The sequence below is a fragment of the Anomaloglossus baeobatrachus genome, chromosome 4 (assembly GCF_048569485.1).
Source record: "Anomaloglossus baeobatrachus isolate aAnoBae1 chromosome 4, aAnoBae1.hap1, whole genome shotgun sequence".
In the NCBI taxonomy this organism is placed as follows: Eukaryota; Metazoa; Chordata; class Amphibia; order Anura; family Aromobatidae; genus Anomaloglossus; species Anomaloglossus baeobatrachus.
Window position 1 is genome coordinate 22111478 of NC_134356.1, and position 144179 is coordinate 22255656.

At 43.0% G+C, this 144179-nt stretch overlaps 1 long non-coding RNA gene across 1 annotated transcript; it reads right to left on the minus strand.

The window, feature by feature from the left end:
• Nucleotides 1-51133: 51133 nt before the first annotated feature.
• LOC142301077 (uncharacterized) lies at nt 51134-102135 on the minus strand. Its single transcript, XR_012752690.1, has 6 exons — nt 102050-102135; nt 58060-58205; nt 55976-56079; nt 54564-54675; nt 54101-54267; nt 51134-53824 (listed from the first exon to the last, which is right to left on the minus strand). It is a non-coding gene; the product is annotated as an uncharacterized LOC142301077 (long non-coding RNA).
• Nucleotides 102136-144179: the final 42044 nt, after the last annotated feature.

Here is a 144179-nt window from a genome sequence, read left to right on the forward strand (position 1 = left end):
TTGTGGAAACGTTTAAAGCCGGATTTGGTTACAAAAAGATTTCCACAACTTTAAACATCCCAAGGAGCACTGTGCAAGCGATCATATAGAAATGGAAGGAGCATCATACCACTGCAAATCTACCAAGACCCGGCCGTCCATCCAAACTATCATCTCACACAAGGAGACGACTGATCAGAGATGCAGCCAAGAGGCCCTTTCTCAAAGATATCGATAAAAAGTGTTGTTTAAAGTTTGCCACAAGCCACCTGCGAGACACGAAACATGTGGAAGAAGGTGCTCTGGTCAGATGAAACCAAAATCAAACTATTTGGGCACAATGCCAAACGATATGTTTGGCGTAAAAGCAACACAGCTCATCACCTTGAACACACCATCCCCACTGTCAAACATGGTGGTGGCAGCATCATGGTTTGGGCCTGCTTTTTTTCAGCAGGGACAGGGAAGATGGTTAAAATGATGGGAAGATGGATGGAGCCAAATACAGGACCATTCTTGAAGAAAACCTGTTGGAGTCTGCAAAACACCTGAGACTGGGACGGAGATTTTTCTTCCAACAAGACACTGATCCCAAACATAATGCAAAATCTACAATGGAATGGTTCACAAATAAACGTATCCAGGTGTTAGAATGGCCAAGTCACAGCCCAGACCTGAACCCAATCGAGAATCTGTGGAAAGAGCTGAAAACTGCTGTTCACAAACGCCTCCATCCAACCTCACTCAGCTCCAGCTGTTTACAAAGGAAGAATGGGCGAGAATTTCAGCCTCTCCATGTGCAAAACTGATTGACACATACCCCAAGCGACTGCAGCTGTAATCGCAGCAAAAGGGGGTGCTACAAAGGGTTAACTTACAGGGGATGAATAATATTGCACGCCCCAATTTTCAGTTTATTTATTTATTATAAAAGTTTAAAATAAGCAATAAATTTCGTTCCTCTTCACAATTGTGTCTACTTGTTGTTGATTCTTCACCAGAACATTAACATTTTTATCTTTATGTTTGAAGCCTGAAGTGTGGGAAAAGGTTGAAAAATTCAAAGGGGACAAATACTTTCGCAAGGCACTGTATATAGTGTTTTATCTAGTGTGACCTGAAATCAATTAAATATATAATATAATCCTGGGTTGCTCTTTTATCTCGATCCACGAATCCTATGTCTGTGCGCTTGGTTTAGTATTACACTGGACACTAGACCAGACCTCCCCTGTATATACTGGCCCTAGACCAGCCCTCCCCTGTATATACTGGCCCTAGACCAGCCCTCCCCTGTATATACTGGCCCTAGACCAGACCTCCCCTGTATATACTGGCCCTAGACCAGCCCTCCCCTGTATATACTGGCCCTAGACCAGACCTCCCCTGTATATACTGACCCTAGACCAGACCTCCCCTGTATATACTGGCCCTAGACCAGCCCTCCCCTGTATATACTGGCCCTAGACCAGCCCTCCCCTGTATATACTGGCCCTAGACCAGACCTCCCCTGTATATACTGGCCCTAGATCAGACCTCCCCTGTATATACTGACCCTAGACCAGACCTCCCCTGTATATACTGGCCCTAGACCAGCCCTCCCCTGTATATACTGGCCCTAGACCAGACCTCCCCTGTATATACTGGCCCTAGACCAGACCTCCCCTGTATATACTGACCCTAGACCAGACCTCCCCTGTATATACTGGCCCTAGACCAGACCTCCCCTGTATATACTGGCCCTAGACCAGACCTCCCCTGTATATACTGGCCCTAGACCAGCCCTCCCCTGTATATATTGACCCTAGACCAGACCTCCCCTGTATATACTGGCCCTAGACCAGACCTCCCCTGTATATACTGGCCCTAGACCAGACCTCCCCTGTATATACTGGCCCTAGACCAGCCCTCCCCTGTATATATTGACCCTAGACCAGACCTCCCCTGTATATACTGACCCTAGACCAGACCTCCCCTGTATATACTGGCCCTAGACCAGACCTCCGCTGTATATACTGACCCTAGACCAGACCTCCGCTGTATATACTGACCCTAGACCAGACCTCCCCTGTATATACTGGCCCTAGACCAGACCTCCCCTGTATATACTGGCCCTAGACCAGACCTCCGCTGTATATACTGACCCTAGACCAGACCTCCCCTGTATATACTGACCCTAGACCAGACCTCCCCTGTATATACTGACCCTAGACCAGACCTCCCCTGTATATACTGGCCCTAGACCAGACCTCCGCTGTATATACTGACCCTAGACCAGACCTCCCCTGTATATACTGGCCCTAGACCAGACCTCCCTTGTATATACTGGCCCTAGACCAGACCTCCGCTGTATATACTGGCCCTAGACCAGACCTCCGCTGTATATACTGACCCTAGACCAGACCTCCCCTGTTTATACTGGCCCTAGACCAGACCTCCCTTGTATATACTGGCCCTAGACCAGACCTCCCTTGTATATACTGACCCTAGACCAGACCTCCCCTGTATATACTGGCCCTAGACCAGACCTCCCTTGTATATACTGACCCTAGACCAGACCTCCCCTGTATATACTGGCCCTAGACCAGACCTCCCCTGTATATACTGGCCCTAGACCAGACCTCCCCTGTGTATACTAGCCCTAGACCAGACCTCCCCTGTATATACTGGCCCTAGACCAGACTTCCCCTGTATATACTGGCCCTAGACCAGACCTCCCCTGTATATACTGGCCCTAGACCAGACCTCCGCTGTATATACTGGCCCTAGACCAGACCTCCCCTGTATATACTGGCCCTAGACCAGACCTCCCCTGTATATACTGACCCTAGACCAGACCTCCCCTGTATATACTGGCCCTAGACCAGACCTCCGCTGTATATACTGACCCTAGACCAGACCTCCCCTGTATATACTGACCCTAGACCAGCCCTCCCCTGTATATACTGACCCTAGACCAGACCTCCCCTGTATATACTGGCCCTACACCAGACCTCCCCTGTATATACTGACCCTAGACCAGACCTCCCCTGTATATACTGGCCCTAGACCAGACCTCCGCTGTATATACTGACCCTAGACCAGACCTCCCCTGTATATACTGACCCTAGACCAGACCTCCCCTGTATATACTGACCCTAGACCAGACCTCCCCTGTATATACTGACCCTAGACCAGACCTCGCCTGTATATACTGACCCTAGACCAGCCCTCCCCTGTATATACTGACCCTAGACCAGACCTCCCCTGTATATACTGACCCTAGACCAGACCTCCCCTGTATATACTGACCCTAGACCAGACCTCCCCTGTATATACTGGCCCTAGACCAGACCTCCCCTGTATATACTGACCCTAGACCAGACCTCCCCTGTATATACTGACCCTAGACCAGACCTCCCCTGTATATACTGACCCTAGACCAGCCCTCCCCTGTATATACTGACCCTAGACCAGACCTCCGCTGTATGTACTGACCCTAGACCAGACCTCCCCTGTATATACTGACCCTAGACCAGACCTCCCCTGTATATACTGACCCTAGACCAGACCTCCGCTGTATATACTGACCCTAGACCAGACCTCCCCTGTATATACTGACCCTAGACAAGCCCTCCCCTGTATATACTGACCCTAGACCAGACCTCCCTGTATATAGTGACCCTAGACCAGACCTCCGCTGTATATACTGACCCTAGACCAGCCCTCCCCTGTATATACTGACCCTAGACCAGACCTCCCCTGTATATACTGGCCCTAGACCAGACCTCCCCTGTATATACTGACCCTAGACCAGCCCTCCCCTGTATATACTGACCCTAGACCAGACCTCCCCTGTATATACTGGCCCTAGACCAGACCTCCGCTGTATATACTGGCCCTAGACCAGACCTCCCCATGTATATACTGACTTTAGACCAGACCTCCCCATGTATATACTGACCCTAAACCAGACCTCCCCTGTATATACTGACCCTAGACCAGACCTCCCCTGTATATACTGACCCTAGACCAGATCTCCCCTGTATATACTGACCCTAGACCAGACCTCCCCTGTATATACTGACCCTAGACCAGACCTCCCCTGTATATACTGACCCTAGACCAGACCTCCGCTGTATATACTGACCCTAGACAAGCCCTCCCCTGTATATAGTGACCCTAGACCAGACCTCCCCTGTATATACTGACCCTAGACCAGACCTCCGCTGTATATACTGACCCTAGACCAGACCTCCCCTGTATATACTGACCCTAGACAAGCCCTCCCCTGTATATAGTGACCCTAGACCAGACCTCCGCTGTATATACTGACCCTAGACCAGACCTCCGCTGTATATACTGACCCTAGACCAGACCTCCCCTGTATATACTGGCCCTAGACCAGACCTCCCCTGTATATACTGACCCTAGACCAGCCCTCCCCTGTATATACTGACCCTAGACCAGACCTCCCCTGTATATACTGGCCCTAGACCAGACCTCCGCTGTATATACTGGCCCTAGACCAGACCTCCCCATGTATATACTGGCCCTAGACCAGACCTCCGCTGTATATACTGACCCTAGACCAGACCTCCCCTGTATATACTGACCCTAGACCAGACCTCCCCTGTATATACTGACCCTAGACCAGACCTCCCCTGTATATACTGACCCTAGACCAGACCTCCGCTGTATATACTGACCCTAGACCAGACCTCCCCTGTATATACTGACCCTAGACCAGCCCTCCCCTGTATACACTGACCCTAGACCAGACCTCCCCTGTATATACTGACCCTAGACCAGACCTCCCCTGTATATACTGACCCTAGACCAGACCTCCCCTGTATATACTGGCCCTAGACCAGACCTCCCCTGTATATACTGACCCTAGACCAGACCTCCCCTGTATATACTGACCCTAGACCAGACCTCCCCTGTATATACTGGCCCTAGACCAGACCTCCCCTGTATATACTGGCCCTAGACCAGCCCTCCCCTGTATATACTGACCCTAGACCAGCGCTCCCCTGTATATACTGACCCTATACCAGCCCTCCCCTGTATATACTGACCCTAGACCAGACCTCCGCTGTATGTACTGACCCTAGACCAGACCTCCCCTGTATATACTGACCCTAGACCAGACCTCCCCTGTATATACTGACCCTAGACCAGACCTCCGCTGTATATACTGACCCTAGACCAGACCTCCCCTGTATATACTGACCCTAGACAAGCCCTCCCCTGTATATACTGACCCTAGACCAGACCTCCCTGTATATAGTGACCCTAGACCAGACCTCCGCTGTATATACTGACCCTAGACCAGCCCTCCCCTGTATATACTGACCCTAGACCAGACCTCCCCTGTATATACTGGCCCTAGACCAGACCTCCCCTGTATATACTGACCCTAGACCAGCCCTCCCCTGTATATACTGACCCTAGACCAGACCTCCCCTGTATATACTGGCCCTAGACCAGACCTCCGCTGTATATACTGGCCCTAGACCAGACCTCCCCATGTATATACTGACCCTAGACCAGACCTCCCCATGTATATACTGACCCTAGACCAGACCTCCCCTGTATATACTGACCCTAGACCAGACCTCCCCTGTATATACTGACCCTAGACCAGATCTCCCCTGTATATACTGACCCTAGACCAGACCTCCCCTGTATATACTGACCCTAGACCAGACCTCCCCTGTATATACTGACCCTAGACCAGACCTCCGCTGTATATACTGACCCTAGACAAGCCCTCCCCTGTATATAGTGACCCTAGACCAGACCTCCCCTGTATATACTGACCCTAGACCAGACCTCCGCTGTATATACTGACCCTAGACCAGACCTCCCCTGTATATACTGACCCTAGACAAGCCCTCCCCTGTATATAGTGACCCTAGACCAGACCTCCGCTGTATATACTGACCCTAGACCAGACCTCCGCTGTATATACTGACCCTAGACCAGACCTCCCCTGTATATACTGGCCCTAGACCAGACCTCCCCTGTATATACTGACCCTAGACCAGCCCTCCCCTGTATATACTGACCCTAGACCAGACCTCCCCTGTATATAGTGGCCCTAGACCAGACCTCCGCTGTATATACTGGCCCTAGACCAGACCTCCCCATGTATATACTGACCCTAGACCAGACCTCCCCTGTATATACTGACCCTAGACCAGACCTCCCCTGTATATACTGACCCTAGACCAGACCTCCCCTGTATATACTGACCCTAGACCAGACCTCCCCTGTATATACTGACCCTAGACCAGACCTCCCCTGTATATACTGACCCTAGACCAGACCTCCCCTGTATATACTGACCCTAAACCAGACCTCCCCTGTATATACTGACCCTAGACCAGACCTCCCCTGTATATACTGGCCCTAGACCAGACCTCCGCTGTATATACTGACCCTAGACCAGACCTCCCCTGTATATACTGACCCTAGACCAGACCTCCGCTGTATATACTGACCCTAGACCAGACCTCCGCTGTATATACTGACCCTAGACCAGACCTCCCCTGTATATACTGACCCTAGACCAGACCTCCCCTGTATATACTGGCCCTAGACCAGACCTCCCCTGTATATACTGACCCTAGACCAGACCTCCCCTGTATATACTGACCCTAGACCAGACCTCCCCTGTATATACTGACCCTAGACCAGACCTCACCTGTATATACTGGCCCTAGACCAGACCTCCCCTGTATATACTGACCCTAGACCAGACCTCCCCTGTATATACTGGACACTAGACCAGACCTTCCGCTGTATATACTGACCCTAGACCAGCCCTCCCCTGTATATACTGGCCCTAGACCAGACCTCCGCTGTATATACTGACCCTAGACCAGACCTCCCCTGTATATACTGGCCCTAGACCAGACCTCCCCTGTATATACTGACCCTAGACCAGACCTCCCCTGTATATACTGGCCCTAGACCAGACCTCCGCTGTATATACTGACCCTAAACCAGACCTCCCCTGTATATATTGACCCTAGACCAGACCTCCCCTGTATATACTGGCCCTAGACCAGCCCTCCCCTGTATATACTGGCCCTAGACCAGACCTCCCCTGTATATACTGGCCCTAGACCAGCCCTCCCCTGTATATACTGGCCCTAGACCAGACCTCCCCTGTATATACTGACCCTAGACCAGACCTCCCCTGTATATACTGACCCTAGACCAGCCCTCCGCTGTATATACTGGCCCTAGACCAGCCCTCCCCTGTATATACTGGCCCTAGACCAGACCTCCCCTGTATATACTGACCCTAGACCAGACCTCCCCTGTATATACTGACCCTAGACCAGACCTCCCCTGTATATACTGACCCTAGACCAGACCTCCCCTGTATATACTGGCCCTAGACCAACCCTCCGCTGTATATACTGACCCTAGACCAGACCTCCCCTGTATATACTGACCCTAGACCAGACCTCCGCTGTATATACTGACCCTAGACCAGACCTCCCCTGTATATACTGACCCTAGACCAGACCTCCCCTGTATATACTGGCCCTAGACCAGACCTCCCCTGTATATACTGACCCTAGACCAGACCTCCCCTGTATATACTGACCCTAGACAAGCCCTCCCCTGTATATACTGACCCTAGACCAGACCTCCCTGTATATAGTGACCCTAGACCAGACCTCCGCTGTATATACTGACCCTAGACCAGCCCTCCCCTGTATATACTGACCCTAGACCAGACCTCCCCTGTATATACTGGCCCTAGACCAGACCTCCCCTGTATATACTGACCCTAGACCAGCCCTCCCCTGTATATACTGACCCTAGACCAGACCTCCCCTGTATATACTGGCCCTAGACCAGACCTCCGCTGTATATACTGGCCCTAGACCAGACCTCCCCATGTATATACTGACTTTAGACCAGACCTCCCCATGTATATACTGACCCTAGACCAGACCTCCCCTGTATATACTGACCCTAGACCAGACCTCCCCTGTATATACTGACCCTAGACCAGATCTCCCCTGTATATACTGACCCTAGACCAGACCTCCCCTGTATATACTGACCCTAGACCAGACCTCCCCTGTATATACTGACCCTAGACCAGACCTCCGCTGTATATACTGACCCTAGACAAGCCCTCCCCTGTATATAGTGACCCTAGACCAGACCTCCCCTGTATATACTGACCCTAGACCAGACCTCCGCTGTATATACTGACCCTAGACCAGACCTCCCCTGTATATACTGACCCTAGACAAGCCCTCCCCTGTATATAGTGACCCTAGACCAGACCTCCGCTGTATATACTGACCCTAGACCAGACCTCCGCTGTATATACTGACCCTAGACCAGACCTCCCCTGTATATACTGGCCCTAGACCAGACCTCCCCTGTATATACTGACCCTAGACCAGCCCTCCCCTGTATATACTGACCCTAGACCAGACCTCCCCTGTATATACTGGCCCTAGACCAGACCTCCGCTGTATATACTGGCCCTAGACCAGACCTCCCCATGTATATACTGGCCCTAGACCAGACCTCCGCTGTATATACTGACCCTAGACCAGACCTCCCCTGTATATACTGACCCTAGACCAGACCTCCCCTGTATATACTGACCCTAGACCAGACCTCCCCTGTATATACTGACCCTAGACCAGACCTCCGCTGTATATACTGACCCTAGACCAGACCTCCCCTGTATATACTGACCCTAGACCAGCCCTCCCCTGTATACACTGACCCTAGACCAGACCTCCCCTGTATATACTGACCCTAGACCAGACCTCCCCTGTATATACTGACCCTAGACCAGACCTCCCCTGTATATACTGGCCCTAGACCAGACCTCCCCTGTATATACTGACCCTAGACCAGACCTCCCCTGTATATACTGACCCTAGACCAGACCTCCCCTGTATATACTGGCCCTAGACCAGACCTCCCCTGTATATACTGGCCCTAGACCAGCCCTCCCCTGTATATACTGACCCTAGACCAGCGCTCCCCTGTATATACTGACCCTATACCAGCCCTCCCCTGTATATACTGACCCTAGACCAGACCTCCGCTGTATGTACTGACCCTAGACCAGACCTCCCCTGTATATACTGACCCTAGACCAGACCTCCCCTGTATATACTGACCCTAGACCAGACCTCCGCTGTATATACTGACCCTAGACCAGACCTCCCCTGTATATACTGACCCTAGACAAGCCCTCCCCTGTATATACTGACCCTAGACCAGACCTCCCTGTATATAGTGACCCTAGACCAGACCTCCGCTGTATATACTGACCCTAGACCAGCCCTCCCCTGTATATACTGACCCTAGACCAGACCTCCCCTGTATATACTGGCCCTAGACCAGACCTCCCCTGTATATACTGACCCTAGACCAGCCCTCCCCTGTATATACTGACCCTAGACCAGACCTCCCCTGTATATACTGGCCCTAGACCAGACCTCCGCTGTATATACTGGCCCTAGACCAGACCTCCCCATGTATATACTGACCCTAGACCAGACCTCCCCATGTATATACTGACCCTAGACCAGACCTCCCCTGTATATACTGACCCTAGACCAGACCTCCCCTGTATATACTGACCCTAGACCAGATCTCCCCTGTATATACTGACCCTAGACCAGACCTCCCCTGTATATACTGACCCTAGACCAGACCTCCCCTGTATATACTGACCCTAGACCAGACCTCCGCTGTATATACTGACCCTAGACAAGCCCTCCCCTGTATATAGTGACCCTAGACCAGACCTCCCCTGTATATACTGACCCTAGACCAGACCTCCGCTGTATATACTGACCCTAGACCAGACCTCCCCTGTATATACTGACCCTAGACAAGCCCTCCCCTGTATATAGTGACCCTAGACCAGACCTCCGCTGTATATACTGACCCTAGACCAGACCTCCGCTGTATATACTGACCCTAGACCAGACCTCCCCTGTATATACTGGCCCTAGACCAGACCTCCCCTGTATATACTGACCCTAGACCAGCCCTCCCCTGTATATACTGACCCTAGACCAGACCTCCCCTGTATATAGTGGCCCTAGACCAGACCTCCGCTGTATATACTGGCCCTAGACCAGACCTCCCCATGTATATACTGACCCTAGACCAGACCTCCCCTGTATATACTGACCCTAGACCAGACCTCCCCTGTATATACTGACCCTAGACCAGACCTCCCCTGTATATACTGACCCTAGACCAGACCTCCCCTGTATATACTGACCCTAGACCAGACCTCCCCTGTATATACTGACCCTAGACCAGACCTCCCCTGTATATACTGACCCTAAACCAGACCTCCCCTGTATATACTGACCCTAGACCAGACCTCCCCTGTATAAACTGGCCCTAGACCAGACCTCCGCTGTATATACTGACCCTAGACCAGACCTCCCCTGTATATACTGACCCTAGACCAGACCTCCGCTGTATATACTGACCCTAGACCAGACCTCCGCTGTATATACTGACCCTAGACCAGACCTCCCCTGTATATACTGACCCTAGACCAGACCTCCCCTGTATATACTGGCCCTAGACCAGACCTCCCCTGTATATACTGACCCTAGACCAGACCTCCCCTGTATATACTGACCCTAGACCAGACCTCCCCTGTATATACTGACCCTAGACCAGACCTCACCTGTATATACTGGCCCTAGACCAGACCTCCCCTGTATATACTGACCCTAGACCAGACCTCCCCTGTATATACTGGACACTAGACCAGACCTTCCGCTGTATATACTGACCCTAGACCAGCCCTCCCCTGTATATACTGGCCCTAGACCAGACCTCCGCTGTATATACTGACCCTAGACCAGACCTCCCCTGTATATACTGGCCCTAGACCAGACCTCCCCTGTATATACTGACCCTAGACCAGACCTCCCCTGTATATACTGGCCCTAGACCAGACCTCCGCTGTATATACTGACCCTAAACCAGACCTCCCCTGTATATATTGACCCTAGACCAGACCTCCCCTGTATATACTGGCCCTAGACCAGCCCTCCCCTGTATATACTGGCCCTAGACCAGACCTCCCCTGTATATACTGGCCCTAGACCAGCCCTCCCCTGTATATACTGGCCCTAGACCAGACCTCCCCTGTATATACTGACCCTAGACCAGACCTCCCCTGTATATACTGACCCTAGACCAGCCCTCCGCTGTATATACTGGCCCTAGACCAGCCCTCCCCTGTATATACTGGCCCTAGACCAGACCTCCCCTGTATATACTGACCCTAGACCAGACCTCCCCTGTATATACTGACCCTAGACCAGACCTCCCCTGTATATACTGACCCTAGACCAGACCTCCCCTGTATATACTGGCCCTAGACCAACCCTCCGCTGTATATACTGACCCTAGACCAGACCTCCCCTGTATATACTGACCCTAGACCAGACCTCCGCTGTATATACTGACCCTAGACCAGACCTCCCCTGTATATACTGACCCTAGACCAGACCTCCCCTGTATATACTGGCCCTAGACCAGACCTCCCCTGTATATACTGACCCTAGACCAGACCTCCCCTGTATATACTGACCCTAGACCAGACCTCCCCTGTATATACTGACCCTAGACCAGACCTCACCTGTATATACTGGCCCTAGACCAGACCTCCCCTGTATATACTGACCCTAGACCAGACCTCCCCTGTATATACTGACCCTAGACCAGACCTCCCCTGTATATACTGACCCTAGACCAGACCTCCCCTGTATATACTGACCCTAGACCAGACCTCCGCTGTATATACTGACCCTAGACCAGACCTCCCCTGTATATACTGACCCTAGACAAGCCCTCCCCTGTATATACTGACCCTAGACCAGACCTCCCCTGTATATACAGACCCTAGACCAGACCTCCCCTGTATATACTGACCCTAGACCAGACCTCCGCTGTATATACTGACCCTAGACCAGACCTCCCCTGTATATAGTGACCCTAGACCAGACCTCCGCTGTATATACTGACCCTAGACCAGCCCTCCCCTGTATATACTGACCCTAGACCAGACCTCCCCTGTATATACTGGCCCTAGACCAGACCTCCCCTGTATATACTGACCCTAGACCAGCCCTCCCCTGTATATACTGACCCTAGACCAGACCTCCCCTGTATATACTGGCCCTAGACCAGACCTCCGCTGTATATACTGGCCCTAGACCAGACCTCCCCTGTATATACTGACCCTAGACCAGACCTCCCCTGTATATACTGACCCTAGACCAGACCTCCCCTGTATATACTGACCCTAGACCAGACCTCCCCTGTATATACTGACCCTAGACCAGACCTCCCCTGTATATACTGACCCTAGACCAGACCTCCCCTGTATATACTGACCCTAGACCAGACCTCCCCTGTATATACTGACCCTAGACCAGTCCTCCCCTGTATATACTGACCCTAGACCAGACCTCCCCTGTATATACTGACCCTAGACCAGACCTCCGCTGTATATACTGGCCCTAGACCAGACCTCCCCATGTATATAATGACCCTAGACAAGCCCTCCCCTGTATATACTGACCCTAGACCAGACCTCCCCTGTATATACTGACCCTAGACCAGACCTCCCCTGTATATACTGACCCTAGACCAGACCTCCCCTGTATATACTGACCCTAGACCAGACCTCCCCTGTATATACTGACCCTAGACCAGACCTCCCCTGTATATACTGGCCCTAGACCAGACCTCCGCTGTATATACTGACCCTAGACCAGACCTCCCCTGTATATACTGACCCTAGACCAGACCTCCGCTGTATATACTGACCCTAGACCAGACCTCCGCTGTATATACTGACCCTAGACCAGACCTCCCCTGTATATACTGACCCTAGACCAGACCTCCGTTGTATATACTGACCCTAGACCAGACCTCCCCTGTATATACTGACCCTAGACCAGACCTCCCCTGTATATACTGGCCCTAGACCAGACCTCCCCTGTTTATACTGGACACTAGACCAGACCTCCCCTGTATATACTGACCCTAAACCAGACCTCCCCTGTATATACTGGCCCTAGACCAGACCTCCGCTGTGTATACTGACCCTAGACCAGACCTCCCCTGTATATACTGACCCTAGACCAGACCTCCGCTGTATATACTGACCCTAGACCAGACCTCCGCTGTATATACTGACCCTAGACCAGACCTCCGCTGTATATACTGACCCTAGACCAGACCTCCCCTGTTTATTCTGGACACTAGACCAGACCTCCCCTGTATATACTGACCCTAGACCAGACCTCCGCTGTATATACTGACCCTAGACCAGCCCTCCCCTGTATATACTGACCCTAAACCAGACCTCCCCTGTATATTCTGGCCCTAGACCAGACCTCCGCTGTATATACTGACCCTAGACCAGACCTCCGCTGTATATACTGACCCTAGACCAGACCTCCCCTGTATATACTGACCCTAGACAAGCCCTCCCCTGTATATACTGACCCTAGACCAGACCTCCCCTGTATATACAGACCCTAGACCAGACCTCCCCTGTATATACTGACCCTAGACCAGACCTCCGCTGTATATACTGACCCTAGACCAGACCTCCCCTGTATATAGTGACCCTAGACCAGACCTCCGCTGTATATACTGACCCTAGACCAGCCCTCCCCTGTATATACTGACCCTAGACCAGACCTCCCCTGTATATACTGGCCCTAGACCAGACCTCCCCTGTATATACTGACCCTAGACCAGCCCTCCCCTGTATATACTGACCCTAGACCAGACCTCCCCTGTATATACTGGCCCTAGACCAGACCTCCGCTGTATATACTGGCCCTAGACCAGACCTCCCCTGTATATACTGACCCTAGACCAGACCTCCCCTGTATATACTGACCCTAGACCAGACCTCCCCTGTATATACTGACCCTAGACCAGACCTCCCCTGTATATACTGACCCTAGACCAGACCTCCCCTGTATATACTGACCCTAGACCAGACCTCCACTGTATATACTGACCCTAGACCAGACCTCCCCTGTATATACTGACCCTAGACCAGTCCTCCCCTGTATATACTGACCCTAGACCAGACCTCCCCTGTATATACTGACCCTAGACCAGACCTCCGCTGTATATACTGGCCCTAGACCAGACCTCCCCATGTATATACTGACCCTAGACCAGACCTCCCCTGTATATACTGACCCTAGACCAGACCTCCCCTGTATATACTGACCCTAGACCAGACCTCCCCTGTATATACTGACCTTAGACCAGACCTCCCCTGTATATACTGACCGTAGACCAGACCTCCCCTGTATATACTGACCCTAGACCAGACCTCCCCTGTATATACTGACCCTAGACCAGACCTCCCCTGTATATACTGGCCCTAGACCAGACCTCCGCTGTATATACTGACCCTAGACCAGACCTCCCCTGTATATACTGACCCTAGACCAGACCTCCGCTGTACATACTGACCCTAGACCAGACCTCCGCTGTATATACTGACCCTAGACCAGACCTCCCCTGTATATACTGACTCTAGACCAGACCTCCGTTGTATATACTGACCCTAGACCAGACCTCCCCTGTATATACTGACCCTAGACCAGACCTCCCCTGTATATACTGGCCCTAGACCAGACCTCCCCTGTTTATACTGGACACTAGACCAGACCTCCCCTGTATATACTGACCCTAAACCAGACCTCCCCTGTATATACTGGCCCTAGACCAGACCTCCGCTGTATATACTGACCCTAGACCAGACCTCCCCTGTATATACTGACCCTAGACCAGACCTCCGCTGTATATACTGACCCTAGACCAGACCTCCGCTGTATATACTGACCCTAGACCAGACCTCCCCTGTTTATTCTGGACACTAGACCAGACCTCCCCTGTATATACTGACCCTAGACCAGACCTCCGCTGTATATACTGACCCTAAACCAGACCTCCCCTGTATATTCTGGCCCTAGACCAGACCTCCGCTGTATATACTGACCCTAGACCAGACCTCCCCTGTATATACTGACCCTAGACCAGACCTCCCCTGTATATACTGGCCCTAGACCAGACCTCCCCTGTATATACTGGCCCTAGACCAGCCCTCCCCTGTATATACTGGCCCTAGACCAGCCCTCCCCTGTATATACTGACCCTAGACCAGACCTCCCCTGTATATACTGGCCCTAGACCAGCCCTCCCTGTATATACTGACCCTAGACCAGACCTCCCCTGTATATACTGGCCCTAGACCAGACCTCCCCTGTATATACTGACCCTAGACCAGCCCTCCCCTGTATATACTGGCCCTAGACCAGCCCTCCCCTGTATATACTGACCCTAGACCAGACCTCCCCTGTATATACTGGCCCTAGACCAGACCTCCCCTGTATATACTGACCCTAGACCAGACCTCCCCTGTATATACTGGCCCTAGACCAGACCTCCGCTGTATATACTGACCCTAGACCAGACCTCCCCTGTATATACTGACCCTAGACCAGACCTCCGTTGTATATACTGACCCTAGACCAGACCTCCCCTGTATATACTGACCCTAGACCAGACCTCCCCTGTATATACTGGCCCTAGACCAGACCTCCCCTGTTTATTCTGGACACTAGACCAGACCTCCCCTGTATATACTGACCCTAGACCAGCCCTCCCCTGTATATACTGACCCTAAACCAGACCTCCCCTGTATATACTGGCCCTAGACCAGACCTCCCCTGTATATACTGGCCCTAGACCAGACCTCCCCTGTATATACTGGCCCTAGACCAGCCCTCCCCTGTATATACTGGCCCTAGACCAGACCTCCCCTGTATATACTGACCCTAGACCAGACCTCCCCTGTATATACTGACCCTAGACCAGCCCTCCCCTGTATATACTGACCCTAAACCAGCCCTCCCCTGTATATTCTGGCCCTAGACCAGACCTCCGCTGTATATACTGACCCTAGACCAGACCTCCCCTGTATATACTGACCCTAGACCAGACCTCCCCTGTATATACTGGCCCTAGACCAGACCTCCCCTGTATATACTGGCCCTAGACCAGCCCTCCCCTGTATATACTGGCCCTAGACCAGCCCTCCCCTGTATATACTGACCCTAGACCAGACCTCCCCTGTATATACTGGCCCTAGACCAGCCCTCCCTGTATATACTGACCCTAGACCAGACCTCCCCTGTATATACTGGCCCTAGACCAGACCTCCCCTGTATATACTGACCCTAGACCAGCCCTCCCCTGTATATACTGGCCCTAGACCAGCCCTCCCCTGTATATACTGACCCTAGACCAGACCTCCCCTGTATATACTGGCCCTAGACCAGACCTCCCCTGTATATACTGACCCTAGACCAGACCTCCCCTGTATATACTGGCCCTAGACCAGACCTCCGCTGTATATACTGACCCTAGACCAGACCTCCCCTGTATATACTGACCCTAGACCAGACCTCCCCTGTATATACTGGCCCTAGACCAGCCCTCCCCTGTATATACTGACCCTAGACCAGACCTCCCTTGTATATACTGGCCCTAGACCAGCCCTCCCCTGTATATTCTGACCCTAGACCAGACCTCCCCTGTATATACTGGCCCTAGACCAGACCTCCCCTGTATATACTGACCCTAGACCAGCCCTCCCCTGTATATACTGACCCTAGACCAGACCTCCCCTGTATATACTGGCCCTAGACCAGACCTCCGCTGTATATACTGGCCCTAGACCAGACCTCCCCTGTATATACTGACCCTAGACCAGACCTCCCCTGTATATACTGACCCTAGACCAGACCTCCCCTGTATATACTGACCCTAGACCAGACCTCCCCTGTATATACTGACCCTAGACCAGACCTCCCCTGTATATACTGACCCTAGACCAGACCTCCACTGTATATACTGACCCTAGACCAGACCTCCCCTGTATATACTGACCCTAGACCAGTCCTCCCCTGTATATACTGACCCTAGACCAGACCTCCCCTGTATATACTGACCCTAGACCAGACCTCCGCTGTATATACTGGCCCTAGACCAGACCTCCCCATGTATATACTGACCCTAGACCAGACCTCCCCTGTATATACTGACCCTAGACCAGACCTCCCCTGTATATACTGACCCTAGACCAGACCTCCCCTGTATATACTGACCTTAGACCAGACCTCCCCTGTATATACTGACCGTAGACCAGACCTCCCCTGTATATACTGACCCTAGACCAGACCTCCCCTGTATATACTGACCCTAGACCAGACCTCCCCTGTATATACTGGCCCTAGACCAGACCTCCGCTGTATATACTGACCCTAGACCAGACCTCCCCTGTATATACTGACCCTAGACCAGACCTCCGCTGTACATACTGACCCTAGACCAGACCTCCGCTGTATATACTGACCCTAGACCAGACCTCCCCTGTATATACTGACTCTAGACCAGACCTCCGTTGTATATACTGACCCTAGACCAGACCTCCCCTGTATATACTGACCCTAGACCAGACCTCCCCTGTATATACTGGCCCTAGACCAGACCTCCCCTGTTTATACTGGACACTAGACCAGACCTCCCCTGTATATACTGACCCTAAACCAGACCTCCCCTGTATATACTGGCCCTAGACCAGACCTCCGCTGTATATACTGACCCTAGACCAGACCTCCCCTGTATATACTGACCCTAGACCAGACCTCCGCTGTATATACTGACCCTAGACCAGACCTCCGCTGTATATACTGACCCTAGACCAGACCTCCCCTGTTTATTCTGGACACTAGACCAGACCTCCCCTGTATATACTGACCCTAGACCAGACCTCCGCTGTATATACTGACCCTAAACCAGACCTCCCCTGTATATTCTGGCCCTAGACCAGACCTCCGCTGTATATACTGACCCTAGACCAGACCTCCCCTGTATATACTGACCCTAGACCAGACCTCCCCTGTATATACTGGCCCTAGACCAGACCTCCCCTGTATATACTGGCCCTAGACCAGCCCTCCCCTGTATATACTGGCCCTAGACCAGCCCTCCCCTGTATATACTGACCCTAGACCAGACCTCCCCTGTATATACTGGCCCTAGACCAGCCCTCCCTGTATATACTGACCCTAGACCAGACCTCCCCTGTATATACTGGCCCTAGACCAGACCTCCCCTGTATATACTGACCCTAGACCAGCCCTCCCCTGTATATACTGGCCCTAGACCAGCCCTCCCCTGTATATACTGACCCTAGACCAGACCTCCCCTGTATATACTGGCCCTAGACCAGACCTCCCCTGTATATACTGACCCTAGACCAGACCTCCCCTGTATATACTGGCCCTAGACCAGACCTCCGCTGTATATACTGACCCTAGACCAGACCTCCCCTGTATATACTGACCCTAGACCAGACCTCCGTTGTATATACTGACCCTAGACCAGACCTCCCCTGTATATACTGACCCTAGACCAGACCTCCCCTGTATATACTAGCCCTAGACCAGACCTCCCCTGTTTATTCTGGACACTAGACCAGACCTCCCCTGTATATACTGACCCTAGACCAGCCCTCCCCTGTATATACTGACCCTAAACCAGACCTCCCCTGTATATACTGGCCCTAGACCAGACCTCCCCTGTATATACTGGCCCTAGACCAGACCTCCCCTGTATATACTGGCCCTAGACCAGCCCTCCCCTGTATATACTGGCCCTAGACCAGACCTCCCCTGTATATACTGACCCTAGACCAGACCTCCCCTGTATATACTGACCCTAGACCAGCCCTCCCCTGTATATACTGACCCTAAACCAGCCCTCCCCTGTATATTCTGGCCCTAGACCAGACCTCCGCTGTATATACTGACCCTAGACCAGACCTCCCCTGTATATACTGACCCTAGACCAGACCTCCCCTGTATATACTGGCCCTAGACCAGACCTCCCCTGTATATACTGGCCCTAGACCAGCCCTCCCCTGTATATACTGGCCCTAGACCAGCCCTCCCCTGTATATACTGACCCTAGACCAGACCTCCCCTGTATATACTGGCCCTAGACCAGCCCTCCCTGTATATACTGACCCTAGACCAGACCTCCCCTGTATATACTGGCCCTAGACCAGACCTCCCCTGTATATACTGACCCTAGACCAGCCCTCCCCTGTATATACTGGCCCTAGACCAGCCCTCCCCTGTATATACTGACCCTAGACCAGACCTCCCCTGTATATACTGGCCCTAGACCAGACCTCCCCTGTATATACTGACCCTAGACCAGACCTCCCCTGTATATACTGGCCCTAGACCAGACCTCCGCTGTATATACTGACCCTAGACCAGACCTCCCCTGTATATACTGACCCTAGACCAGACCTCCCCTGTATATACTGGCCCTAGACCAGCCCTCCCCTGTATATACTGACCCTAGACCAGACCTCCCTTGTATATACTGGCCCTAGACCAGACCTCCCCTGTATATACTGACCCTAGACCAGACCTCCCCTGTATATACTGGCCCTAGACCAGACCTCCCCTGTATATACTGACCCTAGACCAGACCTCCCCTGTATATACTGGCCCTAGACCAGACCTCCCCTGTATATACTGGCCCTAGACCAGACCTCCCCTGTATATACTGACCCTAGACCAGACCTCCGCTGTATATACTGACCCTAGACCAGACCTCCGCTGTATATACTGACCCTAGACCAGACCTCCGCTGTATATACTGACCCTAGACCAGACCTCCCCTGTATATACTGACCCTAGACCAGACCTCCCCTGTATATACTGACCCTAGACCAGACCTCCCCTGTATATACTGATCCTAGACCAGACCTCCCCTGTATATACTGGCCCTAGACCAGACCTCCCCTGTATATACTGATCCTAGACCAGACCTCCCCTGTATATACTGGCCTTAGACCAGACCTCCCCTGTATATACTGGCCCTAGACCAGACCTCCCCTGTATATACTGGCCCTAGACCAGACCTCCCCTGTATATACTGGCCCTAGACCAGACCTCCCCTGTATATACTGGCCCTAGACCAGACCTCCCCTGTATATACTGGCCCTAGACCAGACCTCCCCTGTATATACTGACCCTAGACCAGACCTCCCCTGTATATACTGGCCCTAGACCAGACCTCCCCTGTATATACTGGCCCTAGACCAGACCTCCCCTGTATATATTGACTTGAGACCAGACCTCCCCTGTATATACTGGCCCTAGACCAGACCTCCCCTGTATATACTGGCCCTAGACCAGACCTCCCCTGTATATACTGACCCTAGACCAGACCTCCCCTGTATATACTGGCCCTAGACCAGACCTCCCCTGTATATACTGGCCCTAGACCAGACCTCCCCTGTATATATTGACTTGAGACCAGACCTCCCTTCTTTATACTGACCATACTCCCTAAGCCTGACCTCCCCTGTATACAGACCTTAGTCACCCACTGACTCTGTGATCGCCAGCCCCGGTGACATGATCGGTGTCATGAACAGCCGGGGGAGTCACTGAGATATCCCACCGCTGTTCACGGATTTGTCAAGAACACGACTACTCTCTAGCGCCCCTTAGTGTCAGATCAATTTCGGAACTGCTGGACAATAAGTAAATGAGGCTGCTGAGCTAATAATGCCAAATATTGGAGGTCTCACAGCAAGGGTAAATACATATCACCGATTCCCGCTAATGGAATATATATATATATATATATATATATATATACACCTCGGTACCCTTAATGATAGCACCCCAATAATTCTACACAAGAATAATTCTGCTGCCACCACCGAAACTTGGTACAAGAAGTTCGGACACCCGTTACAGATAGCATAAGGCCCTTCGGGGTTTGGATTCATAAATATAGAGCATGAGGAAATAAACTATTACATTTTATATATTTAATCCGAAAATAGGCAGTGTTTATAAAAATATACAAGAATTTACAAATTGGAACAGTATACAAATACATACAAATAAAAGGGAACAAAAATGAAAGATTACTACACCTGGTCACGGATTATGGCTCAGATATAGGGGGAGAGGCAGCCCCTTGGAAGTGGACAATCCTATACACAGAATGTATATCCTCTGGGCATTGACACAGTGTGTACTAAGACATTGGCTTTTATTAACCTCTGTCCGACCCGCAGCCCCCACCTCTGTTGACATCATGTAAGGGACGGGGTTTTCCTCTCTTCCAAAATTATGGAATCCTCATGATCCTTATATATCCGTGTGGGAGCATCCCACGCGGACGATATTACCGTCATATTTCATTTTAGGATTTTAGCAGAAGGTGGATACCACACAAGGGGAATCTGGCATGTTCTGGGGGGCAGATATTAATTTGTGGCTCTTCCGTATGTCCTATGATTAAGCTTAAATATGTGAAATGTGCGTTATGGAATTTCAAGATCAGCGGCATGCCCGCCATATCTGGGGGACATATGTATCTCGCAATATTAATACTTCCGGAGACAATACAGAGACAATACGGCTGCCCCAGCCTTTTGATCAGCAAAGCTATATTCCTGCAGGAAACTTGTACTCTGCCCCTGTGTATACAGATTGTAGTCGGAGCGTCTCTGGCTACGCAGGGGGTCTTTGAATAGCTGGGGAGGGGTGTTGTAAGATAATTGAAAGGTACCTGTTACATCTCCTGACAAGGAACTCGTTTCCTGGCTGTTAATTTGGTATAGCTCTGGAGGGAGGGGGGAATCACCCCTGATCCAGAGACCAGGAAAACATACAGTTAGGTCCAGAAATCTTTGGCCAGTGACACAATTTTGGCGAGTTGGGCTCTGCATGCCACCACATTGGATTTGAAATGAAACCTCTACAACAGAATTCAAGTGCAGATTGTAACGTTTAATTTTAAGGTTTGAACAAAAATATCTGATAGAAATTGTAGGAATTGTCACATTTCTTTACAAACACTCCACATTTTAGGAGGTCAAAAGTAATTGGACAAATAAACCAAACCCAAACAAAATATTTTTATTTTCAATATTTTGTTGCGAATCCTTTAGAGGCAATCACTGCCTTAAGTCTGGAACCCATGGACATCACCAAACGCTGGGTTTCCTCATTCTTAATGCTTTGCCAGGCCTTTACAGCCGCAGCCTTCAGGTCTTGCTTGTTTGTGGGTCTTTCCGTCTTAAGTCTGGTTTTGAGCAAGTGAAATGCATGCTCAATTGGGTTAAGATCTGGTGATTGACTTGGCCATTGCAGAATGTTCCACTTTTTTGCACTCATGAACTCCTGGGTAGCTTTGGCTGTATGCTTGGGGTCATTGTCCTTCTGTACTATGAAGCGCCGTCCGATCAACTTTGCGGCATTTGGCTGAATCTGGGCTGAAAGTATATCCCGGTACACTTCAGAATTCATCCGGCTACTCTTGTCTGCTGTTATGTCATCAATAAACACAAGTGACCCAGTGCCATTGAAAGCCATGCATGCCCATGCCATCACGTTGCCTCCACCATGTTTTACAGAGGATGTGGTGTTCCTTGGATCATGTGCCGTTCCCTTTCTTCTCCAAACTTTTTTCTTCCCATCATTCTGGTACAGGTTGATCTTGGTCTCATCTGTCCAAAGAATACTTTTCCAGAACTGAGCTGGCTTCATGAGGTGTTTTTCAGCAAATTTAACTCTGGCCTGTCTATTTTTGGAAATGATGCATGTTTTGCATCTAGATGTGAACCCTTTGTATTTACTTTCATGGAATCTTCTCTTTACTGTTGACTTAGAGACAGATACACCTACTTCACTGAGAGTGTTCTGGACTTCAGTTGATGTTGTGAACGGGTTCTTCTTCACCAAAGAAAGTATGCGGCGATCATCCACCACTGTTGTCATCCGTGGACGCCCAGGCCTTTTTGAGTTCCCAAGCTCACCAGTCAATTCCTTTTTTCTCAGAATGTACCCGACTGTTGATTTTGCTACTCCAAGCATGTCTGCTATCTCTCTGATGGATTTTTTCTTTTTTTTCAGCCTCAGGATGTTCTGCTTCACCTCAATTGAGAGTTCCTTAGACCGCATGTTGTCTGGCCACAGCAACAGCTTCCAAATGCAAATCCACACACCTGTAATCAACCCCAGACCTTTTAACTACTTCATTGATTACAGGTTAACGAGGGAGACGCCTTCAGAGTTAATTGCAGCCCTTAGAGTCCCTTGTCCAATTACTTTTGGTCCCTTGAAAAAGAGTAGGCTATGCATTACAGAGCTATGATTCCTAAACCCTTTCTCCGATTTGGATGTGAAAACTCTCATATTGCAGCTGGGAGTGTGCACTTTCAGCCCATATTATATATAGAATTGTATTTCTGAACATGTTTTTGTAAACAGCTAAAATAACAAAACTTGTGTCACTGTCCAAATATTTCTGGCCCTGACTGTATCTGCTTATTATATTTTCATGACAATCGGCAAGGCTGGCACCACTACAGAGTCAGCCAGGAGCCAAATGTCTAAAATAAATAAATAATAAAATAATAGAATTAATAAATAAATAAATAAATAATAAATAAAATAAGATAAATAATAAAAGCCTATTTATTGGCTGCTATTTCCGTAGGGCCGGGATGTAGAGATCGGCGGAGCTCGGGGAGGCGTGGAACGGAGCTGCATTTAGGATGACTCCAGATTCTTTCATTTTTATAACCAGTCCGAGCCTTTTGAAAAATAATATTTCTCTTTTCTATCCTGTGGACATCTCCTTTAATTTTCTATCAAAATGCATAAGTCTCCATACTGGTTTTCTTTAGCATTGCTCGGTGTAAAGCTTGGTGGAAGTGACTCCTTAGCCTGTGTATGCGTACAAGTCTATTAATGCCCATTTTCAGCTTTTTGTCGTACACCCCTCCCCTAAATCCTGCCATTAGTCCTCTTATTAAAGTGATTGCATTGAATCCCGCCGGCTCGGACATCTGTCAGCCGCTCTGAATGAAAGCGGCAGCACCCAACGATCGCAACTCCTCGTATGTAGTCAGCGGAATCCATCCTTACTGGATTATTGCTTCGGATAAACTGTTAGCCATCGAGAAAATCTGTCAATTTGTGCGAAAACGTTGTGCAGAGTCACTCCCCGGAAATCCACAGCTCAGTGATGTCTGACCACCGAGAGACCGGGCTTCATTGCCAAACACACGTCTGGTGCCAATATACAGACGGTGACGTGTAGAGGAGCAGACCCTACCAAGAACGGGAAGGTGTCACACGCCAGATCGTCGCTTTACACATCCATAATCCAAAGTTAAAGCGGAATTTTGTCGATATTGTAGATCTAAGAACCACACAGTCAGTTCTCTATCAGCACTGTATGTGACGTGTACATAGTGTATTTCTGGTGGATTTTGTATACCGATGCCTCTGATGTGTGCCACTGTAAAACCATACATCACCCATATGTTAAAAGTATATGCCGTGCGGTACAGTCTTTTCCAGGATGTCTCAGGAATTGCTCTGTTCCTTTAGGGTGTGAGTTGATTCAATACAATAAGTGTTTTATCGGCAGGAGATTATCATTACAGGACTAGGTGTCTTATGCCTTTTAGTCCATCTACAACCACCACTGATTAGCACCTTTCTGTCAATATACAGTGTACACAGAAAGCTGCCAATCAATGGTGTGGGCAGGATTATACACAATCAGCGGTGGGGACGGGGTTATACACAATTCATGATGTGTTGGCGGGGTTATACACATTTAATAATGTGGGCGAGGTTAGACACAATCAGCAGTGTTTGCGGGGTTATGTACACTCTGGTCTGGGCGGGGTTATACACAGTCATTGGTGTGGGCGGGGTTATACACAATGAGTGGTGTGGGCGGGGTTATACACAGTCATTGGTGTGGGCGGGGTTATACACAATGAGTGGTGTGGGCGGGGTTATACACAGTCATTGGTGTGGGCGGGGTTATTTACAATGAGTGGTGTGGGCGGGGTTATACCCAGTCATTGGTGTGGGCGGGGTTATACACAATGAGTGGTGTGGGCGGGGTTATACCCAGTCATTGGTGTGGGCGGGGTTATACACAATGAGTGGTGTGGGCGGGGTTATACACAGTCAATGGTGTGGGTGTTATACACAATTAGTGGTGTGGGCGGTGTTATACAGTCAGCAGTGTGGGGGGGTTATACAGACAATTAGTTATGTGGGCAGGGTTATACAGTGAATGGTGTTGGCAGAGTTATACACAGTCAGTCGTGTGGATGGGGTTACACACAGTGATGTAATCGAGGTTATACACAATTAGCAGTGTGGGGGGATTATACACACAGTCAGTGGTGTGGGGGGTTATACACACAGTCAGTGGTGTGGGGGGTTATACACACATTCAGTGGTGTGGGGGGGATTATACACACAGTCAGTGGTGTTGGGGGGATTATACACACAGTCAGTGGTGTTGGGGGGATTATACACACAGTCAGTGGTGTGGGGGGTTATACACACAGTCAGTGGTGTGGGGGGTTATACACAGTCAGTGGTGTGGTGGGTTATACACAAAGTCAGTGGTGTGGTGGGTTATACACAAAGTCAGTGGTGTGGGGGGTTATACAGTGAATGGTGTTGGCAGAGTTATACACAGTGAGTGGTGTAATCGAGGTTATACACAATTAGTGATGTAGGCAGCGTTATACACAGTCATTGATGTGGGTGGAGTTACACACAATAAGTGGTGTGGGCGGGGTTATACACAATAAGTGGTGTGAGTGGGGTTATACAGGGCTCTCCACCAGCAAAGCTGCTGACTCACCACCACTGGACCTGCCTCCCTCACCACCATCGGAGCTGCCACCTCACCTACACCGGAGCTGCCATCTCACCACCAGTGGAGTTGTTCTATCTTCACCAATGGATCTGCCCCCTCACTAACACTGGAGCGTCTGCCTCACCACCACCGGCACTGCTGCCTCACCACCACCGGATCTGCTGCCTCACCACCACCGGATCTGTTGCCTCACCACCACCGGATCTGCTGCCTCACCACCACCGGATCTGTTGCCTCACCACCACCGGATCTGCTGCCTCACCACCACCGGATCTGCTGCCTCACCACCACCGGATCTGCGACCTCACCACCATCGGAGCTGCCACAACCCACTAACGTACTGTCTCTCCGCCCCATTATCCTGTAGACTGTAAGCCCACCCTGGCAGGGGTCTCTCCCCTCTGTTGCACTCTGTCATTGTTAGTTTGCTTACTGTCATTTATATCTATAGTTTGTATGTTTATACCAAGCTGAAGCTAAAATCAGCTTCTGGGTGGGGGATGCTGAACCCCACTGATCCAATTATATTGACCTATCCTAAGAAGAGGACATGAATATCTGGAGACGTGACAAACCGATTATTCTCAGTAGACCCCGGCCGTGTCACCTGCACCGTCCTCTCGTTAGTCACCCGCACTTAGTTTTCTGATTATCGTTAGTTCTGGTACAATGGGATTTTTTTTTTGTGGCATTTCCCTTTAAGCCGAAACAATATGTCCTTTCTCAAAGGCAATTTACTTCCACTGATTACCTTTGATCTCCTGCACCGTCTACAGTATTGCAAGACTCAGAGATAAATTAGAGAAGTAAAATGGAAACGGCGACAAGTCAATTACAGTGCTTTCTCCGTTTTTGTGTAAAAGTGGCCGGAATAGCGTCATTTAGACGTGAAGGCTTCGGCTGTGACCTTGAATCGTGCGCACTCTACAACACGGAGAGATGGCGGCGATAGGCTCCTCGTGTCACAGGAACCCTGGTAATGATGAATGCCGACTGCAGATCCCACCGAATGCAAACTACTTCTCATTCAGCACAATGCACTGCTTTTTTTCTCTCTTTTGCTCCGTGACATGTATCAAAAGGCGGCCGCTCCTGGCATTTTCTATCACTTATCTCAGCCGCTTTTCGGAGGAGAACGTGAAGGAAGCGCACTGACGGGGGACAAATCCATGCCAGTTATATATTAGCCTGTTTCGATCATTGGGGGTTAATAGTTGGATGACACCTAGAAATCAATGAGAAAAAGCCAAAATTGTGACTTTTTTTCTGCCTTGTTATCAAACGCCATGAATTCGATGCTTTCCGCATACCGATTTTGTGACCATCTTGGATGACATTTTTTTTTATTACGTTCATTTGTAACTTGGCATGATCTGGTAACCGTGGACGATCACAAAAATCCCATCAGCAGAAAAACACAAAAAAAGCCACAAGAGCAGTTGGAACCTGAGCTGACTGCAATCCCCTATGTGTCAGACTACACTAGAAGTAGCCGTGGAGCGTTCCTAAACACACCTAGACGCCTCGTCACAGCCAGAGAAACTTTCTACCCCTCACAGATAGAAATGGGGAAACGTATCTTGCCTCAGAGCAGTCCCCAAAGGAATAGCAAGCCCCCAACATATAGAGCCAACGGTGATGTAAAACAAACACAATACACATATAGGAAATATAGATTAGCAAAGGCGAGTGTAATGCTGCCACCAGGGGGAGCCAGAGCTCTGCAGCAGAAGACACTACACAGAGCAATGAGAACCAGGAAGTAAATACACAGTGTTCTCGTACACTGCCTCACAGCACAGCTGAGAAGCAGAGCTGCAGGACATGCAAGGAGTAGTCAGGCAGGCTGGGTCAAACACAGTACAGGCAGAAGCAGGACCGGAGGAACGAGCAGAAGCGGAGTCAAAGTCAGGCCAAGGTCAGTACCGGAGGAAGCAACCGAGTGGGGAAATAGAAAAGGGGACAGAGGACAGGAGGGACGACCAGGGGATGGAACACAGACAAGGGCACAGGGGCACAGGAACAGACAGATCAGGATATCACTCACAGGACCAGCAATCACAGGCAAAGCAGTGCTAAGCTTATAGCTGGCGCTGGTTCACTGGAAATGTCAGCTTTTAAGGCATCCAGGGTCCGGAAGTGAGGCCCGAGAGAAGGCTCATCCCCCTAGCCATGTTGACGGGGAGGCGAACCATGACAGTGAGGCCCGACTTCCTAGATACAACAGGAAAGGAAAAAGTGCAAAACCCTGTGGAAAAATGCCAATCTCCTGATATACAAAACCCTGAGACCACACGGTCTCTCCCCCACTATATCAGGTACTCTTGTAAATAATGGGAGAAACAAAGTACCAAAAAAAAACACAAGAAATACAAAAGTGTAAATAATCAAGTAGAACAGGGAGAATCTCCCTTTTTTTGCAGTGGGGCTTGCAAAGGGGGAACCCCCCATGCTCATCAAAACAGAAAGACAATTCCTCTCCTGCAAGAAAACAGACTTTAAGCAAAATTAAAAGAAACACAAACACCCTTAGGTGTGGATCAGGCAATAAAGCAAAGAACTTGCAACTTATCTGGAATGGGACAGGCACAGGATAAATGGAAAGACAAACTCCAAGCCAATTCCGAGACTGAGGAAAAACATCTATCACCGACCCCAGCCGGCAGACACTGCTCTCCTATATAGCCCAGGCTGATCTGCAATTGGGCTTCCCAAACTCCCAATTAACTCCCACACCTGTTGAGTCGCAGTCAGCTTCACCCCCAGTCCTGACCACCAGAGGGAGCTCCAAACCATCACCCACTCGGATGACATTCACAACAGTGGCATGTTTCAAGCCTTATAGGGGAATGTTCATACTAAATTGTTTTCCGTTTTGTAAGGAGTTTTTTTCCTTGCTTTTTTGCATTTTCTATGCATGAGGACATTTTTCTGCTCTTCTTGATTCAGGTTTTTTTTTACATTTTGCCTCTAATTCCGTGCCAAAAAACAGCACTTTTCTCGTGTTTTCTTATTGAAATCTTATGAAAGCTTATGAAAACTTTGGCCGATGTTCACACAGATCGTACAGAATCAGCTTCAAAAACAGTTTTAAAGGGAACCTCTCACCAGATTTGGTGACTATAAGTTGCGGCCACTAACAGTGGGCTCTTATATACAGTATTCTAACATACTGTATATAAGAGCCCAGGCCGCTGTGTAGAACGTAAACATCACTTTATAATACTCACCTAAGGAGCGGTGTAGACCGGTTTACTTTTTACTGTTTACTTCCAGCTGCTACTGGGGCAGATAACAAAATTATGTTTCTTTCTCCATTTGTAAATCACTGAATTAAATATAACAAGTCACTAAGAGATCAGATTACAACTTCCATTAAACTCTATGAAGAAGGAAGGGGCAGTGAAAAAACAAGCTGAGGGAGATACAGAAAGATTGTGCTGAGCTTTCTAACAAGTCTTTTACCTCACCCAGAGCTGGATTCACATCTACACTGCTCAATACAGTTGTATAATATTTTCTGCTTCTTCTATCTGTGTGCTAACAAAGCAATGAGGAACAGTAGCCTATTTCTCTGTTTACTTCCAGCTGCTGCTGCTGGGGCGGATACCAGAATTATGTTTCTTTCTCCACTTATGAGTCACTTCCTGAATTCAATATGCCAGGTCACTGAGAGATCAGATTACAGCTTCCATTAAACTCTATGAAGAAGGAAGGGGCAGTGAAAAAACAAGCTGAGGGAGATACAGAGAGATTGTGCTTAGCTTTCTAACAAGTCTTTTATCTCACCCAGAGCTGGATTCACATCTACACTGCTCAGTACTGCTGTATAATATTTTCTGCTTCTTCTATCTGTGTGCTAACAAAGCAATGAGGAACAGTAATGCATCTCTCTGATTACTTCCAGCTGCTGCCGGGGCGGATACAAGAATTATGTTTCTTTCTCCACTTATAAGTCACTGAATTCAATATGCCAGGTCACTAAGAGATCAGATAACAGCTTCCATTACACTATGGAAAGGGAAGGGCAAGTGAAAAAACAAGCTGAGGAAGATACAGAAGGATTGTGCTGAGCTTTCTAACAAGTCTTTTACCTCACCCAGAGCTGGATTCACATCTACACTGCTCAGCACTGCTGGATAATATCCTCCATGCCACTGCTACTTCTGTCTGTGTGTTAACAAAGGAATAAAAGCAGAAATCCATCTCTATGTTTAATTCCAGCCCCTGGCGGGGCTGATAACAGCCGATTTGTGGGGGGTGCTTATTGCTGGACCCCCAATAATCTTATATTGATATCCTATTGAGAGGTCATCGATGTCGGAGCAGTAGACAGCGGTTTACCTTCTATTCAATAAGTCTTATGTATCCCCAAATTCAACCATTGAACAATACGAGTCCTAAAACTACGGTGAAGGAAAAAGTGGAAAAGTTTCGGATATTGAAATGCAACAATGACAAAAGTAAAATAAAAGAGGTAAAAAAATAAAAAGGCGCTCTGGGGATCTGTATCTTTCCGCTAGAAATTTTATGACTAGCTTTTTTTAATTTAATATTTTTTTTTAACTGGATATTTCACAGATGAGAGAAATTAAAAAACACACTAATATATGTGTGAAGTGGCTTTTGAAATTGCAGATTACTTTAAAGATCACAACAAGTCTTTAGAGAACAAAAAAAAAAATTGGAAAAAAAAAGAATTATAAGAAACAAATGAAATTTCTCCCGGCTCTCAAGAGATGCGAGGACAGGTGATAGAAGACTTAGAAAACCGGAGATGAAACTTTGCCGATAAGTAGACTTTGAAGTTTGAAGGTGTCTATATACGGCACTGGAGTGAACGTAAAGGGGTTGTATCGTGTAAGTGGTTAATATTGCAAAGTGATTGTAAAAGCAAACAGTATTGCAATTTACCTCTTGTGTAGTTTACAGCTCGTTGCCACCTTTGCAGTGGCTGTTTCCTAAGCGAGGAACGTGCACTTACAAGCTGTTTGATAAACAGCTTGAAAGCGCTTCTCTCAAGTTGGACAGATCGCTTCGTTGCTTTAACATTGCAGAAGCAAAAGCGTTTTTGTTAATGGCATCGGAGAGTGCGCAATTTAGGCCAGGGCTCGGCCACGATGCTGGTCCAAGTAGCCAATCTTTAGGAGCGCAACATTCCCCCGGAAGCAAGCTGGAGGCCTAGGAGCAGTGTACGTCTGAAGAACAAGCTTGAGACAACCCCTATAATGGCACCAAGAAGCCCAAGGCAAGTGGTCAAAACCAGTGAGATGCTCTGGGCAATGTTTTGGCATCATGGGACTTCTGTAGATTTTGGGTTGGTACATACCACCTGTCTAAGGCATAGTTGTCACGGGTGACAAACAGTCATGTGGTTTCTGGCAATAGAAGGTCACAGCGTTTGACTGTGCAAAATACTCCCTGACTTTCAATTGTTCCTGCTGTAGGTAGCTTTCCTGCTGGATTCATCTCTCTCCATTTTGGATCTAGCAGGAGCTCGCCTCCATCCAGCTGCTGATCATCAGTATTATCTTGGTCTTAAATACCCCTTTCTTCCCTGGACTGGAGATGGTGATATTATTCAGTTCATTCTAGCTCTGGTTGCAAGCAGGTGGCTTGCTCTCATCTGTAGTATCATTGCTGAAGCTTGCTGAACTCCTGCCTGTGTCATCTGTGGATAAGTAGTTCATGCTTTTTCCCCCATGTGCCCTCCTTGTGTCTTCCTTTAGCGTTTCGTGGGGTTGATGAAGAGCTCATCCCACCCGTTCCCTATTTAGGGTCCTGCACTAAGGATATCTAGGGTTAGATATCTGGCTCAGCGCATAGCTGCGGAACCCATCTAGGGTGGTGAGGGACCCCAGGGACCAGCTGTAGGTTTGGTCAGAGGTCACCATGTCCCCCTTCCCTAGATACAGGGGTCTCCTTCCCTTACCTTTTGCCGCTCGCTTAGTACTTCTCCGTACCTAGCATGACAATAGTGCTCCCTTTCATGGCGGAGATATCATTAAGGGACCCCAGGGACCAGCAGTAGGTTTGGTCAGGGGTCACCATCTCCCCCTTCCCTAGACGCAGGGGTCTCCTTCCTTTACCTTTCGCCGCTCGCTTGGTACTTCTCCGTACCTAGCATGACAATAGTGCCCCCTTTCATGGCAGAGATATCATTAAGGGACCTCAGGGACCAGCAGTAGGTTTGGTCTGGGGTCACCATGTCCCCCTTCCCTAGACGAAGGGTTCCCCATTTTTTACGTCTCACCACTTGCTTGATACTTCTCCGTACCTAGCGAGACTGACTAAGAACCATCCGGTTCGAAACGCGTCCTCTGTTTGCATAGGACCCTGTCTGGATATTTTTATGTATTTTTTAAAATGAATCAATAAAGAATTTGGTTTTATTATCCTTGGACTTTGCTGCTGGAGTTCCTCCCTTTACTTTTATGGCATAGATATCATTAATGGCAGAGCCTCCTTTCGAATATAGTGGTCGGTCAGTAATGGTTTGAGGACCAGAGATCAAGGTGAAGATTTGTCTCCAAATTCCCAAACTTTAAACCTACGGATCTCTGGTGGGGTGCGGTGAAAACAAAATCCATCCTTAGAGACTCCATCAAACAACACTGAGGGTATGATGCTATTGTCCTGGAGCTAGGAAGCCTTCAGAGATCTTCTACAGTCCAGGACTTTGATGGGTCAAAGCTGTTTTGGTAGAACGAAGGGGAACTACATGAAGTTAGACAGGTTTATTATTAATAGATAGTAAAAAAAAAACAAACGATAACTGTGAATATAATCAGTAATCTGTAGATGAATTCCAGGAAACCTACATACATTTCCACAATTCACTTAAATTTACCTTAATTTGTGACTTCTCGGGGTGATGATAATTCAACCAAATTGACCCGTAGTGAAAATCTTTTTATTCCCGAAGGCTGCAAGGCTTACATGATGCGGATTTAGATTTCCAGACTTTGATTGCCATCGAAAACATTTACATAAAAGGCCATGAATCCTCATCTGGAACATGTTACCTAGAATTGTCCCTGGCATTTCACCATAGGGCCTGGATGATGACTCAGCCTCCGGAACAAATGGAATTTCCAATGAATTTTCTTTGTTTTTACAAACCGTAAAGTTGCTGGAGAAATGGGATGTGAAAGGGCAGTCGTCATTTCTCGGTATAAATCAGCTCCTCTCGTATCACTCCTCATGATATGTAGATTTATGCTGCGCCAATGTATCTATATACATGCTGCACAGTCTTTGGAAATAGAACATTCCCTTTCAGAAGCATGAGATATCTACAGCATGTACAGTGTTATATATATATATCTATCTAATATATAAAGCCGAGTGTGTGTGTATGTCCGCTAAATGAGTCCGCACCGTTGCATTTACAATCACAAAATTTTGCACAGACGCCTCCTGTGACTCAGAGAACGTCATAGACTATGTTTTGAAAGGAAAATGTAACCCCGCGCTTTACAGTTACTCTCCAAAATCCTGCCTCCATTAAACTGAATGGAGGTGGGAGCTACAGGCTATTAATAGCAACTGTCAGATGTTGCTATAGGAACAAAATAAACTGTTAGTATAAGAAGCTTATGTGTGAGGTAATAGGATGTCGGTGGTGAGACGGATAGAAAGAGACAGAAAAAGACAGACAGACACAGACGGGCAAAGAGACAGAAGGGCAAAGAGACAGACGGGCAATGAGACAGCTTAAGCAAGCATTGTTGACCTTAGGGAGATCAACATATCCACTGCGGAGACACCATCACGTGTTTCTCAACGCAGTGATTCTTTAGCAATGCCCCCCTGGGAAGTATGCAAATAAGAAAGCAGCGGAGACACCATCACGTGTTTCTCAACGCTGCCAAGAAACTAGCCAGGTCTTTCACCGGGAAGGAACAACCACGGGAAGGGCAGTCTCCAGTCAAGGAGACCACCTATACCTACTCCACACTGATGAGGGGCAAATATCCCGAAACGTCTGTGTGTGGATGGATACCATGTTTGGTATAGGTGGTCTCCTTGACTGTAGACTGCCCTTCCCGTGGTTGTTCCTTCCCGGTGAAAGACCTGGCTAGTTTCCTGGCAGCGTTGAGAAACACGTGATGATGTCTCCGCTGCTTTCTTATGGTCAATGAGACAGAGCTGGAAAGAGACAGACGGGGAAAGAGACAGACGGGGAAAGATACAGACGGGTAAAGGGACAGATGGGGAAAGAGACAGCCCTGGAAAGAGACAGACGGGGAAAGAGACAGACAGGCAAAGATACAGACGGGTAAAGGGACAGATGGGGAAAGAGACAGCCCTGGAAAGAGACAGACGTGGAAAGAGACAGACGGGTAAAGAGACTGACGGGGAAAGAGACAGTCCTCGAAAGAGACAGACGGTGAAAGAAACAGACAAAGACAGACGGGGAAAGAGACAGACAAGGAAAGAGACAGACAGACAGACACAGGGATGGAGACAGATAGACTGATACAAATACAGACATAGAGATAGAAACAGACAGACAAGGAAAGAGAAACAGAGAGACAGACAGAGACAGCGACACACAGACAGAGACTGGGAGAGAGACAGTTACTACCCCGGGTACTACAGCTAGTATGTGTGTATATATATATATATATATATATATATATATATATATATATATTACAGTGTGTCCACCCATATCCTATCCACCGCCATTAACTTGAGAACGGCGGCAGCTATAGGCATAGAAGTGGTGTCTAGGTATAGTAAAGTATCCATACGCTACGCAATGAAACCACCTATAGCGCCACCTGGTGGAAAACAACGGAGTTAGCATTTTTATCTCGAAAACGGAACGAGATAGAGAAAAAAAGTGAATTACAAAGTTGTAGGGCATCATCAATTCAATACGAATCGACACCTTGCATACAGAAATGCTATGATTAGAACGTGTAAAACTCACAAGGCTGCGGACGTGAAGCGATACCTCATGGAGACCTTCCTACAAGTCATTGGGTTTGGTGGCTGCATGGAGTGGCCTCCACGCTCACCTGACCTGACCCCATTGGACTTCTTTCTGTGAGGTCACATCAAACAGCAGGTGTATGCGACCCCTCCACCAACATTGCAGGACCTACGACGACGTATCACAGATGCTTGTGCAAACGTGTCACCTCCATATTGCACAACGTGCAGCAGGATACAGTATGCTGTGCAGAGTCCAGATGTGCATTGCAGCTGACGGGGGCCACTTTGAGCATCAAAGTTAAATGAGCGCCATATGCATGACCAGCATTCATTGTTTTGGGGGGGTCATGGGTTTCATATCATAGCATTTCTGTATGCAAGGTGCCGATTCATATTGAATTGATGATGCCCTACATCTTTGTAATTCACTTTTTTTCTCTATCTCGTTCTGTTTTCAAGATAAAAATGCTAACTCCGTTGTTTTCCACCAGGTGGCGCTATAGGTGGTCTCATTGCGTAGCGCATGGCTACTTTACTATACCTAGACACCACTTCTATGCCTATAGCAGCCGCTGTTCTCAAGTTAATGGCGGTGGACAGGATATGGGTGGGCACACTGTATATATACACACAACCGGTGAAATAAGTATTAAATACGTCACCAATTTTCTAAGTAAATATATTTCTGAAGGTGCTATTGACATGAATTTCTCACCAGATGTCCGTAACAAACCATCCAACCCACATAGGGAAAGAAATAGGTGTCTATAAATTAAGCAATGTGTAATAATGAGAAATGACACAGGGACAAAGTATTGAACACGTGAAGAAAGAGAGGTGCAAAAAAGCCACGGAATGTCCTGACAACAGCTGAAATCTATCAGTAATTAGAAAACAATCCTGACACTTAGTGAAAAATAATATCATCTGGTTCAACTGATGGGCAATAAATAGGTGACTCATTATCAAGGTGCCACACAAGAAACATCTCATGATGAGTAAAACCAGTGAGCTGTCTCAAGACTTTCAACCTTATTGCTTCAAAACATACTGTTTGCATTAGTTACAGAGGAATTTCTAAACTACTGAAGGCTCCAGTGAGTCTATGAGGGCCATAATCCGGAAGTGGAGAGAACATAATTTCACCAAACACCGGCCACAACCAGGTGCTCTCCACAAGATTTCAGATTTGGGTGAGAAAATAATGATCAGAAGAGTTGTCCATAATCCAAAAACCACCTGTGGAGGCTACAGAAAAACCTGGGATCAGCAGGTACAATTGTATCATAGAAAACAATAAGTATTGCCCCCCCCCCATGGCCTGTATGCACGCTCCTGTATGCACGCTCCTGTATGCACGCTTCTGTATTGCACGCTCCTGTACGCACGCTCCTGTATTGCACGCTCCTGTATGCACGCTCCTGTATGCACGCTCCTGTATGCACGCCCCTGTATGCATGCCCCTGTATGCACGCTCCTGTATGCACGCTCCTGTATGCACGCTCCTGTAGTGCACGTTCCTGTATGCACGCTCCTGTATGCACGCTCCTGTATTGCACGCTCCTGTATGCACGCTTCTGTATGCATGCTCCTGTATTGCACGCTCCTGTATGCACGCTCCTGTATGCACACTCCTGTATGCACACTGTATGCACGCTCTTGTATTGCACGCTCCTGTATGCACGCTCCTGTATGCACGCTCCTGTATGCACACTCCTGTAGTGCACGCTCCTGTATTGCACGCTCCTGTATGCACGCTCCTGTAGTGCACGCTCCTGTATTGCACGCTCCTGTATGCACGCTCCTGTATGCACGCTCCTGTAGTGCACGCTCCTGTATGCACGCTCCTGTATGCACGCTCCTGTATGCACCCTCCTATGTGCACGCTCCTGTATGCACGCTCCTGTATGCACGCTCACCCCAATTATAAGGTATACGTTTGCATTATTTTGGAGACTAGTAACTCCCTCAGAGGCAGCAATTTCACTGCCACATTTCAGTTGTACCTCAGATCCTCATAAATAGCCATCGCATGAATATGTGCCGTCACGTAGAGCTGAAGTCCCCCACACGGGCGCCATTCATTTAGAAGTTGTATTTGGGGGACAACAGGATTAATGCTCAACTCTGATATCCAAAATGTAATCTCTTTATGATTGATCGTGTGTAGTTATAACACATCGTTCCCCGCACGGTTCTAGTTTAAGAGGAAGAAACGAAGAAACCTAATTCACAAGAAATAATCATAACTCATAATGACCAGTATATAAATACAATCACATTCATTACAGGAAAGTTGTAAGTAATCACCACTAAAGTTATTCCTTATTTATTACAAGTAAAAAAAATGGATAATTATCTTTATAATGACATTTTTTCCTGTGCTAGTTATAATACTGCTCCTATGTATTAGAATACAACTACTATACTACTACCCCCTATTTACAAGAATATAACTACTATAATACTGCCCCTATGTACAAGAAAATAACTACTATAATACTGCCCCTATGTACAAGAATATAACTACTATAATACTGCCCCTATGTACAAGAATATAACTACTATAATACTGCCTCTATGTACAAGAATATAACTAATATAATACTGCTCCTATGTACAAGAATATAACTACTATAATACTGCCTCTATGTACAAGAATATAGCTACTATAATGCTGCCCCCTATGTACAAGAATATAGCTACTATAATACTGCCCCTATGTACAAGAATATAACTGCTATAATACTGCCCCTATGTTCAGGAATATAGCTACTATAATACTGCCCCCTATGTACAAGAATATAACTACTATAATACTGACCCTATGTACAAGAATATAACTACTATAATACTGCCCCCTATGTACAAGAATATAACTACTATAATACTGCTCCCTATGTACAAGAATATAACTACTATAATACTGCCCCTATGTACAAGAATATAACTGCTATAATACTGCCCCCTATGTACAAGAATATAACTACTATAATACTGCCCCTATGTACAAGAATATAACTACTATAATACTGCCCCTATGTTCAGGAATATAGCTACTATAATACTGCCCCTATGTACAAGAATATAACTACTATAATACTGCTCCTATGTACAAGAATATAACTACTATAATACTGCCCCCTATGTACAAGAATATAATTACTATAATACTGCCCCTATGTACAAGAATATAACTACTATAATACTGCCCCCTATGTACAAGAATATAACTACTATAATGCTGCTCCCTATGTACAAGAATATAACTACTATAATACTGCTCCTATGTACAAGAATATAACTACAATAATACTGCCCCTATGTACAAGAATATAACTACTATAATACTGCCCCTATGTTCAGGAATATAGCTACTATAATACTGCCCCTATGTACAAGAATATAACTACTATAATACTGCTCCTATGTACAAGAATATAACTACTATAATACTGCCCCCTATGTACAAGAATATAATTACTATAATACTGCCCCTATGTACAAGAATATAACTACTATAATACTGCCCCCTATGTACAAGAATATAACTACTATAATACTGCCCCTATATACAAGAATATAACTACTATAATACTACCCCTATGTACAAGAATATAACTACTATAATACTGCCCCTATATACAAGAATATAACTACTATAATACTGCTCCCTATGTACAAGAATATAACTACTATAATACTGCCCCTATGTACAAGAATATAACTGCTATAATACTGCCCCCTATGTACAAGAATATAACTACTATGATACTGCCCCTATGTACAAGAATATAACTACTATAATACTGCCCCTATGTACAAGAATATAACTACTATAATACTGCCCCTATGTACAAGAATATAACTACTATAATACTGCTCCTATGTACAAGAATATAACTACAATAATACTGCCCCTATGTACAAGAATATAACTACTATAATACTGCCCCTATGTTCAGGAATATAGCTACTATAATACTGCCCCTATGTACAAGAATATAACTACTATAATACTGCTCCTATGTACAAGAATATAACTACTATAATACTGCCCCCTATGTACAAGAATATAATTACTATAATACTGCCCCTATGTACAAGAATATAACTACTATAATACTGCCCCCTATGTACAAGAATATAACTACTATAATACTGCCCCTATATACAAGAATATAACTACTATAATACTACCCCTATGTACAAGAATATAACTACTATAATACTGCCCCTATATACAAGAATATAACTACTATAATACTGCCCCTATGTACAAGAATATAACTACTATAATACTGCCCCTATGTACAAAAATATAACTACTATAATACTGCCCCTATGTACAAGAAAATAACTACTATAATACTGCTCCCTATGTACAAGAATATAACTACTATAATACTGCCCCCTATGTACAAGAATATAACTATTATAATACTGCTCCTATGTACAAGAATATAACTACTATAATACTGCTCCCTATGTACAAGAATATAACTACTATAATACTGCCCCCTATGTACAAGAATATAATTACTATAATACTGCCCCTGTGTACAAGAATATAACTACTATAATACTGCCCCCTATGTACAAGAATATAACTACTATAATACTGCCCCTATATACAAGAATATAACTACTATAATACTACCCCTATGTACAAGAATATAACTACTATAATACTGCTCCTATGTACAAGAATATAACTACTATAATACTGCTCCTATGCACAAGAATATAACTACTATAACACTGCCCCCTATGTACAAGAATATAACTACTATAATACTGCCCCCTATGTACAAAAATATATCTACTATAATACTGCCCCTATGTACAAGAATATAACTACTATAATACTGCCCCTATGTACAAGAATATAACTACTATAATACTGCCCCCTATGTACAAGAATATAGCTACTATAATACTGCCCCTATGTACAAGAATATAACTACTATAATACTGCTCCTATGTACAAGAATATAACTACTATAATACTGCCCCCTATGTACACGAATATAACTACTATAATACTGCCCCCTATGTACAAGAATATAACTACTATAATACTGCTCCTATGTACAAGAATATAACTACCATAATACTGCCCCCTATGTACACGAATATAACTACTATAATACTGCTCCCTATGTACAAGAATATAACTACTATAATACTGCCCCCTATGTACAAGAATATAACTACTATAATACTGACCCTATGTACAAGAATATAACTACTATAATACTGCCCCCTATGTACAAGAATATAACTACTATAATACTGCTCCCTATGTACAAGAATATAACTACTATAATACTGCCCCTATGTACAAGAATATAACTGCTATAATACTGCCCCCTATGTACAAGAATATAACTACTATAATACTGACCCTATGTACAAGAATATAACTACTATAATACTGCCCCCTATGTACAAGAATATAACTACTATAATACGGCTCCTATGTACAAGAATATAACTACTATAATACTGCCCCCTATGTACAAGAATATAACTACTATAATACTGCCCCTATGTACAAGAATATAACTACTATAATACTGCCCCTATGTACAAGAATATAACTACTATAATGCTGCTCCCTATGTACAAGAATATAACTACTATAATACTGCTCCTATGTACAAGAATATAACTACAATAATACTGCCCCTATGTACAAGAATATAACTACTATAATACTGCCCCTATGTTCAGGAATATAGCTACTATAATACTGCCCCTATGTACAAGAATATAACTACTATAATACTGCTCCTATGTACAAGAATATAACTACTATAATACTGCCCCCTATGTACAAGAATATAATTACTATAATACTGCCCCTATGTACAAGAATATAACTACTATAATACTGCCCCCTATGTACAAGAATATAACTACTATAATACTGCCCCTATATACAAGAATATAACTACTATAATACTACCCCTATGTACAAGAATATAACTACTATAATACTGCCCCTATATACAAGAATATAACTACTATAATACTGCCCCTATGTACAAGAATATAACTACTATAATACTGCCCCTATGTACAAAAATATAACTACTATAATACTGCCCCTATGTACAAGAAAATAACTACTATAATACTGCTCCCTATGTACAAGAATATAACTACTATAATACTGCCCCCTATGTACAAGAATATAACTATTATAATACTGCTCCTATGTACAAGAATATAACTACTATAATACTGCTCCCTATGTACAAGAATATAACTACTATAATACTGCCCCCTATGTACAAGAATATAATTACTATAATACTGCCCCTGTGTACAAGAATATAACTACTATAATACTGCCCCCTATGTACAAGAATATAACTACTATAATACTGCCCCTATATACAAGAATATAACTACTATAATACTACCCCTATGTACAAGAATATAACTACTATAATACTGCTCCTATGTACAAGAATATAACTACTATAATACTGCTCCTATGTACAAGAATATAACTACTATAACACTGCCCCCTATGTACAAGAATATAACTACTATAATACTGCTCCTATGTACAAGAATATAACTACTATAACACTGCCCCCTATGTACAAAAATATATCTACTATAATACTGCCCCTATGTACAAGAATATAACTACTATAATACTGCCCCCTATGTACAAGAATATAGCTACTATAATACTGCCCCTATGTACAAGAATATAACTACTATAATACTGCTCCTATGTACAAGAATATAACTACTATAATACTGCCCCCTATGTACACGAATATAACTACTATAATACTGCCCCCTATGTACAAGAATATAACTACTATAATACTGCTCCTATGTACAAGAATATAACTACTATAATACTGCCCCCTATGTACACGAATATAACTACTATAATACTGCTCCCTATGTACAAGAATATAACTACTATAATACTGCCCCCTATGTACAAGAATATAACTACTATAATACTGCCCCCTATGTACACGAATATAACTACTATAATACTGCCCCCTATGTACAAGAATATAACTACTATAATACTGCTCCTATGTACAAGAATATAACTACTATAATACTGCCCCCTATGTATACGAATATAACTACTATAATACTGCCCCCTATGTACAAGAATATAACTACTATAATACTGCTCCTATGTACAAGAATATAACTACTATAATACTGACCCTATGTACAAGAATATAACTACTATAATACTGCCCCTATGTACAAGAATATAACTACTATAATACTGCCCCTATGTACAGGAATATAACTACTATAATACTGCCCCCTATGTACAAGAATATAACTACTATAATACTGCTCCTATGTACAAGAATATAACTACTATAATACTGCCCCCTATGTACACGAATATAACTACTATAATACTGCTCCCTATGTACAAGAATATAACTACTATAATACTGCCCCCTATGTACAAGAATATAACTACTATAATACTGCCCCCTATGTACACGAATATAACTACTATAATACTGCCCCCTATGTACAAGAATATAACTACTATAATACTGCTCCTATGTACAAGAATATAACTACTATAATACTGCCCCCTATGTATACGAATATAACTACTATAATACTGCCCCCTATGTACAAAAATATAACTACTATAATACTGCTCCTATGTACAAGAATATAACTACTATAATACTGACCCTATGTACAAGAATATAACTACTATAATACTGCTCCTATGTACAAGAATATAACTACTATAATACTGCCCCCTATGTACACGAATATAACTACTATAATACTGCTCCCTATGTACAAGAATATAACTACTATAATACTGCCCCCTATGTACAAGAATATAACTACTATAATACTGCCCCCTATGTACACGAATATAACTACTATAATACTGCCCCCTATGTACAAGAATATAACTACTATAATACTGCTCCTATGTACAAGAATATAACTACTATAATACTGCCCCCTATGTATACGAATATAACTACTATAATACTGCCCCCTATGTACAAGAATATAACTACTATAATACTGCTCCTATGTACAAGAATATAACTACTATAATACTGACCCTATGTACAAGAATATAACTACTATAATACTGCCCCTATGTACAAGAATATAACTACTATAATACTGCCCCTATGTACAGGAATATAACTACTATAATACTGCCCCCTATGTACAAGAATATAACTACTATAATACTGCTCCTATGTACAAGAATATAACTACTATAATACTGCCCCCTATGTACACGAATATAACTACTATAATACTGCTCCCTATGTACAAGAATATAACTACTATAATACTGCCCCCTATGTACAAGAATATAACTACTATAATACTGCCCCCTATGTACAAGAATATAACTACTATAATACTGCTCCTATGTACAAGAATATAACTACTATAATACTGCCCCCTATGTATACGAATATAACTACTATAATACTGCCCCCTATGTACAAAAATATAACTACTATAATACTGCTCCTATGTACAAGAATATAACTACTATAATACTGACCCTATGTACAAGAATATAACTACTATAATACTGCCCCTATGTACAAGAATATAACTACTATAATACTGCCCCTATGTACAGGAATATAACTACTATAATACTGACCCTATGTACAAGAATATAACTACTATAATACTGCTCCTATGTACAAGAATATAACTACTATAATACTGACCCTATGTACAAGAATATAACTACTATAATACTGCCCCTATGTACACGAATATAACTACTATAATACTGCCCCCTATGTAGACGAATATATTCACTATAATACTGCTCCTATGTACAATAATATAACTACTATAATACTGCCCCTATGTACAAGAATATAACTACTATAATACTGCGCCTATGTACAAGAATATAACTACTATAATACTGCCCTTATGTACAAGAATATAACTACTATAATACTGCCCCCTCTGTACAAGAATATAACTACTATAATACTGCCCCTATGTACAAGAATATAACTACTATAATACTGCCCCCTCTGTACAAGAATATAACTACTATAATACTGCCCCTATGTACAAGAATATAACTACTATAATACTGCCCTTATGTACAAGAATATAACTACTATAATACTGCCCCTATGTACACGAATATATCTACTATAATACTGCCCCTATGTACAAGAATATAACTACTATAATACTGCCCCTATGTACAAGAATATATCTACTATAATACTGCCCCTATGTACAAGAATATATCTACTATAATACTGCCCCCTATGTACACGAATATATCTACTATAATACTGCCCCTATGTACAAGAATATAACTACTATAATACTGCCCCTATGTACACGAATATATCTACTATAATACTGCCCCTATGTACAAGAATATAACTACTATAATACTGCCCCTATGTACAAGAATATAACTACTATAATACTGCCCTTATGTACAAGAATATAACTACTATAATACTGCCCCTATGTACACGAATATATCTACTATAATACTGCCCCTATGTACAAGAATATAACTACTATAATACTGCCCCCATGTACAAGAATATATCTACTATAATACTGCCCCTATGTACAAGAATATATCTACTATAATACTGCCCCTATGTACACGAATATATCCACTATAATACTGCCCCTATGTACAAGAATATAACTACTATAATACTGCCCCTATGTACAAGAATATATCTACTATAATACTGCCCCTATGTACAAGAATATATCTACTATAATACTGCCCCTATGTACAAGAATATATCTACTATAATACTGCCCCTATGTACACGAATATATCTACTATAATACTGCCCCTATGTACAAGAATATAACTACTATAATACTGCCCCTATGTACAAGAATATAACTACTATAATACTGCTCCTATGTACAAGAATATAACTACTATAATACTGCTCCTATGTACAAGAATATAACTACTATAATACTGCCCCTATGTACAAGAATATAACTGCTATAATACTGATGAGGCTTCTCGGTTTCTGATACCTCGGGTGCAGACGATCCTTCGCTCTCCCTCATTTACACCTCACGTTCCTCGTCAGATTTATGTAACCGCAGATTTTCTTTCTAAGGACTTTTTTTTCTCGTGTTTTTGTGATAATTGATTTCTTGTTTATGAGTGTTTGTCGTCACTGTGACAATGAGTGATAATCTATGGTAAATTAGTCGGAGCCGTGCGACGCTCTCATTAATTTTCCTTCTAGTTAAAACATCTCCTTGTAAAATCCGCACATTACGACACTGATCATCTCCCCCTTTTCCTTTTCCTTTTTTTTTATCTGCCATTGTTTTAGTAATTTCGAAACAGCCGGGAGCCTCAGGTGCCGGCTTCCAAATATATTAAGGCTGTGCATCATGGCCGCCGCAATCAGCTGAACACATTGAAGCTCGGGAATTCAATTTAAATATCATTACATTTTGAGAAACATTGAGAAGGAAAAAAAAAATTAAAAAGGAAAAAGATATTAACGTAAACTGTAATGAAAAATCAAGAAGCAGAAAAGCGGCGAGGCGCGGACGAGGCACATGTCAGAAGATTGCCTGGTTCTCCGTGACATCTCGTCTTGTGATCATAATTCTTCACTTGTCCATCTTTTTTTTGTGTGACGACGTACGTTTCGCATGTGATTCTTTATTGGGATGTCTCCTGTTATATTTCAATCTACCGTGAAGAGGAGAAAAGTTGTCACAATTACATCAAATTTCCAGTGAATTGTCCATGGTCTTATTCTTAAAGGCATCTTTTTTTTCCTCCATGCAATCAGTGATATCCATACGAAGAGGAAATTAACTCACTGGGTAACGTGTGTCGATGCTTGCCTTCCCTGTTTCTTTTTCTGTCTATATAGAGAGACAAAGCTAGTCCTTTGTTATATGGGTCTTGTAATACCAGGCTCAGAGCTAACGTCTGATATTGTTGGTTATTTGCGGTTTAACCTGGACTGGTCTGCAAGCTTTTTAAGCACCAGAAGTCCTATGACCCACTGCCAGTTATAGTAACTACTAACTATGGTTAACTGCTCGTTAACCTGGACAAAGCTTCAAGCTATTTAAGCTCCAGAAGTGCTATGACCCACTGTCAAGTATTGTAACTACCACCTCTGGTTAGCTACTGATTAACCTGGACAAAGCTGCAAGCTTTTTATGCTCCAGAAGACCTATTACCCACTGTTAGTTATAGTAACTACTACCTCTGGTTGACTGCTGTTTAACCAGGACACAGCTGCAAGCTATTTAATCTAGAGAAGTCCTATTATCCACTGTCAGTTATTGTAGTTACTACCTCTCATTAACTGCTGTTTAACCTGGACAGAGCTGCAAACTATTTAATCTAGAGAAGTCCTATTATCCACTGTCAGTTAATGTACTTACTACCTCTCATTAACTGCTGTTTAATCTGGACAGAGCTGCAAACTATTTAAGCTCCTGAGAGCCTATTATCCACTGCCAGTTATAGTAACTACTACCTCTGGTTAACTGCTGTTTAACCTGGACAGAGCTGCAAGCTATTTAAGCTCCACAAGTCCTATGACCCACTGCCAGTTATATGAGCTCCAGTTATAAGCTCCAGAAGACCTATTACCCACTGTTAGTTATAGTAACTACCATCTGTGGCTAGCTGGTGTTTAACCTGGACAGAGCTGCAAGCTATTTAAGCTCCAGAAGTCCTATGTTATATGAACTACCACCTCTGGTTAGCCGCTGTTTAACCTGGACAAAGCTGCAAGCTTTTTAAGCTCCAGAAGACCTATTAGCCACTGCAGTTATAGTAACTACTACCTATGGTTATCTGCTGTTTAAAGCGACTGAGCTGCAAGCTATTTAAACTCGAGAAGTCCTATTATTCACTGCCAGTTATAGTAACTACTACATTTGGTTAACTGCTATTTAACCTTGACAGAGCTGCAAGCTATTTAATTGAGAGAAGTCATATTATCCACTGCCAGTTATAGTAGCTACTACATCTGGTTAACTGCTGTTTAAACTGGCAGAAGTGCAAGCTATTTAAGTACAAGAGATTCTATTATCCACTGCCAGTTATAGTAACTACTACCTTTGGTTAACTCCTATTTATCCTGGACAGAGCTGCAAGCTTTCTAATCTAGAGAAGTCCTATTATCCACTGCCAGTTATAGTAACTACTACCTCTGGTTATTTGCTGTTTAACCTGCACAGAGCTGCAAGCTATTTAAGCTCATTAAGTCCTATTCTCCACTGCCAGTTATAGTAGCTACTACGTCTGGTTAACTGCTGTTTAAACTGGCAGACGTGCAAGCTATTTAAGTACAATAGATCCTATTATCCACTGCCAGTTAGTTATAGTAACTACTACCTTTGGTTAACTGCTATTTATCCTGGACAGAGCTTTAAGCTTTTAAACCTAGAGAAGTCCTATTATCCACTGCCAGTTATAGTAACTACTACCTCTGGTTATTTGCTGTTTAACCTGCACAGAGCTGCAAGCTCCTTAAGTCCTATTCTCCACTGCCAGTTATAGTAACTACTACCTTTGGTTACTTGCTGCGTAACCTGGACAGAACTGCAAGTTATTTAATTGAGAGAAGTCCTATTCTCCACTGCCAGTTATAGTAGCTACTACTTCTTGTTAACTGCTGTTTAAACTGGCAGAAGTGCAAGCTATTTAAGTACAAGAGATCCTATGATCCACTGCCAGTTATAGTAACTTCTACCTTTGGTTAACTGCTATTTATCCTGGACAGAGCTGCAAACTTTCTAATCTAGAGAAGTCCTATTATCCACTGCCAGTTATAGTAGCTGCCACCTCTGTTTAACTGCTGTTTAATCTGTACAGAGCTGCAAGCTATTTAAGCTCCAGAAGTCCTATTATCCACTGCCAGTTATAGTAACTACTACATATAGTTAACTGCTCTTTAGACTGGCATAGGTGCAAGCTATTTAAACTCGAGAAGTCCGATTATCCACTGCCAGTTATAGTTGCTACTACCTCTTATTAACTACTTTTTAACCTGCAAGCTATTTAAGCTCCTGAAGGCTTATTATTCATTGCCAGTTATAGTAACTACTACCTCTGGTTATTTGCTGTTTAACCTGCACAGAGCTGCAAGCTATTTAAGCTCCGGAAGGCCTATTATATACTGCCAGTTATAGTAGCTACTTCTTCTGGTTCCCTGAACCCCTGTACAGGGATTCAACGATGGAAGTCAAGGATTCCCGAGACCCAATATTCGGAGTAGAAGAAGCCACTAGCCAGCACAAAGCGTATCCATGGAAGCTTTACTACTCTTTTCTAAAGATGTCTGTCTTTTCTGCGAGGCACTGTAATATTGTGCTGGAAGAAGGCTCAAATGTTGTCCTATTGAATGTCCTTTGCTGCTCCGTGGAGCTTTCATTGGTCTTCATCGAATAACGCCCAATAGAAGGTCCAAAACGCAGCCTGAATTACCTACATTGCACTTTTATAATATTATTCATGTCATATAGACCTGGAGGCATTGTTTGGCGGCGATCGGGTACTAAGTCCTTTAGAAATCGCTAAAATGAAAAGTAGAAATGCAATAGTAAGCAGTGCTCTTGTCAGAGACTGAAGATGGACTTGTAGACTCTCCACGGAGATGTTCAAAGTCTACAGTGGGAATAACCCGGCTGGTGAAAGGGAAATGACTGACGCAAAAGAAGAGTAATGTATGTACAGTGACTGCACCAGCAGAATAGTGAGTGCAGCTCTGGAGTATAATACAGGAGGTAACTCAGGATCAGTAATGTAATGTATGTACACAGTGACTGTACCAGCAGAATAGTGACTGCAGCTCTGGAATATAATACAGGAGGTAACTCAGGATCAGTAATGTAATGTATGTACACAGTGACTGCACCAGCAGAATAGTGAGTGCAGCTCTGGAGTATAATACAGGAGATAACTCAGGATCAGTAATGTAATGTATGTACACAGTGACTGCACCAGCAGAATAGTGAGTGCGGCTCTGGAGTATAATACAGGAGGTAACTCGGGATCAGTAATGTAATGTATGTACACAGTGACTGCACCAGCAGAATAGTGAGTGCAGCTCTGGAGTATAATACAGGAGGTAACTCAGGATCAGTAATGTAATGTATGTACACAGTGACTGCATCAGCAGAATAGTGAGTGCAGCTCTGGAGTATAATACAGGAGATAACTCAGGATCAGTAATGTAATGTATGTACACAGTGACTGCACCAGCAGAATAGTGAGTGCAGCTCTGGAGTATAATGCAGGAGGTAACTCCGGATCAGTAATGTAATGTATGTACACAGTGACTGCACCAGCAGAATAGTGAGTGCAGCTCTGGAGTATAATGCAGGAGGTAACTCAGGATCAGTAATGTAATGTATGTACACAGTGACTGCAGCAGCAGAATAGTGAGTGCAGCTCTGGAGTATAATACAGGAGGTAACTCAGGATCAGTAATGTAATGTATGTACACAGTGACTGCATCAGCAGAATAGTGAATGCAGCTCTGGAGTATAATACAGGAGATAACTCAGGATCAGTAATGCATGTACACAGTGACTGCACCAGCAGAATAGTGAGTGCAGCTCTGGAGTATAATACAGGAGGTAACTCAGGCTCAGTAATGTAATGTATGTACACAGTGACTGCCCCAGCAGAATAGTGAGTGCAGCTCTGGGGTATAATACAGGAGGTAACTCAGGATCTGTAATGTAATGTATGTACACAATGACTGCACCAGCAGAATAGTGAGTGCAGCTCTGGAGTATAATGCACGATGTAACTCAGGATCAGTAATGTAATGTATGTACACAGTGACTGCACCAGCAGAATAGTGAGCGCAGCTCTGGGGTATAATACAGGAGGTAACTCAGGATCTGTAATGTAATGTATGTACACAGTGACTGCACCAGCAGAATAGTGAGTGCAGCTCTGGAGTATAATACAGGAGGTAACTCAGGATCAGTAATGTAATGTACAGTATGTATGTGACGCCCTGGCGCCGCTAGGTGGTCACAGAAAAGTACTACACCCCTCATAACACCGTACTATCAGCCACAAAATCCTAGCCACCCCCCTCAGGGTAAGAAGGACACACCAGTGGGCAGGACTAGGTGGATTGGGAGCGCCCACCTAGGGGTCTTGAGGATCCAGGGGCGGGAAACAGTTAGTTAAGTCCAAGTCAGTGTTGACAGTTGAAGTGTCAGTGAGGAGCCTAGTGCAGGGTAGCCAGGGTAGTGGCCCTGGTCTACTGGCTAGGTGGCAAGCAGGGGACCGTGTCCAAAGGCGACGGGAGTCCGGTCGCGGGAGATCCAAAGTGGACTGAGACAGGATTGGAGCCCGCCGGTACTGACAGCGGAGATCCGGTCCGGAAACTGTGCACAGGCGGGGTACCTGGACCCTTGTTAGAAGATGGTTGCAAGCCCCTTCTCTAATTAACCAGGCCCGGAGCAAGGTTCCAGACGTTGTTCCAAAGTGTAAGCCCAGATAGACCGAAACAGCAGCCCACCGCAGGGGATATGGTATCCGCAAACACCCACTGAGATCCCAAGGGTCAGTTTTCGCGGACACGACTCCCAACCAAAACAGCACCGGGAGCGGACTTCCCCGTTCCATACGAGGTCGTCCAGAATTGAGGAAAAGTACAGAGTGCCGGAGGAAGGAACACTGATACACCAGCCGGGTGTGGGACCCGAGTACACCCGGACGCGGCAGCCGGCCACTGACACCTTGGTTTACCAGCAGACTCGTGTGCAATTATTCAACAGTGAGTACACCAACACTCCCCGGTCCGGCGCCCCATCTCCGACAGACATTATCTCCTGTGTCCTGGACACTGAGCCCCGGGGCATCCACCCCTACCCACGGAGGGGTTAACACCCAGCTACAGCTCTATCGTCCCTGAGTGCTTCGCAATAGCAGCGGTGGTATTCCATCTTACCACACACCGTGGGTGGCGTCACGAAGAGATCACAACAATCCCCTGTACAAGCCACGACCCCTTTTTATTTGAGTGTCCACGCGACCCCCGGATTCGGAGACCCCTCGAGCCACTGCGGATCTGGATCCGAGTAGCTCAGCTGCTGACATGGGGGCGGCACATGTACACAGTGACTACACCAGCAGAATAGTGAGTGCAGCTCTGGAGTATAATACAGGACGTAACTCAGGATCAGTACAGGATAAGTAATGTATGTACACAGTGACAAAAGGAGAGAGGAAGGGCACTACCCAGTGGGATCACCTGGTATACAAAATTTATGTAAGACAAAAGGAGAGAAAAGAGTATACCAACACACGGGATCACCACAATATTAACCAATGTATATTAAATTTTTATTAGGTTATTAAAGAACCAGAACACGAGACACATGTCTCCACACTGAAAAATTACTATAAGACACACAATGACACAAGTTAAAAACATTTAAAAAGCCATAGGCATAACAAACATGTCCGCCAGGAACCAGAAATACAATCATGTACAATTTCTTTATATATAATTATAGTAGGGGCACTCCAATCATTAGTATACAAGGCCCGTATCCGGTATAGAGAAATAGTAGATGTGAACAAGTGCACTAAAGTCCACAACAATGTATAATTAGCAGCATATGGTAAATTTTAACATGGAAACACTTGTGCAGATAAACACATCTCCAGTTATAGATGAGCAGTATAGGCTTTTATAGAAAATTACTAGAGTCTATATGGGCACAAGAACATCCCAGTGCTGTATGAGTGGTAACATATAGCGAATCATAAGATAGAGACACTTAGATTGTACTGATATACAAAAACTATGCTATATACATAAAATGATATAGATCCATAGCACAAAGTACATCCAGGTCCCCATCGATACACAATAGTGCTACAACCACAATACCTTCTCACAGGTGTATCCTGAAAAGAACGCCTATTAAGTGCAAGATGACATAAATTCAGAAAGCAATTCTATCTGCTCAGTAAAAATGCTCATATTATGCTGCCACATATAGCCAGAGTCCTGGATGCTTCAAGCTACCACTGATATATACGGTGCAATTGAGAACAGCAACCAGGCTACAGGCAATACAGACCCGGACCTATATCCATCATCCCATATAGTACATAGCAAGCATGCTGGTGGGGTGGATGAGAGGAGCGACCCAAGGGGTTCCTGGCATGGACACCCCACGCGTATCGCCACGTATCCAGTGGCTTCCTCAGGGGAAAAGAAGGCGATGTGACATGGCCATGTGTGTCCTTTTTAAGGAAGTGTAATCAGTGCTTACCCGCAGCTGCACGATTTTTCGTATTGGAGGTGAACCTCCGATGGCGGCCGCCATCTTGTTTGATCACATGATGTGGAGAGCGTCCTCCCCCATCTTCTACTGCGCATGCGCGAGTCAAATATCGCTTAGATAGACACAAAATGTGTTCAAGGAGCAGCGTTTCTCCTTGCTATCTATTAGCGAAATTTATAGCTGACAGATGGTTATTATATTTCCAAGCGCATCGCAATATGCTAATACCTTTAGTAACACAGTCCATACTATGCGCATGCGCTGTTTAGATAGAGGGGAAAACAAAGATGGAGTATTAACCCCTTTGCTGCTGGAACACTCTAAATGTCAGCAGATTCGCTGTTTACTTTGAAGAAAATTTCTCAGAAGAGCACGGGCTAAAATAAGCAGAATGGCATATCCATTAGGAGAATTCTATCATGTATTACATCGATACTACATGCAACATGTCCATAAACACCAGTGAGTCCTCCACTGGTTAATACAAGATGCCGACATCCATGACCCATAGAGTAAAGCTAGATAATTCCAGCTAACAGAGTTATATGATTCTTGTCAAAAAACAGATCACCAGAAGATGGATAATATCAACCATAGGTCAAGGGAAAAAAGCGGTAAAACCGGTAAAAATCACACAATATAAAGCTAGATAATACCAGCCAGTAGAGTTATGTGGTTCCTACATAGAACAGAAAATTAGATATCGAAAAATGGATCTAACGGACCCAACTTGGGGAAAATCATTAGATGTTAAATGATAACGTATACACCAAGCATAATTATTTATGTAGTTCTTCCATAGAGAAGAACACCGGGTGTCAAGTAAATGTAATAGACCCAGCATAGAGAGAATTATTAGATGTTAGAGCATGACATATACACCACCCGTGCCCTGGTTCACACATGTCACACACAATACATCGTGGATACGTATAGATTCCCAACGACTACAACGTATTACCAAGGCATATAAGTTCCCATCGACTAGAGTGTGTTATCAAGGCATAGAGTTATGTTAGTTAGTATACGGTCAAAATGTTGTAGTACCAGATGTCTAAAAAAGACCAATAAGTATCCATCAGTGATGGCTCATACTTATAGCCATAATGGCATCCCCAAGGATACCATCAGATGTCTATGTTTGAGATGTAAAGAACAAACAGAGATTGGGGTGGCACGCGGATTAGAACAGCATGCAAGAGTGACATGTATATAAGATATAAGATATCACCCAGAGGCACACGGGAGGTTAGTGAGATCTCATATAATTAACCCGAGTAATACCAGCAGATGGAATTGCCATAAACTAGATTAATATATACGGTCAGTACAACCAGGTGGAATCCAATGAAACCAGAACAAAAAGCACAGGGGGAGCCCACTCTTTGCCACATACATGTGTGACACGAGAAATCTTATAAGATACCACATTAGTATTGTGAATAGCAAAAAACAATACTAGGGGTGCTCCCCACAGCTGAAGTAGCTTAATAACATCCCGGATGTCCTTGTAGTATAGCGTCTACTCCCACATTTCCCATATGCTCATCCGTCCATAATATGTATATTCAGGGTAAAGTCTCTAATATCCAACGACGATAAGTCTTGTCAGATAGAGAAGGGTCCTTTATGGTTCTTCATAATTCCCTGTTCCATGTTCTCTTCTTATCCTCTTCCTAGTTTCCCCATACATGATCTTCTAGATGGGGAAAAGGCAAATGGGCTTTAGTAAAAAATGGTGGAATTCATCAAATAGCATTATAGAACCCTGTATAGAGCAACTCCTCATTAAGACCATGTGGGGCTAAACTCTTAAGGGTATAAATCCACCTTGATTCTTTTTTAAGCAATTCTTTAGTAGCATTCCCACCTCTAATGTTCTGTTTGATTGAGTCCACAATGAGCACTTTGACTGTAGTATACCGCCCTTTATGGTGCATAAGAAAATGGGAGGCTACTGAGGTCAGCACCTTACCCTTTTTCAGGTCGGTTTCCGCTGTATTTATGTTGGAGAAGTGTTGTTGTATCCTCTTCCTCACTTCCTGTGTAGTTTCACCGACGTAGATTTTCGGGCAATCGCAGACAAGGATATAGATGGCATTCCTCGTACGACAGTTGTAATAGGATCCGCAGGTGATTCGTCTAGGAAAGATCGGTAAAGAGATGGAATCACTTGCCAACATGTATGGACACACTGTACATGCCCCACAGGGAAATGTGCCCTTTAGTCTTATGCCCGTTCCCAAACTTTGTGTTGGTCTTGAGAAATGGCTCTTGGAGAGGATACCTCTCAGATTCTGGGCACGTCTTGCTACTAAATTAGGCTTATCTCCAATAAAAGGGGTCAGTTTTTTATCACTCAAAAGTATGTCCCAATTATCTTGTAAAAGTCCATATAGATCTTGCCATTGATTATGGAAGGGGGTGATAATACTCACTGTGGTTCGCTTATTTCGTAGTCTTGGTTGTAATAGAGTATGTCTTGTCATAGTTCTACAGGCCTGTAGAGCTCCGGAGACCACTTGTTTTGGATATCCCCTTGCGCGAAATCTGTTGGTTAGATCAGAAGCGTGTATTTCGAAATCAGATTTGTCACTGCAATTTCTTTTTACCCTCATAAATTGGCCTTTGGGTATCCCGTTCTTGACATGAGTGGGGTGGAAACTATCATAGTGTAAAAGGCTGTTAGTAGCCGTTGGTTTACGGTATAATGTGGTAGTGATGTTCTCTCCTACTCCCTTAGAGACTCGCAGGTCCAAAAATTCCACCGTCTCCCTGGCTATGCTGGAGGTTAGCCGAATATTAAGAGTGTTATCATTCAGGGTGGCAATGAAATTTTCACAGTCCCCCCGAGATCCAGACCAAAAGAACAGGATATCGTCTATATATCTGAACCACCGTATCACATGGGATTTATAGTGCTCCAGGATGTACACCTGTGTCTCCTCCCACCACCCTAAAAAGATATTAGCATAGGGTGGCGCACAGCACGCCCCCATAGCGGTCCCAGATGTCTGCCGGTAATATTTTCTATCGAAGACAAAATAATTTTTATCCAATACCAGATGGAGAAGGTCTAGGACAAAGGAATCGTGTCTTCTATTGCCGGTGGTTCTACGGTCCAAATAATATGACACTGCTCGTAATCCTGTCTCATGGTCAATTGAAGTATACAAGGCTTCCACGTCAAGTGTTACCAACAAAGTACTAGATGGGACTTTAAGTTTGGTGAGCTGTTCAATTAGATGGGTAGAGTCTCTAACGTAAGATGGTGAGGATTGCGCCAAAGGCTGGAGATAAAAATCCAAATATATGCAGGGCCTCTCGAACATGCCACCAATTCCTGACACTATTGGTCTGCCCGGAGGTTCCGGGCGACCCTTGTGAATTTTAGGTAACATATAGAAGGTGGGTATAACTGGGAACTTGGTTGTTAAAAAGTTCCTTTCCTTCAAGGAGATTATGTCATGTTCGTGAGCCGTAGAAAGCAATCCATCCAGTTTCTTTTTGAAAACACAGGTAGGGTCGGAAGGTAATACCGTATAACACTCAGTATTGGAGAGTTGTCTCATAGCCTCTCTTAGATACATCTCAACTGGCCACAAGACCACGTTTCCCCCTTTGTCTGCCTCTTTGATGATAAATTCCTGATTGTTACTCAATTTGGACAGAATCCGCCTCTCTTCCGCTGTAAGATTATTACCCCTGTTGTTATCGGGTTTAAGCTTCTCAATATCCTTACAAATTTTATTGAAAAAGATCCCTACAGCGGGACAGAGGCTGAGGGAGGGTGTGGCCTGTGATAGGAGGCGCCTTGTAAATGGTATTTTTTGGCCAGAGTCTCTCTCACCTTCTTCCAGTAGATCCAAAAGGTCACTAAACACCTGGCGATCTTCCGGTGGGAGTGTATCCATCAGGTCAGGGCGGCTGTAGAGGTACTTGAAAGTGAGCTGTCTGCAAAAAAGATATACATCTTTAATTATAGTGAACTTGTCCATTTTGTTCATGGGTGAAAACGAAAGCCCCTTAGCCAATAGCCTGCTTTCCACATCGGACAATTGATATTGAGACAAGTTCACTATTTGTAAGTCACCTTCATTACCTTCTACCAGTTTCGTCTCCTGCTCCTCGTTTCCCTCTGAGGGGGCGATTGCCAGGGATGGATTCTCCTGTTTCTCCTTTTGGTATTTGATTTTCCGGCGACCCCTCCTAGTGCGTTTTCCTGATCGCTGGTATCGGTGGATAAAAAATCGCTCGAGGAGGGCTCCGAAGCTGCAGGAATGACATCTATTTCTCTACCAACCGGTCTACGCTTATTACCTCTGTGAGACCACCTATAGGCTCTATTTTCGGCATAGTCATTCTTATCCCTCTGGAATTTATTTTTCTTACCCTTAATAACATCCCTTTCAAAATTGTCAAGGATTCCCTTGAGTTTATTTTGAAAAGGAGTTACGACTGTTTGTGGGTCCTGCTGGCGTAGAATGTGCTCTTTGTTGTTAATTTCTTCCTTCAATTGTGTGAGTAACACACGATCGTGGTCGATTAGCATGTCTAAGATAATAAATGAGCACGTCTGCAAGCCCTGCTCCCAAGTAATTCTAAACTGGGGGTCCGTCTCCCAAGCTGGGAATATTTGTACCCTCAGACCTCTAGGTGTAATCTTAAGTTTTTTATATTCTTCTAGGGTCCTAATATTCCACCATATTTTTACCACTCTTTTATGCAGATTAATTAAGTCCTGCATGAGTTGTTGATTCTCGTCCTGGGGGCCTGTTGGCCTCCCCAGAACGCCAGAGCTTTCAGACGTGCCAAATACATCAGAGGATTGGTTAGACCAAGCCACCTCCCTTGCTGCTAGATCCATGTGAAAAAAGGTTCTGGTTTTAGGTTGTGCCAAAATACCTGGGACAACACAAATTTTATTGGGAATATCTAAGAAGTCTATATATATACATAGAATTCGAACAACCCAAAATTTAGTATGTACACAGTGACTGCACCAGCAGAATAGTGGGTGCAGCTCTGGAGTATAATACAGGAGGTAACTCAGGATCAGTAATGTATGTACACAGTGACTACACCAGCAGAATAGTGAGTGCAGCTCTGGAGTATAATACAGGACGTAACTCAGGATCAGTACAGGATAAGTAATGTATGTACACAGTGACTGCACCAGCAGAATAGTGAGTGCAGCTCTGGAGTATAATACAGGGGGTAACTCAGGATCAGTAATGTATGTACACAGTGACTGCACCAGCAGAATAGTGAGTGCAGCTCTGGCGTATAATACAGGAGGTAACTCAGGATCAGTAATGTAATGTATGTACACAGTGACTGCACCAGCAGAATAGTGAGTGCAGCTCTGGAGTATAATACAGGAGGTAACTCAGGATCAGTAATGTAATGTATGTACACAGTGACTGCACCAGCAGAATAGTGAGTGCAGCTCTGGAGTATAATACAGGGGGTAACTCAGGATCAGTAATGTATGTACACAGTGACAGCACCAGCAGAATAGTGAGTGCAGCTCTGGCGTATAATACAGGAGGTAACTCAGAATCAGTAATGTAATGTATGTACACAGTGACTGCACCAGCAGAATAGTGAGTGCAGCTCTGGAGTATAATACAGGGGGTAACTCAGGATCAGTAATGTATGTACACAGTGACAGCACCAGCAGAATAGTGAGTGCAGCTCTGGAGTATAATACAGGAGGTAATTCAGGAGCAGTAATGTATGTACACAGTGACTGCACCAGCAGAATAGTGAGTGCAGCTCTGGCGTATAATACAGGAGGTAACTCAGGATCAGTAATGTAATGTATGTACACAGTGATTGCACCAGCAGAATAGTGAGTGCAGCTCTGGAGTATAATACAGGATGCATTTACAAAGTTACTGTTTTCAATGTATATTTAATAGCTTAGCATACCTTTGATACTAAGTAGTTCTGCAATCATATGACATCTGTATAATGTAGTTGTAATGTCACCATGGACAAATGTGTCCTCAGCAGTCGAGTCCCATGCCCTCGCCTGTAAGATTAGATTGTGAGCCCCAATGGGGACAGTGATCACACTGTTAAGAAAGCAATAAATAAATGTTATATTGTTGCACACAAAAAGCAAAGGGATTGTTGCGGATATGCAATGCCGAAATGTAGAAGACACGTACATTAATTATTTTATATGAATTCTTTTCAATTTTATTATTTGGAATTTCTTTTTATTTCTTTCATCTCCACAAAACGACAGAAAGTGAAACATCTGGGATAATTTTAAGCCAAAACTCTTGTGGGCGAGGAGGAACATCTTTTCACATTATATATGGAAAAAAATACTAAAAAGGAACATTTATTTGGCACCTCGGCAATTATCACATTTGCATAGATTTTATTTCCAGTCTAATATTTTGCATCTGCGCTTTAATAAATGCTGATCAGATATCATGAATTTCAAAAGCATCTGATTTCGATTTTTAACGTCGGGGAAAACCTGATTTTCAAAATAAATTATCATATTTTCCTGTTTACAATAACACCGCGGAGAAGAGAAGACCGGCATCTGAATATCGGCAATTAAGCCCTCTCATAGCAAACACGGCTTATTACATTTACATAATCCAGACGCGGCAAAAAAAAAACATAACACGAAAGACCGATAAGGTTAAACGCGCTGTGGTCGGAAATTAGATGTAATGTGGCGCACAGAGATTCATCGCACAACGCAAAATTGTGCAAATAATGCTTTCAATATTTGGCTTTCAATTGGTGCAATTTGTACCTTGTTAAAGGAATTCTCTAGACGTCTGATATTGATATTGACAGGTCCTTAGTGCAGCATTGTTATACTCGCGGGGCGAGCACTGTATTAGTGGGTCCACTGGACTCGATCACGTCCCTGGGGGAGCAAACTGGACCGGCCGCCGAGTCTTCGCTACTGATCTGACAGTGTTCAAGAAGGAGATGAGATGACTAGTGGCTCTACAAAATGGAGATCAGATGGACGATGGCTCTACAAGAAGATGAGATGGACGATGGCTCTACAAGAAAAAGATGAGATGGACGATGGCTCTACAAGAAGAAGATGAGATGGACGATGGCTCTCCAAGAAGATGAGATGGACGATGGTTCTACAAGAAGATGAGATGGACAGTGGCTCTACAACAAGAAGATGAGATGGACGATGGCTCTACAAGAAGATGAGATGGACAGTGGCTCTACAAGAAGAAGATGAGATGGACGATGGCACTACATGAAGATGAGATGGACAGTGGCTCTACAACAAGAAGATGAGATGGACAATGGTTCTACAAGAAGATGAGATGGACGATGGCACTACAAGAAGGATTTGAGATTGATGATTGCTCTACAAGAAAGAGATGCATATTGATGCTTTACCATCCAATACCTGGATTCCTATGGAGAGAATAGGGATGGTGGTTTTATATGAAGGAGATAAGATGGATGATGGTGGCTCACCAAGAAGGAGATATGATGGGTGGTACCTCTACAATAATGAGATGGACAATGACTCTACAATCAGGAGATGAATGGTAGCTCTCCAAGAAGGGGATAAGATGGACAATGTCTCTACAAGAAAGAGATGAGATGGACGGTGGATCTACAAGAAGGAAATGAGATGGATGGTGGCTCTAAAAGGAGAGTAGATGAATGGTGGCTCTACAAGATTGAGATCAGATGGACAATGGCTCTACAAAAAAAGAGATGAGATTGATAATGGCTCTACAAGAAGGAGATGAAATGGAGGATGGCTTTACAAGAAGTAGGTAAGATTGACGATGGCTTTACAAGAAGGAGATGGAATGGACGATGGCTCTACAAGAAGTAGATAAGATCAACAATGGCTCTACAAGAAGGAGGGGAAATGGATGATGGCTCTACAAGAATGAGATAAGATCGTTGATGGCTCTACAAGAAGGTGGTGAAATGGACGATGGCTCTACAAGAAGTAGATACAGTTAGGTCCAGAAATATTTGGACAGTGACACAATTTTGGCGAGTTGGGCTCTGCATGCCACCACATTGGATTTGAAATGAAACCTCTACAACAGAATTCAAGTGCAGATTGTAACGTTTAATTTGAAGGTTTGAACAAAAATATCTGATAGAAATTGTAGGAATTGTCACATTTCTTTACAAACACTCCACATTTTAGGAGGTCAAAAGTAATTGGACAAATAAACCAAACCCAAACAAAATATTTTTATTTTCAATATTTTGTTGCAAATCCTTTTGGAGGCAATCACTGCCTTAAGGCTATGTTCACACTAGAAAAATGATTTTTCTTAAGAAATTTCTTAAGAAATTTCTTAAGAGTGAAGGATTAGTGCACCTGCATTAAAAAACGCATCAAAAACGCACCTGCGTTTTTGCCGCGTTTTCGGTGCGTTTTCGGTGCGTTTTTGGTGCGTTTTTACCGCTGGTTGCTCCCTGCATTATTGTGCCAATTATCTATGGCAAAAAACGCAGTTAGCTGCAGAAAAGAAGTGACATGCTCATTCTTTTTCTTAAGAAAATCTACTGAAAGAATTTTCTTAAGAAAAAAACGCAGTGTGTGCACAGCTAATTTTTTTTGCCATAGGTTTTGCTGGGGAATGTCTGCAGAAAGGTTACAAGAATTTCTCAAGAAATTTCTGCAGCAAAAACGGACCCAAAACGCAGGTAAAAAACGCAGTGTGTGAACATAGCCTTAGTCTGGAACCCATGGACATCACCAAACGCTGGGTTTCCTCCTTCTTAATGCTTTGCCAGGCCTTTACAGCCGCAGCCTTCAAGTCTTGCTTGTTTGTGGGTCTTTCCGTCTTAAGTCTGGATTTGAGCAAGTGAAATGCATGCTCAATTGGGTTAAGATCTGGTGATTGACTTGGCCATTGCAGAATGTTCCACTTTTTTGCACTCATGAACTCCTGGGTAGCTTTGGCTGTATGCTTGGTGTCACAAACCACCGGGGGGTCACTCAGAAATCCCCCGCGCTGGCTACCAGTACGTCACAATCGGGGGGTAACAAGTGGGGGTCACCCCTCCTTTATACCTCCCGACCGACAGACAGAGCACGTGACGCGCTCTCTAGCGCCCCTCTTATAGTCAGGCCAATTATGGAATTGCCCGACAATAAGCAAGGAGGCCGCTATACTACTTATGCCGATTATTGAAGGGTCCCCAGTGAGAGTAGGGTATATATTCCCCCGACCTCCGCGGGCGGAATATATAAAACCTCCCCGGATCTCACTGGCCTCCCCACAATAATCCTTGGCACAAACTCGCTGCCACCAACCGCTTCACGGTAACTATTAGCCGAACACACAGACGTGGGATTCAAGATCGAGATAACAGAACAGCCCAAGATTAATTATATAATTTAATCAGCCTAAAGCACACTAGAAACTACAATATATACAATAGGGAATCTACAGAATATACATATGTCAGAGTACAGTTACAGATAAAGCATGGTTTACAAACAGGTATGCAATTCAATCAGTTACCTTGTGCGTCTGGCCACAGGGGGGCGCTGTAGACCAGGTTTCCAGGAACTCCCACAGATGTTTCCTGCACGTGACCCCCAGCGAAAGAACACTGGAAAATGGCCGAAGTAGGGTTATCAACCTGGGCAAATCCAGGTCCCCTCCTACCTTCGTGACCTCAGAGGGAGCACTGCTCCACCCCTGGCTGGAGTTATGGACAAAATCCACAACATGGAATATGGCCATAACTTGGCCTGGGAGCGTCGTAGGCGGACGCCAATGCTCTCATTGTGACAGTTATGAATTTAGCTACAGAATGAGAGGTTTCATGACTTGTCTACTAGTTCCACATTGGCTGATATCACGCCTGGGGTATTTCCCAAGCTCCCGCTCCCATAAAAAAGGTGTGCCAGCATCGTCCGCATGCGAAAACACCATTTTTATGGTTGCCGTATTTATCGGAAATATGGCTTGCGAGATATGAACCATTTTTTACTGGAGTCGTTCTGTCTGGCTAGTTCCAGAGCCTTATAATGAGATACAACTCTTGTTACAGGGTGACGGCAGGGAGTCATCCTGTGTCCTTTGTTCCCACATCACCTAATTTCCATATCACAGGAGATGGCCATGGGATGGGTTGCTAAACAAGTTGTGTGAAGGAAAGGGGGGGTGACACCAGGAGGGGGCTTCCTGACATAACTTGAATATCATGATTTATCGTCATATCTCCGGATTTACCTCACACCTCCCCCCTTTTGAGGGCGCTAGGGGGCAGCACACTCCGGTGTTCCCCCGTGCGCCCGTCCGCGACCTCTCCTTGTCGGGACAGCCCGTCTGCGTTACCGTGGTCACGGCCCCTTTTGTGGCGAATGGTGAAGTTGTATTGCTGGAGCGCAAGGCTCCATCGCAACAGTCGCCCATTCGTCCCAGAGACGGTGTGCAACCAGCTGAGGGGGTTGTGGTCCGTCTCCACGATGAAGTGGCGCCCGTATAGATAGGGTTGCAGACGCTGCAGGGCCCACACTATGGCCAGGCACTCCTTCTCCATTGTGGAATAGGCCACTTCCCTCGGTAACAGCTTCCTGCTCAGGTACAAGACTGGGTGCTCTTGGCTCGCAGAGTCCACCTGGCTGAGCACCGCACCGAGGCCGAAGTCACTGGCGTCGGTCTGTACTACAAACGGCCGCGTGAAGTCGGCTGCCTGTAGCACGGGCGGGCTGGACAGGGCGTCCTTTAGGGCCCGGAAGGCTGTCTCGCAGTCCATTGTCCAATCGACTGCAGAGGGCAGCTTCTTCTTGGTGAGGTCCGTCAGGGGCTTTGCCAGGCTACTATAGCATGGAACAAACCTCCTATAGTACCCAGCGGTCCCCAAGAAGGACATCACCTGCTTCTTGGTCCTGGGGGTGGGCCAGGATGCGATGGCCTCCACTTTCTCAGGCTCGGGCTTCAGTGTTCCCCCGCCTACCCGGTGACCGAGGTACTGGACCTCGCTCATGGCCAGCTGACACTTGCCCGGCTTGATGGTCAAACCTGCCCGGTGGACCCGCCTGAGCACCTGTGCTAGATGCTCTAGGTGATCTTCCCAGGTGGGACTGAAGACGGCAATGTCATCCAGGTACGCGGCCGCGTACCCTTCAAGTCCCTTGAGCAGGGTGTTGACCATCCGCTGGAAAGTGGCAGGGGCATTCCTCATCCCGAATGGCATCACCGTGGACTCGTACAGTCCAAATGGGGTAATAAAGGCAGAGCGTTCCCTGGCCTTGCGAGTCAGGGGGATCTGCCAATATCCCCGGCTCAGATCCATGATGGTCAGGTACTGAGCCCCGGCCAACTGATCGAGCAGGTCATCGATGCGTGGCATTGGGTACGCATCGGCGACCGTGACAGCATTGAGCCCCCCTGTAGTCCACGCAGAACCGAGTGGTTCGGTCCTTCTTAGGGACGAGGACTACAGGCGAGGCCCAAGCGCTGTTGGATGCCTGGATCACCCCCAGCTTCAGCATCTCGTCAATCTCCTGGCGCATGTGTTGCTGCACCTCCAGGGAGACCCGATATGCTGAACGCCGGATCGGGGGATGATCCCCAGTGTCCACGTGATGGACAGCCAAGCCAGTCCTTCCGGGCTGGTTGGTAAACAACCCCCGGAAGGGGTGTAGGGTGGCCCACAGCTGGGACCGTTGGTCCTCCAAGAGCTGGTGGCCAACCTCCACATCCTCAATGGATCCGCCTGCCCTAACCTGGGCTAGCATATCCAAGAGGGTTTCCGCTTCTCCCTCCTCGGGCAGGTTGCACACGGGGAGCGCACATGCCTCCCGCTCATGATGTGCCTTCATCATGTTCACATGGAAGGGCTTCCGCCTTCCACGGGCAGGGTCCAGGGTGACCAGGTACGTCACAGGGTTGAGCTGCTGGTACACGAGGTATGGGCCTTCCCAGGCTGCCTGAAGCTTGTCCTGTGGTACGGGGACCAGTACCCACACCTTTTGACCCACTTGGTAGGTCCTCTCACAAGCGTTCTGGTCGTACCAACGCTTCTGATCGGCCTGGGCTTGAGCCATATTGTCGTGTACCAGTTGCGTCAAGGCCTGCATTTTGTCCCGGAAGCGCATGACATACTCGACAACCGACACTCCAGGGGTGGCCAAATCCCCTTCCCAAGCCTCTTTCACCAGAGCCAGGGGGCCCCGCACACGTCGCCCGTACAGGAGCTCAAACGGTGAGAATCCTGTTGAGGCCTGTGGAACCTCCCGGTAAGCAAATAACAGGTGTGGGAGATACCGCTCCCAGTCACGCCCATGGGAGTCGACCAACATCTTAAGCATCTGCTTTAAGGTGCCATTGAACCGCTCGCACAGGCCATTAGTCTGTGGATGGTACGGGCTGGCCACCAGATGTCGCACCTGGACCTGCTTACAGAGGGCCTCCATCAGCTGGGACATGAATTGGGTCCCCCGGTCAGTGAGCATTTCCTGGGGAAAACCCACTCGGGAGAAAATCTCCAGCAATGCGGTGGCCACCTTGTCAGCCCGAATGGACGACAAGGCCACTGCTTCTGGGTACCGGGTGGCATAGTCCACTACCGTCAGTATGAAGCGTTTCCCGGAGCTGCTGGGGATGGCCAGCGGGCCGACCAGATCCACAGCCACCCTCCTGAAAGGCTCATCGATGATTGGCAGAGATACTAGTGGGGCTTTGGGGTGTGGCCCCGCCTTCCCCACTCTCTGACAGGTTTCACACGAACGGCAGTAGGCAGCCACATCGGCCCCCATTTTTGGCCAGTAGAAATGCTGGTTTAACCTGGCCTTGGTCTTAGCGATCCCTAGGTGTCCGGCCATCGGAATCTCATGTGCGATCCGCAACAACTCCGTCCGGAACGGATAGGGTACCACCAACTGTCGGTCCCTGGGCCACGCCTCCGGTGAACCCTGCTGGACCGTGGCCCGGTACAGCCGTCCTTGGTCCCAGACCACTCGCTCCGGGTCCGAGTCCGAGGGAGGCTGTGCCGCCTGCTCCTTAAGAGCTTTCAGGCTGTCGTCAGCTTCTAACGCTGCCTGAAACCCCTGACTAGATGTGGCCAGAATCGACGAGACTGTCACATCTTCAGTCAGTACCCCGGGACCTGTGTCCTGGCCTCCACCTGACTCGGCTGCCACTTGGTCAGAAGGGGAAGAGCTATCGGACCTCCGGGAGGCCCCTTGGCTTCCAGCACTCCCACTGCGGGTGACAGCGGCCACAGCCGCTGCGACCGTGGGTCGTGCCTGCTCCTCCTCCGTTCCTGACCAAGTCGCCGGTTCAGGCAGACCTACCTGGCTTCCTGACACCCCGGTTGTGGGGGAACCATGCACCGAGATCTTACCTGGGAGCACTTCCGCTCCTGGACCGGCCCCAATCTCACCTGCCTGTTCCCCTCCTGCAGCAACAGAACCCCGCTGTGAAATCTCTGGGGACCCCACATTTGCTGTGGTAGCCCCCACCCCACACACTGGTTCTCCCCCTGCAGCACCCTGCTCTCTGCTTATCCCTGCAGAGGGCAGCAGATCCCAGCTCACAGGCTGATTACTTGTAGAGGCATTGTCACACCTTTCTCTGACCCCCTCCCCTGTCACAGCTGCAGCTGTGTGTGTGTCTATGGTGTCTATGCAAGCAGAAATATCAGAGTTCACTCCCTCCTCCCTTACATCATTCATAGATAACACATTAACATTGTCCGGAGGCATGTCAGTACTGGCTGAAGGTTCAGCCCTTGGTTGGGGCCCAAACTGGGAGGTTATCTGCCCCAAATCTGTCCCAAGTAGCACGTTTGCGGGGATCCGATCAGTTACCCCCACCTCCCTCACCCCTCGCCCTGCGCCCCAGTCCACATAAATGTCAGCAACAGGCAGCGCCGGGTCAATGCCTCCAATCCCGGAGACAGCGAGGGTTTTTCCAGGGATCAAGTCTTGGGGGGACACCATCTCAGGCCGCACCAGAGTCACCTCCGAGGCGCTGTCTCGCAGTCCTATGGTCACAGACCGGCCGACGGTGACAGGTTGGAAGCTGTCCAGGGACCTACCACCACCCCCACCCACACAATACACCTTGGGCGGCCCTTGGGACGGGGACGGAGCCGGGGCCTTGGGACGCTGAGGGCACATGGCCTTGAAGTGTCCAGGTAGGTTGCACTGGTGGCACCGTCTTGGTTCTGCCACGGGCCTGGAGAGGGGAGTTGAGGGGGACACCCCCTGCAGTCTGGGGGCAGGTGGGGCAGTCGCAGAATTCATCTTACCCCCTCTCCAGGTGCTGCTGGTGGCTGCTCTCCTGGCTTCCGGAGCCCGATTGTTGGTGTAGTCATCGGCCAGGGCAGCTGTAGCCGTGGACCCCTTTGGCTTCTGGTCTCGGATGAACTGGCGGAGATCCTCAGGGCAGTTCCACAAGAGTTGCTCCGTGATGAACAAGTCCAGGATCTCCGGTCCGGTGGAAAGCTGCAGGCCTTGGGTCCAGTGGTCGGCAGCTCGGGCAAGTGCCCGCCTGTGGTCAGCCCAGGAGTCCTTTGGTCCCTTCTGTAGGCTCCGGAACTTCTTGCGGTAGGACTCTGGGGTGAGGTTGTACTGTTGGATCAGGGCCCGCTTGATGGTGTCGTAGCCCTGATCTGCCTCAGCAGGCAAGTCCCCAAGGATATCCAGGGCCTTACCCCTTAAACGGGGGGTCAGGTATTTGGCCCACTGCTCCTTGTCCAGATGGTGCTGCAAGCAAGTCCGTTCAAAAGCAGTCAAGAAAGAGTCCAAGTCTCCATCCTTCTCCAGCACTGGGAAGTCCTCAACACGGACCTTTGGAAGTTTGGTGTCTTGAAGGTCACGTGTGGCTGATGAGGGCCGGAGCTGAGCTAGCTGCAGCTGGTGGTCACGGTCTGCCTGTTGCCGTCGCTCCGCAGCCTCACGCTCTGCCTGGCGCTCTTCACGCGCTGCCTGCCGCTCTGCCCTGCGCTCTGCCAGGAGTTCCTTGTAGCCCTCCTGGTCTCCAGCCTGGAGAAGGGCCATAGCCATTTGAAGAAGGCTATCCGAGCCTCCCAGGCTCGGTGGAATGGCACATGGTGATCTGCGGCCCGCTGCGGAGCCTGGTGATTCACTGTCCATTGCAGAGTGGAGGGCTGGCATCTGGCTCGTTGAGGACCCTTGGGCGAGCTCCTCCTCATTTTGTCCAGCAGTGCCAGGTTGTGCGATGTCCTCTGCAGAGCTGTTCTCTGGCGTCGGGCTCTTGGAGGGCTCGTGGACAACCTCCTCATCGTCTCTGGCCTGAGCATCGGCCATTCCTTTGGCTTTGCTCCTGGTGCTCTCAGCCATTCTTGCAGACTTTGGTCACTGACACAGAACTGACACCTGATGCCTCCACACACCTTACAGTATCTGCACTCTGACACTCTAGTGTTGAGCTAGTCTGAAGACCCCAGCAGCCACAGCTGCTGCAGGCAGTCTTTAGTGTCTGGGAGTATGGGTCTCACACTCACACACACTATTATCTCGATCCCACCGCTATGCCACCAATATGTCACAAACCACCGGGGGGTCACTCAGAAATCCCCCGCGCTGGCTACCAGTACGTCACAATCGGGGGGTAACAAGTGGGGGTCACCCCTCCTTTATACCTCCCGACCGACAGACAGAGCACGTGACGCGCTCTCTAGCGCCCCTCTTATAGTCAGGCCAATTATGGAATTGCCCGACAATAAGCAAGGAGGCCGCTATACTACTTATGCCGATTATTGAAGGGTCCCCAGTGAGAGTAGGGTATATATTCCCCCGACCTCCGCGGGCGGAATATATAAAACCTCCCCGGATCTCACTGGCCTCCCCACAATAATCCTTGGCACAAACTCGCTGCCACCAACCGCTTCACGGTAACTATTAGCCGAACACACAGACGTGGGATTCAAGATCGAGATAACAGAACAGCCCAAGATTAATTATATAATTTAATCAGCCTAAAGCACACTAGAAACTACAATATATACAATAGGGAATCTACAGAATATACATATGTCAGAGTACAGTTACAGATAAAGCATGGTTTACAAACAGGTATGCAATTCAATCAGTTACCTTGTGCGTCTGGCCACAGGGGGGCGCTGTAGACCAGGTTTCCAGGAACTCCCACAGATGTTTCCTGCACGTGACCCCCAGCGAAAGAACACTGGAAAATGGCCGAAGTAGGGTTATCAACCTGGGCAAATCCAGGTCCCCTCCTACCTTCGTGACCTCAGAGGGAGCACTGCTCCACCCCTGGCTGGAGTTATGGACAAAATCCACAACATGGAATATGGCCATAACTTGGCCTGGGAGCGTCGTAGGCGGACGCCAATGCTCTCATTGTGACAGTTATGAATTTAGCTACAGAATGAGAGGTTTCATGACTTGTCTACTAGTTCCACATTGGCTGATATCACGCCTGGGGTATTTCCCAAGCTCCCGCTCCCATAAAAAAGGTGTGCCAGCATCGTCCGCATGCGAAAACACCATTTTTATGGTTGCCGTATTTATCGGAAATATGGCTTGCGAGATATGAACCATTTTTTACTGGAGTCGTTCTGTCTGGCTAGTTCCAGAGCCTTATAATGAGATACAACTCTTGTTACAGGGTGACGGCAGGGAGTCATCCTGTGTCCTTTGTTCCCACATCACCTAATTTCCATATCACAGGAGATGGCCATGGGATGGGTTGCTAAACAAGTTGTGTGAAGGAAAGGGGGGGTGACACCAGGAGGGGGCTTCCTGACATAACTTGAATATCATGATTTATCGTCATATCTCCGGATTTACCTCACACTTGGGGTCATTGTCCATCTGTACTATGAAGCGCCGTCCGATCAACTTTGCGGCATTTGGCTGAATCTGGGCTGAAAGTATATCCCGGTACACTTCAGAATTCATCCGGCTACTCTTGTCTGCTGTTATGTCATCAATAAACACAAGTGACCCAGTGCCATTGAAAGCCATGCAATGAATGAGTAAGACAAGTGGTCCTGGGATCTGTCCTTATAGTGAGATATTGTGTGTTTCTTCCCCTCAAAATGGGGATGAAGGTTTTATAGTAAAGTAGAATATTAGTGCTGTGAAGGTATATAAGTGGTCTCAATTTTCTGCAGGGATTGTGTATTATACCAGTGGGTATTAGGATTGTGTTTTGGAAGCTGAATCTGAACGAGATAAGACTCTTGCTAAACAAACTGTGCGCTGGCTGACATTCTTTTGGGAGGGGGTCAAGTGAACAGCTGCGCGATTTTCTGCCCTCTGTGAGAAGTCAGCTCTGTTAATTGTTTTGGTTTAACTCTTACGTTTGTTGCTGAAATACTTTGTAAAGGACCAGCATGGAGTAGCCAAACTGCACACATCAGGTCAAGTGGGTTAGAGAGCCGTGTGGCCTTCCCACTTACATGGAGGTGGTCTAGCAGGTGAGAGGACTATCACACCTGGTCCTTCCTGCTTTAGTCATCTGGTCTATTGGGTGAGAGGTGTTTTTTAACCCTTCCCAATACGCCCTACAGGTGTAGCAGGTGAGAGTGAATGCTGATTGAGCCTTCTTGCTACCACTTGAGAGCCCATTCTGACTTGCCAGGAGACGTGTGGCCTGTTAACAAGGTTCAGGGACACTGAGAGGGCATTTGCAGAAAGGTGGGCTGTGTGGGAATAAGTTGAAGCCATGGGCAACTTGTTCAGTGTGCAGCGTGGGGCTCCAGCAGGATCCAAAACAGCCAAACAGATAGTGCAAGAAAGAGAAGGCAAAGAAGCAGTGAAAAATGTCAGACCGATACTCAAAAAGGCAGACATGCCAGAGTACGGATGTTTGGATGTTGAGAAATGGCACAGATTCAGGGAAGAAAAGAGAGGTTGGATAAAAGACAAGAGGGTAGAGCAACAAGTAAATAAATGGTGTCGTGTGGCTGAAGAGGTGCAGCATTGTGGATATAAAGAGACCACAGCGGGAGATAAGGTGTATTATGAATGTTTTAATGCACCAAAAGCAGGAATTGTGACTGCTACCGCCCCCCCTTCTCATAAGCAGAAACCCAGACCAGATGAATGGACTTGTAAACATTGTAGTCAGAAAAACCCAGACTGGAGAGGTACTTGTGCTACATGTAATGTTACTCGCCCTAAGCGGATTGCACTAAATCCTGTTCGAACCAGATCACATGTGATGACAGAGGACGCTGACACTGAGACAGAGGTAGTGAAGGAATTGAGTTTTGCGGAGGAAGCTGACGGTGAGGAAAGGAAAGAACGCGCTGGGACCAGTACAAAAAAATCAGATACATCCCGACCGAGGAAGGTCACAAGAATCAGACAGACACAGGAATATTACCCCTGGAGCCCCTCTGACCAGCTAGCTATGTTGAAACAGTTACCTGACCCTGAAAACCAACCTTTCCCATTTTACAGGCAAATACAGACAATACAGGTGACTTATAAATGCACTTGGGCAGACCTCGAGAGTTTGGTGACTGCAAAAGCAGGTGACGTGCTGGGACACATAATTAAGACGCATACTGATATGATGAAGGAGCAATCATGGGTCATGGACGTTGAGTCTGAGAGGTCTGGAATGACGTACTGTGAGGCATTGAAAGGATGGGCTACAAAGAAACAAACAGAGCAGTCTGTACTGATGACTGACGTGACACAGCAAAAAGGGGAGAGTATAGAGACGTACTTTGGGAGGTTACAGCTGAAGTGGACAGACATGGGGTACAGTGCAAGAAACGACCTTGATATCAAAATATTGGTGAATGCATTCATTGACGGTATGAATAAGTTTTTACGAGAAGCAGTACAGACAGCCAGACCTGAGTGGAGAAACATGGACCCAACAGACCTTCTGCAAGTAGCTAAGGGGGTTGAACTGACAAAATGCAAGCGACCAGTTATGTATGCTAGAGCACAAGGAAGACAGTGGAAACAGAGGGGGGGGGCACCAGGTGACCGAGCGACCGTACAGTGCTGGAATTGTGGACAGAATGGACATTATGCCAGACAGTGCAAAAACTCCAAAAAGGAGAGTGAGCAGACTGATTTCCCTCCTCCCTTGCCTCTGACCTAGGAAACTGGCAACCCAGTGACAAATGTGTACCCTGTTTTCGTTCCCTCAGGACCTGGTCCCACCTTACTTACGACCATAACCATGCCAGGGGGGAAAGAGGCAGAATTTTTAATTGACACTGGGGCAGCCGGCACTGTGGTACATAAAGACCTGATAAAGCCAGATATGATCACTGACGAGACTGTGGAGTGTGTTGGGGTGGAGGGATTGGTGTCTGAAACTCCCTTGACAAAACAGATGAAGCTGAGATTACAAGATAGCCAGGAAATTCTCACAAAGCTTATTGTTAGTGAAAACACTCCTATGAATTTGCTGGGGGCTGATGTGTTAAGTGCTATCCAGGCTACCATACAATACACCCCAGAAGGTATTACAGTCACAAGTCCCCTCTCTGACAAACACTTGTGCAAGATTGCAGCAATGGTGTACATGTCCAAATCTGCGAGAGTGTCCGATACCAGAACTAGTGAAGACATAGCAATGCAACAAGTTCCAGACATTGTATGGGCAAAGGGAAAAACTGATGTTGGTCGGCTTCCTATTCCCCCAGTCATGATAAAATTAAAAGAAGGCTCCACTCCTCCTTGTTTAAAACAGTATCCCTTAAGTCCAGCCAAATCAATGGCCCTGACCAGAGATATAAGAGAATATGTGGAAGCAGGGGCTCTAGTACAAAGGTCCTCCCCCTGTAACACTCCCTTGTATCCAATCAAGAAAAAAGGGCCCAAAGGTTCCCCTGACACGTACAGAATGGTGCATGATTTGAGAGCTGTCAATGCTGTCACTGAGAGTGTAACACCAATTGTTCCAAACCCACATACCTTACTGTCACAAATCCCAGGGACCTCCAAATGTTTTACAGTAATTGATTTGGCAAATGCCTTTTTCTCAGTGCCTCTACACCCTGACTGTCAGTATCTTTTTGCCTTCACACATGAGGGGAAACAGTACATGTGGACAGTCCTCCCGCAAGGAGGAATGAATTCACCTACCATTTATTCTACAGCTATGGCAGGAATTCTGGAGCAGTGGCAACCGCCTCATCCACAGGTTACGCTATTGCAGTACGTGGATGACCTTTTGCTCTGCTGTCCAGACCAGACGTCCTGCAAGGAAGCCACAATTTCTTTGTTGTGTTTTCTGGCAGAGAATGGTTGCAAAGTTTCACGTGAAAAATTACAGTACTGTAAGCAAAAGGTAACATTTTTGGGTCACTGTATCTCTGAAGGTACGAGACACCTGACTGAGGAGAGAAAACAAGCAGTCCAAAATCTCTCCTTACCCAGGTCCCACCGGCAACTGCGCACCTTTTTGGGCTTAGTGTCATACTGCAGGCCTTGGATAAGGTCTGCCTCGCAAATGATGCAACCCCTCTATGATTGTCTGTCATCTGACCCCTTTGACCTCACTCAGGAAGCTATTGATTCCTTTCATTCCCTTAAACTACTCATTGTATCTGCCCCAGCCCTGGGTATTCCAAATTACGATCAACCATTTTTCTTGTTTTGCACAGAACAGGGAGGGCATGCGACAGCCGTCCTCACACAGCAACATGGTGACAAACAAAGACCAATAGCTTACTACTCAGCGCGATTGGACCCAGTTGTCAGAGGGTCACCCACGTGTGTCCGTGCTGTAGCGGCTGCTGCAGTACTGCTAGGGAAAGCTTGCGAGATCACATTGACATTTCCCTTAACAATTTACTCCCCGCATGACATTCATGCTATACTTGTGCAAGTCCAACCAAAACACCTGTCTATGGCCAGACAGCTCAGACTTGAATGTGCCCTTCTGATTCCTGAGTATGTCACCCTCAAGAGGTGTAATGTTCTGAATCCAGCCACCCTTTTGCCAGTAGATTCAGAAAAGGGGGAATTGGTGACAATGGTAGCAAGTGAGGATGAATACTTTGACATGACGCACGAGCATGACTGCATAGAGCTGATGAGTCAGGAGACAGCAGGTTTTCCACATGTCTATGATACACCTATTACTAATGCAGATTTTGAGTTTTTTGTAGATGGCTCCAGATACCACCTGGATGGGAGATTCTACACTGGATATGCAGTAGTATCCTCGCATGAGGTAATCCGAGCTGAACCACTCCCGCCGCACATGTCCGCGCAGGAGGCGGAGCTAACAGCGCTCATTGAGGCGTGTAGAGCGGGGTCAGGTAGGAAAATTAATGTTTATTCAGACTCAAAGTATGGATTTGGGATCTGTCATGATTTTGGCCCTATCTGGAGAAGTAGAGCTTTTCTTACGTCAGCTGGTAAGCCTATTAAAAATGCAGAATTGGTAAAACAGTTAATGGAGGCACTAATGTTACCAGTCCAGGTTGGCATCATTAAGGTGAAAGCACACACAAAAGGTGACTCACTGGAGGTAGCGGGCAATAGAAGGGCGGATGCGGCTGCGAAAGCAGCGGCAAAGAGGCCTAGGGATCAGAGGATAGTGGCAGGGAGCCAGCAAGTCCCAGCCACAGTGAGTCTGGATGTCCTGAAATCCCTCCAGCATCAGGCTGCCCAAACAGAGAAGGAACACTGGGGGAAAATGGGAGCTGGGCTGAACTCGAATGGAGTATGGGAAAGTAAGGACAGGTTGTGTTTACCAAGGTCCCTGTTCCCTATGATGGCACAAGCAACACATGGCCCCACTCACGCCTCAAAAAGTCACATGTGTAACCAGGTGAATGCCTTCTGGATCGCTCCTGGCTTCAGTTACGTAGCCTCCAAACACGTACAATCCTGCATTATCTGCGCACAACACAACCCAGGTAAAACAGTAAAAGTCCCTAAGAAAGCAACACCCAGACCGCTCTACCGTGTCAACGACTGCAGATAGACTACATACAACTACCCAAGGTAGGAGTGTATGAATACGTCCTGGTATGTGTAGATCTCTTCTCAGGATGGGTTGAGGCCTATCCAGTAAAATGTGCAAATGCTAAAACAACTGCAGAAAAACTGATGAAGGAACTAGTCTGTCGGTATGGCATCCCAGAAGCCATAGAAAGTGACAGGGGTACACACTTCACTGGAGAAATAATGAGGGACATTATGCAGGCCCTGGGAATAGAGCAGGCATTCCATACCCCTTATCATCCACAGAGCAGTGGAAAAGTAGAGAGATTAAACGGGACACTTAAACTAAAAATTCAAAAGGCCATGGCAGAGACAGGAAAGAATTGGGTAGAGTGCTTATCCCTGGCACTCTTTTCAGTCAGACACACTCCAAATAGGAAGACAGGCTTGTCTCCTTTTGAAGTCCTTTTTGGTAGTGCCCCAAAAACAGGTCTCTACTTTCCACAAGTGTTACAGATGCAACACGGCACTATGACAGCCTACGTCCAGGCCTTACAGGAAAGACTTAATGTGGTGCATAAACATGTCTTTTCATCCATTCCAGATCCCAATGCAAGTGCAGATGTGCATCAGCTGAATCCAGGTGATTGGGTGGTCGTGCGCAGACACGTGAGAAGGAGCCTAGATCCACGCTTTGATGGCCCATTCCAAGTCCAGCTGACCACATCCACCTCAGTGAAACTTGAGGGAAAACCCACCTGGATCCACGCCAGTCACTGTAAAAAGGTCACTCCACCGGCAGAATGACAGTCTTGCTAATTATCCTGCTAGGTGTAGCAGGGTTGCTGCAACAAACAAAGACACTGAGCGAACTTTTTAATACGGACTGGGATAATAAACTCATTCGCCACCATATTTCTCTTACTGAGGACATGGAGGGAGAAAAGCCAAAAGACTGTTGGATCTGCACACACAGTCCTATTTCTTCAAAGACTATGCCTTATTTAGCCTTACCTCTGGAACCACAGGAGGTATTGGTACCAGACTGTATACACAATGAAACCTGGACTCAATCTAGATTTTTGGGAGAAGATGTACCTCGTGATGTATCTGCTACATTGACTATAGTTGGATGGGTCACTAAACCCTGGTTCCAGCTAAATATCGCTCGACCCGATGGATACTCGTGGTGGATGGAATACGATTCAGACATGGGCATAATTGCCAAAATAAAGACTAAGATTCCTCATTCGGGCCCCATTCCCCATGATGGATTATGGTTCAGTCTTCAATACAATGGTGTTGGAAATTGTGGAGAAGACAATAACTGTTTCTATATACATACACATGACTCAACCAAGGACAATGAGACAGTATATCAGAAGGGTATTGAGGGCTGTACATCATCATTTATTAGACGGACTTTTAGGAGGGAGCGGGGTAGCTGTATCTCGGGTATGACCGGAAAACAAATGAACAATATGTGGTGTGCTCATAAAGTCATGAAGGGGCTTCTGAATCTGCTTTATTGTGTACAAAGTCAAACTCACTTTTGTATTTTCCCAGAGGGAGTGTTTTTGGTTTGTGGGAATCGTGCTCACAAGTGGGTGAGCCCTGACATGAGAGGGGTCTGCACACTTGCCAGACTTACACCAGCCACTTTCATAGTTCCTCATAGTGAAGTAGATGTAGCAGCTGTCCCAATTCATACCTTGTATAAACGAGCAGCAGATAATAAACCCCGGCCAAATGGTAGGCCTCATGTAGTAGAATTGGGAAAAGCAAATAAGGTATTTAGTGCTATTTTCATACACCCTTTCTTAATGCAAATGTGGGACAAGCTAGTAGAGTCCACTGACTACCTGGATGATCAAATTTTTCGGGTTCTTGAGATTCTAAATGCTACCAATGCTATACAAAAACAATTAATTGTAGTCACTAACCAGCATACTATAGTGCTAGACTTTGTGACAGCAAAAGACGGCGGAATGTGTCAAATAATTGGTCCTGCCTGTTGCCATTACATTGACCCTGCAGGCAACCTCCAGGTTAGAGCAGATATACAGAAAACAAGTGAACTTAGGGATAAATGGTTAAAAGAGCACGATGCCAACAAGGACTCCTGGTGGGGAAATACATTTTCTTTTATGAATCCAGCCAATTGGTTTAAAGGCATAGCAGGTTGGGTTTCTGGCATTATACAAACCTGTATGCAAATATTGTTGTTCTGTCTACTGCTTTATATAGCTGTAAAAACATTGATATATGCATTACCTAAACTATTGAATAATGTATGTTCTAAGAGTCCCAGCATTGAACCCTCTGTAGTTTACTACGGACCCCAAATGGCCTCTGCTGACCGGGAGTAGGTGTCCACACTGAGGGTGGATGGGTGAAGTGGTAGGAAGACCCCTCATGGGTACTAGGCCCATGAGCCAGCAGCTCCTGTTTGGACGCCTACTGACCGTGTAGTGAAGGTTATACCATTTACAAAAGGGGGAAATTGATATAGAAGGGTTAATAGTTTCTCTTTTTCTTTATTAAAGATTTATTGTTATTAGTAAGTATATCTGATGGTAGTTCATAGTCATTATGGAGCCTACGGAATAAGAGACAGACTCAAGGATTATTATGGTTTCTAAATGTTCTTCTTATCTCATATGCATGACTCTACATTTTTGTTTTGCTAAAACTTAAAGGTCATATGAACAATTAGTAAAGTTCAGCTCGAAGTTTTTTTCTTTTTCTTTTGCAATATCACATTGATCTGTAAATGGTATAAATAAACTGTACTTTGATGAAATAAACAGAAGAAATTGATCATGCCCACATGGATGCTGGTCTTTTCTCTCCGAGCGCTCGATCTTGATTAGGTCTGAAGAGGCCTAACTCAAGAGAACCTCACTGGTGATCCCATAAGCTGACTTGTGACAAAACAGAACAGCTACAACATGCCCATGCCATCACGTTGCCTCCACCATGTTTTACAGAGGATGTGGTGTGCCTTGGATCATGTGCCGTTCCCTTTCTTCTCCAAACTTTTTTCTTCCCATCATTCTGGTACAGGTTGATCTTGGTCTCATCTGTCCATAGAATACTTTTCCAGAACTGAGCTGGCTTCATGAGGTGTTTTTCAGCAAATTTAACTCTGGCCTGTTTATTTTTGGAATTGATGAATGGTTTGCATCTAGATGTGAACCCTTTGTATTTACTTTCATGGAGTCTTCTCTCTACTGTTGACTTAGAGACAGATGCACCTACTTCACTGAGAGTGTTCTGGACTTCAGTTGATGTTGTGAACGGGTTCTTCTTCACCAAAGAAAGTATGCGGCGATCATCCACCACTGTTGTCATCCGTGGACGCCCAGGCCTTTTTGAGTTCCCAAGCTCACCAGTCAATTCCTTTTTTCTCAGAATGTATCCGACTGTTGATTTTGCTACTCCAAGCATGTCTGCTATCTCTCTGATGGATTTTTTCTTTTTTTTCAGCCTCAGGATGTTCTGCTTCACCTCAATTGAGAGTTCCTTAGACCGCATGTTGTCTGGTCACAGCAACAGCTTCCAAATGCAAAACCACACACCTGTAATCAACCCCAGACCTTTTAACTACTTCATTGATTACAGGTTAACAAGGGAGACGCCTTCAGAGTTAATTGCAGCCCTTAGAGTCCCTTGTCCAATTACTTTTGGTCCCTTGAAAAAGAGGAGGCTATGCATTACAGAGCTATGATTCCTAAACCCTTTCTCCGATTTGGATGTGAAAACTCTCATATTGCAGCTGGGAGTGTGCACTTTCAGCCCATATTATATATAGAATTGTATTTCTGAACATGTTTTTGTAAACAGCTAAAATAACAAAACTTGTGTCACTGTCCAAATATTTCTGGACCTAACTGTAAGATCGACGATGGCTCTACAAGAAGGAGGTGAAATGGATGATGGCTCTACAAGAAGTAGATAAGAACACAAAACTAGGAGAACCAAGGGAATGGTAGTCATAGGTCACAAATAGGACTAATGCATCAAGGATTACATCTACACAACTTTTTTGCAAAAATATGACAAAGATTTATTAAATGGAGTAAATGGCAAAAAAGTGACATATAAAATACAATATCAAAGGGATTTACAAAGAACAATGATCAGGCTCATAGGGGTGTCACTGAAGTTAAACGCATGGGTCCACCTCCCATAGGGGGAGCAGTATCAAAATCAGTAGGGACATGACCTGATTGACTCCTATATAATTAGTGGAAAATTGCCCCAATAATACAGCACAAAATGCATGAAACATCAGAGAAACGCCAAAGCGTATATCCTATAATGTAGGGCTATAGTTTATATAGAATATAGTACATCAGAGAGTCAGGTCGTGAACCGAATACCAATTATATAACAGACAAGTAACAGTAAGCGGTATCAACAAAATTTGTTAGTCAGTCGCTGTCCTAAACTCACCCATGATGGTTTACGTGGAGCCCGAGAAAAACGTGCCCCGACATACACGTTTCGCTGTCTTCTTCGGGGGGCCGTGGTGTGGTGTGCCATAAGCTCAGCTGCATTTAAATAGCCCGCTTCTGTGACCGGCTAGTCAAAAAACAAATATGCGCATATCTGTGAAGAAGAAAATGAGATGGATGGTGGCTCTAAAAGGAGAGTAGATGAATGGTGGCTCTACAAGATTGAGATCAGATGGACAATGGCTCTACAAAAAAGAGATGAGATTGACGATGGCTCTACAAGAAGGAGATGAAATGGAGGATGGCTTTACAAGAAGTAGGTAAGATTGACGATGGCTCTACAAGAAGGAGATGGAATGGACGATGGCTCTACAAGAAGGAGGTGAAATGGATGATGGCTCTACAAGAATTAGATAAGATCGACTATGGCTCTACAAGAAGGTGGTGAAATGGACGATGGCTCTACAAGAAGTAGATAAGATCGACGGTGGCTCTACAAGAAGGAGGTGAAATGGATGATGGCTCTACAAGAAGTAGGTAAGATTGATGATGGCTCTAAAAGAAGTAGATAAGATTGATGATGGCTCTACAAGAAAGAGATGAATGGTAGCTCTCCAAGAAGGGGATAAGATGGACAATGACTCTACAAGAAGGAGATGAGATGGACGGTGGATCTACAAGAAGGACATGAGATGGATGGTGGCTCTAAAAGGAGAGTAGATATAGTAGGTGACTATACAAGATTGAGATCAGATGGACAATGGCTCTACAAAAAAGACATGAGATTGATTATGGCTCTACAAGAAGGAGATGAAATGGTGGATGGCTTTACAAGAAGTAGATAAGATCAACGATGGCTCTACAAGAAGGAGGTGAAATGGACGATGGCTCTACAAGAAGTAGATAAGATCGACAATGGCTCTACAAGAAGGAGGTGAAATGGATAATGGCTCTACAAGAAGTAGGTAAGATTGATGATGGCTCTACAAGAAGGTGGTGAAATGGATGATGGCTTTACAAGAAGTAGATAATATCAATAATGGCTCTACAAGAAGTAGATTAGATCGACGATGGCTCTACAAGAAGGAGATAAGATGGACGGTGGGTCTGCAAAAAAAAGATGAAATGGATGGTGGTTCTGGAAGAAGCAGAGGAGATGGAGGGGGAATCTACAAGAAGAAGATGAGATGGACGGTGGCTCTACAAGAAGAAGATAAAGAAGATAGAATGGATGATGGCTCTACAAGAAGACAAGTAGAAGGTTTTCGTTAAGCATGTCAGTAAGTTGCAAGGAACTTGCACTACAGCTAGTGGAGAACATGACAACACTAATTAGACCTCCAAGGTCTTCTCATATGTTAGTCACCAAGAATTTTAGGGTTGAATTTTCCCGTAACTTAACCTGGCAGAAGTAATCTACGCTCATAAACTTTAGCAAAAACTTTTGCCTGATTAAATATTGATGCCTCACATTCGGCATTTCATTCTTCGGCAGATTGGTCACAGCTGGCGCTGCAAAGTTCCTGTTGGTTTGTATAGCAAGAATTTTAAAGTCTAGATAATTGCCTGTTCCCTATAGTACACCTAAGGCGAAGAAAATCCACAAGGTGTACAATGAAGTTTTCAATCACTGCACAGAAATAACACAGAAAGATGGCAACCGCTGTGGGTTTATGAGATCCTTGAAAGAAACCAGCGAGGGAAGGAGAAAAAAAAGACAAATCACTGATGCATGAATGGATGGAGTTAAGTCTGGTGAATTTTGTCTGACTCCACAGTGACCTTGTCAAATTGAGTTAATGGCATATATATTCGTGTAGGCATTGGTGTGTTAAGACTTGCACTCCAGCTGAGGACGTCTCGCAACGTGGCAGATGATTTGATGCTGAATCACATTTTCGGTATCTTTATTATTTGGAGATATGGTCCTGGATCGCAGGCTGGGAAAACATATTTTGGATATGGGTTTTTTTTTCCTTAATGATAAATATTGGATTTTGCAGAGAGAAAAAAAAATATAAATTATAGATAAGCATGAAATAGATTAAATGTTGGTATCTCCAGAAATGAAAAAGAAAGTGGTGGACGGTGAAAATAACAAATAACAAACACTTATGTAAATGGGAAAAGTTGTTTTCTGAATGTTTGGTGGATCAACAATAGGGGTCAGGAGGGAAATATGAGTTCTTCTACGGCTAGATCATGCTTTGTGGTTGTACATATACCCGTCCTTTTATCCTTCCCAATCCCTCAGTGGAACTTGAAGGACATTTGTCATTTTCAACCATATTACCTATGATCATAGAAGATAAATACAACTAGAAGTAGATAGATAGATAGATAGATAGATAGATAGATAGAGGGATAGATAGATAGATAGAGGGATAGATAGATAGAGGGATAGATAGAGGGATAGATAGATAGATAGATAGATAGATAGATAGATAGATAGAGGGATAGATAGATAGATAGAGGGATAGATAGATAGATAGATAGATAGAGGGATAGATAGATAGAGGGATAGATAGAGGGATAGATAGATAGATAGATAGAGGGATAGATAGATAGAGGGATAGATAGATAGAGGGATAGATAGATAGAGGGATAGATAGATAGAGGGATAGATCGAAAGATAGATAGAGGGATAGATAGATAGATAGATAGATAGATAGAGGGATAGATAGAGGGATAGATAGATAGAGGGATAGATAGATAGAGGGATAGATAGATAGAGGGATAGATAGATAGAGGGATAGATAGATAGGGATAGATAGATAGATAGATAGGGATAGATAATAGATAGATAGATAGATAGATAGAGGGATAGATAGATAGATAGGGATAGATAGATAGATAGATAGATAGAGGGATAGATAGATAGAGGGATAGATAGATAGAGGGATAGATAGATAGGGATAGATAGATAGAGGGATAGATAGATAGATAGATAGGGATAGATAGATAGATAGGGATAGATAGATAGATAGATAGATAGGGATAGATAGATAGATAGATAGATAGATAATAGATAGATAGATAGGGATAGATAGATAGATAGATAGGGATAGATAGATAGATAGAGGGATAGATAGATAGAGGGATAGATAGATAGATAGATAGATAGAGGGATAGATAGATAGGGATAGATAGATAGAGGGATAGATAGATAGATAGATAGGGATAGATAGATAGATAGATAGGGATAGATAGATAGATAGATGGATAGATAGAGGGATAGATAGATAGAGGGATAGAGTGATAGATAGATAGAGGGATAGAGTGATTGATAGATAGATAGATAGATAGATAGATAGAGGGATAGATAGATAGATAGATAGATAGAGGGATAGATAGATAGATAGATAGATAGATAGAGGGATAGAGGGATAGATAGATAGATAGATAGGGATAGATAGATAGATGGATAGATAGAGGGATAGATAGATAGAGGGATAGATAGAGGGATAGATAGATAGATAGAGGGATAGATAGATAGATACATACAGGGATAGATAGAGGGATAGATAGATAGATAGATAGATAGATAGATAGATAGATAGAGGGATAGATAGATAGATAGATAGAGGGATAGATAGATAGATAGATACATAGAGGGATAGATAGAGGGATAGATAGATAGATAGATAGATAGATAGATAGATAGATAGATAGGGATAGATAGATAGATAGATAGATAGATGGATAGATAGATAGAGGGATAGATAGATAGAGGGATAGATAGATAGATAGATAGAGGGATAGATAGATAGATAGATACAGTCAGGGCCAGAAATATTTGGACAGTGACACAAGTTTTGTTATTTTAGCTGTTTACAAAAACATGTTCAGAAATACAATTATATATATAATATGGGCTGAAAGTGCACACTCCCAGCTGCAATATGAGAGTTTTCACATCCAAATCAGAGAAAGGGTTTAGGAATCATAGCTCTGTAATGCATTGCCTCCTCTTTTTCAAGGGACCAAAAGTAATTGGACAAAGGACTCTAAGGGCTGCAATTAACTCTGAAGGCGTCTCCCTCGTTAACCTGTAATCAATGAAGTAGTTAAAAGGTCTGGGGTTGATTACAGGTGTGTGGTTTTGCATTTGGAAGCTGTTGCTGTGACCAGACAACATGCGGTCTAAGGAACTCTCAATTGAGGTGAAGCAGAACATCCTGAGGCTGAAAAAAAAGAAAAAATCCATCAGAGAGATAGCAGACATGCTTGGAGTAGCAAAATCAACAGTCGGGTACATTCTGAGAAAAAAGGAATTGACTGGTGAGCTTGGGAACTCAAAAAGGCCGGGGCGTCCACGGATGACAACAGTGGTGGATGATCGCCGCATACTTTCTTTGGTGAAGAAGAACCCATTCACAACATCAACTGAAGTCCAGAACACTCTCAGTGAAGTAGGTGTATCTGTCTCTAAGTCAACAGTAAAGAGAAGACTCCATGAAAGTAAATACAAAGGGTTCACATCTAGATGCAAACCATTCATCAATTCCAAAAATAGACAGGCCAGAGTTAAATTTGCTGAAAAACACCTCATGAAGCCAGCTCAGTTCTGGAAAAGTATTTTATGGACAGATGAGACAAAGATCAACCTGTACCAGAATGATGGGAAGAAAAAAGTTTGGAGAAGAAAGGGAACGGCACATGATCCAAGGCACACCACATCCCCTGTAAAACATAGTGGAGGCATCGTGATGGCATGGGCATGCATGGCTTTCAATGGCACTGGGTCACTTGTGTTTATTGATGACATAACAGCAGACAAGAGTAGCCGGATGAATACTGAAGTGTACCGGGATATACTTTCAGCCCAGATTCAGCCAAATGCCGCAAAGTTGATCGGACAGCGCTTCATAGTACAGATGGACAATGACCCCAAGCATACAGCCAAAGCTACCCAGGAGTTCATGAGTGTAAAAAAGTGGAACATTCTGCAATGGCCAAGTCAATCACCAGATCTTAACCCAATTGAGCATGCATTTCACTTGCTCAAATCCAGACTTAAGACAGAAAGACCCACAAACAAGCAAGACCTGAAGGCTGCGGCTGTAAAGGCCTGGCAAAGCATTAAGAAGGAGGAAACCCAGCGTTTGGTGATGTCCATGGGTTCCAGACTTAAGGCAGTGATTGCCTCCAAAGGATTCGCAACAAAATATTGAAAATAAAAATAATTTGTTTGGGTTTGGTTTATTTGTCCAATTACTTTTGACCTCCTAAAATGTGGAGTGTTTGTAAAGAAATGTGACAATTCCTACAATTTCTATCAGATATTTTTGTTCAAACCTTCAAATTAAACGTTACAATCTGCACTTGAATTCTGTTGTAGAGGTTTCATTTCAAATCCAATGTGGTGGCATGCAGAGCCCAACTCGCGAAGATTGTGTCACTGTCCAAAGATTTCTGGACCTAACTGTAGATAGAGAGATAGAGAGAGGGATAGATAGATAGATGGATGGATGGATAGATAGATACAGTGGGGAAATATTTAGTCAGCCCCCAATTGTGCAAGTTCTCCCACTGAAAAAGATGAGATTTGCCTGTAATTGACATCAGAGGTGACCACAACTATGAGAGACAAAATGGGAAAACAAATCCAGAAAATCACCGCATCTGATTTGGCAAGACTTTTTTTGAAAATTATGGTGGAAAATAAGTATTTAGTCACCTAAAAACATGCAAGATTTCTGTCTCTCACAGACCTGTAACTTTTTCTTAAGAGGCTCCTCTGTCCTCCACTCATTACCTGTAGTAATGGCTCCTGTTTGAACTTATCAGTATAAAAGACACCCGTCCACAACCTTAAACAGTCACACTCCAAATTACACTATGGTGAAGACCAAAGAGCTGTCGAAGGACACCAGAAACAAAATTGTAGCCTTGCACGAGGCTAGGAAGACTGAATCTGCAATAGGCAAGCAGCTTGGTGTGATGAAATCAACTGTGGGAGCAATAATAAAAAAATGGAAGACATAAAAGACCACTGATGATCTCCCTCGATCTGGGGCTCCACGCAAGATCTCACCCAATGGGGTCAATGGGGTCAAAATGATAACAAGAACGGTGAGCAAAAATCCCAGAACTACACAGGGGGACCTAGTGAATGACCTGCATAGAGCTGGGACCACCGTATCAAAGGCTACTTTTAGTAACACACTACGCCGCCAGGGACTCAGATCCTGCAGTGCCAGAGATGTCCCCCTACTTAAGCCAGCACATTTCCGGGCCCGTCTGAAGTTTGCTTGAGAGCATTTGGATTATCCTGAAGAGTACTGGGAGAATGTCATATGGTCCGATGAAACCAAAGTAGAACTGTTTGGTAGAAACACAACTCGTCATGTTTGGAGGAGACAGAATGCTGAGTTGCATCCAAAGAACACCATACCTACTGTGAAGCATGGAGATGGCAACATCATGCTTTGGGGCTGTTTCTCTGCAAAGGGACAAGGAAGACTGATCCGTGTAAAGAAAGAATGAATGGGGCCATGTATCGTCCATTTTGAGTGCAAACCTCCTTCCATCAGCAATGGCATTGAAGATGAAACATGGTTGGATCTTTCAGCATGATAATGATCCCCAGCACACCGCCAGGGTAATGAAGGAGTGGCTTCATAGGAAGCACATGAAGGTCCTGAGTGGCCTAGCCAGTCTCCAGATCTCAACTCCATAGAAAACCTTTGGAGGGAGGTGAAAGTCCATGTCGCCCAGCGACAGGCCGAAAACATCACTGCTCTAGAGGAGATCTGCATGGAGGAATGGCCAACATACCACCAATAGTGTGTGCCAACCTTGTGAAGACAGAAAACGTCTCAGTTCGGTCATTGCCAACAAAGGATATAGAACAATATACTGAGATGAACTTTTCGTTATTGACCAAATACTTATTTTCCACCATAATTTGCAAGAAAAATCTTCCCAAATCAGACGCGGTCATTTTCTGGATTTGTTTTCTCATTTTGTCTCTCATAGTTGTGGTCACGTATGATGTCAATTACAGGCAAATCTCATCTTTATAAGGGGGAGAACTTGCGTAATTGATGGCTGACTAAATACTTTTTTTCCCCACTGTAGATCTAGCACTACCTGGTCATATAGTTTAAAGTTTCAGCCTCTATGTGTGTGGCACCCCTGAGGCTTCAGTCGCCACAGGGTGCTGCATCTCCTTTAAGATGTAGTACTCATCCCGGGTAAGGAAGGGTTAATCGCTGGTGTTTCTCACATTCACACACAAAACACAGTTAGGTGCTTTCCCACCAGGGGATGGCCTGGGGTAGATAGGGGGGTGGTCATCACGAAGCATGGGACTTTCCCGGTCACTGGGACAGCCACCTGGGGGGCGGGCACCACTTGGGGGAAAGGAAAGGAACATATTCACACATAGTGAGTTAGCCCCGGGCACAGCTTGGGGTGAGGAGCACAGTCGGGACTTCGGTCCAGACACATTCTTTCTACCTTCTCATTTCTGGGAGCAAGCTGCTCGGCCCGGGTTCTCACAGCTACACGGGATTCCAGGGTCTGCGGAGAGTGCCGGAAACACCCGCAGCCCTTTCCACATTCCACCTACACCGGGATTGGCGGAACCCCGACCAGAAAGGACTCAAAGTGGGAACACCGGCAGTGACCTCGAATTGCTCAGGATCGACTGGGGCCCATCACTGCGGTGACCGGTATCTCCTTGGTAAATCAGGACTGTGAGTAAAATAGACCTTGAACCCGCAGAGACTGTGTCCGCCTGTCCTTGTCAGCGCAATCGCCCCGTGCTTCGGCACTCGCCATTACTACTCTCCTCATCATCCTCCCCGGGGCCCGCTCCACGTGAGTGGGGAGCAGAAACATCTTAGCTGCTATGACCATCAGCCCCTGAGGACAGCGACAGCAGCGGCGGCTAATTCCCTGGCTGCGTACCGCAGGTGGCGTCACAAAGTGAACCTCCATCATCATCTTTCCCCCCCACATTCTTTAACTGGGCAAAAGAGCCACCCCGTGACATCCCACTGACCCGACATCACCAGCCCTGTGATGAGCAATTTAACCCCTTGCCCTGTGGCTGCTACATACTGGTAGAGACATCCCCCAAAAGACTTGCAGCAGTAACTGCAGCAAAAGGTGATCCTACAAAGGATGATCCCGTGGCCAAGTTGCCGGACGGGAGCTAGATGTTTGGCCACAATGCCCCGTGCAACTTTAGGCTAAACTTCCTCCGGAACGATGCGCGGGACTAAAAATGATACAGAATATTTTATAACTTTTCGACGGACCAGATGTTTTTTTTTATTATGTCCTGATATGTGACACCATAGAATTTCAAAGAGGACGCTCTTTATGTTTTCTGAGACTGCGGATTTTTGGGGTAGGTAGAAGAAGATCTCAGACCTGCCTTTCTCTTTTCAATTATTCAGTCCGTCCAGGATTTCTCGCAGACTCTCTCTTCCAAAAATGACATTTTTTTCTGTTTACATTTTATTCTTTCGGAACGAGTGCGACTATTTCTTCTTCTTCTTCTTTGTCTTTATATTTTATTTTATTTTTTTCCGGAACATTTTGTATTCATGAAACTTTAGAAATGTGAGTTACGATAGAAGTAAAAGCTCCATCCTGTCAGAGCTTTTTCATTCTGTGTTTTTTTCTTTTCTTTTTTTTTACCAGCGCCTTGAAGTTTTTGCAACTCCCCACGGTAATTTTAACCGAGTCTGACATAACACATATTTAACAGGAAGCAATAAAGCCGACATTCATATTTAATCTGCAGTTAATAATTCTTTAATAACGTGTAATACAGACAAATTTACTCTGTAGTTTTGCAACTGAAACCATTAAAAATTTAGACCAGAAGAAGAAAAAGTAGATAAAAGAATTTCGGAGGAAGCTAAATTAAAAAAAAATAATAAAAAAAATAAATTGTAATGGAGAAGTAATACATCTGGTGACTGGGATTTACAATGTGTCTTCTCAATTGCTTCACTAGGAAGCATCTGTAGCTTTATTTGACAAATAATACTGCCATATGGTGAAAGAATGATACCGCCATATAGTGATTAAATATGATAGTGTCGCTACACTGCCTTGAAAAATACCTCATTCTGATAAAACTGTGATTTTGTTAAAAAATAATACTGCCATATGGTGAAAGAATGATACCGCCATATAGTGATTATATATGATAGCGTCGAAACACTACCTTGAAAAATATCTCATGCTGATAAAACTGTAATATTTTAAAAAAACAAATCTACATCAAGCAGCCCCATGTAGCGCCCTCTTCTCTGCAGAGATGCCGACTTATTCACTGCCCTGGCTGTGTCGTGTCCTCCTCTGCACTCCCCCAGCCATCCATGTGTGCTGCTGCCTCCTTCCCCTCATGGGCCCTGTACATGCTGCACAGGGTTCCAAGCAGTGCAGCAAAGACCCACGCGCACACCGGCCCTCCTCTTAAACGGCCAGTGTGCTATTTCCAGGAAATGCCTCTCAGCCTATGGCTGAGAAGCACAGTGTATTTAAGGCACCCTCCAATTAGGGAAGGTGCCTGCGCAATGCCTCTAGTTAGTTAGTGTTCCAGTCTGCTACCAGCTAGTCAGGTCCTAACATCCCTGTGTCCGTCTCCAGTACCTCCCTTCCCATAACTGTCTATCCCTGCCATGCCCACCCATTCCTGTTCGTACCCACCTATTCAGCATTTCCGGTCTACTCCTGAGTCCATTACCTGTCCTGGGGATCAGCTGCCACAGTCCCAGTCACTGCCCTGGAAGTAGAACCTCGCGTCCGCCTCGTGGTTAAGCCCCTCTCACTAAGGGGTAAGCCAGAGTCCCCCCTGTGGTCCAGTAGGTCCACTAACCCTTCTCACTGCCTCTACACCGGCTATGAGCATTACACCCCTTAAAGGTCACCGTTTCCACATGATGTTGCCTTCAGATTAACCCATTAACCATCATTAACTTTGATCTGTCTCTCATACTGAGCCCGCATCTTATCTGGCAGATGATGACTGAAATATTTAGACAGGGCTCCACCTCCTCCTCCCTTGTCCATCTACATAGAATTTCATCAGTAACAACTGCCATCTCTTATATCACAAAGATATTACAAAGTTTCTCATTTTCATGTGTGCTATTCATTTATGAAATAAAAATTGGAATAAAGGGGGAAAAAACAAAAGCACAACCTCCACCCCAAAAAAATAAAATTGCCCGGTTCTTATGGGGTTAAGTGGCAAAAATCTGGTGACTGATTCCCTTAACACCCCTGGTGGTCTACAGTAGTAATGTGTAATGGTATAGGGTAGTGATGAAGCTATCGGCAACATTTCTGGTGTACTAGATTATGAAAGAAGTAATGTTTGCTTTCCTCTTGGTCTTGGGTAGTTTTGGGGTTATTTCAAATTTTAATTTTTGTGTAGGGAAGCAAAGAATACAAGATACCAAAAATCTCCAGACTCCCTACTGCCAGGGAGTATTGGGAATTTGACCCTTATTGCACCTGAGGTGAAGTGCACATAAAGGCAATGGGCATGACAGAGTTGTATGAAGCCTTATGGTAAAATATGGAAAACAAAACCCCTCCATCATGGCTACCATCCATAGGAAAGATGTTTAGGACTTTATTTCCACTAGAGCCTTGTCTTTTCCTCTTCATCTTGATGATCTTAAAATATCTGTTTCCTATTTCACTTGCGTGGAGAGGGGTTGATGTTGCCCCCATAGCAGTTCCTAATTCTCCTATTCTGGGTATATCTATGGTCACAAGTATACTATGCAGAGGCGGTTTCTGCACCAAACCATGCAATACCTTATAGCCGGATTTATAGGTCAGCTTCAGTCCTCCTTATGGAAACAATGGTCATGGGTGCACGTAGACAGAGCAAAGAAGATCCAAGTTAATGTCCAGGAAGCAGGAATCTACGGCATACACCATCCAATTTTCCAAACTGCTTTATTCCAATATCATGTGTAGTTAAAGGTAGCGGGGAGAGAGCCGGGTGCAGGCCCCCTAATGGATCTCTTCATCTTGATGATCTTAAAATATCTGTTTCCTATTTCACTTGCATGGAGAGGGGTTGATGTTGCCCCCATAGCGGTTCCTAATTCTCCTATTCTGGCTATATCTATGGTCACAAGTATACTATGCAGAGGCGGTTTCTGCACCAAACCGTGCAATACCTTATAGCCGGGTTTATAGGTCAGCTTCAGTCCTCCTTATGGAAACAATGGTCATGGGTGCACATAGACAGAGGAAAGAAGATCCAAGCCAATGTCCAGGAAGCAGGAATCTACAGCAGACACCATCCAATTTTCCAAAGTGCTTTATTCCAATATCATGTGCAGTTAAAAGTAGCGAGGAGAGAGTCGGGTGCAGGCCCCCTAATGGATATCTTCATCTTGATGATCTTAAAATATCTGTTTCCTGTTTCACTTGAGTGGAGAGGGGTTGATGTTGCCCCTATAGCGGTTCCTAATTTTCCTATTCTGGCTATATCTATGGTCACAAGTATACTATGCAGAGGCAGTTTCTACACCAAACCGTACAATACCTTATAGCCGGGTTTATAGGTCAGCTTCAGTCCTCCTTATGGAAACAATGGTCATGGGTGCACATAGACAGAGGAAAGAAGATCCAAGCCAATGTCCAGGAAGCAGGAATGTACAGCAGACACCATCCAATTTTCCAAAGTGCTTTATTCCAATATCATGTGCAGTTAAAAGTAGCGAGGAGAGAGTCGGGTGCAGGCCCCCTAATGGATATCTTCATCTTGATGATCTTAAAATATCTGTTTCCTGTTTCACTTGAGTGGAGAGGGGTTGATGTTGCCCCTATAGCGGTTCCTAATTTTCCTATTCTGGCTATATCTATGGTCACAAGTATACTATGCAGAGGCAGTTTCTACACCAAACCGTGCAATACCTTATAGCCGGGTTTATAGGTCAGCTTCGGTCCTCCTTATGGAAACAATGGTCATGGGTGCACGTAGACAGAGCAAAGAAGATCCAAGCCAATGTCCAGGAAGCTGGAATCTACGGCATACACCATCCAATTTTCCAAAGTGCTTTATTCCAATATCATGTGCAGTTAAAAGTAGCGAGGAGAGAGCCGGGTGCAGGCCCCCTAATGGATCTCTTCATCTTGATGATCTTAAAATATCTGTTTCCTGTTTCACTTGCGTGGAGAGGGGTTGATGTTGCCTCCTTAGCGGTTCCTAATTTTCCTATGAAGGCTATATCTATGGTTACCCCTCACTTGCATGGAGAGGGGTTGATGGTGCCTCCTTAGCGGTTCCTAATTTTCCTATGAAGGCTATACCTATGGTGACCCCTTTTTGTTTGGTTTAAAAGTATATTTTTCCCTAGTTTCATCTTAAGAAGTGGTGAAATCCTGATGAGATTCGTCAGATCCACTCAGACAGAATTATAGACTAAATCATCCAATGAGAAAATGGAAATGTCTCCTCTTTTCAATTTTCTAGCGTATTAATCACAGCTGTAAGCAAGACAGCAACACAAATCAAGCATTGAATTGTTTTACTTTGCAACGTCGCAACGGCCAACGTGCAGTCACCTTGTGCAATCAGCAGTAAAATGATGCGCCAGATTCACCCGTGATTTATGTGCCTGGAACTTGTAGAGTTGCATTTTTTTTCTCCAAGCTTAATGAACAACTTGGAAAGTAAATGGGATGAATCCTGACAAAGTGGATAATATCTGCAATGTTTACAATAGAAATGAGTTTTCAAAAAAAAAACCTTGACCGACCGCCTGCGTGTCAGCGTGTGTTAAAATTCAGCAGCATGCTCCTACTTAAGATGGCAAATGGATGCGTTCTCCTTCTTCTTTTGTTCTGTACCAGCCCTGAATTACAGTGTTCAATGAAGCTATGGGGAGCTGGCATCGCATCGCAGTATGAAAGAGACATTCATTCTTTATACACAGTCGTATCTTTTTATGGAAATAGAACTGGCGGCACTGAAGATTCACAAGGATTTGGCATATCGGATTAATTTACAACATCAGAGAAGGGGCTGTCTACATCTCAGCCGCCTCTCATGTATATTGCGTATTACACTAGTTATATTCTTGTACATAGGGGGCAGTATTATAGTAGTTATATTCTTGTACATAGGGGGCAGTATTATAGTAGTTATATTCTTGTACATAGGGGGCAGTATTATAGTAGTTATATTCTTGTACATAGGGGCAGTATTATAGTAGTTATATTCTTGTATATAGGGAGCAGTATTATAGTAGTTATATTCTTGTACATAGGGGCAGTATTATAGTAATTATATTCCTGTACATAGGGGCAGTATTATAGTAGTTATATTCTTGTACATAGGGGGCAGTATTATAGTAGTTATATTCTTGTACATAGGGGCAGTATTATAGTAGTTATATTCTTGTATATAGGGAGCAGTATTATAGTAATTATATTCCTGTACATAGGGGCAGTATTATAGTAGTTATATTCTTGTACATAGGGGCAGTATTATAGTAGTTATATTCTTGTACATAGGGGGCAGTATTATAGTAGTTATACTCTTGTACATAGGGGGCAGTATTATAGTAGTTATATTCTTGTACATAGGAGCAGTATTATAGTAGTTATATTCTTGTACATAGGAGCAGTATTATAGTAGTTATATTCTTGTACATAGGAGCAGTATTATAGTAGTTATATTCTTGTACATAGGAGCAGTATTATAGTAGTTATATTCTTGTACATAGGGGCAGTATTATAGTAGTTATATTCTTGTACATAGGGGCAGTATTATAGTAGTTATATTCTTGTACATAGGGGGCAGTATTATAGTAGTTATATTCTTGTACATAGGGGGGCAGTATTATAGTAGTTATATTCTTGTACATAGGAGCAGTATTATAGTAGTTATATTCTTGTACATAGGAGCAGTATTATAGTAGTTATATTCTTGTACATAGGAGCAGTATTATAGTAGTTATATTCTTGTACATAGGGGCAGTATTATAGTAGTTATATTCTTGTACATAGGGGCAATATTATAGTAGTTATATTCTTGTACATAGGGGCAGTATTATAATAGTTATATTCTTGTACATAGGGGCAGTATTATAGTAGTTATATTCTTGTACATAGGAGCAGTATTATAGTAGTTATATTCTTGTACATAGGGGCAATATTATAGTAGTTATATTCTTGTACATAGGGGCAGTATTATAATAGTTATATTCTTGTACATAGGGGCAGTATTATAGTAGTTATATTCCTGTACATAGGGGCAGTATTATAGTAGTTATATTCTTGTACATAGGGTGCAGTATTATAGTAGTTATATTCTTGTACATAGGAGCAGTATTATAGTAGTTATATTCTTGTACATAGGAGCAGTATTATAGTAGTTATATTCTTGTACATAGGGGCAGTATTATAGTAGTTATATTCTTGTACATAGGGGCAGTATTATAGTAGTTATATTCTTGTACATAGGGGGCAGTATTATAGTAGTTATATTCTTGTACATAGGGGCAGTATTATAGTAGCTATATTCTTGTACATAGGAGCAGTATTATAGTAGTTATATTCTTGTACATAGGGGCAGTATTATAGTAGTTATATTCTTGTACATAGGAGCAGTATTATAGTAGTTATATTCTTGTACATAGGAGCAGTATTATAGTAGTTATATTCTTGTACATAGGGGCAGTATTATAGTAGCTATATTCTTGTACATAGGAGCAGTATTATAGTAGTTATATTCTTGTACATAGGGGCAGTATTATAGTAGTTATATTCTTGTACATAGGGGCAGTATTATAGTAGTTATATTCTTGTACATAGGGGGCAGTATTATAGTAGTTATATTCTTGTACATAGGAGCAGTATTATAGTAGTTATATTCTTGTACATAGGAGCAGTATTATAGTAGTTATATTCTTGTACATAGGGGCAGTATTATAGTAGTTATATTCTTGTACATAGGGGCAGTATTATAGTAGTTATATTCTTGTACATAGGGGCAGTATTATAGTAGTTATATTCTTGTACATAGGGGGCAGTATTATAGAGTTATATTCTTGTGCATAGGAGCAGTATTATAGTAGTTATATTCTTGTACATAGGGGCAGTATTATAGTAGTTATATTCTTGTACATAGGGGCAGTATTATAGTAGTTATATTCTTGTACATAGGGGCAGTATTATAGTAGTTATATTCTTGTACATAGGGGGCAGTATTATAGTAGTTATATTCTTATACATAGGGGCAGTATTATAGTAGTTATATTCTTGTACATAGGGGCAGTATTATAGTAGTTATATTCTTGTACATAGGGGCAGTATTATAGTAGTTATATTCCTGTACATAGAGGGCAGTATTATAGTAGTTATATTCTTGTACATAGGGGCAGTATTATAGTAGTTATATTCCTGTACATAGAGGGCAGTATTATAGTAGTTATATTCTTGTACATAGGGGCAGTATTATAGTAGTTATATTCTTGTACATAGAGGGCAGTATTATAGTAGTTATATTCTTGTACATAGGGGCAGTATTATAGTAGTTATATTCTTGTACATAGAGGGCAGTATTATAGTAGTTATATTCTTGTACATAGGGGCGGTATTATAGTAGTTATATTCTTGTACATAGGGGGCAGTATTATAGTAGATATATTCTTGTACATAGGAGCAGTATTATAGTAGATATATTCTTGTACATAGGGGGCAGTATTATAGTAGTTATATTCTTGTACATAGGGGCAGTATTATAGTACTTATATTCTTGTATATAGGGGCAGTATTATAGTAGTTATATTCTTGTACATAGAGGGCAGTAGTATAGTAGTTATATTCATTTTCTTCACATGTTGCGGTAGATATGAGTTATTTGCTGAATATCTGTATGGATACCATATGCTGCTCTTGATGTCCGTGTGTTGAGCCTCACTGGTTCTTCCTTTGCTGACTTTGCTGATATATAGATATATTGTTTTCTGTTATTTCTTCTCTCGTTATCAATTTGCAGGATACACGGCTGTATATGTAATATATTATAATACACCACATTCACTTGTCATACTAAATAGACTCACTTTGATTCTTTTTGTGACAAATTGCCCCAAAGGCTCCGCATTTCAGAAAACATATTATCTTCCCAGATTATGGCATAAAGCTCTGCTGTGCTCCTGCCCGGGGGGCATCTTACACCCACCGCAATCTCTATATATTACTAGGCCTTCTGCCACCTCTTAAAGTGCTACATTCTGATATCAATGGCCGGGTGCAAGATGGAGGGATGTGTTTCATGTCCTGGAAGGAGAAGAGACATTGGATAACTGATATTAAAAACAGAAAAAAAAATTACACTTGTGAGACCCAATGCTTTATATATATATATATATATATATATATATATATATATATATATATATACACTACAGTTCAAAAGTTTGGGGTCACCCAGACAATGTTGTCTTTTCCATGAAAAATCCTACTTTTATTTATCACATGAGTTGCATAATGAATGGAGACTATTGCTCCCACAACAGCTTTATAGGGTTGAGGTCTGGTGACTGGGCTGCCACTCCATTACAGATAGATACCAGCTGCCGGCTTTTTCCCTAGATAGTTCATGCATAATTTGGAGGTGTGTTTTGGGTCATTGTCCTGTTGTAGGATGAAATTGGCTCCAATCAAGCGCTGTCCACAGGGTATGGCATTGCATTGCAAAATGGAGTGATTGACTTCTTTATTCAAAATCCCCTTTACCTTGTACAAATCTCCCACTTTACCAGCACCAAAGCAACCCCAGATCATCACATTACCTCCACCATGCTTGACAGATGGCGTCAGGCACTCTTCCAGCATCTTTTCAGTTGTTCTGCGTCTCACAAATGTTCTTCTGTGAGATCCAAACACCTCAAACTTGGATTCGTCTGTCCATAACACTTTTTTCCAATCTTCCTCTGTCCAGTGTCTGTGTTCTTTTGCCCATATTAATCTTTTCCTTTTATTAGCCAGTCTCAGATATGGCTTTTTCTTTGCAACTCTGCTCTGAAGGCCGGCATCCCGGAGTCGCCTCTTCACTGTAGACGGTGACACTGACGTTTTGCGGTCACTATGTAATGAAGCTGCCAGTTGAGGACCTGTGAGGCGTGGATTTCTCACACTAGAGACTGTAATGTACTGGTCTTGTTCCTCAGTTGTGCAGCGCGGCCTCCCACTTCTCTTTCTACTCTGGTTAGAGCCTGTTTGTGCTCTCCTCTGAAGGGAGTAGTACACACCGTTGTAGGAAATCTTCAGTTTCTTGGCAATTTCTCCCATGGAATATCCTTCATTTCAAAGAACAAGAATAGACTGTCGAGTTTCACATGAAAGTTCTCTTTTTCTGGCCATTTTGAGAGTTTAATGGAATCAACAAATGTAATGCTCCAGATTCTCAACTAGCTCAAAGGAAGGTCAGTTTTATAGCTTCTCTAATCAGCAAAACTGTTTTCAGCAGGCAGTAGGAGCGTGAAGGGTCTATTTTACCCTCTGTGAGGTGGATTGTTTTATGGACCTTTTGGCTTGCATGGAATAAAGGTTCTTGGGATTGTTCACTCATCCCTCGCTCTGTTGATTAGACACCATGACACTAACTTTTCCCATTAATGGTTTTTGGGGGGGGGGGGTTTGTGACCAGGCTATGTCTTCGGCCTCTATACACCAACAAGAATGTTTCCACTCAATGACGGCAAGCAAAGATCTTGAAAAGCTGAAAAGCGAATACTGCAAAACCTCCTTGGAACCTGAAAGGGGCAGCATTTAGCTATCTGTGGGTGTTTTTGTGATGATTAAGGACGCGGATGCCGTCACTGCATTGATTGGCGCGGGACACTGAGTAATCATTCTCCACCGTCCGTAATGGAGTTTCTGGCCGGTGATTTAATGTCCTCTGTACGTTAATTCTTTAAGTCATGGCACTATAAATGAAGCGATGAAGTGTCGGCCATATTTAACCCGACGTATTTGCTTGACAGGAGCCAGCAGGACAGCGGCCGCTCGCTCGCGCCAGAATCCGGCGCCGGCGTGTGAATCATTTTTATAGGGGACGTTGCTTTGTTGCAGCTGTCATGAAATTTATTTCACTCTTGTAATAATTTGTCAGCCGCCGATGGACGTCCTTTGAGTTTCCGGGCGCGCTCGTCTTTTGGACTCTGAGGTCCGACGATTTATTGGCTCTTGTAATTATAATGAGCCGATGAAGCAATAATATGTGATTTACTGCTCCACTTTAGAGGTTTAAAGGGGAACTCCCTATTTAAACTCCCTATTTTGGGTCTTTATTCGCTTTTGAGCTGTTGCTTTGCAACAAAATTTGTGGCTACCTCCGGGTGGCAAGGCCGGCCGCCGTGCTCTTGAAGGGCTATGTTGCTACCATTCGCATTGAATATGAAGGCGGGTAATCTGCATCAATAGGGCTGTTACATGCGAATTGGCATTAGTTGGAAATAGATGATATAAATGAAGAAGAGGAGGGAGATGAACTCTAGCGCCACCTATTGGAAGTAGCAATCCTAAAAGTCATAAGTGGCCCTTTAACGAGCCTTGTCATAAGACTTAGGATTTATGCCAGATCAGAACCTTAATTTGCAGACAGTGTTTCGGGGTGATTGCCCCTCGTCAGTGCAAAGTATGAGATCTGATCTGGCTGTATGAGAAGCTATAGTGGGGTCTAAGAGGAAACCTTTCTCCTCCAATCTGGCTGCCAGTGAGGAGTCTTATACCTGCAATGCTCCTCTGGGAAATATTCACATTGTCTCTTCAGGGAGGAAGGAGACAAACTCTAGCGCCACCTATTGGAAGTAGCAATCCTAAAAGTCATAAGTAACCCTTTAACGAGCCTTTTCATATGACTAACGATTTATGCCAGATCAGAACCTCAATTTGCAGACACAGTGTTTCAGGGTAATTGTCCCTCGTCAGTGCAAAGTATGAGATCTGATCTGGCTGTATGGGAAGCTATAGTGGGGTCTAAGGGGAAACCTTTTGTCCTTGCGGAGACTGACAAACTAATCTGGCTGCCAGTGAGGAGCATTGCAGCTATAAGACTCCTCACTGGCAGCCAGATTGCTTTGTCAGTCTCCACAAGGACAAACGTTTTCCCCTTAGACCCCACTATAGCTTACCATAGAGCCATTAGTGACCCTTTAACAAGCCTTTTCATATGACTTAGGATTTAGGCCAGATCAGAACCTCAATTTGCAGACACGATGTTTCGGGGTGATTGCTCCTTGTCAGTGCAAAGTATGAGATCTGATCTGGCTGTATGAGAAGCTATAGTGGGGTCTAAGAGAAAAACCTTTCTCCTTGCGGAGACTGACAAACCAATCTGGCTGCCAGGGAGGAGCATTGCAGCTATAAGACTCCTCACTGGCAGCCAGATTGGTTTGTCAGTCTCCACAAGGACAAAAATTTTCCCCTTAGACCCCACTATAGCTTACCATACAGCCATTAGGGACCCTTTAATGAGCCTTTTCCTATGACTTAGGATTTATGCCAGATCAGAACCTCAATTTGCAGACACAGCGTTTCGGGGTAATTGCCCCTCATCAGTGCAAAGTATGAGATCTGATCTGGCTGTATGAGAAGCTATTGTGGGGTCTAAGAGGAAAACCTTTCTCCTTGCGGAGACTGACAAACCAATCTAGCTGCGAGTGAGGAGCATTGTAGCTATAAGACTCCTCACTGGCAGCCAGATTGGTTTGTCAGTCTCCGCAAAGACAAAAGATTTCCCCTTAGGCCCTATTATAGCTTACCATACAGCCATTAGGGACCCTTTAACGTGCCTTTTCTTATGACTTAGGATTTATGCCAGATCAGAACCTCAATTTGCAGACACAGCGTTTCAGGGTAATTGCCCCTCATCAGTGCAAAGTATGAGATCTGATCTGGCTGTATGAGAAGCTATTGTGGGGTCTAAGAGGAAAACCTTTCTCCTTGCGGAGACTGACAAACCAATCTAGCTGCTAGTGAGGAGCATTGTAGCTATAAGACTCCTCACTGGCAGCCAGATTGGTTTGTCAGTCTCCGCAAGGACAAACCTTTTCCCCTTAGACCCCACTATAGCTTACCATAGAGCCAGATCAGATCTCATACTTTGCACTGACAAGAAGCAATAACCCGGAAACATCGTGTTTGCAAATTGAGGTTCTGATCTGGCATAAATCCTAAGTCATATGAAAAGGCTCGTTAAAGGGTCACTTATGACTTTTAGGGTTGCTACTTCCAATAGGTGGTGCTAGAGTTTGGCTCCTTCCTCCTTAAACAGACAATGTGAGGACAGTAAGTACATTACTATGGATGGGTCAGCTCTGTGAGTACTATAGTGCACACTGTTGGCAGTGGCATGGGTGGTGCTGTTGGCTTTCTTATGGCGGTATGGTGGCATCTCATCTCAGTAAGCTATCATCTACCCATGGTATAGCGCCTGATCATCTTTAGCAGTTACATAGACAGTAAATGACATGGTGGCGCCCTTGCACTGCCACCTCTGCATTCCAACCGGGCATTCAGAGCCCCGTTCTTAAGATTATTGGGAATCCCCGAGATCGGACAAGTTATCTTATATGCACTGTGCAGCACTTGGCTATCTTTGTCAGGCCCAAAGACAAGAAATCATGCAGTGATGCGCATGCACAGCATTGCTCCATTCCAAGTGGCAGGTGCATTGCCCTATTCTTGGGATTCAGGTTGGTGCTTAGCAATTAACAAGTTATTGCCTATCCACAGCACTGAGCTTGGCTATATCTGCCAGGACCATTGTCACGCACAGACTTGGGGAAGGTCCAGCATGAGGCGAAACACACAACAAGGGGTTAACCAACAAAAAACAAGGGGTACACTGGAGACACTTAACAATGGTTAACAATGGTGGGTCCTGGTGCTAGGGAAGGGGATGATGGAACACCTCCTGCACTCATCTGCAGCTGCACCCTGCACTCCTAGCTAGTCCCTATACAGGTTCTGCACCTGTCGCCGAGCAGAATACATGAAGCCCTGGCTAGTGAGCTGGCAGGTGAGGATGGCTAGTCCCATCACTGCACTAATACAACAAGAAGGGAAGGTACAGCAGACAGAGGAAACTTCCAAGGATAAAGCCCAACCTCACTATTGCAGTCAGACATCAAGACTGCAGCCTACACTGCTTCTCTGCAACAAGGGCTCCAGCAGCTCCTTCCACCTTGAGGCCCAGCTTCAAATAACTGGCACCCTCTACTCGGAGATGTGACCATATATAGGGGAAAAGAGTGGTCACCAACCAGAAGTACCTGAGGCCAGGTCTGTGACATCCATAGACAATAAGTGATGTGCATGCGGAGCCATGCTCCATTCCCACTGGCAGGTTCATTGCCCTATTTTTGGGATTCAGGTTCGTCCCTAGTAATTAACAAATTAATACCTATCCACACCACTGAGCTTGGCTATCTTTGCCAAGCCCATAAGTAATGCGCATGCGCGGCACTGCTCCATTCCAGCTGGTTCATTGCCCTATTCATTGCCCTAGTAGAGTTCATTGCCCTATTCTTGGGATTCAGGTTGTTCCACAGTGATTAACAAATTACTTCTTATCTACAGTACAGAGCTTAGTTATCTTTTTCAAGCCCATAGGCAATAAGTGATGCGCATGCGCGGCACTGATCTACTCCAACTGGGCATATAAGTGCCACATACTCTAGATTGAGGCAGAATTTCAATCAAGTTATCTCCTATCCACATTACAGAGCTTGGCTACTTTTACTGGCCGATAGACAATAAGTAATGCGCATGCGCAACACTACTGTTTTCCAACTGGTTATGTAAATTTCCCATTCTGTGGATTGAGGTTGAGCCCCAATGATTAGCAAGTTATCACTTATCTACAATACAGCATTCGGTGCCTTCCAGCAACTGCATAGACAATAGTTGAAATGATGGTGCGCATGCATGGAAAACACTCTATTCCAACGTATCAGAGCCCCATTCTCGGGATCAGGTCTCATATAACAGACCCCCATTAATCAGCAAGTTATCACTTATCCACAAAACAGTACTCAGCTATTTCAGCCGTCTCATAAAGAAACAAGTAGTAGTGCGCATGCGCAGTCACCTGTTATGATTTGGTAACCGTGGACGGTTACAAAAATCCCATCAGCAGAAAAACGCAAAAAAAACACAAGAGTAGTTGGCACCTGAGCTGACCGCAATCCCCTATCTGTCAGACCACACTAGAAGTAGCCGTGGAGCATTCCTAAACACACCTAGACGCTTCGTCACAGCCAGAGAAACTTACTACACCTCACAGATAGAAATGAGGAAACCTATCTTGCCTCAGAGCAGTCCCCAAAGGAATAGCAAGCCCCCAACATATAAAGAAAATAGTGATATAAGAAAACACAATACACAGATAGAAAATATAGATTAGCAAAGGCAAGACCCGACTTCCTAGATACAACAGGAAAGGAAACAAAACTGATTGCAAAACCCTGCGGAAAAATACCAATCTCCTGATATGAAAAAACCCTGAGACCACACGGTCTCTCCCCCATTATATCAGGTACTCTTGTAAATAATGGGAGAAACAAAATATCGAAAAACACAAAAAATACAAAAGTGCAAATAATCAAGTTGAACAGTGGGGCTTGCAGAGAGGGAACCCCTCATGCTCATCAAAACAGAAAGACAATTCCTCTCCTGCAAGAAAACAGACTTTAAGCAAAATTAAAAGAAACACAAACACCCTTAGGTGTGGATCAGGCAAGAAAGCAAATAACTTGCAACTTATCTGGAATGGGACAGGCACAGGATAAATAGAAGGACAAACTCCAAACCAATTCCGAGACTGAGAAAAAACATCTATCACCGGCCCCATCCAGCAGACACTGCTCTTCTATATAGCCCAGGCTGATCTGCAATTGGACTTCCCAAACTCCCAATTAACTCCCACACCTGTTGAGTTAGCTTCACCCCCAGTCCTGACCACCAGAGGGAGCTCCAAACCATCACCCCCTCGGATGACATTCACAGGAGTCACTACTCCATTGGAACATCTTAGATCCTAATTTTTGTGATTGCTGATGGCCCTAGAAGTCAGACCTCCAGTTTTTAGAAAACGGTCACCTATCCTTTTCTCTACACGTAAGGATACATAAGACTTACTAAGCCTGGGAAAATCCGGATATAATAGTAAAAGTATCTCCTCTGTTTTTTGACGTCTCCGGGGCACCTTTGTTGCACGTCTCAGCTCTGCTGCACAAAGCCTCGTTCTGCGCAGAGTAAAGCAACAATATATTTGCTTATGAAATCGATACCATTGACTTTCCTGTTGTGCATATTTTCTCCCTCCGCTGACAAGTCCTGTTCTCGTCACCTGTGATCTCGTATCTGAAAGCTACATACACAAATTCCCGGCTAACCACATGATCAATATCATTATTGCACCGGTGGCTTAAATCCTCTAATAGGATGACGGGTGATCGCTGTCTGCCCACTGGAGAGGAACATGGGGGAAGATCCAGAGAATGCTACTATGAATGCAGCTGGATACATAGCAGGTATATATTAGGATGTTCCGAAATATACAGTACGGTTGTAGCGCCCCTGAGCCACTCACCTCTTGGGGATGCAGGACCTACCTCCTGGGACCTGGAGTACCAGTGCCGATACCACCAAAGCACAACCAAAACCCTAGTTCTCCCCTCCACACCGTGCATAGAGGGTTAACCATGTAAGGGGATGGCCGCCAAGGAAGGAACGAGTCCCAAATTTAGCCAGCCTGGTGGGAGGGGTCAGCAGTCAGTCAAGAGAAGTGAAGCACACAGAGAGGTGTGTGGACGTGCCGGAGCTGGGTCCGTGCAGCAGTGACCCCGGGCACGGGAGAGAGGTCGCCAGGGTTGGTACGGACAAGTACCACTGGGACCGGAGCACGCACGGGGCACAGGGCCCTAGATCAGGCGCCAGTTCTACACGGCTTGATAAATACCTGCCCGGTGAGGACACCTTCACAGACTTCACTGAACCAAATAATCCGGGGACATCAATAGTAAACTAGGATCGGGATTCGGACACTTACCTCCCCACAGGGTTCGCACTGCCCGCCGTACGGAGGAGACTGTACCCCCAAAAGGGACAGTCGGGCCCCAAAAACTCCACGCTACAGGGACCCAACCAACAGAGAGTGCTGGGGACAGAACAACCTGGGTCACTACATTGGCACTGGTCCTCCAAGGGCCTGAGTGAGTAGAGACTGTTCAAGACAACCTGGTGTGGTCTCCATTATTATCCCGACACATCTCCTACCTGCGAGGGCCTAACACCATTGCTGCAACCACCACCAGCTCTAGGAGAACCCACATTCAGCAGCGGCGGCTCTCCATCATTAACCGCAACCCGCAGGTGGTGTCACGAACATTAACTCTTAGCTCCCCTGTAAATACCCCTTTTACAAAAGAAGCCCCAGAGCACGGGACCAGGCAACGGCCACCAGAGTGACATCCCCATTTGCAACCGCACGGGACCGAGTATCCCCTTCCCTGGGCGCGACACGGTGGCTCAGTGGTTAGTACTCAATCCTTATAGCACTGGAGTCCTGGTTTCAAATCCCACCAAAGACAACAAATGCAAGGAGTTTGTATGTTCTCTGTTACGTCACCGCCGGAGTCTGCTCCAGCGACTTCAGCTCCGATCGCCAGGTGACGCCATGTTCCTGCCATGGATGGTGCTGGTGATGGGAGAGAAGTCGATGCCAGCGGCACCAGTGGGCGCAGGCTCCGATCATCCACTGGGCTGGGTTAGCTTGGGATCTGCAGTACCGCTGGCTGACTGTGGGTGGCATGTGTCTTCCAGCTGAAGTTGCCAGCGTTCAGCTACAGCCAATGGGAAGACACCAAACCCTTCTTATTTCCCCTCCTGTCACATGATCACTGCCAGATATAGTTCTGATTTTCCTGGCTCCTGTTATGTCCTATTCTGTTGGTGATTCCTGTGTTGACTTCTGCGTGTTTTTGACTACCCTTCTGCCTACTGTTTTTGTACCTTGCTGCCCGACCCGGATCTGACCTCTGCTACGTTTGCTGACTACATCACTGCCTGCCGATTCTGTCCCTGTTCCGCAATTCCTGGTTTGACCCTGCCTGACAACTACTCTCATCGGACTGCAGCCTTCCACAGGTAGTGATCTCCAGGGCCCTGTGTAATTCCAAATCCCTGTATAGGGGTTAAAGGGTTTCAGGGTTCTGGGGGTCCTACTTGGTGAGTGGCTTCCCTCTAGCCTCCCCTTTACAGCCCATCTGAGTCTGTGGATCCAGGCAGGTGGTACATTCTCCTCGTATTTGCTTGAATTCTCTCCAATTTCCTTCAACCCTACAAAGACATACTGAAAGGGAATACAGATTTTGAGCCCCAATGGGGACAGCTATGATGTTGGTTGTTAAGCTGTGAAATTAAAGGTGCTAGATATTTAAGGAACATATGTTATACAATAGTACTGAGCAGTGTAGCAGTGAATCCAGCTCTGGAGTGAGATAAAACACTTACTAGAAAGCAGCAATAGAGTCTCTGCTATTCTCTTTCCATAGACTTCTAATGGCAGCTATAATCTGATCCCTCAGTCAATCATTGTTTTGACCAAGATGGAGTTTGGCTGAATTTCAGAGTAAATGTTGCGTTCAAGACGGAGGGGGAGGAGGAGAAGTGGCTCATAAGTGGAGAAGAAAATTATTGTTATCTTACAATTTTTTTGGTATTTGCTTGTATTATTGATTTGTGCAGAGTAACAATTTAACAGTCGGTAGAAAAGCTGAGGAGCAAAACGCGCAATAGCGTCTTATCCAATGATAAAGAATAATAAGGATCAGGGAAGTTCTCACCTGGTAAAGTTGGGTATCACAAGGATAAAGCTTAAAATTATCACCTGCTACGGGTTAAAAAAAACATTGAAATGCCAGAAGAGAAGCGGTAGGTGGGTCATCTGTGCTGCTGAAGGAGATCCAAAAGAATTGTTCAGGATCCAAAGTAGACTCGGTGCGGTTTTATGTACGCGTTTCAAATTCTTCAGCCTTCTTCATCAAGATATCTGGTTGTATCCTGATGAAGAAGTCTGAAGATTTGAAACGCGTAGGTAATAAAACCACATCAAGTCTACTTTGGATCCTGGACGATTCTTTCGAATCTCCATCAGCAGCGCAGATGACCCACCACAAGTGATTGCTAAGGACGCACCGTCTGACAACCACATACGTATATGAGATCGTGTACCTATTTCTTGTGAATCCACCATAAAAATAACTGCTTGGCCCACGACTCTATGTGTTTTTTTTCCTCAGCTTATTTGGGCATAAATTTTGACACGTAACAATAGCGTGATCGGATGTAGTGTGCAGCAAACAAAAAAAAATGGAAAAACTCTGCCCACGCTCCTCCGGAAGTGACAGAGACCTGAACTGCCCAATCAGTGACTTACATTGGGGTACAGGTGAAGTTCGGGTCCCAAACCAAACTTTATCTAAACTCCGGTTAAACCCACCAAACCGAACTTCCACAGGTCCAATCATCTGTATTCGGCAGTCCATTGTAAGTTATACAGAGGCCACACTCACTTCGTTCCACCTCGTACTCAGATTTACACTTTGTTTACAAATTCCCAACAAATTCCACCATGAAAATTTGGCTTGAAGGACTTGGGGAATGGAGAAAGCTCCTTTTAGATATCTTTTATCTCCAGCAGAAACAAAATGATTGGGTGTTTGAATGTCATCTTCCTCTAGAGATGATATCAAGAGGTCCCATTACTCATTTGATACTTGGTTCCACCAATTTCCATGGTTTTGGCCAACTTTGATGCCTATGTGGGCATTAGAGATGAGCGAACTGGTCCCGGTTCGGCTCGAGGCCGGTTCGCCGAACGGGGGTCCCGTTTGAGTTCGGCTCGTCGAACGTTCGACGAACCGAACTCGAACGTATAGGCTATAATGGGAGGCAATCACAAACACATAAAAATGCATTATAAATGTACACAAACAGTTAATAAACATTGCCATAACACTTACCGGTCCTCGCGATCCCTTCTGCACTCTGTCTCCTGCCGCTATTCCATCCGATGATCGCTGAATCCTCCCGGTGACTGCACTGCCAGCAGAGAAGCAGGACCTATCGTGACGTCAAAATAGCCATGTGACCAGTCACGTGGCTATTATCTCATTGGCTACAGACTGGTCACATGACTATGACACGTCATGTAGGACCTGCGAGTGCATCTCTCCGGTACACGGTGCACATATGTGTATCGCCGTGTACCGGCGACATGCTCTAGCACACGGTCGACTCCCCATTCCGTTAGGGACCGGCTGACACAGCCGGTCATTACCAGAGATCACCGTTGCCATAGCAACGCAGTTAGCGGTGACGTCACCGCTAACCGCGGCTCCGAGAGCACCGTTGCTATGGTAACGCGTCTGTCAGCGTTACCGCTAGCAGCCAGCACTGATCACTCACAGAGTGAAGGCTGTACGCTGCTTCCCGATTGTAGTGAGCATTGTAGTGAGGATGGAGGTTCCCCAGCCCCAAGTGATGAGCTGGTGAATCTCATCCTTCCTCACTACAATCGTCACTACTACTACTACTACACTAGTGAGGATTGTAGTGAGGATGGAGGTTCCCCAGCCCCAAGTGATGAGCTGGTGAATCTCATCCTCACTACAATCGTCACTACTACTACACTAGAAAGAAAGAAGACAGAAGAGCAGGATCGTGGAGGGCTTACAGGGGGTAATAAAGATGGAGTCTCTAATGTGTCTGTGTATTTATTTCTATTAAAGTATTTTTTCTCTGTGTGGTGTCTTTTTTTTAACCCTTTATTGGAGATTCTTAATGGCCGGGTCAAACGTGCCTGACATTAAGAATCTCTGGCTTAATACTGGCTGGTAAAACAAAGCCAGTATTAACTCATGATTACCCAACAAGCCACCCGGCTCCAGGGCTGTTGGAAGAGTTGGATACAGCGCCAGATGATGGCGCTTCTATGAGAGCGCCATTTTCTGGGACGGCTGCGGACTGAAATCCGCAGCAGAGGCGCCCAAAAACCTCGGGCTAACCTGTGCTGCGGATTCCAATCCCCAGCTGCCTAGTTGTACCCGGCTGGACACAAAAATAGGGCGAAGCCCACGTCATTTGTTTTGTAAATATTTCATGAAATAAGTGAAATAATTAAAAAAAACGGGCTTCCCTATATTTTTGGTTCCCAGCCGGGTACAAATAGGCAACTGGGGGTTGGAGGCAGCCCGTGGCTGCCAGCTGTACCTGGCTAGCATACAAAAATATGGCGAAGCCCACGTCATTTTTTTGGTGGGCAAAAAACTTCTGCATACAGTCCTGGATGGAGTATGCTGAGCCTTGTAGTTCTGCAGCTGCTGTCTGCTCTTCTCCATACAGACAGACAGCAGCTGCAGAACTACAAGGCTCAGCATACTCCATCCAGGACTGTATGCAGAAGATTTTTGCCCCCTGAAAAAATTATGTGGGCTTCGCCATATTTTTGTATGCTAGCCAGGTACAGCAGGCAGGTACGGCTGCCCCCAACCCCCAGTTGCCTATTTGTACCCGGCTGTGAACCAAAAATAAAGGGAAGCCCTTTTTTTATTATTTCATGAATTTCATGAAATAATTAGAAAACAAATGACGTAGGCTTTTCCCCATTTTTGTGTCCAGCCAGGTACAACTAGGCAGCTGGGGATTGGAATCCGCACCACCGGTTGGCCTGAGCTTTCTGGGCCCCACTGCTGCGAATTGCAGTCTGCAGCCACCTCAGAAAATGGCATTTTCATAGAAGCGCCATCTTCTGGCGCTGTATCCAACTCTTCCAGCACCTGCCTGCTATACCTGGCTAGCATACAAAAATATGGCGAAGCTCACATCCTTTTTTTGTAGTTTTTTGGCAAAAAAAATAAAAAATGCTTCCCTGGATTTTCCATTGCCAGTGAAGGTAACACCAAGCAGTGGGGGTTAGCAGCCAGTAGCTGCTTGGATTACCCTTAGCTAGCAATACAAAAAATGCAGCGGGAGCCCATATATATTTTTTTTAATTATTTATTTAAATAACTAAAAATAAAATGGGCTTCCCTGTATTTTGATTGCTGGACATCACAGTGCTGTAAAAATAAATCTTTAAAAAAATGACGTAGCGCTCCGCGGTATTTTTGATTTTCAGCGCAGATAAAGCAGACAGCTATGGGTTGCCACCCCCATCTGCCTGCCGTTACCTTGGTTGGCAATCAAAATACAGGGAAGCCCATTAATTTTTTCTATTTAAAAAATAGTTAAAAAAAAAAAATGACGTTGGGTCCCCCCATTTTTGATAGCCAGCTAGGGTAAAGCAGACGGCTGTAGCCTGAAAACCACAGCTGGCAGCTTTACCGTGGTTGGGGATCCAATGTGGAGGTCCCCTCAGGCTCTTTTTTATAATTATTTTATAAATATTAATAATTACACAATAAAAGTAGGGTCCCCCCCAAATTGGATCACCAGCCAAGGTAAAGCGGACAGCTGTGGTCTGGTATTCTCAGGGTGGGAAGGTCCATAGTTATTGGGCCTTCACAGCCTAAAAATAGCAGGCCGCAGGCACCCCAGACGTGGCGCATCCACTAGATGCGCCAATCCTGGCGCTTCACCCCAGCTCATCCCGTGCCCTGGTGCAGTGGCAAACGGGGTAATAAATCGGGTTGATACTAGCTGTAAAGTCACCTGAGATCAAGCCCAGCAGTTTGTGATGTCATGGCGTCTATTAGATACCCAACATCATAAACTGTCAGTACTAACAAAAACAAAAAATCGACAAAAGAAATTTATTTGAAAAAACAGTCCCCAAAACATTTCCTCTTTCACCAATTTATTGTAAGAAAAAAAATAAAGGGGTCCCACGACGACTCTGGACCGTCTAGAATATGGGGGGGAGACACTCAGGGAACGTATCCCCCATTTTCTAGGAGTGCGGACCCTTCATGTGAGGAGTGTGGGTGCAATGAATCTGCACTCACTCTCCCCGGGTCCACAGCAGCAGAGTCCATGTCGTAATGGTTGCTACCAAAGCTGCAATGCCCTGCTCATGAGGTAAGGGCATGCCTAATCAGGAGAACTACTGTAGAGGAAGCTCTGCTCACTGGTATATAGGTGCTCAGAGGTAATAATAGATAAAATTAGTGAGTAACCTCGGCACTCTAAATCTCCCAGACTAAGTCAGTAAGTCACAATGGATAGTAATGCAAAATCACTCTTTATTGGTCCGTATTAAGAAAAAAATTTTTCATAAGCATATATGTTTTTGTCCAAAACAAGTTACAAATGACGTTTCGGCCTGAGCCTTCGTCAGATTGGACTTATCTGCATTTAATCATGAAAAATGACAATAATCAGTATCACATAAGAGTGAGAGAACAATAACATAAACTCGAACAATGTAGAGGTACAATTGGGATGCAGCAAAAAAATTGCAACACAGCAAGAAATGAAACACATGATACAAATGTCATAATACAGTACAAGGACAATATAGTAATGACAAATATGGGGTCAGAGTAGACTTAGACAGCTCTGGTACGAAAGAGATGTCAATCATAAAGTAACATGTGCAGTAGGTGTAGAGCTACAGTATGCATGGCAGAGCTAATGGGTAGACCGACCATAGAAAAAGAACGGAGAAAAAGTGGAGAAAAAGTGGAGCATAAGAGGAGAAAAAGTGGAGAAAAAGTGGAGAAAAAGTGGAGAAAAAGTGGAGCATAAGAGGAGAAAAAGTGGAGAAAAAAGTGGAGAAAAAGTGGAGCATAAGAGGAGAAAAAGTGGAGAAAAAGTGGAGAAAAAGTGGAGAAAAAGTGGAGCATAAGAGGAGAAAAAGTGGAGAAAAAGTGGAGAAAAAGTGGAGCATAAGAGGAGAAAAAGTGGAGAAAAAGTGGAGAAAAAGTAGAGAAAAAGTGGAGCATAAGAGGAGAAAAAGTGGAGAAAAAGTGGAGAAAAAGTGGAGCATAAGAGGAGAAAAAGTGGAGATTAAGAGGAGAAAAAGTGGAGAAAAAGTGGAGCATAAGAGGAGAAAAAGTGGAGAAAAAGTGGAGAAAAAGTGGACAAAAAGTGGAGAAAAAGTGGAGCATAAGAGGAGAAAAAGTGGAGAAAAAAGTGGAGAAAAAGTGGAGGAAAAAGTGGAGAAAAAGTGGAGAAAAAGTGGAGAAAAAGTGGAGATTAAGAGGAGAAAAAGTGGAGAAAAAGTGGAGCATAAGAGGAGAAAAAGTGGAGAAAAAGTGGAGAAAAAGTGGAGAAAAAGTGGAGAAAAAGTGGAGCATAAGAGGAGAAAAAGTGGAGAAAAAGTGGAGAAAAAGTGGAGAAAAAGTGGAGAAAAAGTGGAGCATAAGAGGAGAAAAAGTGGAGAAAAAGTGGAGAAAAAGTGGAGCATAAGAGGAGAAAAAGTGGAGAAAAAAGTGGACAAAAAGTGGAGAAAAAGTGGAGAAAAAAGTGGACAAAAAGTGGAGAAAAAGTGGAGAAAAAGTGGAGCATAAGAGGAGAAAAAGTGGAGATTAAGAGGAGAAAAAGTGGAGAAAAAGTGGAGCATAAGAGGAGAAAAAGTGGAGAAAAAGTGGAGAAAAAGTGGAGAAAAAGTGGAGCATAAGAGGAGAAAAAGTGAAGAAAAAAGTGGAGAAAAAGTGGAGAAAAAAGTGGAGAAAAAGTGGAGAAAAAGTGGAGAAAAAGTGGAGAAAAAGTGGAGATTAAGAGGAGAAAAAGTGGAGAAAAAGTGGAGCATAAGAGGAGAAAAAGTGGAGAAAAAGTGGAGAAAAAATGGAGAAAAAGTGGAGCATAAGAGGAGAAAAAGTGGAGAAAAAGTGGAGAAAAAGTGGAGATTAAGAGGAGAAAAAGTGGAGAAAAAGTGGAGCATAAGAGGAGAAAAAGTGGAGAAAAAGTGGAGAAAAAGTGGAGCATAAGAGGAGAAAAAGTGGAGAAAAAAGTGGAGAAAAAGTGGAGGAAAAAGTGGAGAAAAAGTGGAGAAAAAGTGGAGAAAAAGTGGAGATTAAGAGGAGAAAAAGTGGAGAAAAAGTGGAGCATAAGAGGAGAAAAAGTGGAGAAAAAGTGGAGAAAAAGTGGAGAAAAAGTGGAGAAAAAGTGGAGCATAAGAGGAGAAAAAGTGGAGAAAAAGTGGAGAAAAAGTGGAGATTAAGAGGAGAAAAAGTGGAGAAAAAGTGGAGCATAAGAGGAGAAAAAGTGGAGAAAAAGTGGAGAAAAAGTGGAGCATAAGAGGAGAAAAAGTGGAGAAAAAAGTGGACAAAAAGTGGAGAAAAAGTGGAGAAAAAAGTGGACAAAAAGTGGAGAAAAAGTGGAGAAAAAGTGGAGAAAAAGTGGAGCATAAGAGGAGAAAAAGTGGAGATTAAGAGGAGAAAAAGTGGAGAAAAAGTGGAGCATAAGAGGAGAAAAAGAGGAGAAAAAGTGGAGAAAAAGTGGAGAAAAAGTGGAGCATAAGAGGAGAAAAAGTGAAGAAAAAAGTGGAGAAAAAGTGGAGAAAAAAGTGGAGAAAAAGTGGAGAAAAAGTGGAGAAAAAGTGGAGATTAAGAGGAGAAAAAGTGGAGAAAAAGTGGAGCATAAGAGGAGAAAAAGTGGAGAAAAAGTGGAGAAAAAGTGGAGAAAAAGTGGAGCATAAGAGGAGAAAAAGTGGAGAAAAAGTGGAGAAAAAGTGGAGATTAAGAGGAGAAAAAGTGGAGAAAAAGTGGAGCATAAGAGGAGAAAAAGTGGAGAAAAAGTGGAGCATAAGAGGAGAAAAAGTGGAGAAAAAAGTGGAGAAAAAGTGGAGAAAAAGTGGAGCATAAGAGAAGAAAAAGTGGAGAAAAAGTGGAGAAAAAGTGGAGCATAAGAGGAGAAAAAGTGGAGATTAAGAGGAGAAAAAGTGGAGAAAAAGTGGAGCATAAGAGGAGAAAAAGTGGAGAAAAAGTGGAGAAAAAGTGGAGAAAAAGTGGAGCATAAGAGGAGAAAAAGTGGAGAAAAAAGTGGAGAAAAAGTGGAGAAAAAAGTGGAGAAAAAAGTGGAGAAAAAGTGGAGAAAAAGTGGAGAAAAAGTGGAGATTAAGAGGAGAAAAAGTGGAGAAAAAGTGGAGCATAAGAGGAGAAAAAGTGGAGAAAAAGTGGAGAAAAAGTGGAGCATAAGAGGAGAAAAAGTGGAGAAAAAGTGGAGATTAAGAGGAGAAAAAGTGGAGAAAAAGTGGAGCATAAGAGGAGAAAAAGTGGAGAAAAAGTGGAGAAAAAGTGGAGATTAAGAGGAGAAAAAGTGGAGAAAAAGTGGAGCATAAGAGGAGAAAAAGTGGAGAAAAAGTGGAGAAAAAGTGGAGAAAAAGTGGAGCATAAGAGGAGAAAAAGTGGAGAAAAAGTGGAGAAAAAGTGGAGAAAAAGTGGAGCATAAGAGGAGAAAAAGTGGAGAAAAAAGTGGAGAAAAAGTGTAGAAAAAAGTGGAGAAAAAGTGGAGAAAAAGTGGAGAAAAAGTGGAGAAAAAGTGGAGAAAAAGTGGAGCATAAGAGGAGAAAAAGTGGAGAAAAAGTGGAGAAAAAGTGGAGAAAAAGTGGAGCATAAGAGGAGAAAAAGTGGAGAAAAAAGTGGAGAAAAAGTGTAGAAAAAAGTGGAAAAAAAGTGGAGAAAAAGTGGAGAAAAAGTGGAGAAAAAGTGGAGATTAAGAGGAGAAAAAGTGGAGAAAAAGTGGAGCATAAGAGGAGAAAAAGTGGAGAAAAAGTGGAGAAAAAGTGGAGCATAAGAGGAGAAAAAGTGGAGAAAAAAGTGGAGAAAAAGTGGAGAAAAAAGTGGAGAAAAAAGTGGAGAAAAAGTGGAGAAAAAGTGGAGAAAAAGTGGAGATTAAGAGGAGAAAAAGTGGAGAAAAAGTGGAGCATAAGAGGAGAAAAAGTGGAGAAAAAGTGGAGAAAAAGTGGAGCATAAGAGGAGAAAAAGTGGAGAAAAAATGGAGAAAAAGTGGAGATTAAGAGGAGAAAAAGTGGAGAAAAAGTGGAGCATAAGAGGAGAAAAAGTGGAGAAAAAGTGGAGAAAAAGTGGAGAAAAAGTGGAGATTAAGAGGAGAAAAAGTGGAGAAAAAGTGGAGCATAAGAGGAGAAAAAGTGGAGAAAAAGTGGAGAAAAAGTGGAGAAAAAGTGGAGCATAAGAGGAGAAAAAGTGGAGAAAAAGTGGAGAAAAAGTGGAGAAAAAGTGGAGCATAAGAGGAGAAAAAGTGTAGAAAAAAGTGGAGAAAAAGTGGAGAAAAAGTGGAGAAAAAGTGGAGAAAAAGTGGAGCATAAGAGGAGAAAAAGTGGAGAAAAAGTGGAGAAAAAGTGGAGAAAAAGTGGAGCATAAGAGGAGAAAAAGTGGAGAAAAAAGTGGAGAAAAAGTGTAGAAAAAAGTGGAAAAAAAGTGGAGAAAAAGTGGAGAAAAAGTGGAGATTAAGAGGAGAAAAAGTGGAGCATAAGAGGAGAAAAAGTGGAGAAAAAGTGGAGAAAAAGTGGAGCATAAGAGGAGAAAAAGTGGAGATTAAGAGGAGAAAAAGTGGAGAAAAAAGTGGAGAAAAAGTGTAGAATAAAGTGGAGAAAAAGTGGAGAAAAAGTGGAGAAAAAGTGGAGATTAAGAGGAGAAAAAGTGGAGAAAAAGTGGAGAAAAAGTGGAGCATAAGAGGAGAAAAAGTGGAGAAAAAAGTGGACAAAAAGTGGAGAAAAAGTGGAGAAAAAGTGGAGCATAAGAGGAGAAAAAGTGGAGATTAAGAGGAGAAAAAGTGGAGAAAAAGTGGAGCATAAGAGGTGAAAAAGTGGAGAAAAAGTGAAGAAAAAGTGGAGAAAAAGTGGAGAAAAAGTGGAGCATAAGAGGAGAAAAAGTGGAGAAAAAAGTGGAGAAAAAGTGGAGAAAAAAGTGGAGAAAAAGTGGAGAAAAAGTGGAGATTAAGAGGAGAAAAAGTGGAGAAAAAGTGGAGCATAAGAGGAGAAAAAGTGGAGAAAAAGTGGAGAAAAAGTGGAGAAAAAGTGGAGCATAAGAGGAGAAAAAGTGGAGAAAAAGTGGAGAAAAAGTGGAGATTAAGAGGAGAAAAGTGGAGAAAAAGTGGAGCATAAGAGGAGAAAAAGTGGAGAAAAAGTGGAGAAAAAGTGGAGAAAAAGTGGAGAAAAAGTGGAGCATAAGAGGAGAAAAAGTGGAGAAAAAAGTGGAGAAAAAGTGGAGAAAAAGTGGAGCATAAGAGGAGAAAAAGTGGAGAAAAAGTGGCGAAAAAGTGGAGAAAAAGTGGAGCATAAGAGGAGAAAAAGTGGAGATTAAGAGGAGAAAAAGTGGAGAAAAAGTGGAGCATAAGAGGAGAAAAAGTGGAGAAAAAGTGGAGAAAAAACGGAGAAAAAGTGGAGAAAAAGTGGAGCATAAGAGGAGAAAAAGTGGAGAAAAAAGTGGAGAAAAAGTGGAGAAAAAAGTGGAGAAAAAAGTGGAGAAAAAGTGGAGAAAAAGTGGAGAAAAAGTGGAGAAAAAGTGGAGATTAAGAGGAGAAAAAGTGGAGAAAAAGTGGAGCATAAGAGGAGAAAAAGTGGAGAAAAAGTGGAGAAAAAGTGGAGCATAAGAGGAGAAAAAGTGGAGAAAAAGTGGAGCATAAGAGGAGAAAAAGTGGAGAAAAAGTGGAGAAAAAGTGGAGAAAAAGTGGAGCATAAGAGGAGAAAAAGTGGAGAAAAAGTGGCGAAAAAGTGGAGAAAAAGTGGAGCATAAGAGGAGAAAAAGTGGAGAAAAAAGTGGAGAAAAAGTGGAGAAAAAGTGGAGCATAAGAGAAGAAAAAGTGGAGAAAAGGTGGAGAAAAAGTGGAGCATAAGAGGAGAAAAAGTGGAGATTAAGAGGAGAAAAAGTGGAGAAAAAGTGGAGCATAAGAGGAGAAAAAGTGGAGAAAAAGTGGAGAAAAAGTGGAGAAAAAGTGGAGAAAAAGTGGAGAATAAGAGGAGAAAAAGTGGAGAAAAAAGTGGAGAAAAAGTGGAGAAAAAAGTGGAGAAAAAAGTGGAGAAAAAGTGGAGAAAAAGTGGAGAAAAAGTGGAGATTAAGAGGAGAAAAAGTAGAGAAAAAGTGGAGCATAAGAGGAGAAAAAGTGGAGAAAAAGTGGAGAAAAAGTGGAGCATAAGAGGAGAAAAAGTGGAGAAAAAGTGGAGAAAAAGTGGAGATTAAGAGGAGAAAAAGTGGAGAAAAAGTGGAGCATAAGAGGAGAAAAAGTGGAGAAAAAGTGGAGAAAAAGTGGAGATTAAGAGGAGAAAAAGTGGAGAAAAAGTGGAGCATAAGAGGAGAAAAAGTGGAGAAAAAGTGGAGAAAAAGTGGAGAAAAAGTGGAGCATAAGAGGAGAAAAAGTGGAGAAAAAGTGGAGAAAAAGTGGAGAAAAAGTGGAGCATAAGAGGAGAAAAAGTGGAGAAAAAAGTGGAGAAAAAGTGTAGAAAAAAGTGGAGAAAAAGTGGAGAAAAAGTGGAGAAAAAGTGGAGAAAAAGTGGAGAAAAAGTGGAGCATAAGAGGAGAAAAAGTGGAGAAAAAGTGGAGAAAAAGTGGAGAAAAAGTGGAGCATAAGAGGAGAAAAAGTGGAGAAAAAAGTGGAGAAAAAGTGTAGAAAAAAGTGGAAAAAAAGTGGAGAAAAAGTGGAGAAAAAGTGGAGAAAAAGTGGAGATTAAGAGGAGAAAAAGTGGAGAAAAAGTGGAGCATAAGAGGAGAAAAAGTGGAGAAAAAGTGGAGAAAAAGTGGAGCATAAGAGGAGAAAAAGTGGAGAAAAAAGTGGAGAAAAAGTGGAGAAAAAAGTGGAGAAAAAAGTGGAGAAAAAGTGGAGAAAAAGTGGAGAAAAAGTGGAGATTAAGAGGAGAAAAAGTGGAGAAAAAGTGGAGCATAAGAGGAGAAAAAGTGGAGAAAAAGTGGAGCATAAGAGGAGAAAAAGTGGAGAAAAAATGGAGAAAAAGTGGAGATTAAGAGGAGAAAAAGTGGAGAAAAAGTGGAGCATAAGAGGAGAAAAAGTGGAGAAAAAGTGGAGAAAAAGTGGAGAAAAAGTGGAGATTAAGAGGAGAAAAAGTGGAGAAAAAGTGGAGCATAAGAGGAGAAAAAGTGGAGAAAAAGTGGAGAAAAAGTGGAGAAAAAGTGGAGCATAAGAGGAGAAAAAGTGGAGAAAAAGTGGAGAAAAAGTGGAGAAAAAGTGGAGCATAAGAGGAGAAAAAGTGTAGAAAAAAGTGGAGAAAAAGTGGAGAAAAAGTGGAGAAAAAGTGGAGAAAAAGTGGAGAAAAAGTGGAGCATAAGAGGAGAAAAAGTGGAGAAAAAAGTGGAGAAAAAGTGGAGAAAAAGTGGAGAAAAAGTGGAGAAAAAGTGTAGAAAAAGTGGAGAAAAAGTGGAGATTAAGAGGAGAAAAAGTGGAGCATAAGAGGAGAAAAAGTGGAGAAAAAGTGGAGAAAAAGTGGAGCATAAGAGGAGAAAAAGTGGAGATTAAGAGGAGAAAAAGTGGAGAAAAAAGTGGAGAAAAAGTGTAGAATAAAGTGGAGAAAAAGTGGAGAAAAAGTGGAGATTAAGAGGAGAAAAAGTGGAGAAAAAGTGGAGAAAAAGTGGAGCATAAGAGGAGAAAAAGTGGAGAAAAAAGTGGACAAAAAGTGGAGAAAAAGTGGAGAAAAAGTGGAGCATAAGAGGAGAAAAAGTGGAGATTAAGAGGAGAAAAAGTGGAGAAAAAGTGGAGCATAAGAGGTGAAAAAGTGGAGAAAAAGTGAAGAAAAAGTGGAGAAAAAGTGGAGAAAAAGTGGAGCATAAGAGGAGAAAAAGTGGAGAAAAAAGTGGAGAAAAAGTGGAGAAAAAAGTGGAGAAAAAGTGGAGAAAAAGTGGAGATTAAGAGGAGAAAAAGTGGAGAAAAAGTGGAGCATAAGAGGAGAAAAAGTGGAGAAAAAGTGGAGAAAAAGTGGAGAAAAAGTGGAGCATAAGAGGAGAAAAAGTGGAGAAAAAGTGGAGAAAAAGTGGAGATTAAGAGGAGAAAAGTGGAGAAAAAGTGGAGCATAAGAGGAGAAAAAGTGGAGAAAAAGTGGAGAAAAAGTGGAGAAAAAGTGGAGAAAAAGTGGAGCATAAGAGGAGAAAAAGTGGAGAAAAAAGTGGAGAAAAAGTGGAGAAAAAGTGGAGCATAAGAGGAGAAAAAGTGGAGAAAAAGTGGCGAAAAAGTGGAGAAAAAGTGGAGCATAAGAGGAGAAAAAGTGGAGATTAAGAGGAGAAAAAGTGGAGAAAAAGTGGAGCATAAGAGGAGAAAAAGTGGAGAAAAAGTGGAGAAACAACGGAGAAAAAGTGGAGAAAAAGTGGAGCATAAGAGGAGAAAAAGTGGAGAAAAAAGTGGAGAAAAAGTGGAGAAAAAAGTGGAGAAAAAAGTGGAGAAAAAGTGGAGAAAAAGTGGAGAAAAAGTGGAGATTAAGAGGAGAAAAAGTGGAGAAAAAGTGGAGCATAAGAGGAGAAAAGGGGGAGAAAAAGTGGAGAAAAAGTGGAGCATAAGAGGAGAAAAAGTGGAGAAAAAGTGGAGCATAAGAGGAGAAAAAGTGGAGAAAAAGTGGAGAAAAAGTGGAGAAAAAGTGGAGCATAAGAGGAGAAAAAGTGGAGAAAAAGTGGCGAAAAAGTGGAGAAAAAGTGGAGCATAAGAGGAGAAAAAGTGGAGATTAAGAGGAGAAAAAGTGGAGAAAAAGTGGAGCATAAGAGGAGAAAAAGTGGAGAAAAAGTGGAGAAAAAACGGAGAAAAAGTGGAAGTGGAGAAAAAGTGGAGCATAAGAGGAGAAAAAGTGGAGAAAAAAGTGGAGAAAAAGTGGAGAAAAAAGTGGAGAAAAAAGTGGAGAAAAAGTGGAGAAAAAGTGGAGAAAAAGTGGAGAAAAAGTGGAGATTAAGAGGAGAAAAAGTGGAGAAAAAGTGGAGCATAAGAGGAGAAAAAGTGGAGAAAAAGTGGAGAAAAAGTGGAGAAAAAGTGGAGATTAAGAGGAGAAAAAGTGGAGAAAAAGTGGAGCATAAGAGGAGAAAAAGTGGAGAAAAAGTGGAGCATAAGAGGAGAAAAAGTGGAGAAAAAGTGGAGAAAAAGTGGAGAAAAAGTGGAGAAAAAGTGGAGCATAAGAGGAGAAAAAGTGGAGAAAAAAGTGGAGAAAAAGTGTAGAAAAAAGTGGAGAAAAAGTGGAGAAAAAGTGGAGAAAAAGTGGAGAAAAAGTGGAGAAAAAGTGGAGCATAAGAGGAGAAAAAGTGGAGAAAAAGTGGAGAAAAAGTGGAGAAAAAGTGGAGCATAAGAGGAGAAAAAGTGGAGAAAAAAGTGGAGAAAAAGTGTAGAAAAAAGTGGAGAAAAAGTGGAGAAAAAGTGGAGAAAAAGTGGAGATTAAGAGGAGAAAAAGTGGAGATTAAGAGGAGAAAAAGTGGAGAAAAAAGTGGAGAAAAAGTGTAGAAAAAAGTGTAGAAAAAGTGGAGAAAAAGTGGAGAAAAAGTGGAGAAAAAGTGGAGAAAAAGTGGAGATTAAGAGGAGAAAAAGTGGAGAAAAAGTGGAGAAAAAGTGGAGCATAAGAGGAGAAAAAGTGGAGAAAAAAGTGGACAAAAAGTGGAGAAAAAGTGGAGCATAAGAGGAGAAAAAGTGGAGATTAAGAGGAGAAAAAGTGGAGAAAAAGTGGAGCATAAGAGGAGAAAAAGTGGAGAAAAAGTGAAGAAAAAGTGGAGAAAAAGTGGAGAAAAAGTGGAGCATAAGAGGAGAAAAAGTGGAGAAAAAAGTGGAGAAAAAGTGGAGAAAAAAGTGGAGAAAAAGTGGAGAAAAAGTGGAGAAAAAGTGGAGATTAAGAGGAGAAAAAGTGGAGAAAAAGTGGAGCATAAGAGGAGAAAAAGTGGAGAAAAAGTGGAGAAAAAGTGGAGAAAAAGTGGAGCATAAGAGGAGAAAAAGTGGAGAAAAAGTGGAGAAAAAGTGGAGATTAAGAGGAGAAAAGTGGAGAAAAAGTGGAGCATAAGAGGAGAAAAAGTGGAGAAAAAGTGGAGAAAAAGTGGAGAAAAAGTGGAGCATAAGAGGAGAAAAAGTGGAGAAAAAAGTGGAGAAAAAGTGGAGAAAAAGTGGAGCATAAGAGGAGAAAAAGTGGAGAAAAAGTGGCGAAAAAGTGGAGAAAAAGTGGAGCATAAGAGGAGAAAAAGTGGAGATTAAGAGGAGAAAAAGTGGAGAAAAAGTGGAGCATAAGAGGAGAAAAAGTGGAGAAAAAGTGGAGAAAAAACTGAGAAAAAGTGGAGAAAAAGTGGAGCATAAGAGGAGAAAAAGTGGAGAAAAAAGTGGAGAAAAAGTGGAGAAAAAAGTGGAGAAAAAAGTGGAGAAAAAGTGGAGAAAAAGTGGAGAAAAAGTGGAGAAAAAGTGGAGATTAAGAGGAGAAAAAGTGGAGAAAAAGTGGAGCATAAGAGGAGAAAAAGTGGAGAAAAAGTGGAGCATAAGAGGAGAAAAAGTGGAGAAAAAGTGGAGAAAAAGTGGAGATTAAGAGAAGAAAAAATGCAGAAAAAGTGGAGCATAAGAGGAGAAAAAGTGGAGAAAAAGTGGAGAAAAAGTGGAGAAAAAGTGGAGATTAAGAGGAGAAAAAGTGGAGAAAAAGTGGAGCATAAGAGGAGAAAAAGTGGAGAAAAAGTGGAGAAAAAGTGGAGAAAAAGTGGAGCATAAGAGGAGAAAAAGTGGAGAAAAAAGTGGAGAAAAAGTGTAGAAAAAAGTGGAGAAAAAGTGGAGAAAAAGTGGAGCATAAGAGGAGAAAAAGTGGAGAAAAAGTGGAGAAAAAGTGGAGAAAAAGTGGAGCATAAGAGGAGAAAAAGTGGAGAAAAAAGTGGAGAAAAAGTGTAGAAAAAAGTGGAGAAAAAGTGGAGAAAAAGTGGAGAAAAAGTGGAGATTAAGAGGAGAAAAAGTGGAGAAAAAGTGGAGCATAAGAGGAGAAAAAGTGGAGAAAAAGTGGAGAAAAAGTGGAGCATAAGAGGAGAAAAAGTGGAGATTAAGAGGAGAAAAAGTGGAGAAAAAAGTGGAGAAAAAGTGTAGAAAAAAGTGGAGAAAAAGTGGAGAAAAAGTGGAGAAAAAGTGGAGAAAAAGTGGAGATTAAGAGGAGAAAAAGTGGAGAAAAAGTGGAGCATAAGAGGAGAAAAAGTGGAGAAAAAGTGGAGAAAAAGTGGAGCATAAGAGGAGAAAAAGTGGAGAAAAAAGTGGAGAAAAAGTGGAGAAAAAAGTGGAGAAAAAGTGGAGAAAAAGTGGAAAAAAAGTGGAGAAAAAGTGGAGAAAAAGTGGAGATTAAGAGGAGAAAAAGTGGAGAAAAAGTGGAGCATAAGAGGAGAAAAAGTGGAAAAAAAGTGGAGAAAAAGTGGAGCATAAGAGGAGAAAAAGTGGAGAAAAAAGTGGAGAAAAAGTGGAGAAAAAGTGGAGCATAAGAGGAGAAAAAGTGGAGAAAAAGTGGAGCATAAGAGAAGAAAAAGTGGAGAAAAAGTGGAGCATAAGAGGAGAAAAAGTGGAGAAAAAGTGGAGAAAAAGTGGAGCATAAGAGGAGAAAAAGTGGAGAAAAAGTGGAGATTAAGAGGAGAAAAAGTGGAGCATAAGAGGAGAAAAAGTGGAGAAAAAGTGGAGAAAAAGTGGAGAAAAAGTGGAGCATAAGAGGAGAAAAAGTGGAGAAAAAGTGGAGAAAAAGTGGAGAAAAAGTGGAGAAAAAGTGGAGCATAAGAGGAGAAAAAGTGGAGAAAAAAGTGGAGAAAAAGTGTAGAAAAAAGTGGAGAAAAAGTGGAGAAAAAGTGGAGAAAAAGTGGAGAAAAAGTGGAGCATAGGAGGAGAAAAAGTGGAGAAAAAGTGGAGAAAAAGTGGAGAAAAAGTGGAGCATAAGAGAAGAAAAAGTGGAGAAAAAAGTGGAGAAAAAGTGTAGAAAAAAGTGGAGAAAAAGTGGAGAAAAAGTGGAGAAAAAGTGGAGAAAAAGTGGAGATTAAGAGGAGAAAAAGTGGAGAAAAAGTGGAGCATAAGAGGAGAAAAAGTGGAGAAAAAGTGGAGAAAAAGTGGAGCATAAGAGGAGAAAAAGTGGAGATTAAGAGGAGAAAAAGTGGAGAAAAAAGTGGAGAAAAAGTGTAGAAAAAAGTGGAGAAAAAGTGGAGAAAAAGTGGAGAAAAAGTGGAGATTAAGAGGAGAAAAAGTGGAGGAAAAAGTGGAGCATAAGAGGAGAAAAAGTGGAGAAAAAGTGGAGAAAAAGTGGAGCATAAGAGGAGAAAAAGTGGAGATTAAGAGGAGAAAAAGTGGAGAAAAAGTGGAGAAAAAGTGGAGCATAAGAGGAGAAAAAGTGGAGAAAAAAGTGGAGAAAAAGTGGAGAAAAAAGTGGAGAAAAAGTGGAGAAAATATGGAAAAAAAGTGGAGAAAAAGTGGAGAAAAAGTGGAGATTAAGAGGAGAAAAAGTGGAGCAAAAGTGGAGCATAAGAGGAGAAAAAGTGGAGAAAAAGTGGAGAAAAAGTGGAGCATAAGAGGAGAAAAAGTGGAGAAAAAAGTGGAGAAAAAGTGGAGAAAAAGTGGAGCATAAGAGAAGAAAAAGTGGAGAAAAGGTGGAGAAAAAGTGGAGCATAAGAGGAGAAAAAGTGGAGATTAAGAGGAGAAAAAGTGGAGAAAAAGTGGAGCATAAGAGGAGAAAAAGTGGAGAAAAAGTGGAGAAAAAGTGGAGAAAAAGTGGAGAAAAAGTGGAGCATAAGAGGAGAAAAAGTGGAGAAAAAAGTGGAGAAAAAGTGGAGAAAAAAGTGGAGAAAAAAGTGGAGAAAAAGTGGAGAAAAAGTGGAGAAAAAGTGGAGATTAAGAGGAGAAAAAGTGGAGAAAAAGTGGAGCATAAGAGGAGAAAAAGTGGAGAAAAAGTGGAGAAAAAGTGGAGCATAAGAGGAGAAAAAGTGGAGAAAAAATGGAGAAAAAGTGGAGATTAAGAGGAGAAAAAGTGGAGAAAAAGTGGAGCATAAGAGGAGAAAAAGTGGAGAAAAAGTGGAGAAAAAGTGGAGAAAAAGTGGAGATTAAGAGGAGAAAAAGTGGAGAAAAAGTGGAGCATAAGAGGAGAAAAAGTGGAGAAAAAGTGGAGAAAAAGTGGAGAAAAAGTGGAGCATAAGAGGAGAAAAAGTGGAGAAAAAGTGGAGAAAAAGTGGAGAAAAAGTGGAGCATAAGAGGAGAAAAAGTGTAGAAAAAAGTGGAGAAAAAGTGGAGAAAAAGTGGAGAAAAAGTGGAGAAAAAGTGGAGAAAAAGTGGAGCATAAGAGGAGAAAAAGTGGAGAAAAAAGTGGAGAAAAAGTGGAGAAAAAGTGGAGAAAAAGTGTAGAAAAAGTGGAGAAAAAGTGGAGATTAAGAGGAGAAAAAGTGGAGCATAAGAGGAGAAAAAGTGGAGAAAAAGTGGAGAAAAAGTGGAGCATAAGAGGAGAAAAAGTGGAGATTAAGAGGAGAAAAAGTGGAGAAAAAAGTGGAGAAAAAGTGTAGAATAAAGTGGAGAAAAAGTGGAGAAAAAGTGGAGATTAAGAGGAGAAAAAGTGGAGAAAAAGTGGAGAAAAAGTGGAGCATAAGAGGAGAAAAAGTGGAGAAAAAAGTGGACAAAAAGTGGAGAAAAAGTGGAGAAAAAGTGGAGCATAAGAGGAGAAAAAGTGGAGATTAAGAGGAGAAAAAGTGGAGAAAAAGTGGAGCATAAGAGGTGAAAAAGTGGAGAAAAAGTGAAGAAAAAGTGGAGAAAAAGTGGAGAAAAAGTGGAGCATAAGAGGAGAAAAAGTGGATAAAAAAGTGAAGAAAAAGTGGAGAAAAAAGTGGAGAAAAAGTGGAGAAAAAGTGGAGATTAAGAGGAGAAAAAGTGGAGAAAAAGTGGAGCATAAGAGGAGAAAAAGTGGAGAAAAAGTGGAGAAAAAGTGGAGAAAAAGTGGAGCATAAGAGGAGAAAAAGTGGAGAAAAAGTGGAGAAAAAGTGGAGATTAAGAGGAGAAAAGTGGAGAAAAAGTGGAGCATAAGAGGAGAAAAAGTGGAGAAAAAGTGGAGAAAAAGTGGAGAAAAAGTGGAGAAAAAGTGGAGCATAAGAGGAGAAAAAGTGGAGAAAAAAGTGGAGAAAAAGTGGAGAAAAAGTGGAGCATAAGAGGAGAAAAAGTGGAGAAAAAGTGGCGAAAAAGTGGAGAAAAAGTGGAGCATAAGAGGAGAAAAAGTGGAGATTAAGAGGAGAAAAAGTGGAGAAAAAGTGGAGCATAAGAGGAGAAAAAGTGGAGAAAAAGTGGAGAAACAACGGAGAAAAAGTGGAGAAAAAGTGGAGCATAAGAGGAGAAAAAGTGGAGAAAAAAGTGGAGAAAAAGTGGAGAAAAAAGTGGAGAAAAAAGTGGAGAAAAAGTGGAGAAAAAGTGGAGAAAAAGTGGAGATTAAGAGGAGAAAAAGTGGAGAAAAAGTGGAGCATAAGAGGAGAAAAAGTGGAGAAAAAGTGGAGAAAAAGTGGAGCATAAGAGGAGAAAAAGTGGAGAAAAAGTGGAGCATAAGAGGAGAAAAAGTGGAGAAAAAGTGGAGAAAAAGTGGAGAAAAAGTGGAGCATAAGAGGAGAAAAAGTGGAGAAAAAGTGGCGAAAAAGTGGAGAAAAAGTGGAGCATAAGAGGAGAAAAAGTGGAGATTAAGAGGAGAAAAAGTGGAGAAAAAGTGGAGCATAAGAGGAGAAAAAGTGGAGAAAAAGTGGAGAAAAAACGGAGAAAAAGTGGAAGTGGAGAAAAAGTGGAGCATAAGAGGAGAAAAAGTGGAGAAAAAAGTGGAGAAAAAGTGGAGAAAAAAGTGGAGAAAAAAGTGGAGAAAAAGTGGAGAAAAAGTGGAGAAAAAGTGGAGAAAAAGTGGAGATTAAGAGGAGAAAAAGTGGAGAAAAAGTGGAGCATAAGAGGAGAAAAAGTGGAGAAAAAGTGGAGAAAAAGTGGAGAAAAAGTGGAGATTAAGAGGAGAAAAAGTGGAGAAAAAGTGGAGCATAAGAGGAGAAAAAGTGGAGAAAAAGTGGAGCATAAGAGGAGAAAAAGTGGAGAAAAAGTGGAGAAAAAGTGGAGAAAAAGTGGAGAAAAAGTGGAGCATAAGAGGAGAAAAAGTGGAGAAAAAAGTGGAGAAAAAGTGTAGAAAAAAGTGGAGAAAAAGTGGAGAAAAAGTGGAGAAAAAGTGGAGAAAAAGTGGAGAAAAAGTGGAGCATAAGAGGAGAAAAAGTGGAGAAAAAGTGGAGAAAAAGTGGAGAAAAAGTGGAGCATAAGAGGAGAAAAAGTGGAGAAAAAAGTGGAGAAAAAGTGTAGAAAAAAGTGGAGAAAAAGTGGAGAAAAAGTGGAGAAAAAGTGGAGATTAAGAGGAGAAAAAGTGGAGCATAAGAGGAGAAAAAATGGAGAAAAAGTGGAGAAAAAGTGGAGCATAAGAGGAGAAAAAGTGGAGATTAAGAGGAGAAAAAGTGGAGAAAAAAGTGGAGAAAAAGTGTAGAAAAAAGTGGAGAAAAAGTGGAGAAAAAGTGGAGAAAAAGTGGAGAAAAAGTGGAGATTAAGAGGAGAAAAAGTGGAGAAAAAGTGGAGAAAAAGTGGAGCATAAGAGGAGAAAAAGTGGAGAAAAAAGTGGACAAAAAGTGGAGAAAAAGTGGAGCATAAGAGGAGAAAAAGTGGAGATTAAGAGGAGAAAAAGTGGAGAAAAAGTGGAGCATAAGAGGAGAAAAAGTGGAGAAAAAGTGAAGAAAAAGTGGAGAAAAAGTGGAGAAAAAGTGGAGCATAAGAGGAGAAAAAGTGGAGAAAAAAGTGGAGAAAAAGTGGAGAAAAAAGTGGAGAAAAAGTGGAGAAAAAGTGGAGAAAAAGTGGAGATTAAGAGGAGAAAAAGTGGAGAAAAAGTGGAGCATAAGAGGAGAAAAAGTGGAGAAAAAGTGGAGAAAAAGTGGAGAAAAAGTGGAGCATAAGAGGAGAAAAAGTGGAGAAAAAGTGGAGAAAAAGTGGAGATTAAGAGGAGAAAAGTGGAGAAAAAGTGGAGCATAAGAGGAGAAAAAGTGGAGAAAAAGTGGAGAAAAAGTGGAGAAAAAGTGGAGCATAAGAGGAGAAAAAGTGGAGAAAAAAGTGGAGAAAAAGTGGAGAAAAAGTGGAGCATAAGAGGAGAAAAAGTGGAGAAAAAGTGGCGAAAAAGTGGAGAAAAAGTGGAGCATAAGAGGAGAAAAAGTGGAGATTAAGAGGAGAAAAAGTGGAGAAAAAGTGGAGCATAAGAGGAGAAAAAGTGGAGAAAAAGTGGAGAAAAAACTGAGAAAAAGTGGAGAAAAAGTGGAGCATAAGAGGAGAAAAAGTGGAGAAAAAAGTGGAGAAAAAGTGGAGAAAAAAGTGGAGAAAAAAGTGGAGAAAAAGTGGAGAAAAAGTGGAGAAAAAGTGGAGAAAAAGTGGAGATTAAGAGGAGAAAAAGTGGAGAAAAAGTGGAGCATAAGAGGAGAAAAAGTGGAGAAAAAGTGGAGCATAAGAGGAGAAAAAGTGGAGAAAAAGTGGAGAAAAAGTGGAGATTAAGAGAAGAAAAAATGCAGAAAAAGTGGAGCATAAGAGGAGAAAAAGTGGAGAAAAAGTGGAGAAAAAGTGGAGATTAAGAGGAGAAAAAGTGGAGAAAAAGTGGAGCATAAGAGGAGAAAAAGTGGAGAAAAAGTGGAGAAAAAGTGGAGAAAAAGTGGAGCATAAGAGGAGAAAAAGTGGAGAAAAAAGTGGAGAAAAAGTGTAGAAAAAAGTGGAGAAAAAGTGGAGAAAAAGTGGAGCATAAGAGGAGAAAAAGTGGAGAAAAAGTGGAGAAAAAGTGGAGAAAAAGTGGAGCATAAGAGGAGAAAAAGTGGAGAAAAAAGTGGAGAAAAAGTGTAGAAAAAAGTGGAGAAAAAGTGGAGAAAAAGTGGAGAAAAAGTGGAGATTAAGAGGAGAAAAAGTGGAGAAAAAGTGGAGCATAAGAGGAGAAAAAGTGGAGAAAAAGTGGAGAAAAAGTGGAGCATAAGAGGAGAAAAAGTGGAGAAAAAAGTGGAGAAAAAGTGTAGAAAAAAGTGGAGAAAAAGTGGAGAAAAAGTGGAGAAAAAGTGGAGAAAAAGTGGAGAAAAAGTGGAGCATAAGAGGAGAAAAAGTGGAGAAAAAGTGGAGAAAAAGTGGAGAAAAAGTGGAGCATAAGAGGAGAAAAAGTGGAGAAAAAAGTGGAGAAAAAGTGTAGAAAAAAGTGGAGAAAAAGTGGAGAAAAAGTGGAGAAAAAGTGGAGATTAAGAGGAGAAAAAGTGGAGCATAAGAGGAGAAAAAATGGAGAAAAAGTGGAGAAAAAGTGGAGCATAAGAGGAGAAAAAGTGGAGATTAAGAGGAGAAAAAGTGGAGAAAAAAGTGGAGAAAAAGTGTAGAAAAAAGTGGAGAAAAAGTGGAGAAAAAGTGGAGAAAAAGTGGAGAAAAAGTGGAGATTAAGAGGAGAAAAAGTGGAGAAAAAGTGGAGAAAAAGTGGAGCATAAGAGGAGAAAAAGTGGAGAAAAAAGTGGACAAAAAGTGGAGAAAAAGTGGAGCATAAGAGGAGAAAAAGTGGAGATTAAGAGGAGAAAAAGTGGAGAAAAAGTGGAGCATAAGAGGAGAAAAAGTGGAGAAAAAGTGAAGAAAAAGTGGAGAAAAAGTGGAGAAAAAGTGGAGCATAAGAGGAGAAAAAGTGGAGAAAAAAGTGGAGAAAAAGTGGAGAAAAAAGTGGAGAAAAAGTGGAGAAAAAGTGGAGAAAAAGTGGAGATTAAGAGGAGAAAAAGTGGAGAAAAAGTGGAGCATAAGAGGAGAAAAAGTGGAGAAAAAGTGGAGAAAAAGTGGAGAAAAAGTGGAGCATAAGAGGAGAAAAAGTGGAGAAAAAGTGGAGAAAAAGTGGAGATTAAGAGGAGAAAAGTGGAGAAAAAGTGGAGCATAAGAGGAGAAAAAGTGGAGAAAAAGTGGAGAAAAAGTGGAGAAAAAGTGGAGCATAAGAGGAGAAAAAGTGGAGAAAAAAGTGGAGAAAAAGTGGAGAAAAAGTGGAGCATAAGAGGAGAAAAAGTGGAGAAAAAGTGGCGAAAAAGTGGAGAAAAAGTGGAGCATAAGAGGAGAAAAAGTGGAGATTAAGAGGAGAAAAAGTGGAGAAAAAGTGGAGCATAAGAGGAGAAAAAGTGGAGAAAAAGTGGAGAAAAAACTGAGAAAAAGTGGAGAAAAAGTGGAGCATAAGAGGAGAAAAAGTGGAGAAAAAAGTGGAGAAAAAGTGGAGAAAAAAGTGGAGAAAAAAGTGGAGAAAAAGTGGAGAAAAAGTGGAGAAAAAGTGGAGAAAAAGTGGAGATTAAGAGGAGAAAAAGTGGAGAAAAAGTGGAGCATAAGAGGAGAAAAAGTGGAGAAAAAGTGGAGCATAAGAGGAGAAAAAGTGGAGAAAAAGTGGAGAAAAAGTGGAGATTAAGAGAAGAAAAAATGCAGAAAAAGTGGAGCATAAGAGGAGAAAAAGTGGAGAAAAAGTGGAGAAAAAGTGGAGATTAAGAGGAGAAAAAGTGGAGAAAAAGTGGAGCATAAGAGGAGAAAAAGTGGAGAAAAAGTGGAGAAAAAGTGGAGAAAAAGTGGAGCATAAGAGGAGAAAAAGTGGAGAAAAAAGTGGAGAAAAAGTGTAGAAAAAAGTGAAGAAAAAGTGGAGAAAAAGTGGAGCATAAGAGGAGAAAAAGTGGAGAAAAAGTGGAGAAAAAGTGGAGAAAAAGTGGAGCATAAGAGGAGAAAAAGTGGAGAAAAAAGTGGAGAAAAAGTGTAGAAAAAAGTGGAGAAAAAGTGGAGAAAAAGTGGAGAAAAAGTGGAGATTAAGAGGAGAAAAAGTGGAGAAAAAGTGGAGCATAAGAGGAGAAAAAGTGGAGAAAAAGTGGAGAAAAAGTGGAGCATAAGAGGAGAAAAAGTGGAGATTAAGAGGAGAAAAAGTGGAGAAAAAAGTGGAGAAAAAGTGTAGAAAAAAGTGGAGAAAAAGTGGAGAAAAAGTGGAGAAAAAGTGGAGAAAAAGTGGAGATTAAGAGGAGAAAAAGTGGAGAAAAAGTGGAGCATAAGAGGAGAAAAAGTGGAGAAAAAGTGGAGAAAAAGTGGAGCATAAGAGGAGAAAAAGTGGAGAAAAAAGTGGAGAAAAAGTGGAGAAAAAAGTGGAGAAAAAGTGGAGAAAAAGTGGAAAAAAAGTGGAGAAAAAGTGGAGAAAAAGTGGAGATTAAGAGGAGAAAAAGTGGAGAAAAAGTGGAGCATAAGAGGAGAAAAAGTGGAAAAAAAGTGGAGAAAAAGTGGAGCATAAGAGGAGAAAAAGTGGAGAAAAAAGTGGAGAAAAAGTGGAGAAAAAGTGGAGCATAAGAGGAGAAAAAGTGGAGAAAAAGTGGAGCATAAGAGAAGAAAAAGTGGAGAAAAAGTGGAGCATAAGAGGAGAAAAAGTGGAGAAAAAGTGGAGAAAAAGTGGAGCATAAGAGGAGAAAAAGTGGAGAAAAAGTGGAGATTAAGAGGAGAAAAAGTGGAGCATAAGAGGAGAAAAAGTGGAGAAAAAGTGGAGAAAAAGTGGAGAAAAAGTGGAGCATAAGAGGAGAAAAAGTGGAGAAAAAGTGGAGAAAAAGTGGAGAAAAAGTGGAGAAAAAGTGGAGCATAAGAGGAGAAAAAGTGGAGAAAAAAGTGGAGAAAAAGTGTAGAAAAAAGTGGAGAAAAAGTGGAGAAAAAGTGGAGAAAAAGTGGAGAAAAAGTGGAGCATAGGAGGAGAAAAAGTGGAGAAAAAGTGGAGAAAAAGTGGAGAAAAAGTGGAGCATAAGAGAAGAAAAAGTGGAGAAAAAAGTGGAGAAAAAGTGTAGAAAAAAGTGGAGAAAAAGTGGAGAAAAAGTGGAGAAAAAGTGGAGATTAAGAGGAGAAAAAGTGGAGAAAAAGTGGAGCATAAGAGGAGAAAAAGTGGAGAAAAAGTGGAGAAAAAGTGGAGCATAAGAGGAGAAAAAGTGGAGATTAAGAGGAGAAAAAGTGGAGAAAAAAGTGGAGAAAAAGTGTAGAAAAAAGTGGAGAAAAAGTGGAGAAAAAGTGGAGAAAAAGTGGAGATTAAGAGGAGAAAAAGTGGAGGAAAAAGTGGAGCATAAGAGGAGAAAAAGTGGAGAAAAAGTGGAGAAAAAGTGGAGCATAAGAGGAGAAAAAGTGGAGATTAAGAGGAGAAAAAGTGGAGAAAAAGTGGAGAAAAAGTGGAGCATAAGAGGAGAAAAAGTGGAGAAAAAAGTGGAGAAAAAGTGGAGAAAAAAGTGGAGAAAAAGTGGAGAAAATATGGAAAAAAAGTGGAGAAAAAGTGGAGAAAAAGTGGAGATTAAGAGGAGAAAAAGTGGAGCAAAAGTGGAGCATAAGAGGAGAAAAAGTGGAGAAAAAGTGGAGAAAAAGTGGAGCATAAGAGGAGAAAAAGTGGAGAAAAAAGTGGAGAAAAAGTGGAGCATAAGAGGGGAAAAAGTGGAGAAAAAGTGGAGAAAAAGTGGAGAAAAAGTGGAGCATAAGAGGAGAAAAAGTGGAGAAAAAGTGGAGAAAAAGTGGAGAAAAAGTGGAGCATAAGAGGAGAAAAAGTGGAGAAAAAAGTGGAGAAAAAGTGGAGAAAAAGTGGAGAATAAGTGGAGAAAAAGTGGAGAAAAAGTGGATAAAAAGTGGAGAAAAAGTTGAGAAAAAGTGGAGAAAAAGTGGAGAAAAAGTGGAGAAAAAATGGAGAAAAAGTGGAGCACCCTTTGGTGCCTTTCATGTGGCACTAAGGGGTGCTTAGCTTTGTATTTAGCCAAAAAAATGAAAAAAAAATGACGTAGGGTTCCCCCTAGTTTTGTAGCCAGCTAGGGTAAAGCAGACGGCTGCAGCCCAACAGACCACAGCTGGCAACCTCACCTTGGCTGGTAATCCAAAACTGAGGGCACCCCACGCTGGTATTTTAAATTAAATAAATAATTTAAAAAAAAAAACACGTAGGGGTCCCCCAAAATTGGATCACCAGCCAAGGTAAAGCAGACAGCTGGGGCCTGATATTCTCAGACTAGGGAGGTCCATGGTTATTGGAATCTCCCCAGCCTAAAAATAGCAGGCCGCAGCCGCCCCAGAAGTGGCGCATCCATTAGATGCGCCAATCCTGGTGCTTCGCCCCAGCTCATCCCGCGCCCTGGTGCGGTGGCAAACGGGGTAATATATAGGGTTAATACCAGATGTGTAATGTCACCTGGCATCAAGCCCTGGGGTTGGTGAGGTCAGGCGTCTATCAGATACCCGACATCACCAACCCAGTCAGTAATAAAAAAAAATAGACGACAAACACATTTTTATTTGAAAAAACACTCCCCAAAACATTCCCTCTTTAACCAATTTATTAGATTGAAAAACAAATCCAGGTCTGGTGTAATCCAAGGGGTTGCCATGACGATGCACACTGTCCCAGTCAATGAAGAGCAGGATGTTCCCCATTGGCTGGGAGAGCAGTGCAGTGACCTGAGCTAACATCAATGGGTCAGCCCAGGTCACTGCAGGGGGGTGACAAGTGCTGCTGTCAGCGAGGTACATTACCTGCGCTGATCTCCAGCACACTGACAGCCCCAGTCACTGAGTTCAATGACCGGCGCCTTCCCCTCAAGTATCGCGAGAGGTCCGTGACGTCACCGCTAGTCAGTCTTGGGTCGGAAGCGAGAGGTGATGTGACAAGCGGCGGCCATGGAGGAAAGTGACAGCGCTGAGGTCGGGATGGCGGGACTTCATCACCGCAGGTAAGCCGAGCGGGGGGGGAGGGGGGGGGTTGTGTGTGTGTGTGTGTGTGTATGTGTGTGTACATGCCGCGGGCAGGAGGGGGCGGAGTGAGCTGAGCGGGAAAGTGTGGGCTTCCTGCACGTAACTAAGATAAACATCGGGTTACTAACCAAAGCGCTTTGCTTGGATACCCGATGTTTATCTTGGTTACCAGCTTGTGGCAGGCTGCCAGCGATGGCTCCTGCACACTGTAGCTGTAAAAAGCCCTGCTTTTTGCTGCTAGAACCGTTCTCGAACGTATCTAGAACTATCGAGCTTTTAGCAAAAAGCTCGAGTTCTAGTTCGATCTCGAACAGCCCCAAAAATCACTCGAGCCTAGAACTGGAGAACCTCGAACCGCGAACCGCGCTCAACTCTAGTGGGCATCTCTTCCTATTCCTTCACTTAGGGCATTGCCTCTCCATTCTGTATTATTCCATCATCCTTGACTTTTACCTGAATCTGAAGGATTCAGCCTTCTATCCTGGATCCATTGCCTTTGCGTCTACTCCTTGAATCTGTACTCCACTAGGGAACTATCTCCAAGATGTTTTTGAAGGCCCTTTCAATCTTTCTGGCCACAAGGTTTCCAGACCCATATCTAAACAGCAAAGCAACTTCTTCCCTGTACCTTCCTTCTTGAAAGAGCTTTAGTATGGCCACCACTTCTGCTGTCTCAGGTTTACTACACTAGGGCACTGTGTCCAAGATGTTTTTGTAAGCCCTTTCAATCATTCTGGCCACAAGGTGTCCACACTAATATCCAAACAATGAAGGAGCTTCTTCCATGAACCTTCCTTCTCAAAAGAGCTTTATTATGGCCACCACTTCTTCTGTGTCAAGTTTACGCCACTAGGACACTGTCTTCAAGATGTTTTTGTAGGCCTTTTTCAATCATTCTGGCCACAAGGTGTCCAGAACAATATGCAAAGAGTGAAGCAACTTCTTCCCTGGACCTTCCTTCTCGAAAGAGCTTTAGTATACCCACCACTTCTGCTGTCTCAGGTTTACTCCACTAGGGCACTGTCTCCACGATGTTTTTGTAAGCCCTTTCCTTTCAATCATTGTGACCACAAGGTGTCCAGACCAATATAAAAACAGGAAAGCAACTTCTTCCTTCTCGAAAAAGCTTTAGTATGGCCACCACTTCTGCTGTCTCAGGTTTACTCCACTAGGGCACTGTCTCCAAGATGTTTTTGTAGGCCCTTTCGATCATTCTAACCACAAGGTGTCCAGTGTCCAGACAAATATGCAAACAGGAAAGCAACTTCTTCCTTTTCGAAATAGCTTTAGTATGGCCTTCACTTCTGCTGTCTCACCCATGAAGTTCATTTTTTTTCTCCAGGCTACGTAGCTGGCTAACCAGATCTCCCCTATAGTCCCCGATTCCTATACCACCATCAATTTATGGAAATGGAGGTCCAGATTCCCTCAATCAAATGGATAGGTGGTCAACCATCTATGAGACCAAAGGGAGCGCTGTGCTTCGCTTTTCTCATCAATCTCATGGATCAAGGAAGCCAAAATGGGGGAAGGACTTAGTACCGCCATCGTCTTGCCTGATGGGGGGCTCTATTCCCTCAATTAAATGCAGAGGTGGTCAACCATCTATGGGACCAAAGGGAGTCCTGTGCTTGGCTATACTCATCGTTCTCATGGACAATGAATGGAGTGGAAGCAAAAATGCGGGAAGGACTTGGTACCTCCAATGTCATCCCTAAGAGAGGCCTCAATGACTGAACCCCCCAAGTGATTAGTAGCTTTCCACCCATTCTGTTGATAATTTTAGGACAACCTTCTTAAAAAATGTCCGAATGGATACATGGGGGCAGTTTCTAATCTGCATCATGTAGAAGTTTCACTTTTCACGCGTTTTACAGTTTTCCAAAATGGCAATGAGGCCCAGGCACCTGCAGTTCAGAGTCCGCATGTCTCCTACTGTACAGTTCTGCACATAGTAGACATTTATGGACAGCCCCTTTAAGTCATCCTAGAGTATGAGTAATCTGACGTTGTGACTGCTGACATACTGGCTGTTACACAGATTTATCTACTAAATGCATTTTTACCAGCTTGATAGAAGAAGGCCGCACAGGGACTTATATTAAATGGGATTTTAGATGGAAATATTAGTTTACAGCAGATATTTCACATCGCCCCCTATCTGCCATTGTAAGGGACTGCGTTTAACCTTGCTCCATCTATCAGAAACGTTCACGCTTTATTTCCCTGCATTATTCATGAGTGATGTTTGGTAGAGGCGGCTGCTGCTGAACACAGTTTAATGACCCTTAAACCTTTTATCCAAACTGCACAGTGTCCAAAACGCAGGAATGTAAAGCGAGAAATACAAAGACGCTACCAAAGTGATTCTGCAGACGCCAGCACCATCCGAGCGAGGCCGCAGCGCACAGATAATGGCCGGAACATGGGAAAAATCAGCTCCACAACGTGAGGGCACAGCGTATGGATATACCGGGGCGAGAAGACGATGGAGAACATTCTCAATATTCATATGTCTGAGATAATCCTGTACATAGGGGCAGTATTATAGCAGTTATATTCTTGTGCATAGGGGCAGTATTATAGTAGTCATATTCTTGTACATAGGGGGCAGTATTATAGTAGTTATATTCTTGTACATAGGGGCAGTATTATAGTAGTTATATCTTTGTACATAGGGGCAGTATTAGGCTATGTCCGCACGTTGCTTTTTACCTGCTTTTTTGCTGCTTTTTCAACTGCAGCGTTTAATGCCAAAATGGTTGTGTTCTGCTTTTCAAGCAAAGTGTATGGGAATTTGGGTTTCTTGTCCGCACTATGCTGTTCAAACTGCAGCCTTTTTGTTGCAGAACTTTGGTCAAAAACTCAGCTTTGCAGTGCAAAACCCAAATGGCAAAAACAATTGACATGTCAATTGTTTTTGCCATTTGGGTTTTGCACTGCAAAGCTGAGTTTTTGACCAAAGTTCTGCAACAAAAAGGCTGCAGTTTGAACTGCACAGTGCGGACAAGAAACCCAAATTCCCATACACTTTGCTTGAAAAGCAGAACACAACCATTTTGGCATTAAACGCTGCAGTTGAAAAAGCAGCAAAAAAGCAGGTAAAAAGCAACGTGCGGACATAGCCTTATAGTAGTTATATTCTTGTACATAGGGGAAGTATTATAGTAGTTATATTCCTGTACATAGGGGCAGTATTATAGCAGTTATATTCTTGTACATGGGAGCAGTATTATAGTAGTTATATTCTTGTACATAGGGGGCAGTATTATAGTAGTTATATTCTTGCTCATATGGGCAGTATTATAGTAGCTATATTCTTGTACATAGGGGCAGTATTATAGTAGTTATATCTTTGTACATAGGGGCAGTATTAAAGTAGTTATATTCTTGTACATAGGGACAGTATTATAGTAGTTATATTCTTGCTCATATGGGCAGTATTATAGTAGCTATATTCTTGTACATAGGGGCAGTATTATAGTAGTTATATCTTTGTACATAGGGGCAGTATTATAGTAGTTATATTCTTGTATATAGGGGCAGTATTATAGTAGATATATTCTTGTACATAGGGGGCAGTATTATAGTAGTTATATTCTTGTACATAGGGGGCAGTATTATAGTAGTTATATTCTTGTACATAGGGGGCAGTATTATAGTAGTTATATTCTTGCATATAGGGGGCAGTATTATAGGAGTTATATTCTTGTACATAGGGGGCAGTATTATATTAGTTATATTCTTGTACATAGGGGCAGTATTATAGGAGTTATATTCTTGTACATAGGGGCAGTATTATAGTAGTTATATTCTTGTACATAGGGGCAGTATTATAGTAGTTATATTCTTGTACATAGGGGTAGTATTATAGTAGTTATATTCTTGTACATAGGGGCAGTATTATAGTAGTTATATTCTTGTACATAGGGGCAGTATTATAGTAGTTATATTCTTGTACATAGGGGCAGTATTATAGTAGTTATATTCTTGTACATAGGGGCAGTATTATAGTAGTTATATTCTTGTACATAGAGGGCAGTATTATAGTAGTTATATTCTTGTATATAGGGGCAATATTATAGTAGTTATATTCTTGTACATAGAGGGCAGTATTATAGTAGTTATATTCTTGTATATAGGGGCAATATTATAGTAGTTATATTCTTGTACATAGAGGGCAGTATTATAGTAGTTATATTCTTGTACATAGGGGTAGTATTATAGTAGTTATATTCTTGTACATAGGGGCAGTATTATAGTAGTTATATTCTTGTACATAGGGGCAGTATTATAGTAGTTATATTCTTGTACATAGGGGCAGTATTATAGTAGTTATATTCTTGTACATAGGGGAAGTATTATAGTAGTTATATTCCTGTACATAGGGGCAGTATTATAGCAGTTATATTCTTGTACATGGGAGCAGTATTATAGTAGTTATATTCTTGTACATAGGGGGCAGTATTATAGTAGTTATATTCTTGCTCATATGGGCAGTATTATAGTAGCTATATTCTTGTACATAGGGGCAGTATTATAGTAGTTATATCTTTGTACATAGGGGCAGTATTAAAGTAGTTATATTCTTGTACATAGGGACAGTATTATAGTAGTTATATTCTTGCTCATATGGGCAGTATTATAGTAGCTATATTCTTGTACATAGGGGCAGTATTATAGTAGTTATATCTTTGTACATAGGGGCAGTATTATAGTAGTTATATTCTTGTATATAGGGGCAGTATTATAGTAGATATATTCTTGTACATAGGGGGCAGTATTATAGTAGTTATATTCTTGTACATAGGGGGCAGTATTATAGTAGTTATATTCTTGTACATAGGGGGCAGTATTATAGTAGTTATATTCTTGCATATAGGGGGCAGTATTATAGGAGTTATATTCTTGTACATAGGGGGCAGTATTATATTAGTTATATTCTTGTACATAGGGGCAGTATTATAGGAGTTATATTCTTGTACATAGGGGCAGTATTATAGTAGTTATATTCTTGTACATAGGGGCAGTATTATAGTAGTTATATTCTTGTACATAGGGGTAGTATTATAGTAGTTATATTCTTGTACATAGGGGCAGTATTATAGTAGTTATATTCTTGTACATAGGGGCAGTATTATAGTAGTTATATTCTTGTACATAGGGGCAGTATTATAGTAGTTATATTCTTGTACATAGGGGCAGTATTATAGTAGTTATATTCTTGTACATAGAGGGCAGTATTATAGTAGTTATATTCTTGTATATAGGGGCAATATTATAGTAGTTATATTCTTGTACATAGAGGGCAGTATTATAGTAGTTATATTCTTGTATATAGGGGCAATATTATAGTAGTTATATTCTTGTACATAGAGGGCAGTATTATAGTAGTTATATTCTTGTACATAGGGGTAGTATTATAGTAGTTATATTCTTGTACATAGGGGCAGTATTATAGTAGTTATATTCTTGTACATAGGGGCAGTATTATAGTAGTTATATTCTTGTACATAGGGGCAGTATTATAGTAGTTATATTCTTGTACATAGGGGAAGTATTATAGTAGTTATATTCCTGTACATAGGGGCAGTATTATAGCAGTTATATTCTTGTACATGGGAGCAGTATTATAGTAGTTATATTCTTGTACATAGGGGGCAGTATTATAGTAGTTATATTCTTGCTCATATGGGCAGTATTATAGTAGCTATATTCTTGTACATAGGGGCAGTATTATAGTAATTATATCTTTGTACATAGGGGCAGTATTAAAGTAGTTATATTCTTGTACATAGGGACAGTATTATAGTAGTTATATTCTTGCTCATATGGGCAGTATTATAGTAGCTATATTCTTGTACATAGGGGCAGTATTATAGTAGTTATATCTTTGTACATAGGGGCAGTATTATAGTAGTTATATTCTTGTATATAGGGGCAGTATTATAGTAGATATATTCTTGTACATAGGGGGCAGTATTATAGTAGTTATATTCTTGTACATAGGGGGCAGTATTATAGTAGTTATATTCTTGTACATAGGGGGCAGTATTATAGTAGTTATATTCTTGCATATAGGGGGCAGTATTATAGGAGTTATATTCTTGTACATAGGGGGCAGTATTATATTAGTTATATTCTTGTACATAGGGGCAGTATTATAGGAGTTATATTCTTGTACATAGGGGCAGTATTATAGTAGTTATATTCTTGTACATAGGGGCAGTATTATAGTAGTTATATTCTTGTACATAGGGGTAGTATTATAGTAGTTATATTCTTGTACATAGGGGCAGTATTATAGTAGTTATATTCTTGTACATAGGGGCAGTATTATAGTAGTTATATTCTTGTACATAGGGGCAGTATTATAGTAGTTATATTCTTGTACATAGGGGCAGTATTATAGTAGTTATATTCTTGTACATAGAGGGCAGTATTATAGTAGTTATATTCTTGTATATAGGGGCAATATTATAGTAGTTATATTCTTGTACATAGAGGGCAGTATTATAGTAGTTATATTCTTGTATATAGGGGCAATATTATAGTAGTTATATTCTTGTACATAGAGGGCAGTATTATAGTAGTTATATTCTTGTACATAGGGGTAGTATTATAGTAGTTATATTCTTGTACATAGGGGCAGTATTATAGTAGTTATATTCTTGTACATAGGGGCAGTATTATAGTAGTTATATTCTTGTACATAGGGGCAGTATTATAGTAGTTATATTCTTGTACATAGGGGAAGTATTATAGTAGTTATATTCCTGTACATAGGGGCAGTATTATAGCAGTTATATTCTTGTACATGGGAGCAGTATTATAGTAGTTATATTCTTGTACATAGGGGGCAGTATTATAGTAGTTATATTCTTGCTCATATGGGCAGTATTATAGTAGCTATATTCTTGTACATAGGGGCAGTATTATAGTAGTTATATCTTTGTACATAGGGGCAGTATTAAAGTAGTTATATTCTTGTACATAGGGACAGTATTATAGTAGTTATATTCTTGCTCATATGGGCAGTATTATAGTAGCTATATTCTTGTACATAGGGGCAGTATTATAGTAGTTATATCTTTGTACATAGGGGCAGTATTATAGTAGTTATATTCTTGTATATAGGGGCAGTATTATAGTAGATATATTCTTGTACATAGGGGGCAGTATTATAGTAGTTATATTCTTGTACATAGGGGGCAGTATTATAGTAGTTATATTCTTGCACATAGGGGGCAGTATTATAGTAGTTATATTCTTGCATATAGGGGGCAGTATTATAGGAGTTATATTCTTGTACATAGGGGGCAGTATTATATTAGTTATATTCTTGTACATAGGGGCAGTATTATAGGAGTTATATTCTTGTACATAGGGGCAGTATTATAGTAGTTATATTCTTGTACATAGGGGCAGTATTATAGTAGTTATATTCTTGTACATAGGGGTAGTATTATAGTAGTTATATTCTTGTACATAGGGGCAGTATTATAGTAGTTATATTCTTGTACATAGGGGCAGTATTATAGTAGTTATATTCTTGTACATAGGGGCAGTATTATAGTAGTTATATTCTTGTACATAGGGGCAGTATTATAGTAGTTATATTCTTGTACATAGAGGGCAGTATTATAGTAGTTATATTCTTGTATATAGGGGCAATATTATAGTAGTTATATTCTTGTACATAGAGGGCAGTATTATAGTAGTTATATTCTTGTATATAGGGGCAATATTATAGTAGTTATATTCTTGTACATAGAGGGCAGTATTATAGTAGTTATATTCTTGTACATAGGGGTAGTATTATAGTAGTTATATTCTTGTACATAGGGGCAGTATTATAGTAGTTATATTCTTGTACATAGGGGCAGTATTATAGTAGTTATATTCTTGTACATAGGGGCAGTATTATAGTAGTTATATTCTTGTACATAGGGGAAGTATTATAGTAGTTATATTCCTGTACATAGGGGCAGTATTATAGCAGTTATATTCTTGTACATGGGAGCAGTATTATAGTAGTTATATTCTTGTACATAGGGGGCAGTATTATAGTAGTTATATTCTTGCTCATATGGGCAGTATTATAGTAGCTATATTCTTGTACATAGGGGCAGTATTATAGTAGTTATATCTTTGTACATAGGGGCAGTATTAAAGTAGTTATATTCTTGTACATAGGGACAGTATTATAGTAGTTATATTCTTGCTCATATGGGCAGTATTATAGTAGCTATATTCTTGTACATAGGGGCAGTATTATAGTAGTTATATCTTTGTACATAGGGGCAGTATTATAGTAGTTATATTCTTGTATATAGGGGCAGTATTATAGTAGATATATTCTTGTACATAGGGGGCAGTATTATAGTAGTTATATTCTTGTACATAGGGGGCAGTATTATAGTAGTTATATTCTTGCACATAGGGGGCAGTATTATAGTAGTTATATTCTTGCATATAGGGGGCAGTATTATAGGAGTTATATTCTTGTACATAGGGGGCAGTATTATATTAGTTATATTCTTGTACATAGGGGCAGTATTATAGGAGTTATATTCTTGTACATAGGGGCAGTATTATAGTAGTTATATTCTTGTACATAGGGGCAGTATTATAGTAGTTATATTCTTGTACATAGGGGTAGTATTATAGTAGTTATATTCTTGTACATAGGGGCAGTATTATAGTAGTTATATTCTTGTACATAGGGGCAGTATTATAGTAGTTATATTCTTGTACATAGGGGCAGTATTATAGTAGTTATATTCTTGTACATAGGGGCAGTATTATAGTAGTTATATTCTTGTACATAGAGGGCAGTATTATAGTAGTTATATTCTTGTATATAGGGGCAATATTATAGTAGTTATATTCTTGTACATAGAGGGCAGTATTATAGTAGTTATATTCTTGTATATAGGGGCAATATTATAGTAGTTATATTCTTGTACATAGAGGGCAGTATTATAGTAGTTATATTCTTGTACATAGGGGTAGTATTATAGTAGTTATATTCTTGTACATAGGGGCAGTATTATAGTAGTTATATTCTTGTACATAGGGGCAGTATTATAGTAGTTATATTCTTGTACATAGGGGCAGTATTATAGTAGTTATATTCTTGTACATAGGGGAAGTATTATAGTAGTTATATTCCTGTACATAGGGGCAGTATTATAGCAGTTATATTCTTGTACATGGGAGCAGTATTATAGTAGTTATATTCTTGTACATAGGGGGCAGTATTATAGTAGTTATATTCTTGCTCATATGGGCAGTATTATAGTAGCTATATTCTTGTACATAGGGGCAGTATTATAGTAGTTATATCTTTGTACATAGGGGCAGTATTAAAGTAGTTATATTCTTGTACATAGGGACAGTATTATAGTAGTTATATTCTTGCTCATATGGGCAGTATTATAGTAGCTATATTCTTGTACATAGGGGCAGTATTATAGTAGTTATATCTTTGTACATAGGGGCAGTATTATAGTAGTTATATTCTTGTATATAGGGGCAGTATTATAGTAGATATATTCTTGTACATAGGGGGCAGTATTATAGTAGTTATATTCTTGTACATAGGGGGCAGTATTATAGTAGTTATATTCTTGCACATAGGGGGCAGTATTATAGTAGTTATATTCTTGCATATAGGGGGCAGTATTATAGGAGTTATATTCTTGTACATAGGGGGCAGTATTATATTAGTTATATTCTTGTACATAGGGGCAGTATTATAGGAGTTATATTCTTGTACATAGGGGCAGTATTATAGTAGTTATATTCTTGTACATAGGGGCAGTATTATAGTAGTTATATTCTTGTACATAGGGGTAGTATTATAGTAGTTATATTCTTGTACATAGGGGCAGTATTATAGTAGTTATATTCTTGTACATAGGGGCAGTATTATAGTAGTTATATTCTTGTACATAGGGGCAGTATTATAGTAGTTATATTCTTGTACATAGGGGCAGTATTATAGTAGTTATATTCTTGTACATAGAGGGCAGTATTATAGTAGTTATATTCTTGTATATAGGGGCAATATTATAGTAGTTATATTCTTGTACATAGAGGGCAGTATTATAGTAGTTATATTCTTGTATATAGGGGCAATATTATAGTAGTTATATTCTTGTACATAGGGGCAGTATTATAGTAGTTATATTCTTGTACATAGGGGCAGTATTATAGTAGTTATATTCTTGTACATAGGGGCAGTATTATAGTAGTTATATTCTTGTACATAGGGGAAGTATTATAGTAGTTATATTCCTGTACATAGGGGCAGTATTATAGCAGTTATATTCTTGTACATGGGAGCAGTATTATAGTAGTTATATTCTTGTACATAGGGGGCAGTATTATAGTAGTTATATTCTTGCTCATATGGGCAGTATTATAGTAGCTATATTCTTGTACATAGGGGCAGTATTATAGTAGTTATATCTTTGTACATAGGGGCAGTATTAAAGTAGTTATATTCTTGTACATAGGGACAGTATTATAGTAGTTATATTCTTGCTCATATGGGCAGTATTATAGTAGCTATATTCTTGTACATAGGGGCAGTATTATAGTAGTTATATCTTTGTACATAGGGGCAGTATTATAGTAGTTATATTCTTGTATATAGGGGCAGTATTATAGTAGATATATTCTTGTACATAGGGGGCAGTATTATAGTAGTTATATTCTTGTACATAGGGGCAGTATTATAGTAGTTATATTCTTGTACATAGGGGGCAGTATTATAGTAGTTATATTCTTGCATATAGGGGGCAGTATTATAGGAGTTATATTCTTGTACATAGGGGGCAGTATTATATTAGTTATATTCTTGTACATAGGGGCAGTATTATAGGAGTTATATTCTTGTACATAGGGGCAGTATTATAGTAGTTATATTCTTGTACATAGGGGCAGTATTATAGTAGTTATATTCTTGTACATAGGAGCAGTAATATAGTAGTTATATTCTTGTATATAGGGGCAATATTATAGTAGTTATATTCTTGTACATAGGGGCAGTATTATAGTAGTTATATTCTTGTACATAGGAGCAGTGTTATAGTAGTTATATTCTTGTATATAGGGGCAGTATTATAGTAGTTATATTCTTGTACATAGAGGGCAGTATTATAGTAGTTATATTCTTGTATATAGGGGCAATATTATAGTAGTTATATTCTTGTACATAGGGGCAGTATTATAGTAGTTATATTCTTGTACATAGGGGCAGTATTATAGTAGTTATATTCTTGTACATAGGAGCAGTAATATAGTAGTTATATTCTTGTATATAGGGGCAATATTATAGTAGTTATATTCTTGTACATAGGGGCAGTATTATAGTAGTTATATTCTTGTACATAGGAGCAGTGTTATAGTAGTTATATTCTTGTATATAGGGGCAGTATTATAGTAGTTATATTCTTGTACATAGAGGGCAGTATTATAGTAGTTATATTCTTGTATATAGGGGCAATATTATAGTAGTTATATTCTTGTACATAGGGGCAGTATTATAGTAGTTATATTCTTGTACATAGGGGCAGTATTATAGTAGTTATATTCTTGTACATAGGGGCAGTATTATAGTAGTTATATTCTTGTACATAGAGGGCAGTATTATAGTAGTTATATTCTTGTATATAGGGGCAATATTATAGTAGTTATATTCTTGTACATAGGGGCAGTATTATAGTAGTTATATTTTTGTACATAGGGGCAGTATTATAGTAGTTATATTCTTGTACATAGGGGCAGTATTATAGTAGTTATATTCTTGTACATAGGGGAAGTATTATAGTAGTTATATTCCTGTACATAGGGGCAGTATTATAGCAGTTATATTCTTGTACATGGGAGCAGTATTATAGTAGTTATATTCTTGTACATAGGGGGCAGTATTATAGTAGTTATATTCTTGCTCATATGGGCAGTATTATAGTAGCTATATTCTTGTACATAGGGGCAGTATTATAGTAGTTATATCTTTGTACATAGGGGCAGTATTATAGTAGTTATATTCTTGTATATAGGGGCAGTATTATAGTAGATATATTCTTGTACATAGGGGGCAGTATTATAGTAGTTATATTCTTGTACATAGGGGGCAGTATTATAGGAGTTATATTCTTGTACATAGGGGGCAGTATTATATTAGTTATATTCTTGTACATAGGGGCAGTATTATAGGAGTTATATTCTTGTACATAGGGGCAGTATTATAGTAGTTATATTCTTGTACATAGGGGCAGTATTATAGTAGTTATATTCTTGTACATAGGGGCAGTATTATAGTAGTTATATTCTTGTACATAGGGGCAGTATTATAGTAGTTATATTCTTGTACATAGGGGCAGTATTATAGTAGTTATATTCTTGTACATAGGGGCAGTATTATAGTAGTTATATTCTTGTACATAGGGGCAGTATTATAGTAGTTATATTCTTGTACATAGAGGGCAGTATTATAGTAGTTATATTCTTGTATATAGGGGCAATATTATAGTAGTTATATTCTTGTACATAGAGGGCAGTATTATAGTAGTTATATTCTTGTATATAGGGGCAATATTATAGTAGTTATATTCTTGTACATAGGGGCAGTATTATAGTAGTTATATTCTTGTACATAGGGGCAGTATTATAGTAGTTATATTCTTGTACATAGGGGCAGTATTATAGTAGTTATATTCTTGTACATAGGGGAAGTATTATAGTAGTTATATTCCTGTACATAGGGGCAGTATTATAGCAGTTATATTCTTGTACATGGGAGCAGTATTATAGTAGTTATATTCTTGTACATAGGGGGCAGTATTATAGTAGTTATATTCTTGCTCATATGGGCAGTATTATAGTAGCTATATTCTTGTACATAGGGGCAGTATTATAGTAGTTATATCTTTGTACATAGGGGCAGTATTAAAGTAGTTATATTCTTGTACATAGGGACAGTATTATAGTAGTTATATTCTTGCTCATATGGGCAGTATTATAGTAGCTATATTCTTGTACATAGGGGCAGTATTATAGTAGTTATATCTTTGTACATAGGGGCAGTATTATAGTAGTTATATTCTTGTATATAGGGGCAGTATTATAGTAGATATATTCTTGTACATAGGGGGCAGTATTATAGTAGTTATATTCTTGTACATAGGGGGCAGTATTATAGTAGTTATATTCTTGTACATAGGGGGCAGTATTATAGTAGTTATATTCTTGCATATAGGGGGCAGTATTATAGGAGTTATATTCTTGTACATAGGGGGCAGTATTATATTAGTTATATTCTTGTACATAGGGGCAGTATTATAGGAGTTATATTCTTGTACATAGGGGCAGTATTATAGTAGTTATATTCTTGTACATAGGGGCAGTATTATAGTAGTTATATTCTTGTACATAGGGGCAGTATTATAGTAGTTATATTCTTGTACATAGGGGGCAGTATTATAGTAGTTATATTCTTGTACATAGGAGCAGTATTATAGTAGTTATATTCTTGTACATAGGGGCAGTGTTATAGTAGTTATATTCTTGTACATAGGGGACAGTATTATAGTAGTTATATTCTTGTACATAGGGGCAGTATTATAGTAGCTATATTCTTGTACATAGGGGCAGTATTATAGTAGTTATATTCTTGTACATAGGAGCAGTATTATAGCAGTTATATTCTTGTACATAGGGGCAGTATTATAGCAGTTATATTCTTGTACATAGGGGGCAGTATTATAGTAGTTATATTCTTGTATATAGGGGCAGTATTATAGTAGCTATATTCTTGTACATAGGGGCAGTATTATAGTAGTTATATTCTTGTACATAGGAGTAGTATTATAGCAGTTATATTCTTGTACATAGGGGCAGTATTATAGCAGTTATATTCTTGTACATAGGGGGCAGTATTATAGTAGTTATATTCTTGTATATAGGGGCAGTATTATAGTAGTGAGAGCAGTATTATCAGCTATATACGGTGATACATTGTATTGTGTTTGTTTCTCTCCTGATTTGTAGCGGAATCT